Below are 121,896 nucleotides of genomic sequence, written 5' to 3'. Positions count from 1 at the left end.
TATCCACCACCCTCTCAGTAAATACCCTCACTGTATTGAGGATCCATTAATAGGGACCGAAAAAAGCACCAAGCAGGGTATTTTAATGCATCATTTTTTTATATGGTTAAAGCAGTACCATCCGTAAACGCTAATAAAAGTCACCTTGTATCTGAACGTTCAACTCACTTCTTACAATAGAAATAACAATTTTTCCACATTATGATAAAACAAATATAAACATTTTTTTGCAATGTACCTAATAACCCGTTCAGGTGGGAGCAGCGTATAAATGGCGGCTTCTGCCGCAGTAAACCCCCCCTCAGAGCACTTAGATATTTTTAGGTGACGAGTTTCCCAAACGTCAGCAGGCCGGTGACGATGGGATCAGTGATGTCATAAATTATACTTAACGTTCTGTAAAATGACAAAAGAGTCATGGAAGGGATAGGGCTTTATTCATTAAACGATGCAAATGCAGGTGAGTGCGAACACTGAAGCATTATGAAAGTCCGACCCCAGGATCTCACGCACAGCGCCGAGTATGATGCACGCTAGAATTTATTATTCGGATATGGACTGCGTACCGCCGGCTTAGCGCTTCTAAGAGGAGGAAGTCCCGGGTTATCCCCGAGTAATACGCAGCGAGGTCGATGACGCAACCTCCTGCAAACTCGTGGTTTCGTGAATAAGGCGGAGGTTAGTTTTAAAGTGTAAAAGCCATAAACGGACTCGTTTTAAGTCACGTCCGGACCCCCAGAGTCCCTTGGAGTTATTACGGTACTTTTACTGAAAAATGATGAGTGGAGGCAGAACACGGGTCCACAATTGGCCCCACAAAGCAAAATACATAGGGGTACGGGAGCCAAAGGCGTGAGGGCAGAGCTGGGGGCACCAGGGGGTGAAAGCAGGGTTGCGTTTTGGGTCCAAAGGCATGAGAGGCAGGCAAGGGTGTGGGCACCAAGGGGTTAAAGCAAGGCAAGGGTGTGGGCACCAAGGGGTTAAAGCAAGGCAAGGGTGTGGGCACCAAGAGGTTAAAGCAGGGCAAGGGTGTGGGCATAAAAGGGTGAGAGGGAGGTAGGGATGGGGCATGAGAGGCAGGTAGGGATTTGGACACCAAGGGGTTAAAGCAGGGCAGGGGTGGCCATCTGGGATGAGAGGGGGCAGAACCAGCGTGGCACCCGGGTAATTACAATGGCGAGTGCATTACAAACTGCCCCAAACGGCAGGACACTCACTTGCCATACTGGATGCGGCCTCCTGCAACTGACGTCGTTTCCGCTCACCCGACTCGACCTTTGCTTGAGTGACATCACCGTGTCGAGGTTCTGACGTAGACTGGAGGAAACGGGAAGTTGGCGCCAAATTGGAACAAGGATAGAAAACTGTGAGTGAGGAGACTGAGCGATAACGTGTCCGTGGGAGGCCGAGGCGAGCGGGAGAGACCCCCGGGTGATGGGAGTGAGGGCGGTCAGAGGGTGAAGGCAGCAGGGTATTTAGCGCTATTACAGGGGGCGGTGAAAATTCACATGTAAAATAACATTAACGCGCGTTCAGACCTGGTGGAGAAGGGGGAGAGGGCTGAAGGCTCTGCTTCTGCGAGCTTACAGTCAATCGGTTGGAGGGCACCGGACAACTGGGGAAAAGTGACTGAAAGTCAATCTGAACAGAGAGTTGGAGATTTTGTGTGAAAAAAACAGAAAATTAACACTAAAATTTACACTGTAAAAAAAAAAAAAAATCCCGATAAGAAATAAACATGGGACCATCAGGGTTAAGACAACGGCCGGTGTACTGGGAGCGCTGCCATCTTGGTTGTGGCGACTTCACATTGGTGGCTTCATTTAAGTCGTTACCCCTGCCACCATCTTAAGGCTGGTACAAACACAACATACCACTGCAAAAGGGGTATATTTAAAAAAAATATATATATAACAGATTCAGCTTTGACCGTCACGACTGGTTGATGATACTTTGTGGTAATTATTATCAAATTGTAATTAAGCAGCATAAGCCAAAAATGACAATTTCAAAAAAATATTTTTGATGCAACCCTTTATTTTTTAATCTAGCTATAAATTTCCATTATTATTTATTTATAATTCCCGTGGCGCATCTTACGGTCCATACATTCCAAGCGTCTGACAAAGCTAGACGACGGGTTAAGACAATCTGATACATTCAGTGAGGAGGGCTCGGCTTGTGAGCTGACGATCTTAAGATTCAAAACATTTGTATTTCTGGGTGGACTAGGTGTTTTCGAAGCATTTGGGTTAAAATCTAGCATTAGAGTTGGGAGATTCGGGTGTCTCCTCGCACCTCCCGGAGAGTTCCCGGGTCTTATACGGTCCCTTGGTGGATGGTACGGAAACTCCCCAGAGCGTACACGATTATGTTCCCCATCGTCTTATCTCTGAACTCTTGTTAAGCTGATGGCTGTTGTTAAGAAGTTTGGGGATACTCTTCCTATCCACAAAAGCTGCCCGTAAACATGGCAGCCGTCGGCTTACGCATCGAAAGCTTAAGAAAAGACGTTAATGCGTTTTTATTAGATATGGATAAAACGATGTTCTGGCGGACCGGTCGGACTTCATACCTGATCAAAGCTCCGTTGATCGTCTTAAACCAGATTTTTGGGGGTAACTCAGTTAATGCACCTTATAGGGTTAACGCGTGGAGTCGTGTATGAAGCAGAAAGCTTTGGGATCTATTAACACGATTACGCAGCTAAAAGCCGAAACCTATTTGCCGCGCTCTGCCGGGATGTCGCCGGGGCCCCTGGTACTTGCTCCAGCTGACTCTTGCAGCCGCAGAAAGGTTAATGGAATTGCTAACTTAAATGTCATTTTAAATCTGCCATCATCTCTTAGTAACACGCGCGTGGAGTACGTTCACCCCGATTCCATCGCCAAGTCCCGTCGAGTATTTTTAGGTCCCTATTAAACTCCACCGGGGGTTCGGAGCCATTAAATACGTCTTTCTACCTATGATAATGAGCCGCTTTTGATTATAATGTCCATTATAAAATTCATCTTTCTATTCCTTGCTGAATTTCGTTTGGGGAAAAGAATATGGAAAAAAGATAGATTCATCTTTCAAATACGAATCCTCAAGAGGCCAATTTATTTTCCTAAAGCGGAAATATATTCACTCCTGACGTTTGGGCTAAAAAAACCCAAAAAAGCAGCGGGAACGCCACTTTCTGGAAGGGCTGTTTGAAAATGACATTTATGTCTTTGGTTGTTTTCGGTGTAACTGTGGTCACTACTCTCTTTGGGGTTAAAATGACGCGGCTTTTTGTCATTTAACTAAACGGCGTTCATCAAAAGCGGCGCTTAATAGAGCGGCTGTGAGTGTTTGGCTCGCAAAGCCTTTTTTCACAACATAGGATTTAAATTATTTATGTAGAACAAGCCGTGTGCTGTATGTTTTACAGAAGTCGTACCCTTACAAATTCCCTCGACGCGGCAGGTTATAAAACCCGCATAAATTAACTCGCAGGGATAGGAATAGAAAGCATCCCCCATCGCGAACATAGAATGGGGGTCGTTACCGTGCGTTCTCCCTATAAACCGTGCGGCACATTCTGTAGCGATATTAGAGTGATAATTATCAATGGCAGCAGTACAAACGTAACAAGAACATTCCCACACGCTAAGTTTGGGGTCACTCAGCTGTTTTCATGGAAAACAATGACATTTCTGGCTGTAACATAATTACAAAAAGGGTTTCTAACGATCAATTAGCCTTTTAAACTTAAACTTGGATCAGCGAACACAACGTGTCATTGGAACACAGGAGTGATGGGAGTGATAAAGGGCCATTGGAACACAGGAGTGATGGGAGTGATAAAGGGCCATTGGAACACAGGAGTGATGGGAGTGATAAAGGGCCATTGGAACACAGGAGTGATGGGAGTGATAAAGGGCCTCTGTGCGCCTATGAAGAGATTCCAGCTACAATAGTCATTTACAGCATTAACCCTGTCTGCGCTGGATTTCTGATCCATTTCATGTTATTTTAATGGACAAAATGTGCTTTTCTTTCAAAAATCAAGGACATTTCTGTAGGTTTGTGGGAGTTGCAGTATATATATATATATATATATATATATACACCATTGGCGCACTACATACACACTATCAGCTTGTCCATAAATCAAGAAATTCAGATTGTAAGCTCTTTGGAGTAAAAACAGCGCACCTACTGTTGGGTTGTGCCTTTTACTCTTGTTGTTTGTGTTTTGGCTGGCGCAGAGTGGACTCTAAATGCCCCCACTGTTTGTAATTTACCTTCTCGTGCCTGGGAGGGTCAAATCGTGTTCCTCTATATTTGCGAAGTGACTGAGGGGGGTTTAAAGTGTGCTTCAGGCAGATAGGATTATGAATGTAATAGACCTGGCTTTTTGTGTCTGCGCCAAAGTGTACATTTGGGAGCTTTGGGGATTAATTGTCTCAAAAAAATAAGTGTCTTGGTACAGTTTCCTAGTAACGAGGTCTGCTTCCAAAAGCTAAGGTGTGCGATACAAACAAGAAGAAACGAGCGCAGCTCTAAGGAAAGGAATGGACGTGGTGTGAGTGTAGGAATGAGAGAGACTGCACCTCTTACTGGATCCCTGAGCCCCTCTTTATGGTGTTAATAAGGGGTAACAGGGGGTAGATCTCGCTTCTGTGTAGAATATGAAACCAGTTATTGGCCAGGGTGAGTGGAAAATGGGTGCCGGGGGAAATGAGAACGTCAACATGTTTCATGGCGGCTGCCGAACACAAACCCCGTGTGTGAAGGAGATAACTAGTAAATTGCCAAAATTCAGTGGCGTATGTGCCCCTGGGGGGCAATTCTAACTGGAGCTTCATATACTGTTTCACTGTATAGCCTTTGTTTTTGGTTATACATGTTACGTGGTGTCATTTATATCTCTTTTCTCCTTTAGGAGGAGAATGGCAAGAATGGGAAATAAAGGGAAGGACGGCAGTTTGGTGTCCGACGACCATTTATTGCACCTTCCCGAAAGACTGAGAGAACGGCTGCTGCCTTTCCAAAGAGAGGGTGTTAAGTTTGCGCTGCAGAGAGAAGGAAGGTAAAGCCGTAGCTCATCCATTTGCGTGTTAACATAGAATCTTCCAGCCGATCGGCCCCATCCGGCCCCCGTCAAACCTTAATCAGTCGTTGGTCTCGTCTTAGATTCAGGAGCCATATACCTATCCCGTGCATGTTTAAATCCCCTCATTGTATTAGCCTCTACCGCTTCTGCTGGGAGGCTGTTCCACTTGTTTACCACTCTCTGAATTGTGTTGTGTAGAAAACTATAAACACAATTTAATGACTTCAAGAATAAAAAAGAAACCGTCTCGCTCTCCCGTGCTTCACGGTCGTTAAGTGAGTTAAGTAGAAGGTCTCTCTTTCTGCATTTTTTTTATTTTTACCTTTTTCGATCCACTTATTATATCTCTTGTTTTATTTGACATGTTCCTGGAGAAGCGCGGTATTATCATAGTAAATAGGCAGCGTTTTCTAAGCTTGTTATCCGCATGGTAATCAACGCGTTTATTTTCTTTTGTGTTCCTCCCCTGCCCCCCCCCGGTCCATTTGTCTAAAACTAATTTTCATTTTTATGGTTTTTAATATTCTGTCTTTGTGACTAGCTTTGCATTTCCGCTCGCCCCCTTCCTGTCCCCAAGCTTTATTATGCTAATGTTTGTAATATTATTATTTTTTTTCTTCTCATAGAATTTATCTTCACAACTTCTTGATCATTAATTAGAGATGCGGGTTCTCGTTAAATTTCCCATTATAATTAATAATATGCAAGGAGAGAGTGAACAATTATGGAATGATTATTTTACGATAGCTTTAAGGTATTGTGATGATTAACCTTATCTGTAACAATGACACAAAACAAAGAAAAAATCGACACATTTTTATTAAAGGGACTCTCTGGACGTAATAGAAACTTAAATGCATGTGATAGCTTGGTGCTACTGGACATTTAAATGCCTGGAGATTCAGCAGAATTATCTCCATGCGTTTAGTCTTTTTTTTCCCCTGCCCCCCGGCTCCGTTGAATACGTCTCCTGCCCAACAATCCATGCTTACGAAGCTCAATGCCAATCAGCTCCAGCAATGGCTCATATGCAAGAGTTCCAGGAGGTCTAAAGAGACCCCTCGCATGCATGTACAGAAAGTACTTCTCTGCCACTGATTGGCTGAGTACAACAGAGGTCAAAGGGGGGGCCACTTACCAAAGTAATTTGCCCCCCCCCACACCCACTCACCAAAGTGCTGTGCAGGTGATCTTCGGCTGAACACATCTCCGCTGCGGGTGAGGGACCGTTTTGGCCCCCGTGCGTCTCCCTTGTTTAAAGCAAATACATTCATTTTGCCGTTTCCGTTTAAAGCTGCTGTTCTACTTACTCTGCTAAATTCAACACACTCAGCACCTAACGCAGCATCAACACCATTATTCTCATGTAAAAGTTTGCACCTTTCATTGTAACACTTCATTGTCATGTTTCACAAAAGCAGAAACCCTCAGAGGAAAGAATGCAATGACAGACGTGCTCAGAAACCTGTGTTGCCGGCTTCATATTGTCCTGTCGCTCCCCTCAGCTGCTGTCCTGTTCCGATCATCAGTTCTGTGTCCCAAACCTTGATACTGTATCGAATTCCGCTTGATTTCTAGTCCTGTTAGCGATGCACCGACCGTGGCACCGCAGCACGCTGACAATCAAAATGTGACGTGTATTACATACATGTCCAGAATACTTGGGAACTCCTCAAGTTTGACCAGGAGTCTCTGGCTGCTTCTTTGGGTCTCCTGGTCACTCTCTTCTTTCTCCGGCAGTGTTTAGCCATGCCCACTCCTGGACCATTTAATGCTACCTGCCCTTTTCTATAGCTAGCTCCACCCATTGCATGGCTAACCACACCCATTGTATTACTGACTCCAACCCGGTGCATGGCTAGCCTCACTAGGGTGATATCGGCCATGTTTTCCAGGGCACACATCATTTTTACATATTCCTGACCAGCCCAGATAAAGTGCTGCCCCACAGTATGTGGGATGTATAGGGAACCAATTAGTCAGTTATACATACTGCGGGGCTGCGTTTTACCTGGGCTGGCCAGCAAGAAGTATAACCCTCTCCGGATATCACACCAGAAGAACGAGTGCTCCAGGTAGCCTGCCCTGAGAAGTTCCCGGGTACGCCCATTAACGTTAACGTTAATCTAATTTATAGAAGAAGAAGAAAAAAAACTTTCTCAACTTCTTGTTAGTGGTTACTTAAAAAAAGAATGCCACGTTCTGCCACCCAGCATTGATCACTTTTGTCCCCTTGTGGATCACATGACCACAAAACAAATCCTGCCTCAGCATTTTCCTTCCCGAGAGGTAGAAGATAATCGTGATTTAAATCTGTTTGTACAGTGAGAAGTATTTTTCTCTCTCTCGCTGGCTTTAGGCAGCTAACGATTTATATTCCTCCTTTCTGAGAAGTAGAAATGCAGATAAGGCGTTCTAACGGGCTACGAGAACCTTCGCCATTGTTCCAGCTGCCCGTAGATTCCGAACGGAAAGCAATATCGCCGGCGACACAATTACTTCTCAAAAGAAAAAAGGGACAGACCGAAAAAAGCTTGACGCGGCCCGCAAATCAGCCGGAGCACGAGCATAAAAAGATGATTAATGTACAAAACCAAATTGCTTTAATGAAGCCAAGCCGCTCCGGAATCTGTAGCCAAAATGGCTACATCGCGCTCCAATAATTAACAGTCGCCGTGACACGGAGTCCATTAATCATCTCTTGTCACGCGGGGATACCGGCCATTTGGAATTATAAACCTCAACTCTACAAAAAAAAAAAAAAAGTCCTGTAGAATGTTGGAATCGTACAAAACGTTTCACGGCTTATTTTTTTTTTATTGCTTTTATATTTAGCAGGACATATCTTCTTACCACAGGAATTAAAGCTTTTTACGTTTAATTGTCCGCTTTTTTTTTTTCTTTTTCGCGTTGCTTCAGTTTTATATTGCGCTGTCATTCGTTAAACGCGGAATAACTTGACTATTCCGTCCAAAATACAGCCCACTGTCATCTCTCAAAGTATCAGAGAGGTTTGAAGTATTACCTCCTTCATTGTTCTCTGCCTGCGCGTAATTAATTCCTCGAGGAATTGGCCTTTAGCGTATTGTCACGGAGTCATCAAAGCGAGGGGTGTAAGTGACTGCTTGCTTCGGAGGACAGACGTGGTGGGGGGGTTAGAAGAAGCAGGCAAGTTGAAATAAGAATAAATGTTTGAACAAATGGCTTTACAACCACTAACCTGATTCGTGGCCCTAAGATAGGTGGGTTAAAGAAACGGTCATGTATTTATATCAATTCCTTCCAGCGGCTCGTGTCCTGCAGAGTGTTTCTTCATTTATCAATGTGCGTAACGTACGGCAAGGCATCCAACCCCTACACCTTCACTTATATGGTCCATTGGCTCGTGATACGTCAGTGTGACTACACCTTTAAAAATAATATCCCATACAATGGGCCTGAGTGACGCATGTACCCCGCCAGTAACCCCTTAACCCTTGTCGTGTCTACAGCTCATATTCTAACGTTTTCTGTACATTGTCCCCTAATTCTTAATTTTAATTCCAATCTTAGACTGAAACCTACGGTACTTTTCCCCCAAACGTTCTGCTGTTGCTAGTCAATCAGAAAAAAACTTGTAAAAAAACAAAACAAAACATGGGCCCCATTTATTTCACGATCCACTGAACAGAGGTTTTGTTTAATTTTGAGGAAAAAAAATAATAATCTTTAGTAATTTGGTTCATTTGGTTTTTCCTCCTTTGCATTCCCCCCCCCCCTCCACAAAAAAATCAAACGTCGCTTGCTCCATTATTTATTCTTTTATACGTTGCCCAATATTTGCTCCCCAAAAGCTAAACGTTCCCCAGAAAAGGTGCTTTCTTGTTCTTTACTTTTAGCGCTTCAGCTACAAAGTTTATTTAGTTCTTTTATCTACCAAATGCGAGGGGTGAGGGAAAAAAGAGAAAAAAAGCATTGCTGTGATGCCTCTGAATCTGACAGTTTTTTACACGCAAAAAGTTAGCTTGAAATTTTTTAACTTTAACATTTTTGTTAAATCCTTCTTGTTACCGCTTTGTCAAAGGGAACCTGAAATGATTTCACAATCAGTGAACGTATGAAACGTTTTGAATATTAGGATTAAAGACCGATTACTGTCCCTGACAGCGCCACTAAAGAAGAATGCATAATAAAGTACGCTGTGAGCGACCCTAACCCTCTGTGAATACGTTAACCTTCATTACACTATACTGTATACAGGTATATCCGCAATAGGTGTGCAAGATTACCTTTAGGACGTACCTGTACGTCAAGTGTCTTTCACAGCGACAGGGACATCTCCCTATAACTGTATGGGAGATCTGGCTGTCTATTCAAAGCTATGGGTGATCACAGTGTGATCAGCAAAGGGGAGAGACTAAGAAACAGGGATGTTTTCCCTCTTCCCACAAAGGGAAAAAGTAAATAAAGAAAAAAGTATTTTGTAATGAAATATAAATAAAAAAATTAAAAGATACAGCCAGCTGAGTGATGTCATTACAGAGTTCACGTTTCTTTCTTAATCAGTGGAATTGTTATAAGACATATAATTTAAAAAAAAAAAAAGGGCTTTTGTGCTTCTGCAAAGCTGAGTTCACTGATGGAAACCCCCAAAACAATAATGTCCATTGCAAAACACAAATTCTACTGATTTACATGAAAAGATGGCGACCTAGTAGCCGGGGGGTCCTACACATCGATTAATGGTAATTATTTCTCATATGCTGTATAGATGAGCCACGCACCTTTTGTTAATGTATTGATTGGTTTAGGCTTCCATAGCTAATATGTAATATTTCCAAGAGAAAAAAAAAACAATGTTTGTGGAGTTTTAGTTAAGTGTTTTTCTATATTTAATACTAATTGCATTCTTGTGTCTTTTCTCCCCTAGGTGTATGATAGCTGATGAGGCAAGTAATCCAACTTTTTTTTGTTTTCCCTTTTCGTCTGACGCTAAAATGTCAATCTTTTCTTGGCAGTTAACAGAAATCTGCCTTTGACTGAATACCCGTTTCTATAAAAAAATAGAACTGCATTAAGCGTAGCAGATGTGTTGATTTCGTATATGTGTCCGAACGCCATCTTCAGTATCTTATTTTAGAAACCATATGGGAAAACGACATCTCAATATGGGGAGAGTTAAAGCGACTGACGTGACATTTAAAGAGACAGTACAGCATTTCTGTGAACCTTTTCTTTGAGTCAACGTCGGTTTATCTATATCAGGGGTTCTCAAACTGCGGCCCTCCAGCTGCTGCAGGACTACATCTCCCATAATGCTCCTTCAGCTAAGGGGCTGGCTGAGGAGTATGGGAGATGTAGTCCTGCAGCAGCTGGAGGGCCGCAGTTTGAGAACCCCTGATCTATATGTTCTAAATAACAGCTTTTCAATATAATACCAGATAGTTACATACTTTTAATGTATAGTGTCCCTTTTTCATCTGGACCGTTCACGCCGTCTGGTTTTTTACTAAATGGAAAAATATGGAATTTTGGCCAAAAGTATATATTTTTTTTAATTGATACTATTGCCATAAAAATATATTGCCTCTTTTGTAGCTAAATTTATCTGCTAACAGCCCATTTTGCTGCATGCAGCCGTCAAGGAGTTTAATCTTCCCAGTAGCCACACCAGCTAGTAAAGGTTAAGACCCCTTTTGTTTATAGACACCCGGCTGCTTCCTTCTAAAGATATGTTTATTATTATTAGTTACTTTATAATGCCATCGTATTCCGCAGCGCTGTACAATGGCTGGTTAATCAGGGCTAAATTAAGGGTAAAAAAAAAATAATTGAAGGGATCTATCAATGGCTGGATTCTATCACAATCCAACAGAGGCTCGTTAGGTTGGATGAAACCATCAAACATAATTAAATCCCAACATTCCATGTGCTGACTTTTACGGCATTCAGAACCTCTTAATTCATAAAGTAGAATTTTCACGACTTAGCCTTTTTATGGGCTTCTCAAAAAAACCAAAACAAAAAAAAACATTTACTTATCCACTATTATTGAATGCTACCTGGTAAATAAACCTACTAAGACTTTATCTTGCTGCATATTGTGAAGAAATACTGCCCTGACCCTAAATAAATCACCAGGCTGGGGGGTTATCAATGACATATTGACACCATATACGACATGGTGATAGCTAGAACACGGCAATATGCAGTTGCCATGGGCTGTGAGTGATGGGGGTCTGGAAACTTTATATTCATATTTTTTATTCAGTATGAGAAATCAGATTCTGGTTAAAACAAACGTAAGATGTGTAAACCTGTTCATTTACTGTCCTGTAGAGACATTAAATCCAGGTGTTTTCATTTAAATTGAAAAAGTTTCATACAGCGCCCTACTTCATATAAACAGCGGGTCGTACAGAATATAGCGGGTAGTCTGCGAATCCGCCTTAACGCCTGCACGTTAAAGTGTAGCCTCGGCGTTATGTTTTATATACCTGCAGTTTGATTTACGATAAACATTATTTGAGGGATTCCGCAAATACTCGTAACCTGCAGTTTTCGTTACGGCGACGGTGGAGAATTCATAACCAAAATGGGCCAGGCGTGCCGAGCAGACCTTCTTCTTCTTCTGTAAAAAAAATCAAATAAAACCAGAGGACCTCTCGCCGCGATAAAGCATCTTTTCTCCTCGCCTGCACGTGCTGCGCTCTTTTGTACCGCCTATCGGCACATTTCCATCCTTCTCTTGTGTACGATGGTGATGCTTCGGCTCATCCGCAGTGACCCATTTAAACCCCCTTGGGGACTCTCGCAAGATGTAACGTGAGCACAAACTACCACTTTGGAAAGCTCTCTTATACTGTGTCAGCTCCGGTGAAACATAAAGCCCACCAGCCTTTGTTTGCTTCCCAAACTAAAGACGGTGATTAAATACAATGAGAGAAAAAGGCTGTTTATATTTAGTTGCATATTATAACAATTTATGGTAAAAAAAAAATAAAAAAATCACAGTATTTAAGCATGATGCCGACTGAAACGTTACTTCCCGTTACTGAACGGTTCATTCTGTATCGTTATTCTCCATGTTACCTCTGTAATAAACACAGATACCCCTGCGACAAACCGTTCTATCCTCTAGCTAGTTTGAGTTAAAGGGGAAGTCCCTACGAAACAAATATTAATAAATGTACCCCCCAGCGCTGGATACGGTAATGTAGGTTGGCGTTGCCAAAAACCTAATTTTATCTAATTTTGCGCCAAAAATGTGTCTGCTGACCTGGAGGCACCGTTGTTGTGTGATATTTTTGGAGACTTTCCTGGCTCACACACTACACTGAGCTGATGCTTTATGGCAATGCTAATGAAGTCCGTTCCTCCATAGACTGTCATTAATCAGAGTGTCTAACTGGGTAATTAAGACTGAGCCATTCTATCATCTTGGAAAATAACATTTAGTCATTTGTAGAATATCGTTGAAGCTGTAAATGATGGTTATGGAAATCTAATCCTCATCATCTTCACCCAATAAACCCAAAATAAATCCTACAAACGTCTAAAAATCTTTTATGTTTCATGTCTGTAGTAATATTCCCTGATTTTCCAAGCATCTCTTCTATTAGTTAAAAATCCTGAAGAAGTCCCCCTGTATTTTGGAGATTACAGAAGAGGGGCTTCCCTGACACTAAAGGGTTAAGTACCCTCCAAGACCGTATTAAATTAGTCCCGTACGATTGTTGTTTGGTTCTTTAGGGGATCCATCGAGAGTCCGCGTGCGTTTTCTTTAAGAACCTTTGCGAGGCACTGTCTGCAGCGGGTCGTTCCATTGATCGTCCTCCCAAGGGCGCTTCGGCGATTGAAAGCCGCGCCGCTCTTCAAACTAAAGCTTTGTCGTTGCTAAGAAAAACAAATTGATTGATAAATGGAAAATTGCTTTATTTCCTATTAAATTGCAGTAACCTTTTGACTTCAGCCCCGGCACCTCCCTCGGATTAATCGATAAATATTACCTGCCATCGCTTTCTTGTTTCCTACATACGGCTCCTCGCTTGACCCGAGTGCGGCTGGAGACTGCTGTTCATCTTGATGCGGAATTATAAATTTTTTATTTTTTACAAAAAATAGGAAATTTTGTAATTTTTAATTTCTTTTCACCGGCACAAGAAAATTGGGTTCAAAGAAATAATAATAATTAAAAAAAAAACTTGCAATTTTTAATTTTTTTGCTGGTCTTATTGGGCTAGAAGGGGTTAAACAAACTAATTGGCTTTTTCGTGTTGTATTTTTTTTTTTTTGCACAAGATACTCGGCTTGTAAGTTATGTGGTTGCCGGGGTCTGCCGCACAGTTGGTGCCCTTTTCACAGAGTTGATGTAAGGTCGGAAAATAACAGCTGGAAATAAATAGATTTATAGTTGGAATCCGACATAAAGCATAGCACTAATTGCCCCATTATGCGCTGACTTTAGCGACGACAGCCCACATTTATGCTTTGTTAGAAATAGAAAAAAAAAAGGAGAAAAAAAAAAAAACCGCAAATGCCAAATTCAAACGTAAATTGACATTTTATTTGTGCCAGAGCCGCTGCAGAAAAGTTAATGTATCATCTTCTGGTGTCTAATGGAAAGAGTTGAACTTCACGCCCCTTTCTAGATTTTAATATTTCGTTCCGCGAGCAGCGTATTCCCAAGTCCCCCCTTCGTTATAAAGGCCACCATGTGTCGCGGAAATGTAAATCCTCGGCAGGCTTGTCTGTTTCTCGCGCTTTGAAAGCCTGGAATGGCGGCTGCGTAATCCCTGTCGATTCCAGCGTTCCTTTTTTTTTTTTGCTCACTCATTTTGGAGGAAGAGTTTGGCTGGCCCTGTATAATGTATAGTTAAATCAGTGCGATCTCTTTAGCTTCTCCTAAGCCATTTAGTTATGCATTATACAGGACTCGGGCCCTTCTTGATGGAGAAATGTGATCGTTCATAATGAATATTTAAAACATCGAATCGCCTGCCGACTCTCCCTTTAGTGAATAAGCCCCACGGCCGTGGAACTCGTGTTGCAGCGACACAGCTACTGGCTGTAGATGCTGATGTTAACCATTTGAAATGCCCTCGTAGGTTAAAGATCTGCCACATTCCGTCGCTATTTGCCATTGGAATGGATTCATTCATCACCTCTTCTATTCGGAGATGTGCGAGTTCAGAAGGATAGAAAAGAATAACACCAGCGATTGGGACGTTGCCAACATGGCCGGGCTCATATATATCCGATATATCTTTGTAGTGGTGGGTATAAGAGCCGAGGCTAACCTTAACGAGTATGGAAGGCACCCAAACAGGCCCTGGGCATTCTCAGGGGGCTACCTGGTCGTCCACCCCTTCCACCACAGAGCTTTAAAAAGTTAAATAATGAAACGTTTGCAAAATTCCACGCTCCTTCAACAGAGATAATATATAAATTCCCATTTTCCTATTTTTTCCCCCCAGTCCATTATTCTACGTTTCGGAATTTAAGGTTCTCATAGTAATTAGAAAATAAGCCTCGTGCCGACCTCCTCTGTGGTTTGGGAGGCATCATGTTAGTCTGCTAAAGTTACTTCAACTCGGCAGCATTTCTATTTATCGGGAGAATAATTAATTTCATTTTTTTATTTAAGTTTTTGGTTGTTTTTTTGTTGTTTTTTTTTTTAACAAAGTTTAGCAGAGACACAAGCGCTTCTCCCATTGTTTTTTTTTTTTTTTCCTTAAGACTCCGCTCCGCGCTGATTGCTCTGTTAAGAGAAGAGGTGACTATTCAGCCCTGGGAAATGAATACGAAATCACCTGAGCGGCGTCGCCGATTGGTCGCCGGGGCGGAATATTTTGTTCGCCGTTTGCTATATTTGGATTCATCCTGTCACTTCAGATGGGAAGATAATTATTGGCATTCAGTTGTTGCTGACAAAATTTCCTCCAGGTTTAGGTGCTAAATGTAGGTATTTGAGTGACAGAAGGAGGTTTTCAGCACACTTCTGGGAAAGAGAAAAATGTGCATGTAGATTGCAGGAGTATAATTTACCTGAATTATGCCAAATAGCGGAATATATTTAAAGCGTTCTCCCAATTCATACATTCTGATTTTATCTCTGCGGCGGAATGTACAGCGATACTAATGAATTAAGAAATCTATCGACGTTTTGAACGTTCTATCACGTAGCCTCCGGGTTTGCGGTGTGCTCTTTGTGACAAATGTGTGATAATTAGCCTCCATATCAACAATTTTGGGGGGGGGGGGTTCAGGAAATTATGGGTTCTGGGCATAACTATGACCCCTCTTTTTTGTTAAAAAAAAATAAATTTAGATTTAGCCTAAATGATTTACCCGGGTAACGTGCTGTTATACATTATTTACCATCTCTGTGTTCCAATGTCTAACTACATCCATGGATTATAGTTGCTTAGTTGATCTGCCCCTATTCTTCCTCTTCGAATGAACTACTAAACAAGCTTCGGCAGGGAGCCTTTTTAATGGAGGGACATGTCAAGAAAAACTGCGGCCTCATCCATGAAATACTCATTTACCAGCCAAATGATTGTTCTATAAACCATAGAAGATAAAAATATTGTATTTATTAGTTACTTAAAACGGTATAAACTCTTTTCTGTGCTTCCGCTTCTTGCATCGTATGGAGTCGGAGGTCCTGAGCTAATTCACGCCAGGGAATACTCTATAGACGCAACGTCAATGCAGTCCTGACACTTTTATATTAGATGCATGCAACAGGGTTTACCTGCTGAATCTAGCAGCAGGTACCAACACAACAGGTAAGTATTAAAGAGGGCAGAATAAGCGATCCGTTGTAGCGACCGACCATTCACGCTGATATATAATGTATTACATAGTTTACTGTGTAAATTATTAATATGTTTCGTTATCTGTTATTTCTTTCTATGTTCTCTAATAGGAATGATATTGTTCCTGGAGGACCTATACCCATAAATTATTGAACGTGTACTTTATATATCTGTATATTTCTTCATCATGATCTATTCTTCATTATTGCTTGTTAAAGGGAAAGCCCCTCTGCAGCTCCATAGAAAGAATCTTCTGATAAAGGGAAACTCCTGTCATTTTTTTTATTACTAGTATCAGATAAAAAAAAAAAAATATATAATTTGTTCAGGCCGCTGCATATTAGCCGTTTGTATGAGTTCTCGATCTGGTATCGGAGCCCCAATCTACTAAACAAACACCCCAAGTCCTTATCATACTGCCTGTGGGAGACAATGGAATGGCTCAGTCTTAATTACCCAGTTGGACTCTGGCTAATGGAAGTCTATTGAGGAACGGACTTCGTTAGTGTTGCCATAAAGCACCAGCTCAGTGTAGTGTGTGAGCCGGGAAAGTCATCCAAAATATCACATGACTGACAAAATGGCGGCTCCAGGTCTGCAGATACATTTTTGGCGCAAAAGTAGATAAAATTAGGTTTTCGTCAATGTCGACCTACATTACCACATCCAGGGCTGGGGGTACATAACCGTACCCAGGGCTGGGGGTACATATAAATTTATAAATATTAGTTTCATAGGGGCGTCCCCTTTAAATCAAACTAGCCAGAGGATAGAACCAAGCTGGGCTCCAGGTTTGTCGCAGGGGTATCTGTGTTTATTACAGACGTAACATGGAGAATAACGATACAGAATGAACCGTTCAGTAACGGGAAGTAATGTTTTTAATCCTTATCATAAGGCTTGCTGGAAACCATAGAATGGCTCAGTGTTAATCACCCAGCCGGACGCTCTGACTAACGAAAGTCTGTGCGGCGTCCAAGAGCATCGTGGGGTTTTAAGTGGCGTATTCATGGAACTGTCTGTCCCTGCTTTTGCTCGTTAGGTACAAGCGTTAGTATCAATTAAGCTCAGAAATTCTCTAAGGATCCTATAATGAGTGGATAAAGTATTGCCGTTCTATGCATTGTTTAAAAAAACAAAAAGCCAGATGGATAAATTGTTTTCACTTATCTCTTCAAGAATAATTATAGTTTAGTTGTCGGCTGTGTTTTTCCCTCTTTTCATGCACTCTAATTGTTTGTAATTGAAGTTTCCCTTTTATTTTTTTGTTTTAGATGGGGCTGGGGAAGACGATCCAAGCTATTGCGATAGCGTACTATTACCGAGATGAGTGGCCCTTGTTGGTTGTGGTCCCATCCTCTCTGAAATACCCGTGGATCGAGGAGATGGAGAAATGGATTCCAGAGCTGTGCCCCGAGGATATCACCGTCATCGAGAGCAAGACGGATGTGGGGTGAGTGCCAAGTACATTTTGGAGACCACCTGACCAACCAGCGATATTTACACCATCGACATTCCCGGAAATATAGACCATGATCCTTTAAACATCTTTAGCTGGATTGGATAGATCTCTACTCATCAAAATGTGGTCAATATACACAACTCAAAAGTTTGGGGTCACTTAACAATGTCCTTGTTTTTGAATAAAAGAATACATTTTGTCCATTAAAATAACATGAAATGTGGGGGGGCGTGGCTGGCTGGTCTCCAAGATGGACGTGTAGTCACTTTGCTCCTCCGTGATGCCCTGCTTTTAGCTACTTACGAAGCTGATACCTCTACCACATTAGCTCCACCAGACAGCTGGGGGATCAGGCATGCCTGGCAGTACCCGAAAGCCCGCAAAAAGGAAGACGGTACCTGCCATTTTTCAGCGAAAACCCTCCAACTCCGATCTTCCCGCGCTTTCCCTAATGGAGGCCGCTGTGCCGGTGACACCATGCACGAGGCGCGACGTAGACGAGCTCAAAGACCTCGTTCTCTCCGTCAAGCAGGACCTCATGGACCACATCCATAATGAGCTCCGAGAACTGACGAGAGACGTGGCGGAAATTGGATCCAGGACGGACGTCCTCGAACGCACTCAATCGGCCATGCAGCGTGATCAACGCCACATGGAGTCCGACATGGCCGCCCTTCAGCAAGAGGTCCTTGCCCTCCAGGATGCTCAGGAGGACCTCGAGAACAGGTCGAGGAGGGCCAACTTTCGTTTGCGGGGAATACCGGAGACCCTGCACGACATGCAAGACATCCTGGGCCAGGTATTCTCCCAATTGCTACCCCGCGTCCCGCCTGGCGAAGTCCCGGTCGACCGTGTCCACCGGGCCCTTCGGCCTCTGCCCAAACCGGGTGAACGACCGCGTGATATCGTGGTTCGACTTAGGGACTTCTCCCATAAGGAAGACCTGCTGCGCGCTGCCAGAACCACCGCTCTTAGGATCGATAATACGGAAGTGCAGGTGTACGCGGACGTTGCCCCCAGGACCCTGCTGCGTCGAAAGGCCCTTAAGCCTCTCACAGACCATCTTCGCTCTCACGACATTCCTTACCGGTGGCGGTTCCCGTTCGCCCTCCAGGTCGTCAGGGGTGAGGTGACGCGCTCGGTCAAATCGCTTTCGGAAGCCGACCTTCTTCTCCGCGACTTGGGTTTGCCGGCCCTCGAGGCGCCCCGTAGGAGGAATCGACCAGATCCGGGCCCTCAGCGTGTGGGTGAGTGGATTGATGTCCCCCAAGCCCCACCATTGCGCAACATCCAGGCCCTCGCGGGAGCTCCGGCGGCCCCCTGAGCGCCGGAGGCATGTGTTCCGCCCGTCAGCTTCCTGATGTCCGCGGGGTCCCACACGGTGCCATCTCTGGGTACGGCAGCAGCGTTGCTCATACCTCGGCAGGCGGTAGAACTTGCCTCGTGACCCTCGGGGCTGACCGCCACTCGTAGCTTACACCGCCGGATTCGTCGACACTCTTCTATCAAGGCGACGGGGTGCTTCGGCTCTACGGTCGACGACTCGCTCATTGCCAGGTGCGCCGTTAGCTCGTCACCGGTGCCCTCTGGCCGGTTGGTCTCCCCGTTTCACGTTTTGGCCGCTCTGCTGCGTTGGACTTACCGTTCTGCTGCCTCTCATTGGGACTTCTGTGCTCCTCGGGTCAGCTAAGTTCGCCGTTTTGAACTGTTTGCACTTTTGTTTTGCGCGTTTGGTTCGGTTTTTATTTTTTATTCTTATTTTCTTGTACATTGCACTGCTCATTACAAGGTACATTTGGCTGACCATGTTCCGCCATGACACTTCTGATGGTCTACGCATTTTCATGTCTTAAAGGCCTTATGCGCCTACTACATTTCCAATGGCCATCTGGCCATATTTGTTGCCTGCAAACCTCTATTCCCCTGGTTAGCAGCCAGAGGTTTCGTCCATTTCTCCAGGGCTGCAGGACCCACCTTGGTGCTTCGCCATGCCAGAACCCCCTAGAGACCGTAGTCGGTCTCGTGGTGATCTGACACCTGAGCCTTCGTCTCAGACGCCGAGTCCATATTGTGACTCGCCGGTCAGACTGACTCCCCTTAGGCTGCCCTACGGCTACTCAGCTCCTTACATTTATGTTTCTTGGTGGCCTATACCTGCACTGTTGTATCATTTGTTTGCCATGCCATTTTGTTCCTTCTCCTGGTCCTTCTCTTCTTCCCCTCTTCTCTTTCTTCTGTTCTGTTTTCCTCTTTCTTCTCTTCTCCATTTTCCTCTCGGTCTCTTTCCCTTCTTCTCTCTTCGAGTGTTCCAGGGTGCCGGCCGCTCCTCAGCTGCTGTTCCGACCTTCCGCCACATCCCTCCATTCCTGAATGGCAAGTAACGTCACCATCATATCGCACAACGTCAAGGGCCTGAACTCCCCTCGGAAGCGGCGCCTGGCCATGACCTACTACCAAAGACACCGAGGTGATATTATTATGCTCCAGGAAACGCATCTTCGATCCTCATATCTGCCGTCGTATTGGAGTAAGCATTACGGCACTCATTTTCACGCTACACATCCTACCATGAAGAAGAACGGGGTCAGCATCTTTCTTCGCACGTCCCTGGCCTTTCAACTCCAGCAGGTCACAGCTGACAAATGGGGCAGGTATCTCCTCGTAACCGGGCTTCTACACTCCCAACCGACGGTCATCCTCAATGTCTACGCTCCTTCCACAGCGGCGGCCTCCTTTTATGCGCACCTTTCCGACATTTTGTTACCACACCGTAATCATCAAGTTATAGTTGGTGGAGACTTTAACACCTTGTGGGACGCTTTCCTGGACCGCCGGGGTCCGTCGCCCCTGCGACATCCTCCTACGAACGCCAAACATCTTAGGGACTTCGCGAGGACCGTGGCCTTGGTTGATGTCTGGAGACTTCTCCACCCGAAGTCTCTGGACTATACCTTTTATTCCCATCCTCACCAGTCCTACTCTAGGATAGACTATGTGTTTCTTGGCCAACGCTCTGCGCATTCTGTGGTGTCTTCAGGGATCCATCCTATCACGTGGTCGGACCATGGTGCGGTGGAATGTACTGTGAGCTTGGGCGGCGCCCTGAAGCAGCGGGGTCTATGGAGGCTCGACGAGTTTCTACTTACCGACCCTCTGGTTGTGGAGGAGATCTTCAGGGATCTGGGAGACTTCTTTCACCACAATGAATCCCCTGAAATAGACCCGACGCTCCTTTGGCAGACTCACAAGGCGTTCATCAGAGGCTCCTTTCTCCGCATCGCGGCTCGTCGCAAGCGACTCTACCGGGAAACTCTTGACACGCTCTCCTCTAAATTGCAGGAGTTGGAATCACAGCATAAACGCACCTTGGACACTAACGATATCATTCAATTAAAAGGCGAAATTAACCTCCTCTTTAGCAAGCAGGTTCTCCACTCCCTCAATGCTACTAATCAGAAATTTTTTGAAAAAGCCAACAAACCCGACACCATGCTGGCTAGGAGGTTGCGGTCGCAGAGGAAAGCGCAGAACATTCCCAAAATAGTGGACCCCCTCCAGAACACCTGGGTCCACCCTACCGATATCGCCAATCAATTCGCTGCCTACTACCAGAACCTGTACGACGGCAATAAGGCTCCGGAGAATGCCATAGACCGGGGTCCCCTGCTCCGGTTTCTTGACTCTCTCTCCCTGCCGACCCTTCGGCAGCACCAAGCGGACAAACTGTGTGGCCCCTTCACTGAAGAGGAGATCCGCGTTGCCGTGGCTTCTCTTAAGTCCTCCAAAGCCCCTGGTCCGGATGGCCTCCCTGGCTCCTTCTATAAAAAGTTCCAGTCAATCCTCATTCCGCGCCTGCTTAAGCTCTTTAACGGGTTCCTGTCCGGGGTTCCTCCACCTAAGGAGATGCTGCAGGCCAAGATAATCGTCATCCATAAAGACGGCAAGGATCCGTCTAATTGCGGCAGCTACCGTCCCATCTCCCTTATTAACGCGGATATTAAACTGTACGCGAAGCTTCTTGCAACAAGGTTGGGGTCGGTCATTCCGACGCTAATACATCCGGACCAGGTGGGGTTCATTCCGGGCAGGGAGGCCCCGGACAATATCCGTCGAACGGTAGACCTGATAGAAGCGGCCAAGATGACACACCAGGGTTCCATGCTATTGGCCCTTGACGCAGAGAAGGCCTTCGACAGGATCGACTGGGCCTACATGTGGGCTGTTCTGGAGAGATTTGGCCTTGGAGGAGGCTTCATTAGGGGGGTCCGAGCCCTGTACTGTCACCCCTCAGCGTCTGTCGCCCTTATGGGGTGCGAGTCTTCGGTGCTTGACATACGCAATGGCACGAGACAGGGGTGCCCGCTGTCTCCCCTCCTGTTCGCCCTCTGCATTGAGCCTCTGGCTGTGGCCGTAAGGAGTCATCCAGACATCACGGGCATCCGGATCCATGATACTCAGTACAAGCTGAGCTTATTCGCGGACGACATTCTACTCACCATCTCTAATCCGCTCGTCTCGCTTCCAAACCTCTACGCTACTCTACGCACATTCTCCAAGCTTTCGGGATATAAAATCAACGAGGCCAAATGTGAGGCTCTAGATCTCACCCTGGACGGCTCATTGCGAAACTCCGTGGCTGCGAGTTTTAACTTCACTTGGCAACCCTCCCATCTCAAGTACCTGGGTGTTCTCCTTACCAGAGACTTTGCTTCCTTGTACCAAGCTAATTTCCCGCCTCTCTTCACCGCTCTACGGGTGGAGCTCGAGCAGTGGTCCCGTTTTCCAATCTCGTGGCTGGGCCGCATCAACGCGGTAAAAATGAACGTTCTCCCCCGAGTTCTCTATTTATTTCGAGCGCTCCCGACGCCTGTTAACAAATCCGACGTTGCAACACTTCAGTCTCGTATATTTCGCTTTATATGGGGTTCTCGGCGTGCTAGGATCAATAGGACTACGATGTACAAGCAGAAATTGGCTGGGGGTCTGGCTGTGCCCCATCTGTACCTGTACTATGTGGCGGCCCGTATATCTCAACTGGAGGCGTGGTCCTTCCCAGCTCGCTCTCTTCCCTGGGTCGACATCGAGCGTTCCTACCTTTGCGGCCCCCAACTGGGGCAGTTACTTTGGACTGACCCTCCCATGCCCCTGCGGTCCCCGGCCCTGCCGACCATCGTGGCGGCCCTGGCCCTGTGGCGTTCCTGGAGCCTCAAGCTTCGCCTTCGTGGATCACTGTCTCGTCTCACTCCGCTGCTCAACCACCCCCTTTTCCCGGAAGGCCATCACATATCCCGCTTCCAGTGGTGGAGTTCCGCCGGCCTCTGTACATTGGGGTCGGTGGTGAGGGCTGGTGCGATGCTGCGTTTCCAGGAACTAAGAGAATCAAGGCACATTCCTCCGGGTGAACTTTTCCGTTACCTACAGATCCGCCACTTTGTCCATTCCCTCCTCAGGGGTGGCACCTTGTCTCCGCTGACGCCGTTCGAGAATCGTTTCCTTGCATGCAAGAGATGTAGAGGTTCCATTTCACTACACTATTCTCACTTCCTGGACGTCACCTTTCCTCAACCACCTCCTTACCGCGCGAAGTGGCATAGAGAACTCCAACTGTCCTTCTCGGACGACATCTGGGACGAAGCTTCGACTAACGTTCACAAACTGACAGTTAACACGTCCACCAAGGAACGTGCGTTCAAAGTCCTGGCGCATTGGTACATGTCGCCGGTGCGGTTATCACGAATGTTCCAGAATAGTGACGCTAGCTGCTTCCGGGGCTGCGGGGAGAGAGGTACTTACTTGAATGCCTGGTGGTCGTGCAGCCTGGTGCGCCCGATATGGTCCACTTACTTTGCCATGCTATCGACAGCCTTAGGCACTGAGGTTGCCCCTTCGCCTGAAGTGGCACTGCTCGTCATGGATGTTCCGGACTTACCCTTGTTGCCTGCCTCTCAGCGCCTCATTCACCGTATTTGCTCGGCAGTAAAGCATGCCCTAGCGCGGAGGTGGAAGGGCCCCCCTCCTACCCACGGCGAAATCTTGGCACGCATATGGCACCTTCTCACGATGGAGCTCATGACCGCCAAACTCAGGGACGAGCTGCACAAGTTTGAGAGCGTTTGGGATCCTTGGTTGACAGCATTCTCGGATACCAGGGCATCTGCTCCCCTGCTTCGCCTTTAGTCTCGACTGGCTGGATGCTCTGCAGGATGGCTCACCCTTCCTCTCTTCTTTGCTCTTTTCTTTTCCTCTCTTCTCTCCTTCTCTTCTTCTCTTTCCCCGTCCTCTTTTCTGCCTCCTTCCTTCCCCTCTCCCACATAAAATGTACTCTTCTGTTGTTGCATGACTGTACTCAGTAGCTTGTGGAGGGGGTGCACTCGGCTTGGTTCATCTTCTCTGGTAGCTGCTGGCTTATGTTGCACGTCCCTCTACATGTTCTCTTAGTAGAATTTTGTATACGACACGGTGCTTTGCTCGATTTATGCTACTGTACTACTGTTTTGTCACCTGTGTTGTTCCTATGTTGCCTTACAGTGTTATGCATGTCGCAAATAAAACAGGTTTAAACAAAAAAAAAATAACATGAAATGTGAAAGAAGAGCGTCAACTCCTTTTATGTCTTTTCACTCCTACTTACAGCAGAGTTTCAATCGTCAGCTCTTTGTCACATTGTTGCAGTTTAACACAACCAAGTTTAATGAACCTATTTGAGCTTCTCGTTATATTCGGTGTCGGCCGTCATTGGGCGATTTTGTGATGCTGCTGCCGAGAAATCATTGCGTTCGAAGATTTTCTTTCCTCTTTTTCAGGAGGATAGCGACTTGTAAGGTGACGGTCTTGGGGTACGGCTTACTAACGGCCGATGCCAGGTTGCTTATTGATGCCTTGAACAAACAGCACTTCAGAGTGGTTTTAGTGGATGAATCTCACTACATGAAGTCGAGAAATGCTTCTCGTAGCAAACTACTCTCGCCGATCGTTCAGAAAGCGACAAGGGCCCTTCTACTCACCGGGACGCCGGCTCTTGGAAGACCTGAAGAGGTAGCTGGTCCTAGAAAGCCAACTTATTCTTATGACTTTCTTCCCCTTAGAAAACACTGAGATTTGTTCTCTCCTTAAAGGGAGACTAAACATTGTAATAAATTACCCCTAAACCTTAAATACGAGCAGTTAATGTCGCCAGGGGGGCAAGTCTGAAGCAGCCAATCAGTGGCAGGAAAGAGCCCTCATTGAATATAATAGCTGGACTGTCTCTTTAGGGATATACTTGTGCCAGCGCTGCTTGTAACAGGTTTTTTTTTTGTGTTTTCCGCCCCTTAAAGCAAACATAGAGCGCCGTTAGTTAATTATTGCCAAAAAGCATCAAATAAACTAATGCTTACTACCTAAACTGTGTTTTTTCTTTCTTTTCTCATCCAGCTTTACATGCAAATCGATGCTTTGTTTCCCAAGAAATTTGGAACCTGGACAGAATATGCAAAGAAATACTGTAACGCGCATGTCCGGTATGCATTGTCATTAGCTCTCCATTTTTGTTTTTAATGAAGTGAAAGGGTAATTACTTCTCCTGTGCTAATCAATATATATATATAATGTGTATATATATATATATATGTATATAAAATATATATATATATATATATGTTATAGTTATAACGGCCTTATATGATTAACCGTGTAGTTAATACTCATCAGAGAGCACTTACACTTACTGTGTATATTTATGTATATACTGTGTGTCTGTGTATATATATATATTTTTTTTATTTTATTTATATATGTATAATACACACCTTGTATTTGCAGTTGTGAGAGAATGGTAGAAGTGCCTGAGGACATGAGCCTGTAGCTCCTACTAATGTATGTAACTGGGGCTCTGCATTAAGTAGACGCTAATGCCTTGTGTTGAATATCCGAGTCACCGGTTCTCACCAGACCCTGACTTAACTATCAAGCTATAAAACTGTAATTGAATTCCACCGGTATGCAGATGATACCCCGTCTTTCTGAGCTTTGCAACAGGAGATCAAAGGGCCCTTTGTGAACTTATGCGTATGTTCGACATGGATATGGAACGGTGCTTATGAAATGTATCGTGAAAGCGGGCAAACAATAGGAATTCCCCCGGTGTCGGTGGGACTTGGCGTGTTGCTCTTTTGTGCAACGAGAGACCCCACAGAGTGTTTAATGCAGCCTTTGAGAGAGTATTTTCAAGATTTTTTTTTGTATTTCCCCCCAAGGTACTTTGGCAATAGGACTCAATGGGATTACAGAGGAGCATCCAATTTAGATGAATTACACCAGCGTTTAAGCGGCATCATGATCAGGAGATTAAAAGACGAAGTTCTAACTCAGCTCCCACCTAAAATCAGACAGAGGATTTCATTTGATCTTCCAAAAGATGTGGCCAAGGTAGGCTGCCCAATACAGATGATCAAAGCTCCTCTCCTTCACATGACTTTCAGGTGGATGCGTCCTGCGTTTCGGAGATGTTTGCTCTCCTAGATCCCGCTAAAGTAACAATACAGTGAATTGCAACATTTATGTCCCTAACACACCAGGATCAGCCTCGCGTACATCTTACATCATAGGATATGGCCGGTTGTGATGGCGCTACCTGTGTCTTGTTTGACTTTAGTTCCTCCTTATAATGCATTTAAAAGTATTGCAAATGGCTTCATTGGTAAAGGGCAGTAATGCCCAGTTTATTTTCCAGACGCTTTACAAGCGTTTACCAAGTCAACATGGCAGCTCTCTTTAAAAGCTCCTATTTCCAACTAAACATATTCAGATTTATCTTTTTCTCTTTAACGTGAGTCTGATCTTTTTCATTTTTGAAAATTATGCCCGTATGTTGTGCGTTTTGATTAAGGGTCTATCGGTGATACATAATCGTCTTTTCTTTACCGGCCTCTTTGCCCCGCGGTTATAAAACAAGTTACCAAAAGAACATACCCAGTGTCCCTATTCCCGTTAAACTAAAATCCACACAAAATCTGCTGCAGATATTTTAAAATGAGCTTATTTTTCCATGTTCTGTATAATCCCTTTAAATTACACATTTTCTTTTACCAAGACTCTGTTTCTCCCTATTCATTTACTTGGACCCCCCCCCCATTCCCACCTGTGTTCAGACATCGTTACTTGGTTGGATCATGTGTCTGATCCACCTCCTGCGTTTTGAACCCTTTCCACGTTACGTGCAGTTGATAAATATTTGTATTATTATTATTATTTTTGTGCTTTGTATGCGTGTTCGGTTTTCCTCTGTTGCTGGTAGCGGTTGGCAGTTGCGTTGATCGTCATCTCGGTGCCCTAAATGTCGCTTTTTCTTTCCATGCAGGAAATGAACACCAGCTTCGAAGAATGGGAGAAACTGATGAGGTTCCCAGATTCGGCAGCCTCCGACTCGGGCAGCCCATTTATTCAGGTCATGGGCCTGATAACGCGCATGTTTAAGCAAACTGCACTCGCTAAGGTATGCATGTTTCATGGCAGAGTCAAAATTACAGCTGTGGGGGCAATTAGCGGAAACATTTCATTGGCTGCTATGTCTACTGCACCACTTTTAGAACGTTGGCCCAGATTTGCCCTTGTTAAGTAAGCCACGTTAAGGGTTAACAAGTCTCTGTGCAGCATATGGCTGCCCCTAACTTTACAATTTTAAACTGGATATCCCCAAAACAATGTGTGAAGCACAAAATGCACAAATTACATTAAAAGATGAAATTAGTTCTGCTAGTAGGAGTAGTGTCACAAACTCCTCGTGGGCGGGGCTTATGTTAAACGCTGAGGTTTCACGTATTACTTTTACGTTTGATTATAAATGAAAATTTTGACTGATTACATTTTTCATGGCCAGAATAACCTCTCACTGTTATAACCTCGACCACTTCTACTGGGCGGCTGTTCCTTATATCTACCACCCTCTCATTAAAGTAAAACTTTCTTCCATTATATGGCAGAAGAGTAAAACACTTTATTAAAGCTTTATTTTTTATCAGAGGGTGGAATACTTTGTATGTTACATATGTTTTACTCTGTGTCTCTCTTTTTTTTGGTTTTCTTCTGAAAACAAGTTTGGTTTTTTTTTTCCCAGCCAAGCCAGATGCTGTTTCTCGAGGCAAATAGTCCCAAACACCCACCACTGGTTTATGACTCAAGGTTGCCATAGAAACAGGGCTCCTTCTAATAACGGCATGTTTTAGATTAGTAGACAACAATGTATCTATATGAGATGTCAGCGCGCAGGCACCGTGGGGAGTAACTTCTTCCCCTTTACCTGGAGACAAATCACTCATAACCATCACATTTACTATTAATATACTCGGCGCTGCAGAACGCGAACATAAATTGATTATATCGCTCTTTGGATCTGGATGCCATCGCCAAGCTTATTTCTTTTTTTCTCTATAAAACCGTTCAGATAAAAAGACACAGAACTATAGAGATTCCTGTGGAAAAAGGAAAAAAAAACACCTTTCCTTTTTTTCTTTTTCTTTAATTTCTGTTAAGCTATTGTTTCCTGAATTGCCTTCTCCCACCTTTGCTGGAAGACTATTCCGCAAAGCTAGTACTATTTCAGTAAACCCTAAGATTCAGAGAATCCCCACCATAATCATCCACGTTTAACCAGTTAATGATATCTGATGAAATGTGTCATTTGTATATTATACACGACAAAAGTTTGGGGTCACTGAGCCGTTTTTTGGAAAAACAAGGACATTTCTGGCTGTAACAAAAGGTTTTCTAACCATCAATTAGCCTTTTAAACGTAAACTTGGATCAACGAACACAACGTGCCATTGGAACCCAGGAGTGATGGGAGTGATAAAGGGCCATTGGAACCCAGGAGTGATGGGAGTGATAAAGGGCCATTGGAACCCAGGAGTGATGGGAGTGATAAAGGGCCATTGGAACACAGGAGTGATGGGAGTGATAAAGGGCCATTGGAACACAGGAGTGATGGGAGTGATAAAGGGCATATATATGCGTATGAAGAGATTCCATTAAAAATTAGCCATTTACAGCATTAACCCCATCTGCGCTGATCCATTTCATGTTATTTTAATGGACAAAATTTGCTTTTCTTTCAAAAACAATGAACTTTCTAAGTGATTTCAAACTTTTGGACGGTAGGGTATTTATTTAGAACGCAGACACTTCCATGAACCATTTTATTCATCCTACTATTACGGCGCGCAGCTCGCGCTTCATAACCTGTTTTACGGAGCCCATATATTACTGTTGTCTGTAAAACAGAGACCTAAGTGTGGCTCGAATCCTTTGTAGAATAAAGACCTCCCCGGGGTATAATAACCCAGACATATTTAATAATACAGAAACTAATAATCAGAGCCGCTAGTAAACATGAATCCCACAGAGCGACCGTTACGCACCAAACAGGGAGTTTAATTTAGCCGTCATTAAATCGGAGATATGGAGGAGGACTCAGGTGAACGCGATGCCGGCCAACCGGGAGCCGCATCTGGAGATGGGAAAAATGTTAGAACAAAACGCAGGAATCCAAATCAAGCAGGTCAGAGGCTTGGACGGAATGTAAGAAAATGTAACTTTACCGAGAAGGTGGTAGATAATTTGAACAGCTTCCCAGCAGAAGTGGTAGAGGGTAATAGTGAGGGTATTAAACATGCATGGGATAGACATACGGCTCCTGAATCTAAGATGAGGCCAACGACTGATTAAGGTTTGAGTCTTTACAGCAGGAGAAATGGGCGACTAGACGGGGGCCGGATGGGGCCGATCTGCCAGCAGATTCTATGTTTCTTTGTCGCAAAAATTACATTTAAAATGTACGTCCAATATTGATGAATTGATGTGTATTTAGTGATTAAAGAGCGCATGGGATTCATGTCCCTTTACAGAAATGTCACCAACGCCCAGACGGAAATCGCCAACCAATTACCGAGATAATTATTCAGGCGAACGAACGGATTTATATAAACAGATCTTTCAAATCCAAAAACCGGCGCGATCCTCAGACTTCTTCCACCGCCCCCTGCAGTCGGTTATGCGACTGCTTCAGACGCTTGCTTTATATATTTAATCATCTGAATTCTTAATGAAATCCCCAATTTTACCTATTTGTATTATTTATAAGTGACGCGTTGTTGTTGTTGGTAACATTATCGTTACAGTAAGAGACGCTCATAAATAGTAAAGGGACAGCCGTCTGAGCATGCGATATTTCAGGCGCGTTCTTTAATGAGAGCGTAAAGATAAATATTTTATTAATACGTTTGTTCTTTTCGTCTAATATCCTTTCCGCAGGGGGCGGGCTTAACCCTGCGGGTGCCGGGGATATTTTTTCTTATAGTATAGTTCACCGGTGGCGCATGTTGCCGAAGATTAACCTCTGTTTGAAACTTAACCCCGTCTTACGGGCTGAATAGATCAGAAGTAAATGAATAAAATCCATAGCCCTGGTTGGGGTCACGCAGGGAAGAAGGGTGTTCGTGGTGTATCGAGTTATTTATTCCGCGGCTCATTGGATCAAATACGTGATATATTGGAACGTAATGCGATGATTCGGGTCACCACAATCGCCTGCAACTCACCGTTTAGTGACCGAACCCCCCCCCCCATGCCAAATGCTTTTGATATTCTGCCCTCTTTGTGATTGAGGTCGGGGGAATCGCTAACGTCCCGTTTGTTTTAGGCGGGCGCAGTGAAGGATTATATAAAGATGATGCTGGAGAACGAGAAGCTGAAGTTCCTGGTGTTCGCTCATCACCTCTCCATGCTGCAGGCCGGCACCGAGGCCGTCATAGAAAGCAAGGTATTTAAATCCAACGGGGTTAAAGCGCGACAGAAGGTCAAATAATGGTGAGGATTTATCTCTCACTCACTCTGTTACTCACTCTCTCTCTCTGTTACTCACTCTCTCCATTACTCACTCTCTCTCCCCATTACTTACTCTCTTTCTCTCTCTCTCACTCTTTCTCTCTCTCCATTACTCACCCTCTATATATCACTATATTATTTCATATAATTATTACTCTGTCCGTAGGTCCGGTATATCCGCATAGATGGCAGCGTCCCCTCGGCAGAAAGAATCCACCTCGTCCATCAGTTCCAGAATGACCCGGATGTGCGCGTTGCAATTCTCAGTATCCAGGCAGCTGGACAGGTAAGTGAGGGATAAGAGGAGCTCATGTAAAAACATCTGTCACGTTTCCATAATTTTACAGCAAAAGCGATATTTATCTGTTAGAAACGCCCCTAATGCGTATACCATGGCATCTTATCTTCCTGATCTGCATGATTATTCCTCCTCATTAAGTCATCCTCCTTCACCAACGATTTAGTTGCTGATTGGCGTTGATTGGCTCAGGTAGATAATGCAGGACACAGGTCTATAGCCAACCACAAACTAAACATATACGGCACTATCACACAGAGTTCAAACGAAAACACAAACTAACAATAAAATTTAATTGTTAAAAACAGGAACAGCCATAGTTCCTGCTATTGAAATCACCGCGTCCTCGTGAAGATTATCATCATTATTTATGTTCTAGATTTCTAGTCCCATCTTGAAATAGAACCTTCCTAGACCATTTCCAGCCTCATCACGATAGTGACTTCTCGTTCCAACAAAGCATAATAATAATAATGTTTTGTAGCTGGTTGTCACATTGTAACCGTGCCATCGCTAACCACACGCTCTGCTGAACACTTTTGCTAACAATACATCATTTGTGCCCTGAGTAGGGATTAACGTTCACAGCAGCGACTCACGTCGTCTTCGCTGAGCTCTACTGGGATCCGGGCCACATAAAGCAAGCGGAGGATCGAGCCCATCGCATCGGACAGAACAGCTCAGTGCACATCCACTACCTCATCGCCAAAGGAACCCTGGACACGCTCATGTGGGGGATGTTGAATCGAAAGGTGACTTATTGCATCACACCGCATCGTAGCCTATTACTTACATGAAACAATGTATCCTCCCTCTGTATGCCTCATTCTTCCGCAATCTGTCCAAGATGGTACAATTTGCTTTAAGTAATCCTCACCGTTCTGCTTTGTCCCATTAAATAGACCAATCTGTTCAAAGGAAATCAGAACTTGGTTTTAATGAAGACGTACTCACCTTTCTTAGCAGCTGCCCACCCACTCCGCTCCTCGCGTTTCAATTAATTTGCTGATTATGTCATTCGGTATGATAAAGTCGAGATTGCAGGGACGTTCGCAAGGAGGGCAGGATACATCATAGTAACAAAATCCCGACTGTCTTTAAATAAAGTATAACAAATGCCAAGCGTGATCGTGTCTTCTGTGGGGATATAGAATCCTTTCCAAGGAGAAATGGAACGTCCACAGTTTGCTCGGTGAAAGAATCTTTCATCTATACACCAAATCTGTAGCATTTTTTTTAGTTTGTTAGACTATAAAGAATTACAAACTTTTTCTCTTAAACTTTCACAGAGAGAGCCTTTTTTGTGCCATTTATTGGTACCACTTTACAGTTTTAATACCGCTTATTTGAGGAAAATGAAACTTTTTTTTTTTAATTGTTGATTCTATGATTGCCTTTTTATCTCATTTTGCTAAATGAAACTTCCAAAAATAAAGAATTCCTTGGTTTTGAGCCCCAGTGAGCCTCCCAAACTGCTATAAAAATTTCATGGCAGATCAGACCCGTTTGGCCCCGTCTAGTCTGAGTTTTTCCTGAAGACTTAAACCTCAATCAGCCGTTGGTCTCGTTTTATGTAAAGTGAAACTTCTTTATATCCCATCTAAACTTCTGACCCTCTAATTGTAAATCATGGCTTCTTGCTGTAACATTTCTCCTTCTTTGAAAATATCTTCCCTCCAGTTAAATCCCTTTTAAGTATTGAAATGTTTCTATCATATCCCCTCTGTCGCTCTCTCTCTTTCTCTGTCGCTCTCTCTCTTTCTCTGTCGCTCTCTCTCTTTCTCTGTCGCTCTCTCTCTTTCTCTGTCGCTCTCTCTCTTTCTCTGTCGCTCTCTCTCTTTCTCTGTCGCTCTCTCTCTTTTTCTGTCTCGCTCTCTCTCTTTTTCTGTCTCGCTCTCTCTCGCTCTCTTTTTCTGTCTCTCTCGCTCTCTCTCTTTTTCTGTCTCTTCTTTCCTCCAAGTCGCACATATTGACAGATAAGAACATTTCAGCCCACCGAGTCACGAGCAATAGTGCAAGTTCCTTTCTCCTCGCTTTATAGCGGAGGAACAGAAGCGATCAGTAAACCTTAAATACCGCCTTTACTCAACGTTCTTTACATGGTTTTGTGCTTTCAGGCGAAAGTTACCGGAAGCACCTTGAATGGCAAGAAGGAGAAGATCCAGGCCAAGGAAGACGACAAAGAAAAGTGGGACTTCTTGAGCTTTGCTAAATCTTGGACTCCAAATGAAGGGCTGGAGGAATTGAAAGAGGATCTCCTTTTCACTCATGTGAGTTCCCTTTTCTTATTCACTTTACTCTTTTATCGTTTCTTATTGTTTTCCAACGTCAAAGTTCAACAAAGGGTCTGACATTAAAGCCGGGCTGGTCTCCCTATCTATTTACTGGAGATGCACATTTCCGGTCCGCAAGCGCCGGCGAAAGGCTTCCCCGACAGCCTTTTTAAAAATATCCATTTGTCATTCTCAACCACAGAAGCCAATGCTTAAAGGCAGCGTATAATGTATAATGTGTCGATAATATGATACAGATTGCATATGCGTTCATTTTAACCCGATTCCCGGAATGTTGCTATGGCAACTGCATCCGCTATGACCACAGCAACTGGATAAAGTCGCAGGAGAGAGGAATTTGCTGAGGCTAAAAATATACATAACAGAAGTGTAATATCCAGGCTTATATTTTATTTTTAGAGGTTGTGTCCCCCTCCAAACGCTTGTGGGAATTGCTTACGGGGGGGATGTATGGATATCAGGACTAATCGGAGCCTCCACCCGGGGGATTCTGCTGCAGTGCGGCGGTTATTACGGTAATAGCCCTAACAAATGTATCAGACTGGGTCATTTAAACGGTAATGGCAAATTATCACAAAAACACAAGTAAGGAATAATTATTTCCTCAATACGGAAGAATCGACGTGTCGCTCCCCTGAGAACGCTGTGCTGCGGAATATCACTCGCCGACCTTAAAGAATCTTTCACAATTATTGCTCTTTCACCAAATAATTGGATGTTTTAAGACAAATTATGAATTTAATAGTTTTTAAGGCGAATTTGCTAAAAAAAAAAATTACAGTTTTTAAATTCGATGCACCCCCCTCCTTCCTTTTGTGACATCATGTTGCGGCCCGGTATGCAAATGAATAACTTAATTCGCTCGCTGGAGTTTATAGAATGTTAGGTTTCGTAATGTAGCCTCTTGAAACGTATTTATGGATTTAGGAAGGACGGACCCTTCTGCTTCTCTTTCCTCCCCTGAACCCCTTCTTTTTTAAGAGCTCAGAATGTTTGCTGGGTATGAGGGTATCTACAGCCCCAATAATGTGTAAAAAATATAATAAATATAAAAATAAATATAGGGTATCATTATTTATTATTATTATTATTTATGTGGCACCAACAATTTCCGCAGAGCTTCTTACATTCTATACATTCAAAGAGTAGAACTGACGGACTAAGACGAACCGACACATTAGGTAAAGATAGCTTGTGAGCTTACAATCTAGAGTACATCCTTGTTACTGTCTGTGATACTTGTAACTCAAGAGGAAGCCTCGGCAGTTCCTGGTCGCAGACTTTATAGCCACAGGGTCTGGAAGTGATCCTGCCTTCCGTTATCCAGGTCACAGGATCCGTGCCATGAATACAGGTAATCTGAACATATTAGTATAAGGTAACGCTACACAAACCACTGAGAAACAAGCAGAATCGGGATCATTCCGAGAGAAGAGAAAAAAAAAAAGACATTTATTTTAGGGATTCACAGATAATTTAAGTTTTAATGACCCATCCAATGTATAAGATAGATGTCACCCAGGAGTGATAGAAGTAATAACCCAAGTAATTAACTCAATAGAGCGGCTGCCAGCACGGTGCAAGAATGAAGCAAACAGTAACCATGACAACGTGTCCGAGCAGCGTGGTGTAAAGCGTATCTATATATGTCCCATGTCTACAGAGAGCTTGTATAAAAATTGTCTAGTGCACGATCGCTTAATTGTTTTACAATGCAGTATTTCAACCGAGGCTTGTTTATCACGCTATTTATCATTGCTTAACAATGCCGGGTTTAGTAAGGACAAGTCCCTCTTTGATACCCAAATCCTTTTTTTTTTTTTCCTCCCCAGGTGATCCTCTTTTCTAGTGTATCGCAGTAGTGTACAGCAATTATGTGAACAGAAATATAATTTTAGATTAAATGATGTAAGGAAAATTCATTATTCTTCTACGTGCCTTTTAGTTACATAAATAACTCTTAAAGTCCTTAAAAAGTCTTGGGAAAAGTCCCACCCATGCCTCTAACCACGCCCCCTAAACAAAAAACGACCCCCCTCTTTGGCCAAAAATCCTTTTGGGACGTAACAAATAAATGTATTTGTTATGAAAGTTAATGATGATGTTAATAGGTTTATGTCAACTGCTATACAACAAGAGAAACATCAATATAAATCAATAGTATGTAAAAAAAAAAATAGATAAAATGAATAAATTACTTTAAAACAAAAAAAAATTAAATATTATACTGCACTGCGGCAGTAACTTTTTTTTTATTTTGTTACTTCCAGGTGATATGATAATACAATTGTTTACTGTAATACATTGTATTTAATAAAAAATAAAGCAAGCAGTAATAAACGGTAACATTTATATCTGCCTTTTAAACTCACAATCAGCCTAGAAAACATGACCACTCTATGAGCCGAACGCCATCTGCCCACCTTGCACCCTCTGCACGGGGGTCTCGTCATGGGATGTGGCCTCTTGTGACCTCATACACAATAACGCTTGTGTCCAAGGACAAGAGAAGCCAATAATATAAGTGCTTTTTCCGTATTTAGGTTCAATTGAATGTTGGGTGCTCCTCAGCTACACAGGTGGGTGGATGTGGCGCCACCTGCCTTGGGTCACCCCGGTACTGTTACCCCCCCCCCCAAAAAAAAGTTAATATTTTGAAATATTTGGCCATATTAAATAAAACAGAATAACAGGTTTTAACTTCATTATTTCTTCCTCTTGGCTTCTTATCGTTAAGAATGAATCACAATACAAACTTAATATATCAATGACCAGAAAGTGAACTGCGGGCTAAAATATTACCCTGTTTGAAACAAAATGATGGCCGTGATTTAGCAGGAAAAAAATATGTATTAAAAAGTCATGTTTCCGGCAAACAGAGCTAATTTGGGATTTTTTTTTTCTAATACGTGAATTAAAACAAGAAAAGTGCCATGAAAGAGACACCACGGCACTGCTTCACACACGAGAAGCAAATAAAATAACAGCTGAAACACCCCAGAATACGGCTAGCCGTCGTATCGAGCCGTTTAACGGTTTTCTCTTCCCTGGGTATTCTCTATCCAGACGTTTTAAAGACACAAATTCGATTGTCCCCAAACTCCCTCGCTTCCAGGAGGCGCTGCGGCAGGGATCCAAGTTTGGGGGGTTTTTTTAGCCGATGAGCTGAGATATAAAAATAACAAGTTTGTTGTGAAGCTTGGAATCTTTGCTGCTTATTGAATCCTATTATAATGGGTTGGAAAAAACATATTTTTTCCAGCATGTAGTGTGGTTATTTTTATGTGTAGTGACCACAGCCTTGGGACGGTGTGGATTTGCTCTGTGTGTAGTGGGGACTGTTTTAGGGATACATTAAAGTACTGCTGTGAGTAAGCCTTAACCACCTGTGAGTACTTTAATATCCATGCTTCTGAAAAAGAAAACACCTAAAGTAGAAGCTGCAGCGCTTCAGCTGCTCTCCTCCTCTGCGGTTCTTGCCACCGATTGGCTAGCATGATCGCGGGGTCTGAGACCCCCACAGTGCTCACCGAGCCGGTGCTGGAGGTCCATATATATATATATATATATATATAACATATCTGCTGGACGGTGGGGAAAGGGGCAAATGCACAATGGGGGGGATTCTGCAGAATCCTCCATGCATTTCCTAAGAGGACGAACGAGGGGCCGCGCAGCATGCATATGATGACTGGAGCGTCTCTTTTAATTTTCCTGGAGGAACCAGTTGGCTCCACTCTGTTTATAATCATATTTTCCCGGGGAACGGCTTCATTTGGTTAACTTGATACATTTTCTTCTATCCTCGCCGTCTGTAATTTCCCAATTCCTTCGCAATTAACGACATATTATAAAAATCAGAAATAGCTGTTCTCCGGCAGCGGACGGTTCCGGGACCGTAGAAAAAGGCCATACGTCTTCACGCATCCTTCTTTGTTTGAAAGACCGCACGGCGTCAAACGGCAAAGAATGTTTGATGCGAATATTTGAAGGTCGTTTTTTATTCCGTTGATTTATTCAGTCCTCTCTCTCTCTCTCCTGTAATCGCGGGTTTGAAGGTTTTCTGATGCCCGCTTTGGTATGCAACACACCCGTTTGCGGGCCTTATTTGGAATGAATTTATTTTGATCCGACGGCTCGGAGTTACAGGAGTGATAACAGGCCGCTAGCGGAGAGATCAGTTTTGACACAGAAAGATGCGTCTTGGGCGGAATTCTTCACGGTTCTGATATCTCTCTGCTTTGTGTTTTTCTTTGCTTAATCCTAATTTGACATCCCTACAGCTCCAGAATCGGCAATTTGATGCCAAATATTCACATTCAAGATACATCTGACTTTCACAGTTCACTCAGACTCAAAGCTGAAAGATGATTAAAGGGACAGCGAAAGTCCCGCTAACGCCGTCGGAACCCTTTTAATTAAAATTCTCTAATGCCTTAACAGGGATGTATGAATTTTACAAATCCTACAGTTCTTCGCAGATAAAAGTATTATACAGTATAGGTGCCCCTTATGTGAATGCCATGGTAGCGGCCATCTTCCTGCTCTCACGATTTCCACGATCGTTACCGTTTTAGACCATTTATTTTCTTTTTCACCTGTCATTCCTCTGCTGAATACGTCATGTATTTGTGAATCGGCCGGAACACGGCTCCCTATCCTATGACCCGCGTGGTGGGGCTTTATCAGCAGCCAAGAGTGGGAGAGACTAATTGCCCCGCGCCGTGCTGTGTGTAAAACACTGTTCTCCGGAGCTGCCCCAATTAAATCTCCTGCCTGCCTCTGGTACGCGGCCATCAAAAGCAACAGACCTCTGCGTGGGAAGCCCACCGGCCTTAGAAAACCGTCCCACCTAAATAGCGTTCCGTGCGAGTGACTTCTAGAACCGAAGGATCGCTGCTGTTTGTCCCCGGCCTCCCCTGCGATAAAATGATTACGTCTCCCGCAGTAACTCAAATCATTTGCAGACGCCCTGACGGTCCTGCTGGTGATCTGCGATTTGCTGTCCAAGGTCCTGTAGCCAAGATATACGCAGCGGCAGCGTTCATCGTAACAAAAAGCTAAGCCAGCAGCTCCTTTTACCGCTGTCTGCCTGTTGAGCGCTTTAATAGCCGGCTCGCTAGCAATTAGGGAAAAAATCTATGCTACGTATTTTAAGCGGGGTGGTGTTAATTGACTAAAACAACTAGCGCAGCAGCTATGCACGTGCCAAGTCTTATGGTAATAAAGCAGCGAGCGCATCGGCTGTACGCCGGGACTCGCATCCCTATCCGAACGGTGCCTGCGCAGTAAGGTCCCAGCATTGACCGGTGTTTGGGTACCTGGCGCTTGTAAATAAACGTGTATCGCTGTCCAACAAGCCATCTGCCAAACACTTTGAGCCAGATGTGGATAATTCATAAGTAATCTAATTGTTCTGTAATGCTTTTTGGGGGGTTAATTAGTCAGTTGAATTATTTATGATAAATTTGCAGTTGTTTGCTAAGAAATGTGTACATTTTATAGTATAGATTTCCTACCAGGGCCATGTTGCTTTACTAGGAAAAGTGTAGACGTCTTTTACGCATGTGTCGGAATTCCATGTGGTCAGCAGCTTTAAATAATGCTCATAGAATCGAAGAAGAATCAACGGGGTTCTACAGAAAATAAGCGTATTTCCAAGTGTTCTACAACATATACATTTTTGGTAAAACATATGGAATTCTGGCCAGATGGACCAGGTAAGGACTAAAAGCAGAGCAGTAAGTAGGGATCTTGGCGAAGTAAGAAGTCGCACCACGTGCTGATGTTTCATCCGCTTCCAGAAGCAATGAGAAGCACAAGGAGATGCAGGGACTTTGCCCCTCTTGCCCCAGGGTAGTTATGGCCCAGGATGATCAGAAGTCTGTATAGGGTAAGGAGTTGGACCTCACTACCTGTTGGCCAGAATAAGAGTATTAAATATATCCCGAACTAGTAGCACCTCTTAAACCAGGTGCCTTTAATGGCAGCTTTTCATGTACATATTAGCCCAGCTCTGTTCTTCATCTAAGACGTTTGTTTCTTTTTCTTCCCTCAGTTTGAAAAAGAAAAACAGCATGATATCCGTTCCTTCTTTTCACCCAAACCCGACGGAGAGAAGAAACGCAAAAGAGTTGAGAACGATGAAGAGACAACGTGTGTCGAGGAAGAAGAGCAGACGGAAGGAGCAGCCCAAGAAGTGGTCACGTTGGATAAGGATGGCTCTGTGGGGGACAATGAGGTCATAGACGTCGACGCGCTTTTCACAGATGACAACTTTGAGCAACAAACCAAGCGCTTCCGTCCCACAGCGGCGCAGACCCCCAAAAACGCCAACTCGCGTAAGAGGAGGTCTTGGAGCGGAAAAGCGTCTGCCTTGTTCTCCACGCCAAAGGCTCGCGGTCTTTCTGAAGGTACTTCGCTCACTCCTCAAAGACCTCCCCGGGTGGAAAAGCAATGGGACTGCGCATTGTGCACCTACACCAACAGTTCCCTGCTTCCTTACTGCGAGATCTGTGAGAGCCCCAGAGACAACACATGTAAGTAAAGCGGGATTTCTTAAAGGTAAAATGATCTTTAAAATAGTTATTTAATAATGCATGGTGGGGGGGGGGGTCTGCTTTGGTTACATTGTATGTTACATTTCTGCTTTGGTTACATTGTATGTTATGTTTCTGCTTTGCTTACATTGTGTATTATGTTTCTTTAGTGGTTACAATCCTGGAAACATGATTGTATGTGACTCAAGACTTCTATCCCTTACTAGATTGGAAATTGTTCCACCCTTTTAAACCCGGGTCGCAAATAAAGATAAACCGAGATAAAATAGAAGTAGAACACCACACACTGATCCTAAAACTCTACTTCTGTCTCTACGTTGTGTTCCTAACGGACCTGTTCTTTTATACGGCGTGCATTACGGCGCACGTTCCCCAATCGATGTAATATTATCTCTTGAGATTAAACTAATGTGCTGTTCTAAACACCCCCTTCGAGGGATCTGCAGGGTTATTGCTCCCCTTTGTAGGCAATTTTGTAATTGCAGCCGATTCAGACATCATTTGTTGTAAAGAGCTGGAGAGCGACTATCAGGAAAGCAAAGTATTAAGCTAGTTCTGCCACCTTTTGCCACTCAGCTGGGGTTAAAATAGATTATTTTAATTTAAATATCAAAATAATTACTTATTGTGAACAAAATGTATAGGTTTCATTAATTTAAAAGATACGTTGATGCCCCCTTTGTATTCTTTTAAAGATCTCACACAAAAATTAAGGAGTAAAAGCAAGACCTGGGGCAATTCTCAAAGCTTTGAATTTTAATGGCGACCTGATTTACCCTTGGCTCCTACCGGCTTTATGTCCCCTATATGTGAATTGAGTTATAGGGGAAATACATTGTCCGCCCCAACGCAGTTGTGGGTTATAGGAAAACCTTGATAAAATGCGATTGCATTCCATGCGCATCCGCAGATGGTTTTTTTTTTTCTCCAGTACATTATGCAGAACAAAATACCCCTATTCCTATATCTGCACTAATGACACCCTGAGCTTTAGCAAACCATAATTCTAGGGGTTTATTGTTGCTAATTATATAGCTTCAGGGAGCTGATACAATTACATCTGTACAGCGATCAGATTTCTGGTACATTTCATTCAATAAAAATATTTCATAATATCTTTAACAGTGAATGCATTTAAAAAAAAAAAAAAAAAAAAAAAAAATAAAACCGAAATGAAGGAACGCGAATGAGGTTATGCATATTTAAAATGCCTACACGGGGCGACAGAAACACCACCTGATCGTGAGTCTGTGAATGTGTCTCCTGCGAAAGTGAAAGGTGCCAATTTCTGTCAAAAACGTATGTTCCAAGCTCATATGGCATGGCATTATGCTGGCACAAATGGACATTTCCGATTAATGTCAGCAGGATCCGAATTCGTTGGGCAGAAACGCATGTCCTGTTTCCATGGCAGCAAATAAGCCTAACGCTCATAGCCCCGCTGGTTTCTTTCCCGTTCTGGAGATTTCTGATCAAAAGGGCAATGAAATTATAGATTTTTAGTTCTTTCACAGGCTAATGATGCTGCGTGTGCATTACATGCTAGCTACCTGCCAGGTATCACGGATCATGAGCTGAAGTTTTTGCTGAATATCACGAAAGTTTAAATGTCTCCAAAAGTTGAGAGATTTTCTCGGCGGAAGTTAAATTTAAAAAAAACAAAACAAAATTCATAATTTTGTTACTGGTGGGTGAGAAGCTTTAAGTTGGATGAGATGTGGTTTGATGTTTTAGATACGGCTAAATGGGCCATGCAATAAATTGGGTCACTTTCCCTGCTCAAGCCCCACACTGAGTTCACACTTTATGACAGAGCTGATGAAGTCCTTTCCCCCATAGACTTTCATTAGTCACGGAGTCCCTTTTGGTCATTAAGACCGAGGCATTCTGCTGTTCATCTCAAGGCAGTAGAACATGGAGTCCACCTGGTTAATAATGAGTTCGGGTATTTTACTAGCGCATCCATTACCCCACTGCCCATATGGTGACAGAGGATTCTGGGAGTTGTACTTAACCTCTCTAGGACCATGATTGGACGGCACTAATAAGGTGTCTGAATAATTTGTACGGTAAGTAATAATAGAGTGTAAGCTTCCAGGAGCAAGACTCTCTTCTCCTTCTGTGCTATTAGTTATCAATATGTGTCAATTTTTATTTGTATTTTTTTTTTTTTACTTAAACAAACAAGGCATATACAAAAAAAACAAAAAATACTCCGGTAAATTGATATATGAGCAAATATAATGCAATACTTAATATATAGGAGATGCCAAAAACACATAATTTGTTCCCTGGTAATAGCGCCCGCAGACTCCGCAGCGCTCTATTAATAAACGTTGTGTAATAATGCTTCTTCTGGACAGTTTAATGGCTCCGGGTTTTAAGCCCCCCGTATCTCTTTATAGTCGCTGTTCCTTTTTGTATATTCTGGTGGGGGTTAGAATTGTAATATTTACATGCAAATAGGTTTTCTCCCAACAAAACGCTGCTTACTGTGTTTTCTTAACATGGCTTAAAATTTCCCATTTCCCTTTTTGCTGACGGCTTTCTTCACCCCCTGCTTTCTCCGAGGACAGGCTCCGAGAACAGGAACGCTGGAGACAGCCTTCAGGATGAGAAAGAAAATCAAAAGAAGAATGATGTGGATAATGAGCTCATTGAGAGCCCTCAGCGGGGGGCCGCCACATCTCCTGCTTGCGGTTTACGGGGGGACCGTTTAGTAAATGCGGAAAACAAAAGCGTAGAAGCCCACCCAACGCAGAGCTCAGGTGCTGATGGACCAGGTAATGGGCGACGCTCACGTCCTTTCTGACCGCCGTGAATAACCTTTCCATTGGTCAATCGATGACTCTCTATCTCCATTGGCTAGAGATTTGCTTACAATACAATAATTGTAATATTACAATACAATATTCAGCTTAATTAACCTTTTTATTACTTTTCTTCTCACAACATGATTCCTTTTTTGAAATGGCAACTTCTGCTTTGATTATTATTTATTCTTATTCCAGAAATGTGGTTTCTTCAACAACCTGTATTCCTTCCCTTCCATCCCACCGCAAGTATACTCTGTAAAAAAGGGGCTAAGCTGGCCCTGTATAATGGATAGTTAAATTCACATCACCATCTTACCTATGCATTATTTGCCCATTTTGCAGGGAAAGTTAATGGTTAATTAATGGCCCTGCACAGTACACAATTAAAACAGCAAGAGTAGATGTTTACACTTATATGCAAAGTCTCCGTCCCGCCATCGTATCTCCTCTCCGTTTTAATCCCTCTCCCCTATAGCAGAGTTTTATACTCCGTGTCCTCGTTCCTGTGTTTGCAGATCATTGTGAGAACGCCGCTTGTTCCCCGGCGTGCGATGGATTGCTGTTCTGTGCCAGCAGACATACCGATAGAATCTATTTATATGGCAAGGTATGTACAAAATGAATATACTGTCACATATTAAGGACCGGAAGAGAACATGCAGAATACGAACGCTTATTGTATCCCTTATACATACTATTTATGTGCCATAAAAAAGGCTGAAATTTAAAATGTGCCTAAAATTAAGGCTAAAATTGCCACGACAGCTTCTTTTATCCCGGGTGTATCTTAAAAAGAAACCATTTTTTTTTGTAATTGCTGAAATTTGGAGATTTTGTCTCGTTTTCTGCATCCTAGATGGGTTTTTTTTTTTCACAATCCCATTTTCTGCCTGCGTATAGTTCGAGAAATGAACCTAGCGGCCCCCCGTAGTGCCTTTGGCACAGAGAACCGCTACGCAGGTGCGTGTCGGGGCAGAGGAGAGGCAGAGTGCCGACTTGTAGAAACCCTCCATAAGGCACCGTAACGCATTCGGGTTTTATTCCATAAATAAAATCATGGAAGCCGTTTAGGCAGCCGTTGCTTTTAATCTGCTGCAGCGCGTACGAAGCGGCGGATACTGTTACGCTGTATACTGTTAGGCAGCGGTTGTCCCTTAATAGGACTTTGTTATCTGTACTGTTTTGGTCGTAGAATCTCAAAGGGACAGTTTAATGTCTCCGGCAGCCTCACCATAGCAGGATGTGTATTAAGGTACTCTGTGAGTAGTTTAATGCGTATTCTTTAAAATGTTTTTTAAAAGTCATAACAAACGTAATAAAATAACGTATGGAAAAGCTGCTGCGGAACGCCAACATCGATTGGCTGCTTGGAAAAGGGGCAAATGCGTATAGAGGGATTCTGCAGAACACCCCCCCCCCCCCGTTGGGCATGCTGGGAAAAGTTAAAGGGACCACTCAGCTATCACAGTACACGGAGGCTGGAGTGTCTCTTTAAAGAGACGGCGGGTTCTTTCTTCGGGTGGCATTAAGATTATAGCAACAGCCCAGCATATAACACGGGCAAAGCGCAGGACAATTAACCGTCCGGCGGTCATGTTCAATAATCTTAAAAGGACCTTGTATTTTTTCAGTGGTACTTAAGCTCCAATGGATTACCTGGTGCGTAGATCAAGACAATGTATTTATTTATTTTTTTAAACAATAATATTAAATGAAATCGGCACTGAAGAGGTCTTCGTGCTCCTGAACCGATTATAATCCGCGTCGCGTTCTGAACTCGGCTTTTTCCTTCTAGGACGGGGAGCCGTTGAACCGTAATTTCATTCCTTTGGATATCGTATTGGGAAACTGGGATGATTTACCCGAAGCGATGCAGCAGAAACCAAACAGGTTATTGGTAAGAAAACTCATTTCTGGAGGAGCTCGATGAGCAGCGCCGTGCGTTTTATCTGTTTCCGTATAAATTGGAAATGCCTTCTGACACCTGCAGCCGAATTACGGGGGTTTTTAATTGAGTTGCAAACCTATTACTTCCCGCGTGTTAAAATCGTTCTAAACATCGATGTGTTTTAAGGGATTGGGTTGCACCAAATATTTCAGTAAATCCCAGCAGCCCAGGTGTTACGGGGCCCATAGGTCTTTTTTTTTGTCACAAGTCAGATATTCATTCGTTTTCTGCAGCTCCGCTTCTTCTCTCGCCTCATCTTGTTCTTCTTACTTCATCCTCTTCTCGGGGGTATCGGCTCCGTTAACCACGCCTCCCGGAGCACTTCCGCAAAAAGGGCGGAGCCTCCACACGCACCCTGTCCTCTGATAGGCGGAACGGGGAGAGGATGTTCCGGGGGGGGGGGGCGCGCAGTGGCTTCGACCTTTTGATGAATTACTCTGAGAGCCCAGAATTATGCAGACGGATTTGGGGAGAAAAAGAGGGTCTGGACCTGGTCACCCGGACCTAGGTAACAGAGGTCAGGACAGTTTAAGAAGGTTACCTTGGGCTGAATTCTTCCATTCGGATAAATCTTTATTAGAATCTGATCACAGAAGCGACTCTTTATAATACCCCCAAGTTCCACGGGCTGCTGCGCTCCCCCCCTCCATTTTTTTTGTAAATTGTTTCCATTTTGAGAGGTGATTTCTATTACCATCAAAACACTTTTTACCTCCTAAAATGTAAACAACATTTTTTTAAAAAAAAAACAAAAAAAACCGCTTCTATAATGTGTAACACTGGAGGGAGAGGGGTTCTCATAGCGTGTTTATAGGGTGAAGGAATGGTGGAATGTGCAGAAAATGATCCTTTCTTTCTCTGTTGCTTTTAAAATAAATGTCGGCGTTCAGTTAATAGCCGTTCTCGGTGTCCTTTAGCCGGTTTTCTGGGAAATATAAGGTTTTTCTCGCTTAGTACATGAGGCTTCCTCCCGTGTATCATCATATCACATCAGTGGCTATTGCAGTGGCCTGGCTTCATGTAAAGCGAGTGAATGAGATTGACGTGATCCGTCCTTCATAAATCCGCCTCGGCCCCCGGTCCTAATAATAATGTCGCCCGAAACGAATCCCAGGATGTTATTCCTTAATAGCCCGTCCAGTAACTTCCCCGCTGCATATGTCAGCCTTCCGGGGCTATAATTATACTTCGCTATCTGCAATCCCTGCCGTGTCTTACTGCGGAGATACGAGCTTATGAAACGGCCGCCTATCACCAAATGCTACGGAGATACTTCTACTATCTCTATATATAAATATATATATAGCGCATGTTACATTTATTTTCTGATCTGTAAGAGAGTGCTATGATGTCGTGCTTTGTTTCTATGCAGTTAGAGGCAAGTATAGTCAGGGAATTTACAGAGAGGGTGGTAATCAGTGGAACAGCCTCCCAGCAGAAGTGGTAGAGATTAACACAGTGAGGGAATGTAAACATGCGATAGATGGGGCAGAATGGGTCCAATTTGTAAGGGGGACAGTCTGCTTCACGTAGCTTGTGTACTGCGTATAATGTATTTTGGGGGTAATTAATGGGGTCACCCTACCAATACCCCCCCAGATGATTGACCTTAGAATTGCAGCCGTGGGTTGGAGCAGAGACGGAATATATAACCACGCGCACCAATCACCCTATATATAGACGAAGTGTTGGATATATATATATATTTTTACGGGGCGTGCGATTGCAGTAAATTCAGACAAGTGCTGCTAACGTCTGCTTCGCCCAAAATAAACGTGATATTCCGACACCTTCACGTTCCCGTGGAAGCGAACGCCGCCCGGCGCCTTATTACTTCTCTTCCTCATTTACAGATTACCGACTGTGATAACTCATTAATATGCCTTTCAGCTTAACCCTTCGCCAGCCGGCTCGGTGCATATCAGCGGAGGCCGCAGAAAACGAATACGTTGCGAAATCTATTAACCCCTTTCATGCCGGAAAGTCAATGATCCGGGCTTTTTGTCTTCTACCACATCTCTAATTCTTGGCAGATTTTTAAACACACCCACCCATGGCATTTTAAGGGTTAAAGCAGGATTGTGATGGCGTCCTTGCACCTCTCAGTGTTGTGTATGATTTATATCTATATATATTTAGGTTTATATGTTTGTATAATGTTTAATGTAGTTTTTTTCTGTTGAATGTTATAGGTGAACAGGTTATACCTGAGCTGGGAAGTTAAACCTGTTCCAGTAATGGGGGCGTCAGCTCTTCGGACAAATCACCGCCCCGCATGACGGCGATTATGGTCATTTAAACGAATCCTACAAATGGCTCAGATGTGTTTTTATAAAATGAATAAATTAACGCCAACTAGATTCGCCAGCATGGATCCTGGATGTGCCCCTCGTAATGTATAGGGTTATTAACATCAGATATCCGGCCCCTGAAACTCTTCACCCCCATCCCGCGGGTATTGACCGGCTAATACCCCTACCCCTTGTTTGCCAGCGGATATCACTTGGGGTTGTCACAACCTTTTGGGGTTAAAATTTATGTAAATTTACACCTTGTTTCCATGTTGGCCCAATAAAAAAGCACCAACGTCATCCAAAGATTTAGCTTTCCGTGGGGCTAATTTATATAATAATAATATAATTATTATTATAATACTATTATATACATGGATATTATTATATATTTATATATAATAATATTGCTATATAATAATTAATATTATAGACATTTGGTGCGTTGTTCGGATTGTATGTAGCAGGCGTGTGTGATTAGCCGTGTAACATGATAACAGAGCACATGTAAGCGAGTACCGCGTGGAATGGGGTAATAGCAGCGGGGCGCGGGGTATTAAAAAAAGGAATAAAAGCAAAGAGAGAGAAATGTGTTAAAATGCAAAACCGACACATAGGAAACTGATATTCTTAGCCCGTGTTAATTGGCCGCACGTCGGGGCGTCTGAAAGGAACGGGGCTCCGATATATATCCCCGAAATGTGTATTAACGACTTAAACGCAGATTTATCTAATCTGGTATCGTTTCTTGTCCCCGCTGAATGCCAGGAGATTCTATTTTAGATTTCCGTGCTCATGGTAACGAGGCGGTCTTCAGGCTGCGGCTTCCATTCCGATTTCTTCAGCCCTCCCTGCTGTCCTCGGGGTTATTTGAACATTTAAAGACACAGATCACGTGTCTATGATAGATTGCCGATTATATTAATGTTTAATGAAGGAGGCAGAATTTTATGTGGACGTCACCAATCCCTCCGTAGGAACAATAAATATTATCCGCTGAGCTTTATACAGTAACGGGGTCAGCCGGCAGACAGGCGGAGATATTCCGTTTGGCTCTCCCTGCCGAAGCACCACACTGAGCCGATGCTTTATGGCTATGCTAATGAGCTCCTGCATCTATAATGAAGTCCTTTCTTCCTTAGACTTTCATAAGTCACAGGGTCCCTCTGAGTGATTAAGACTGAGCCATTCTATGTTTTTAGTGTGTCTACTAGAATGGGTTTAGGTAACGGCCAGAACACATCAGAAACCAGCGTGCAGCTCTGTAACAATGTATGAAAACCACAATATTCTTTAAAACATATTTGCGATGAGCCACGATTTTTCCTTTTAATTGAAGTTTGTTTTGTTATCCAAAGTCCTGAACTTCTTCCTTTAAAAGCTTAAAAAAGGCATTTGGAAAGCGTGTACAGTAGTTTGTTAAAATGCATTTCTTTTGATATGGATTAGATTTTCCCTAAAGGGGGCATCTAAAACCCATCAATCTGTATGGGGGGAAGTGGGGGGCGCCTGTTTTTTTACGGCGGGGTATTCTAACCCTTTTCTCTCTTTTCCGTTAGATTTTACGGTTTGTGAGAGAGTGGAACAGCCTGACGGCCATGAAGCAGAGGATTATCCGGAAAAGCGGTCTAATATTCAGAAGCCCCGTCCTGGCCCTGGAAAACCTCTCAAAGCAGCAGCCGGCACACAGCAGCACTAAGAGGTCCGATTATAACCCCCCCCCCCCCCCGTCTCACCTGGGAAAGCAGAACATGCGCTGCGAGCCGCTGTAATCAGCACCCCACGCGCTTCCACACGCAGACAAAATGAACCTTATTGTGCGGCCCGGATTAAGCCAACTGCCGAAGAACAAATTGCCTGCCTCGCGGGAACATGTTCTTTATATACAAATATTTTATTATTATTATTATTATTATTATTCTTTTTTAAATACCTGCGAGTTCCAGTTCTGCTGAATGTTTTATTCCTTTTATCCGTACGGATATAGCGTTTGGATCGGTGCCCCCTTTTCTGGCACAGTGTGTGTGTATATGTATATATGTATATGTATATATATATATATATATATATATCCTATATATTCCATAGAAGAGATCAGCCCAGGGCTGGACGACCCTGAGAATTGTGCCAATTCCCCCCAAGACCCGAGGCTCAGGGCAAACCCTTGGGGGGGGGGGGGGGTCCCGGTCAAATTTCTTTCCCAATTTATGTCTATAGAATGGTCCAGGTAAAGGTCCGAACTCAGGTCCAAAGTTCTGGATCTCCCAATAAGTGTCGCTGGGACCTAATTGCCTGCGCTACGCATGGTTTACACGCCAAATGGTCTGCAATGTCTCTATCTGCCCCTCGGCCCCCCTATTATCAAAGGCAGGGTATGTTATAGAACGTGTTTTCTATAACAGTTTGGATTACTTGGCTTAGTCTGAGCTCTGGTTTTGCCCTCGTCGGCCCCCCACACGGCCCTCAACCCTCCCTTCAGGCGATAACCTGAAAAGATTCCCCAATAACAGGTAAATAGAGTTAAATAGAGCGGCTGCTCCGAGCGGGGATGGAGCGGATATCGGAGCGCGGCTCGCTTTAATGACTTGCGTGATATATACATATAATTGTTTGATCGAATTGGCTTCCCAGGTACCTGACCAAAGAAGATGTGGCGGTCGCTTCATTAAGCAAAGTTCAGAGCGGCGGGGGAAGCGTGCGGATAATCAGCAGGGAATCCACGTCGTCCGTCAAGGAAAAGGTGTCGTTAAGTAGAGTGTCGGGAACCCCTGCCATGTAAGTGCCGCGGACCGTCACGATTGCAGTGATTTACCGACACAGCGGCGCTTTTCATCCTTTTCCGTGTAAAAAATGTATTTACGAGAAATAGGAACACTCAAGCCTTTTTTGGAAAATATATATATTTATTTATTTATTTTAAATACACAAACGGCATCGATCGTTACGCTGGATGTTTGTTACACATTTTTTAAAGCTTATATATATATATATATATATAGAATATATTCTAATATCCGGGTCATGAAATGATTACACAGGTTGTGTCGGCTCAACATGTGGCTCCTGTTTAAAGGGACAGTAACACATCATAAAAACCACACACACGCCTTATTAATGTGGAATTAATGCCGCCTCGGGTATAGCAGGGAAAAGGAGGTTCACAGAAACCATTATTCGCAGAAGTTTCAAACTAAATCGCAGCAGCCACCCCCTTTCTGAGCATAAAGCCCCCCGCGTTACAGGGCTGTGAAGGGGACGCCGGACGCCGTTCTGTTTGGTCGAGCGGGAGGGATGACTTCACCTCCTTTAAATGAATAATATTGCTCCCCCCGGGGTTGTTAGCTGCAGCGTTGTTAGTGACCGGCAAATGTCAGCGGGAATTCAGCGTCCCCAAACATCATCTCTCCGCTGCCGCCGCAGCTAGGAGAAGCAGAAGACGAGCGTTTAAAGGGACGGTACGGGCAAATCTGTGTCATTATATCCCCAAATATTATACCCGGCAGCTGGCGGCTCGCACGGCGTTTCTCAGAGGAGCCAACTTTACAAACATTGTCGTGAAAATAGTCGTAATTACATGTTCCCCCGCTGTCACGTATCCGTGTATGTCGTGTATCACGCGTGTGGCTGTGACATTGTATATTGGGGGAAACTGAGCGGGCTTTGGCATCACAGACATCCTTTAACAATATGGCAAAGGTTTGTCCTTCTCGGAGTTTAATCCCTGATTGCCCGAGCCATTTAAAAGCTGGGAGCCGCAGGGAGAGCATCTGACGCCTATTCTTCCCGGCAGCGATTGAGAAGACTGTTAATGGCCGTACGATACGTTTCATTTCAATCCCAGCTTTAGACGTCTCTCTGGGAGGTCCGGCTGCCCCTAGGTTAGGGTTAGAGTGTGTAATAGGAGCTTGCGCTCGTTCCGCAGAGACCCCCGCGGCGCGTAAACCTTTTGCCGCCTGTCACATTTTCCGTTTAGCCCTCGTAGTGGAATCTAAAGCCTCACGCTGGTTTCATGCAAAAGAATATATTCCGAGGTTACGGCTTTTATAGATCGGCCGTCACCCCTGCGAAGAAGCTGCTCTCTTCTATCATTGTTGCCTAGCAACAGTCTCTCGGCTCCACCCATATCCATCTCGCTACCCGGGGATGACTATATTATAAATATAAATACATCGCTAGCCGTCCGGTCACTCCATGAGCGAAGGCTCCTTAAAAAAAAAAAAATGTTTTGGGTTTTTTTGGGGGGCAATTCCTACATCAGTTATTAAAGAGTATTCCTGGGAGGCAAAATCAGTGGCTACTCGGGAAGACGATTCCGTGTTTGTCAACGGCACAAAACATAAAAGGCGCAGGTCTTCTAAACTGGTTACCTCCCTGCCTTCAGTTCAGTATGTAAAATCAAGGGGTTAAAGATGCTTGCGTAATGTCTTATAGATGTCCGTGTAACCCCTTGTCTGCCAGATCCTTCACAAGGTTCCCCAACCCGTTTGCTTGTGTTCCTACGGTTTAGTAGCTGATTGAATAAAGTAACGTTGTGTGCCTCTGTCCTTTCTAAGATGACTTTTTGTCTTTCCGTTTAGTCCTGAAGAAGGAGGCGATCCGCAGCCGGCCGGCCTCTCTGCGCATGGGCTCGACGGCTCCGCGTTCAAAGGTTACCTGCAGGCGGTAGACGGCGCCGGGAACCCTCTCTGCCTTCACTGCCAGCAGTCGTGCAGCCACCGCGCCACCACGGCCCTCACCGCAGACTGGGATACCAGGTTTTGTTCGCAAAAATGCCAGGACGAGTTCTTAATTCGCTCGAGCCAAAGCTACATGAGGGCGAAGGTCTTCGAGACGGAGCACGGGGTCTGCCAGCAATGCTGTCTCAATGCCCACGAGCTTTACTTGAGTGTGAGAGATGCCCCCGCGGCCAGGAGGAAAACTCTTTTGGAGAGCACCTGGTTGGCGCAGCTTCCGGTGGACCAGGTAGGCGACCGCTAACTGCCAACCGTTTGCGTATCGTGCCCTAATTTACATTTACGAGTCAGCTGTTTCATGCCTTCAGTACCAGTGAAGGGCGATACCGGCGGAGTACGAGGGGCAGGGAATAAATGCGAAGCGTTAAACCAAACAAGAGAAAACTGGGTCACTGAGCGATACCTGACGTTCACGAGGCTAATAAATCCCAGAGCGATCCCAGGGGGTAGATCGTTTCGGTGGGGGCTTCGCACAATATACATTAAATACGTAAACTTCAGCAGAAGCTGCAGGAAAAGCCGCATCGCAGCCCCCGAGAGACTGCATTACTGGTAATAATCCAGCGAATACACAATACATTTAAATTGGGCGCAGGAGAAAGACATTTTTGGGGCTGCAGCTGTACAGTAGGAACATATTATTTATTATCTCACAGTTTTTGGTATCCACTGATACTGGGATCAAACTGTTATTTTTGAGATTACGTAGGAATTGTAAAAACGACACTTTTATTATTATATAGATCCCTGGCCTGGTGCGTTATACGGCGCAGTTGTAACCAACCCCTTCGCTATAAGACTTAACAAAGTGAATCATTTAAGGGGTTTTTTTGCATGCATTTGGGTGCCAGCAGTAAAATTCTAGAAGCCGTGAATACGCTAGTCCTGTCTCAGCGTTACGGCTCTCGGTGGCCTTATTTCCATTCTATATGAGGTTTAGAGAAATAAAGCATGAAACCGGCGTGTTATAGAGCTGCCTTATAACTAATAAGCTGGACGCCCCGGCACATTTGTGGCTTCTTTCTCCTAGTTGAACGAGCTGATAAAGAACCCCACGGAGGGCCAGTTCTGGCAGGTGGATCATATCAGACCCGTGTACGGCGGGGGAGGGCAGTGCTCGCTGGACAACCTGCAGACTCTGTGCACCGTCTGTCATAAAGAGGTAGGAATTATGTCATTTGTCATTTTTTGGGGATCACATTATTTAGAGAAAATATAATTAGAATACAACACAACCTCTGAGCACCTTATTTCCACGGCAAACAACTAATTGCATTATCTGATAATAAAAGCCATTACTCCTTTTTACGTTTCTTGTTAATATTTTGAAAGATTTCCATGTCATTGTCACACGCGTTATTTTTTAACGTCTGGAGGGTTTTGTGGCTGAGGGTGACCCGTAAGTTTCCGGCAGCACGTAGGCGCCTCGTAGTCGGGCCCGTGTCAAAGCCGTGCCTCAGCTAAAGTTAAAAGGACCTGAAGCGGGGATCACATCCGTGTCCGCGCTCCAAGTCCCTATCTGTGTTCCATCAGCTCGGTGCGTTTGATACAGGATTCCGCCGCTGGCGTTGGGAAGGCTGATGACGTTTTTAATAGTCCGTTGTGATTGATATCGGACGCCCGATAATACAGCTTCTCGTCTCCGGAGCGGTCAGGGTAGAATCTGACTTTGTACAAGCAGAGCAGCGGCGTCTATTTCTGATCCCATGATTGAATAGACGAGCGCCTTCCTGCTGATTGCTCTACCTTTACCGCCTTGCGCCTCGCTTACACTCTCGGTAACCCCAAAGAGATGAGTTCAGAGCATCGCCAGGTTCCTTGTTGAACCCAGCAGAGAGAGGAGAACTAAACGAGCGAATATGTAAGAAGGCACATTAACCCTACACGCTACAGCTTCACGCGTGTATCAAGAGGAGGCACTCGGATCCAGCCCACTCAGGTATCACTCAGAATAGACGGCACAGTAGTCACCTCCGGGTCCTTGTGCTGTTCTTTTACTCCCTGCACAGCTTGACCCTTAAACCTGCCTTTATTTCTGCTTTCCAGAGAACAGCCAAACAAGCTAAAGAAAGAAATCGAACAAAGAAGCTTTCCATGGCCTCGAAATACGGCTCGGACATCACGAAATTCTTTTCCAAAGCCTAGAAGATCCCGGTTCCGGATCGAGTTCGCTGCCTGGGAACTGTTACCCTTGTAAATTCCAAATCAAATAATATTTTAGGCGATGTCCGCTATCCCCGCTGTTTTGCACTCAGAGCTGATTAGATTTTTGGATGTTTTTTGTATACAGTAACGATGTCACAAATAAAATACATTTCTTGTTCTTGTTGAATGATTGGAAAACGCGCCGCCTTAACCGGACCCCGCTTTATTTAAGCAAAGCTCTAAAGTAATTGGTGTAATGCGTTAACCCCTCACTCACTATATTTTGGGTTTAACTGACCCTCCATTGCCGTACTCCTGGTGAACAGCAGGATTTAAATTAATCGTTCTCGGAGATCCAGGCTGTACCCCGATTGTGGCCGTTTCCAGGCTGCAATGAGAAGAAAACGAGCAAATTGCAATTTCCTTACTTCATTTTATTTCAGTTAAAGCCCCGGCCCGCTTCCCTTGGCATTATATGTACTGCGGACACAGAAGGTACATTTTAAGAATAAATAGCCATAATGGTACCTCGTTTTGTTCTGTGTATAACGCCTATACAGACAGCTCGATACTGCACAGGGGTTTTGTAGGCATTTAGTTAGCTGTATGATTAAACAATTATACCAAACACGTTCTAATGATCATCAATTTAATATGTAGCTTGAAATAAAATCTGGGTAAAATAAAACTGGGTGAGAACAGTCAAGCTCCCTAACAGTGAGGTTACTGAAGACAGTTTAATGTGAAAAGTCATACACTGCGGCAAGACCGAGCACGGCAACAACAAGGTAGTTACACCGAGTCAGTGAATCCTCTCCCAGGCAGAAGTTTCAGGGTGAGATCGCTGGGCTCGACCTTAAGAGGAAAACTTTGTTGCAAGCATCTGGTTTATGCCTCTAAGACCTGGAAGATTGAAAGGGCCCACAAAGAATCGTTTGGAATATAAGGTAGCCTATCTTTTGCTCGGTGTCTTTGGAATAAATTCCTAAATTATTACCAAGACCTGCAAGCGCCCCTTTTTCTTTTTATTATTTCTTCAGTAAAACGCGTAAAATATATTAAAGAACTGGTAGAAAAAAAATGTCTTTGGGGATCTTAGGACAAACACAGCAATTTATACCATTTTTATTGAATAAACGGATTGATGACACACATAAAAGCTTATAGTTTTAACGCTTTGTTAATAAATCCCATCAGTAGCAGAGGAAGCCGTCTTAGGCTTCTGACATCCAACGCGGACTGACCATTCGAACAGCCGGATTCCTACCGAGACGCCCCGACGTTTCCAGCGCGAGGAGTGATTAATTCCACGAAGCGGCCCGGGGTTCTGAGCCGAGATACAGCCGACCTTCCCAATTAAAGCTGACACTCTGTATAAATCGCATGTTCACACCCCTGCTCGGCAATCACCTGTTTCTGGCATCATTTTCCACGTCTCAGTCTCTGATGTACAAGGTGTTGAGTTTTGTGAACTGGAACGTGATGTGACGCTGCTTTATCAACTCGATACATTTAACACTTTTTTTCTTTTTCTGCTATGCGCTGCAGTTATTTTTTTTAACACCCTCCCTGCTGTAATGAGCATATTTACAGACAGGGCTGTTTTTTTTACCGTGGGGCAAAAGATGCAACTACCTAGGAATCGCTTCCTCTCCCCCCATCTCCAGTCCTCAAGACTACAATACCTTTCCCTTTTAAACTGTACATAGGTGCGTTTTTCCTTTACTTTACAGAGAGGGTGGTGGATAAGTGGAACAGCCTCCCAGCAGAAGTGGTAGAGGCTAATACAATGAGGGGATTTAAACATGCATGGGATAGACATACGGCTCCTGAATCTAAGACGAGACCAACGACTGATTAAGGTTTGAGTCTTTACAGCGGGAGAAACAGACAGACTTGACGGGATCTGCTGGCAGATTATTTGTGTCTATGTTAAAATGGGTGGGGCTTGAGCAAAAAGGAGATGGGCTTGCCTGAAAATGGGTAGGGCTATTATTAAGCCCCTCCTACTTCACCTAGAATGGAATCCTTATAAAACCAACATTCTAGCCAACAAAAAAATCAGATTGTTTAGTGCAGATCTGAGTAACGTAGTTTGCCATCTGATTCATTGGGTTTTACTATATCATAAATTATATTTCACGCTGTTAACCCTGCATGACCCAGGGGCAATTCAGCCGTTAAAAAGCGGACCTGAAAGCTTCCCTCTTGACTTGCCTACAACATACTTGTTAATGAATGAACCACATAGTCTCTAAATAGCTATAATTCACATTTCTGCTCTAAAATCTTGCAATTTCTGTAAATCACCACAATCATCTTCTCTTACAAACAATTTAGATCCTAACTTTATCCCAAAGAGCTTACAATCCGCCAACCCTTAATAGCCCCATTAACCCTTTCTAACAAAGTCTTTATAGAATAATTAGAGCTATTTTAAAGCACACTGTATGCGCCGTTCTTCCTGGCAGTAAAGGTGTTAAAGATCGAAATTATGATTTTAAACACCATTCCAGGCTTTAAAGTCTATATTTCCAAGCTGATTCCATGGCAGCAAACACCGTAAGGTTATATCTGTCACCAGCACTGAAATAACATCACTGAAGTTCACCGGGGAGGAGGGTCGAGTTATTAGTCCATCTAATATCGTACATCAATAACCACGTGCATCGTTACTCGTCTGTCCATTGGGGAGACGTACGGATACATCCGCGGCGGATAGGATGATATTTCTGGTTCATGCTGCCATCAGCTGAATCGCGGATACGGGCAGATTGTGTACGACGTAGTCACTTGGGAGATGATATACCCTCGTTTCTTCTCTATCTGGGGGCTGTAAGTAGGTCTCTGGTCCAAAAACCCACAATTAGAGCCCGAATCTGAAGTCAATTGACCTGAGGCTTCCCTCCAAGAAGTGACCTTGATGGTGGAGAGATGGCTCTGGGTGGTTAAGGAAGAGACCCCCAACCAGGCCAACTGCTCAAAGGGGAATAAAAATGACAAATATAAAATACTAAAACCCCGTTAAACTCTAATATATATATATATATATGGAACGTGGACCTGGTGACCTGCTAAACAGCAGTGGATCCCCAAAGGCCCGGGGCAAACCCAGTGAGCTCCAGGTACATATATCTTATTTCTCACAAAATTGGTTAATAAAAAGGTTTTAACCAAAAGGTGTACACATCAAACAACCAAGCATTCTTACTGTGCCACGTATACCGAGAATTAAGGTGTAAGCGTGATGAGCTGTAAGAAGTTGGTACCCAACCCTTTAAAAGGTGGGATTTTAAAGGGAGTACAGCCTATTAAATGCTCTCTCCTCTTTCCTCTCCTTTCTTTCCTCGGTTTTCTCTCTTTCCTCTTTTTTTTCCCCTGCACCATTGGGAAAGCTTCTCCATGCGCATATATCCAGTACCAAAACCTACCTGTCTGCAAGCAGCCGGTGCCACTGGTTGGGGTTATTTGAAGCAGCTTGTAGAAGGACTTTTCTTTTTCTAATTTAAGAGGAATAGTCAATGAATACAATGAAAAATAAGTTGCTTCACTCCAAATAAAAACCTTACTTTATTGAGCATGTTTTTTTTTTTTACACATTTTATTTTAGCGTTGTTCTGTCCCATAAGCATTTTAAGCTCTTATTCTGAAACTTGTGCAATTACTCGATACCTTTTTACTCCACTTTATACTTAATATACGTCAAGAAAAAAGAAGAAAAAAGAGCTTTTATGATACACTTTTAATAAACCACAAAAATACTCCATAAAATGCCAGCTTCCCCATCTAAGTAAAGTGCGTTGTCAATAGTTTGGGTAACATTTAATTCTTGCATATATGTATAAGGAAGGAAAAGAATACATATCCGGCCAGAACATATAGCGGTCTCTAGAAACAAGAATTCAGTGGAACAATATAAGAATATTTAAGAAAAAACAACTAATTGGAAGCAGCCGGTTTAACCTTTAACCATGGCTTGAAAGCGACAGATATTTGCAATTACATTTTAACCCTTTCCAACATATTTTCTGTGTTTTGTTATTCATTGGGATTGGAAAACCCGTCCTAGAAAAAGTAAAAACCGTCCCCACGAGGAATTAATGCACAGAACCTGAGTTTTGGGGGGGTTTTCCTTTAATTGCCGTTTTGACAACCATATGCAATCCATATGCAATCCGCACATGCGGTACAAATGCTTTCAGAAGCGCGAGGATCGCACCGTACATTGCCGCTAACGAGCAGAGATGGATATTGATATTTTTTCTGTTCCCATTGATATTCTCGGATAACTCCACAGGGGGGTCACTGTTAATGCTGGAGCTTTCCAGGGCCTGAGATGATATACGATGCCCACTCCACGCTGGATTTACATGCGTGTGTGTGAATGTGTGCATATGAGTATGTATGTGTGTGTATTACACACACATATATAATATATATATATATATATATATATATATATATATAGCACAAAACGGTATAACCGTCTGCAAGCACTTTAATGTAACGTCATAAAAACATTTGAGATTTTTTGTGGCATTAAAATAATTACACAAAGTATTCTGTGCTGGACTGAAAATTGATTTAAATGTAGCATTATCTGTATTAAGCCGATAAGAAGCTAGATTTGGTCTAAACATGCAAAGTATTGATAAAGGAAAAATAGTCATATTTCTATTATGATTAGAGTCAATATATTTGTTCAGTGAAGTGTTGTTGCTGTAGGGTCCACAGCGATGATGAATTTCACTGTTTCTTGCAGCGCCGCAGCAGTTTTATACCGAAGCATCAGAATTATCCCCCCTGTTACACCTCAATGTCGCAGAATCTTTTCAAGGACTGACTGGTTTTACCCCTTTGTTACTAAAAAGGTTCTGATGGGCTGTAAGTCTGTTCCCTTAACAAGCTTGCATTGTTCGTTTAAGGATTAATATATTGCAACGGGAATCCAATTATTTTTTTTTTATTTCTTCTTTCAGTACCAGATCGTTCGAAGTGGGACAGCCCCTTTAAAATACCTTTAAAAGAAGGTCTGTTTAGTATTTTTTTCTGAACCTTTTGGGCAGTTTCCAGGCCACTTTCCTCGCATATCAAGAAACATTAAATACCTTGACAAATAATAATAATTTAGGGTACATCACGATAAACCCTTAAACCAACCCTGATCCCTGCAGAAGCTCCCAGTAGCCTGCCAGGGGCTAGCGGTTAAATCATAAGCGGGTCACGGGGCATCACGCATACTATCATTTTACAGATACAGGCATGTGAAATAACACGGGGTTTACAGGGATGTAAACAAACACGCATTTACATTTATTCGCTTAAAACTTTCTTGCTTTACAAACTGTTTCCGATATCGGTTATTCAGCTCCCCGGTTTGAGGCTGGGAACTGCCGTTTTAGTGTCGGCTATCGAGCTATAATTTAACGGTTGCCGGGGGCACATGGATGGTGATCCGTTGAAAGCTGAGGGTGATGCTCCTAAGTCGATGACAAAACTAGGACACTTTGGAGTGCGGCGTTAGAAGAAGGACGTGTCGGAGGAAAAAGCGCCGGCGAGCCGGAAATCGTCCTTGGTCAGGACGCTGTACATTCTCTGGGGCAGGACTTTGGAGTACGGCGCCGGCCTGGGGACGCTGGTACACAGGATGACTTCGCGGCCTGCAGGGGCAGGAAAGTCCGACCCAGAAAGTCTACGATCGTCAGAGGAGCCGGGCCTTTTGGGTTCCTCCTCAACAGGCGCCATTGTTGCAGCCTTAAATAAAAAATTATTGGTTAGCACAAAATGAAGAAGCTTGGCGTTATCAAAAATCTACAATTTTATTGCTGCCAGAGTTATACCCGAAAGGACTTCCGATGGTGAAACTATTTGGCGTAACAACACAATCAAACACAGAAGAGTAATACGGTTAACCCCTTAAGGACAATGGGTTGTCCTTAAACCCATTAAAAACAATGCATTGTCACGAAGGGGTTAAAGATATAACAAATCCCGACATTGGGGTGAACCTGAGCACTGCATTAGACGTTTACTCGCTGGGGCATTATGAATAAAAGGGTATCTAATTAATGATGGGGTGTAAATGCTCTTCTGATTCACCGTCAAGGAGAATGAAAATGGTTTCCGAAAGTCCGACGACGTACTCTTACTCAATTCTTAGCCGTTCGCGTCTCGTGAATAAATTAGTGGTTGGTAAATGTTAGCAAAATTAAAAAAAATTGTGTTTTTGGGTTAGTAGAAATGCCCGTGCATGTAAGTATTTGGGCAAACTTCAGCAGATCAGCGTCAAGGTTACTGAATGAGAGGGAATGAGGTGGAAATTCTAGTTGTTACCTCATCAGTAGATTCAGTCAGCTTGAGAAAAGGTGAGAAAAGGAAACGGAGATAAAGACAGAAACAAAATCAAGTCTAGGATGGGTAGGAAAGGGTTAGACAGGTTTTAGTACGTGCAACATGCCGTGGATTCACAAAGAATGACAGAATTACCCCATAAATAAGCTCTCAGTATGGTTAGCTAGGCATAGGCTCCCGCGTGGAGCTGGGGGCCTTCATCGGTGGTCAGTGGAGACCCTCCATGGGGATAAAATCTTCTCGCAGACACAACCCTACTAACCCTAGGAGTACAACCTCCACCGGCACCGAACCACCTATGGATGCGCGGCTTTTGCCGATCCATACGGAAATATATCAGCGGTAGGTTTACCAATGGATGAAAATATGGGTTTCTACTCGCTTTACTGGGATTTGTAGCCTGACCGCATCGGAATTCCAGCCGCACTCTTCTGCCAGATCTTACCCTCTGCGCGTTTACAAACATCTTGTGAATGATGGTTCCGGCGTGTCCTCTCCCTGCCCCGATGATCGGCACTTCCGGCTGCTCCAGCAGACAGCTCACAAACCTGTCAGAGGGGAGAAATCAAGAGATTCCTGACAAGAAGAGACGTTTTGAGCAGCGCAGCCAGATATCGATCCGGAGAGAGAAAAAAATGTATGGAAACGGTTAATCTGGCACCTGGGAAGCTGTTTGGAGCGCGTGAGACGACGAGCCCTACATATTTACAACGCGCTGATGTGGCGACGGAAGCGGATCTTCTTGGGGTTCATCAGACCTCCAAGTTTGCAGGAGGAGGATAATCGTTGCTAATGTGACTTAATGAGAGAACCGGGTGAAACCTCTAGCGCGCATGTTCAGCTACACTAATAGAACTTATCTCTTTATTAAGAGGCAGAATAAGCGTCGCCGCACGCAGCATGTATGTCGCCGCACACAGCTTGTATGTCGCCTACTTTTCAAGATCCTCCTTTTCTTCTGGATTGTCACATCGGTCGGTTCCAAACTTGGCCTTCAGCGATCGGGCTCTCGCGATGTTGGCTTCCGCGTTCAGGATCTGGCTGATGATATCCTAAAGACGACAAACGTTTTACACCAAGCCGCCGGCCGACGATCCCGAACCCCCCCCCCCCCACGACACACGGCAAGCGGCGAGATACTCACTTCCAGCTTCTTGTCGTCCGGCCCGGGAAAGCGCAGGACTTTACTGGCATGTGAGATGATTTGCTTTATCGTCCTTTTAACGGACGGAATCTCCTCGTCGGATTCTGCAGACGGCACGGGAGACGCGTGAGAAGACGCAGCTTTATTACAGTTTTATGTACTATACCGCGGGAGAGCCGCTCACCTTCTTCTTTTAACTTGAGGAGAGCAGCATGAATGACGCTCGGCAGAAGGTGTCTGGTCAGATCTGCCGGCTTCTGGACTGCAAGATAGTGCAGGACCTACAACGAAGAACCTCGTCAAGCATCGCCTCCTCCAGTCATATCACAATCACACAACTTAAAGGTCGTAGGACTTCGTGAACCCCACGGAAGAATTCAGAGCAGGACCCCCTTCTGTCCCAGTACATCGTCACTGTGCTATTATTAACTTTATATATCGACAAACAATCTTATTGTTACTTTGTATTCTTCTTTACCGAGTCATTAATGTAACAAAGTACAAGAACTGGCCAATCAGGAATCTGCGTGATATTATACACGAATTTTGGTTACTCCCATTGTACAGCGCTACGGAACTGGATGGCGCTATATAAAACAATAAATAATAATAACTTATTGATACAGAAATACCTATATATATATCATCTCCGCACCTTTTCTGCCTCTTTGGTGTCGTCAAATAAGCGCCGTTGCCTGCGCGCCGGGGTGGCCCTGGCCGTCTCCCACGCTTCCACCCACATGTTATTTGGGATTTTCATTCGGGCGCTAAGTTCTCCTTTGATCGCCACGTTGCCTTTCTCGTCGACTACTTCCTCCTCGACGTAATCGCGCGGGGAATACCACCGGACAAAGTCCTCCAAACCACAGCCAGGGTTAGCGGCCTGTTTAAAAATACAAAAAATTTATAAAAAAGGGAGAAAAGGGCAAAAAAAATTCAAATGAACGATTCCGGTATTTTATACTTTTTTTTTTTACACTGCTATGTTTAGGACTAAAAAAAAAAAAAATAGAAGATAATTATTGCCCTCGCTTTTCCACTTAAACGCAGATTTCTTACCTTAAAAGACTCCATGTCAGACAGCAGGCAGGCGCTCTGCATGCGCGCCCGGAGGTGAGCACCTTCAGCAGAGGTCCCCAATTTAGCCAGAACTTCCGACTGCTCCTCCAGCAAATCCTCGGTCATGGGTGCCGGCTCCTGGAAAAGAAGTCAAGACGAGGAGCCGTGTGAGCGGGATCCCAAAACGTACCCCCGGAGGACGTCGTTAGCGCTTCGTTAAGCTACAAACTTTAACCCTTTCAAGCTCTATACTGTTTGGAACAACAAGGGCAGCTCCACTCTCCCTATCAGCGACGAGATTTACTTTTTAATGTAAATAAAAAACAAGAATTCCAGGTCTGATAAGCGGAGATTATTTTTTTACTCCTTTTATTTGACTCGTTACGGAGCGCTCGTCGCGCTGGTTCTGTTTTTAGAGCCGTTTTACCCCGACGCAAATCTGCTCATTTTGTGGCGTTGCGTTTGACACGGAGACAGTTTGACACTTGGGGGGGGGGGGGGGTGTCGTTTGTAGCCAAAGCAGGCAGCGGTGACAGGGATTTTACTCTGAATACAGAAGGTCTGGGTTACCGAGCCGCGTGAGCTTTCAATTAGTAGAACGTCGCACACAAGGCTCCAAACCGTATTCCGGGTCGCTGCAGCCAGGGTGAGGACCTCCAGATAGAAACGGTGGCCTTGGAGCTACCTGTGGGTCGGTTGGGGGGACAGCGTGAAAATTTAAAGGGACCTCTCAGCTGACATAATGGCGGGAGCGTCCCTTTAACACGCAGAATCTTCTTTAAAAGCGCAGAAAGGCATAAAAGCAAAATTATCTGAACCTTCTGAGTGACAAAGAGCGAGGAAAGCCTTCTGAAGCCACAAGTCCCCGACCCCAGATACAAAACAAAAAAACTGAATTCTTTTTTAATGTTAAACGAGCCAAAAGAAAAATAAAGTAAAAAAAGCAGCATGAAAAATAATCTAACGGTTGATCCATAATTGTATTTAAAGCCTCCTGGGGTAAAGGTCGAGCCGAGCATGAAACGAAACATACCCCCCTTACGCCATTTCAACCAGCAGGGGGCGAAGCTGCACAAAGGTGCTTTTTTCCTGAAACCGCATGCCCGCTGATGCTAACTGTGGGGGGAGGGGGGATCTATAGGCTCTGCTTACTATGGAAAAGAATAATGCGCCAGTAAAAGTCATTGGCCTTACGTCATCATGATATATATAATAACCACAGAGGACGGAGCGGATATCGGCAGCAAAGACCCCCCGGGGACATTCGCAGGTACAAGAGAGCCTCGGCACGCTAAGCAGCTAGAAGACCCCACGTGGTTCATTTATATATATATATATATATATATATATATTGGGAATTTAATTACATTTATTTTACAGAATAGCTGCAGTATGGCCAATACTTGGGTTTGCTACACTCAGAACTCTGATACCGAGAGCTCTGAATTTAAACCCCCGATACAACTGGAACTATTACTGTTTATTATAAAAATTTAAGGTTTCACTCCGGAAATGGAAATAGGGCGACAGCTTTGGCTACAGGACTAGGAAGAGGATATTAACCCTCAAAACCACAGGGGGCCCCGACAACCGCCTGGCAACCAAAGGGTTTTGGGAAGCGCGAGGTCAGGCCTTTAAATAGGACAATTGATCTAGGTTGTTAGAACAAATGGGGTGGAGGAGCTATTGCTCCAGATTAATAGGATAAAAGACAAACAATACGGGGGCTTTCAGGGGACAGCTCCGGTGGGAGTCATTAGCGCCAGGAAATACATGACATCTCAAGCTTAGAAGCTGCCAGAGGCAGGGCACAGCGGGGCAGTCGGCGCGTATGCCACTCTGGGGTACAGTGAGACGTGCGGGTCTTGTCTGCCGACGGAGTTTTATTAGATTGCATCAAGCCGGGGAACGGAAGGCCTGGAGACAGCGGCTGAGTTACTTTTATATACAGAGATCATGGACTATTTCACAGACGTGTTATCAGCACACGTTTAATTCGGGAACAGTCTCTGCCGTAGTTAGGGCCGCCGTTGGTCACTCCGACGCCACACTTTGTATCCCCCCCATATACGCATAACATGCATTAGCATACCTGGGAACTGTATGGGTTTGACTCGGAGTCTCTGGGTGACTAATTCCTTTCCTGGGTCTCCTGGTCACTTTCTATGGGCAGGTGAGCGGGACTTAGCCACACCCACTCCCCACCCATTTCCTTTTGTATGCCTGGTGCTAGCTCCACCCCTATGACCACCCAGCAGTACCTCCACAGACAGTTATCCCCGCCCCCCTCACGAAGATCCCAGGAGAAGCAGAACAACATAAAATATTTTATCCTCCTTTTTTTATATGTCTATAAATACCAGTAGGCCACAACATCATATAAAAACTTGGTGAAGCCCCGCCCCCCAGCGACGAACCTATCACGTCCCCGGAAACAGCAGCGTCCCTCCACGGCCTGTAAAGAACACAGTCCCGTAAAAGAAACAATACAGGGACTCTCCATCGCCACCTCCTGGCCAGACACGGTTCTGCATTCAGCCACAATCATCTCGGGCAGAACGTCACCGACGATATACGAGGACAATGAACGGAGGACAAAAGTTGGTGACTTTTCTTGTCCTTTACGATTGGATGGAGTCCCAGTTTAGCTGATTTTTAACCCCTATGGGCTTCAGCTCAAGCGCAGGTACATTTATAAACGGTAAGCGCGTCAAATGAAAGGTTTACTCGCAAATTGGTTTCCCTATAGCTTCTGAGGTTTGTGTCGGCTAATTATCCGCATTGTTTCTCTCTCCGGAGGAAGGTAATTTATAACTGTCACAACACCCCCTGACAATGTCACTTACAGAGGGGGCTGCCTTATGAATTACATATAATTGGGTTGTCGACGGCTTTGTGAATTAAATAAAGCAGAAAATTTCACATAACGGCGTAATCCTCCTGCAGCTTCACCTGAAAATGTGATGCAAACTCGAAAAACACAAGCAAACCCCCCAAAAACCGCTACACATCTTTAATTATAATTTTGCTAATTAGGGGTTATGGAAGTGCCGGTGATTATCGAGAGACCATTTCACCCAAATTAATAGCCATGCTTTCCGGGGGATATCAGCCATAGACCAAAACTGGGATCCCCTCTGTTGTCCTTATAATTGCCACAAGCGGCACAAATGCTGATGGGTATTTCGTGGGTCGGGGGGGGGATTTAATTGCTGTCTCTTTCATAGGGTGGAATCTCTTGTTACTCCCAACAGTAAAGGCGAGTCTCGAGGTGGACCTCCTCGTTAACTATACCAAAAGGGATACCGAGTGCACCTCACTGCGGCCCAGGAGGGCCAAATCATTTGCCTCTTTTTCGTGGTTGGGAGCAGTCTGATATAATGGAGATTCTTCCTCTGTAATGCCAAGTCAGCTGAAATGTGCTGGGATTTGCAGCAGGCTGGGTGATTTAAGCGCCGTCCGCTCTCAGCTGAACCAGGTTCACCCTTTTGTGATTGTGATAAATATATATTGCCCCAAATATTTCAAAGTGACTTCTAAAGATGGGACTGCTGAGATCTTAAAAGCGTGGGCATCTACACCTTATTCTAATAATGCTGGCACATTTAAAATGATCACAAACTTCTTTATGATGGATACAAAAATAACACTTTTTTCAGTAAGCTGTGGGGCATATTGGTCAAAATAAATGAGAAAGGAAACAAATTAACTACTAGGATAAAAAGGACAAAAGTACCAGGCCACTGCATTTGTTTTGCATTTACAACAAGTAAAGGAGGCACTACCTGTGTTACCGGGACATAGAGCGGTTCCCCTGTGCTTAACAACTTCAGGTTCCCAGACTGATACAAACGCCCTTCTGGTTTCAGCATCGCAGTCTCCTTTGAGTTGTCTTTGGCTGATGTCTTCCTCACAACCTCCTGTCCGCTCTCTCTTAATTCCTCTGTGTCGCTGTGACACTCAAAGAACTCATCCTCACTGTCACTCCAGGAATCCCAGGACTTTCCCACTTCGTACTTGGTTTCCCCTGGATCCCTTGCGCTGGGTGAAGGGTCGCTGGAGCTGTCTGCACCTATCCCCTTTTTACCATAATCACGTGCCTTCTTTCTTTCAATGCAGCAGTTCAACATCTGGGGAACAAAAAGAGAATCAGATTTTGGTGGAGAGGCTGCTGGATAGTGTTATGTGCAGGGTCGTGAGGCTCTGCTGGATAGTGTTATGTGCGGGGTAGAGAGGCTGCTGGTTAGTGTTATGTGCAGGATGGGGAGGCTGCTGGATAGTGTTATGTGCAGGGTGGAGAGGCTGCTGGATAGTGTTATGTGCAGGATGGGGAGGCTCTGCTGGATAGTGTTATGTGCAGGGTGGAAAGGCTGCTGGATAGTGTTATGTGCAGGGTGGAGAGGCTGCTGGATAGTGTTATGTGCGGGGTGGAGAGGCTGCTGGATAGTGTTATGTGCAGGGTGGAGAGGCTGCTGGATAGTGTTATGGGCGGGGTGGAGAGGCTGCTGGATAGTGTTATGTGCGGGGTAGAGAGGCTGCTGGATAGTGTTATGTGCAGGGTGGAGAGGCTGCTGGATAGTGTTATGTCCGGGGTAGAGAGGCTGCTGGATAGTGTTATGTGCAGGATTGGGAGGCTCTGCTGGATAGTGTTATGTGCGGGGTACAGAGGCTGCTGGATAGTGTTATGTGCGGGGTAGAGAGGCTGCTGGATAGTGTTATGTGCAGGGTGGGGAGGCTGCTGGATAGTGTTATGTGCAGGGTGGAGAGGCTGCTGGATAGTGTTATGGGCGGGGTGGAGAGGCTGCTGGATAGTGTTATGTGCGGGGTAGAGAGGCTGCTGGATAGTGTTATGTGCCGGTTGGAGAGGCTGCTGGATAGTGTTATGTGCAGGATTGGGAGGCTCTGCTGGATAGTGTTATGTGCGGGGTACAGAGGCTGCTGGATAGTGTTATGTGCGGGGTAGAGAGGCTGCTGGATAGTGTTATGTGCGGGGTAGAGAGGCTGTTGGATAGTGTTGTGTGCAGGCTGGTGAGGCTCTGCTGGATAATAATATGATACAAGCATGCACAGCAAATGAATAACTTACCTGGAGCTTCTGATGCAGCAAACAACACTTGAGATCTGGGGGTCCACCTGCTAGCCTAGACGATACATTAAATTTAATAAATTCAGTAAATGCTATGACTAAAATGCTGAAGATTTTTGCTTTAAGACAAGCACTTATTGAGCTCAAACTGGTAGACAAGCAATCAATTGTTGTTTAGACAAAGACAGAATCAATAAGCTCAGGTCTATCACCCCAGGTGGACACACAATCAGCTCAGGGAAATTCACCCAACTGACAAAAATGGCAGCCTTGAGGCTGCAGATCTAAGAAATTTATTCGGACGTTAACCTGCACAGCTTTATACAGCACTGGATTTAAGGCTCCAAGAAAAATATTGCTCGATGGGACTTCCCCTTCGAATAAATGGAGATGAACGCGTGATTCTGATTCTAGAATTAAAGGACGTGTTTGAAAGATGCTCACCCTGGGACCAGAACGTTGTTCTCCCACCTATACCGCATCTCCAGCACAAACTCCTGCCACAGATGGGCAACCCCTCTCATCCCTCCGTGGTAGAAGTTGACCATACAGAGACACAGGGCCAGCTTGTACGTCAGGCTGTCCGGAGGGGCCGACTTCAGCTGGCTGTAAAGGTTCTGTGAGCACAAAGCAACAATCAGAATGCGCATCTATAATCTCGACATATTAATGGGCTAAAAATATGTCAGGATGAACTGAAGCATTGGAATTAGTAAATCAAATAGCCGAAAACAGATGGCGTATATTAAACAAGATCTGAACGGAACGTCTGGGGAATAAAACAATTGTCATTTCAATGAGATGATTGTATTACATTATTCGTTTATAGTATATATGTATAATATATTTATAATATATTGAACTAAATTCTATTTTTTTTTTGGTCTAAGTCACAGACATCTAAACGCTGATCTTTGGCGGCTTATTAAGCGCCGTTCAACCAGGTCCAAAAACCATGGCATTTGAACTTAACCCTTTAAGGAATTAACCATATAAAAGGACAACAGAAGGACAGCTAACTAGAAATAACCGCAGAGCTGTTAGATTAAACCTCATGGAGGAAAAAGCTGGCAGGAGTCTCGCATCAGCTACCCGGAGTTTTATCCGCCGATAAAGCAATAACTATAGACCCAGAGTGCATGAAATAACAATGGCATCTCTTTAATGTCTTTCCCCCCCTTTACGGTGGATCAGATTTTTTCCCATATTACTGTGGCTATCAAAGAGAAGCTGCCGGGTCCTCCTCTATTTTCCCGGTACACGCACCCCCTGCTCTGAAATTTTAATTTATCGGTAAAAACGTACATAGTCTTCACTCTCGGGCTGAGATGAGATGTTTCCAGCGAAGGTGCTCTGCTTCACTTCTGATCCATCAAGCAATTTAGCATCGGGGAAGAGGAACTGGTTGTGAAAGAAAAAAGTACATTGTGAGGTCCACCGACAACATAAACCACTATTAAATCTAAGGAAATGGTCTCAAAATGCATTCAATTATAACACAAAAGGCATTTGAAATAAAAATGGCAAAGAATTGTGCGGATTTTTGCAAATACCGTATTGGCTCGGATATAGGTCGCCCCCTAAAAGTTTGGTGCTTTTTTAAAGAAAGTTTTTTTCTTTAAAAAAGCACCAAAAAAACATGCTGCCACTCTGCCCCCCCCTTCGAGATATGCTGCCACTGTCCCCCCCCCCGAGATATGCTGCCACTGTCCCCCCCCCGAGATATGCTGCCACTGCCCCCCCGAGATATGCTGCTCCCCCCCAAGATATGCTCCCACTATTCTCCCCCCCCCGAGATATGCTGCCACTCTGTCCCCCCCAGACTTACCAGAGCAGACTCCCGGGTGTCTTGCGGGGCCGGCGGGGGACATCTACGCAATACGCGTATACAACTTCCGGTGCTGGCACATCCGCTGAGTCCCGGCACCGGAAGTTGTATACGCGTATTGCGTAGATGTCCCCCGCCGGCCCCGCAAGACACCCGGGAGTCTGCTCTGGTAAGTCGGGGGGGGGGGGGCAGAGGTAAAACGCATCGTGCGGACGGTCACCTGCTGCGGCGATGCGGGTAAACAACCTCAGCTGCCGGTGACCGTCCGCACGATGCGCTTAGACAACCTTCCGTGCCGGCACCCCCCCCCCCGTGGAAAGTGCTGGCAGGGGAGGCTGTCTGAGCGTATCAGAGAGTAGGTCCCCTGCACGGCTGCGGGGGATCTTTATCCTAACCCTGCTGCCTGTTGGGCGTCGGGCGCTAGACCCCGAATATAGGCCGCACCCCCACTTTAAAGACTTAAAGTGGGGGAAAAAAGTGCGGCCTATATTCGAGCCAATACGGTAATTCCTTTAATGTTTTTTTAATGTAACCACAAGGAAAATTAACAAGGAAATGGATTTTTTTTAGCATTGTGTGAAAACCAATTAGTCCTATCTACAAAATACTCGTTAAAAAGGGTGTTTATGCTACGATAACATTACTGGTTCTGACGTTTCTACCTTTTTTTATGCCAGGATCATTTGTCGGACATACAGATAAAGCCACATCCCAAAGTATGGCGACACGCTATCTCTGCCATTGTCTCCATGTCTCACGGACTATTGTTATGGAGGGCACGGACCCAAGATGAGGTTATGAGGACTGGACTGGATCCTAAATTCCCATCTAACCGAGATATTTTGCTATTTTGAGGGTTGCTGCAAAATATTACGATTTCCCCCGAACAGAAACTTCAAATTATCTGTCAGAGATGAAGATAAGAAAGATGACATAGGGGTCTATTCACTAAAGAGAAGCTTCACGGAGCAGAAGACTTCAATGCCCCAGTATCACTATGCATTATCAAAGGGCAATCCCCAGCATGATTCTCCTGCAAGAAGGAATAAGCAGGCCCTGTATAATGCATAGTTAAATTGTTTTAAGAATTATATGTATGATTATTTAAGTATCACACAAGGCGCCAGCTCGTCTCCTGTTGCAGGAAAAGCTCTCTGGTATTTACCCTTCATAACGCAGAGTGATATCTGGGAGTTTTTAGTGAACAGGCCCAGAAAAGGCTGTCAGATTTCACTCATCCATTAGATAGGCTGTTAACAAGGTAAACAACAGATATGATTAATTCGCACTCAGGCGACGCTACGACACCTGCTAATTAACACATGAATTACTTGCTAAGCTGCATTTCTTAAAATAAGGGTCACAATAAAAATACACAGAAAATGGAAAGGAGAGAAAAAAAAAAGTTCTGTTTGGGAACCTACAAATAAGATGGCGTTCAGGACGTCATTACTGAGAGGCGACTCGTCTGCTCCGCGGTGCTTACGGATTTTTTTCTTAGCGCTGTGGACCATGCTGGTAACCGACAGCTTGTGAATGGGGACCGGAGCTGGCTCGGTCAATTTGGATAGCGCTTGGCTTATATCGGCCGTCTCTGTGTGAAGAAAACGTTAATATTTATTTTACGGGAACAGATTTTAATTCAGTTTACAGAACAATGCCTATAATATACATTTCACCATTTTGCTGGGCGTAGCTGTGCCCATCAGGCATTCTAGGCGCACCTTTAACTCTTATGAGCTGCTATCAACGTACTTTGACACAAACTCTGTTACCTTTTCCATTGTCGTCAAAGGCAGATCTTCCCAGGAGCTCATCAGTGGACTCTTTCCGCCGACAAAGTTTAAAGAACTCAGAAACAAAATCACCTGTCAGATCAAAATGTACTTATTTAGTTAATAAGTCAGTTTCTGGCTCTTTAAACTCCAAGCTCATTAATCTAAAACACGGTGGGGACCACAAGGAGGCGTTTCATACAACACCATCTGATGTGTGTCCACAGAAATGTTTCAGACGGGTGCAAAGATTAAAAACATCCTGGAATCGCATTGTTGGCGTCCGTAGGAACATGTAATACAGGGGCGTCCAACCTGTGGCCCTCCAGCTGTAGCAGGACTACATCTCCCATCCTCCCCAGCTACTGAGCATTATGGGAGATGTAGTCATGCAGCAGCTGGAGGGCCGCAGGTTGGACGCCCCTGATGTAATATATATATTTTCAGAGGTCTATTAAGTTCAAAAACATGGTCACTTACCCAGCAAACACTGAGGATTATCGGCTTTCCTAACGCGGACAGACCATTGGGGAGCCTGGAGTGGATCAAGGTCTCTATGAAAATGATTAATGGTTAATAACAAGCAAACAAAAGTTGGAAATACATGTTTTTGACAGCATGGAAAGGACAACCCTTGGTCAAGAGGAGACATTTCCATTTTTAGCTGCGCCAGCGATCGGACGGGGCAAACCTGACTGTCTGTACCTCATCATATTGAAGGTGTTATCAGAGTTCTACGAATGCTCTACAACTTACGAGTACACATCGTTGTCCACAATGATCCCTTCCGTAAGACAAGGCCAGGTTGTTGCTAAATGAAGTTCACTAAGAAAAAAAAAAAACCCCAAACATATGGCGTTATCAGTAAAAAGCCGCAGAACCATGATATCATTTTAAGTTTCAGAACAGGATTTACTTCCATAGGTGACTTTATATACGTTTTATGAGGTCCTCACCTTATTGGGTCTTCGCAGGCACCAAAGGGAAGCTTCCCAAACTCCAGCCCTCCGACCTCTCCTCCAACTAACGCATCTATATCTGAAAATAATAAATAATACATTTAATAAAATGCCAGACGCAGAACATCGCTCCATTCCTTATAAAAGCCTCCTAGGAAAGTAATGACTTAACGGTAATCTATGCATGGTTTATCGACTGATAAAATACGCACACGAAACTAAGACAGACGTTACGGAGCATCAAGTGATGTAGTCCAAAATACCCCACCTGGAGGCTGCTGGGGCCAGAAATACTGCTGCCAGTCTTGTAAGATGTAAGTGAATCGGATGGAGATATTCACAGGGGGGAGCGAGGTCAGAGGACATCCCTGCGGATCGGAAAACGACATGAATGAAATAGAAAGCCTGCAGTAACGCATCATGATACACATAATGATATTATCCACCCGTTGTACAGCGCTACGGAATTTGATGGCGCTATATATAAAACAATAAATAATAATATACATGTCAGACATTTAAAGTGACACTTTTTATAAGGTTTGCAACAAAATGTCCTTTCTTTAGACCAGGTAATAGAGTAGAGAAACTTGTTACATTATTCCAGGTCCAAAAGTGACCCCCCCATCCAGGTAAGTAAAGCGAGTCTTGCTTCGCCTAGAAATAAAGCATGTGCACGTACTTTCTTCCTGAACAGCTGCACGTGTCAGATCCTGGAAGGAGGTTATCGAGTGATTCTGCAAAGTGTTTCTATATGACCTCAAAAAGCAAGAACCTCCCTTAAAAATACCACGACTATTTAATGAGTACAGGCACAGGGAGAAAGACTGTGGGGGCAGAACTGCTAAACACCACTTACAAGCCTTATAACCCGGGTCACACAAGCGCCTCAATAGCCGAAGGCAGCAAAAAAGGCTTATTTCTGCTTGGCTTTGCCTTTGTCTGCTCTCTGTACACATTTTTCATCTTCTACTACTCGAGGATTTTTTGAGGAAAAACAAGCTCGTTATAGTTACGTACAATTTTGGCTTTGAAGATGTCGAGGAGTCCTGATAAATGCGTGTACTGATTGGGCACTTTCCGCAGATGAACCATCTCAAAGTCCGTGCGAACCCCGGGTCCTTGGCATTCTCCCACATACAGCTTTCTCCATTTCTGATGAATTTGCACAAAAAGTGGAACCTGGCTGAAAAACAACAAGCAAACAAATAAATTCTTACAATGACGTAAACACACTTAATTCAACGCCCGGACTTTTAAACCGAGCGAATTAATGATTTGTTGTTTTTTTTTAAGTATTTTTATTTCTTGGAATACATGGGCAGTGTCACAAATCACAGCGTTCTACCTCAAAGCAGAAAAAGAAAATGGTAAAAAATGTCATTTTGAAAACACATTACGCATAAATCACAACCAGTCTAACGATATCAGTTACTCTTCCTTAATTAAAAAGAAAATGAATCTACTAGTTCAGCAGTTTTAAAAATCAGAATCTAAAGGTCAAATAGAATAAGGCAATCGCAAGGCACGTGTTCGCCCTCGTGGAAATATAGGGGGACTTTTAATTAAACCCTTTCAGTGCCAGAAGCAAATGTGTATACCTACTAATCCTGCAGACCCCCGTCATACTGAGCAAATAGATATCACAGAAATGGTTTTTTCCCTTTTAAATTATTAACTCATAATAATAATTTGATTAATAAGCAAAGCAATGACACCCCCATGGGACACAGAGGGTTAAGCGCCCTCTGTGAAGAACTCACGTTTTTAGCATATTTTAGGTTACTATCCCAGCACTTTTTATAAATTAAATTATGTGCATATTTAACTAGGATAGGAGAGCAGCCCTGAAGCAAAAGCCATCCACGTTATTCCCTTGGGTTCTGATGTGGCAGCTGTAATAAAATATAATGCATCCTTGTTATTTATAGATCCTGTGACAAAAATATGATTCATTAAGCAAGAGAAATAATAGCCAGGGGTCTCGGGAAGAGAGGTAAGAGATACTCGGCAATCAAGACTAAAAACTCCAGAGGATAACCCGGCGTATTTACCCCTGAGCCAGCTGATGAAAAGCCCTGCGGGGGTTTCAAACATCTCATGGGCTAAAAGTCTGCAGAAAAAAATTGCAATTCACGCCTATGGATTCTCCCTATTTTCTAATTCTAAAACTAACTTTTAATTGCAAAACTTTATGGCCGGGATATAATATTGGTCATTATTGTGGCACGTTTTTTTTTCTCTCCTACAGACCATCAATTGGCTCTTCAACTGTTTTGGAACTCCTACTCCCATGATGCCCAGTAAACATTCTTAATTAAAAGGAGGGAGTCTATGGCTAGCTAAGCGTCATAGGGCTGCGGATCCTTTCAGGCTGCCCCCCGATTTAATCCAACAGCTGAAACAAACGTATTTTTTTTCAGGTGCCAGATAGCAGCATTTCGATTCAGCCCATCTTATCCATAAGGCTTAACGTAAATGTTCTGATTTCCAGTAGCATTTGGTATTCTAGAGAAGGTTTTGCAAGGGAAGGAAGAACCTGTTTGGACGCCATCAGAAGGAAGCAAACAATGAGCCAGCCGGGCAGTAACATCGTCTTCCCAATAGAAAGTTATGCCTGATGATTTGAGATCCTTGCAATTCCATCAGTATGGCAGTACACCCTGTCCTACAGTAGAGGGCGCCATTGCGCAGTTAAAGAATTCCTGCCCTTCGATATAGATGGTAGAACTTGTAACCATGAAGTCAAGTAAAGGCATCTGTAAACCTCTTGGAAGAACCCGGCCTTGAGAGGTAGCATTGCGAGTCAGTGTAAGCTGTGGGGGAGAAAGCCGAGGATGATAGACATGGATGCGTTACTGTACAGAACTCACCATCCTGTGTTTCCTAAAGCAATGGAAATCGAACTCAGCAGAAGGTTGCACTTGGATTCACTGATGATGGCATCGTTAGCAGCCGGAGTAATCACCACAAACTCACGCAGCCCGTACCTGTCGGCCAAAAATGAACGTGTCCTCACATCAGAAACATAGAATCTGCCGGCGGATCGGCCCTATTCAGATTCAGGAGCCATATGCCTATCCCATGCATGTTTAAATCCCGTCAGTGTATTAGCTTCTACCACTTCTGCTGGGAGGCTGAAGGACCCTTGCCACTCTGCCCCCCAAATATGCCACTCTGCATCCCCAGCTTGCCCCCCATGCTCCATACTCCCTGGTGTCTAGCAGGGGCAGCCGGTGAAGGTCTGCGTGATGCGCGTAGACAACCTCTGCTGCTGCCCGGCTCTTCCGCCGGGGCTTCTATGATGGTGTGCTGGAAGGTCATGTCACGCCGGGGCTCGGTCATAGAAACCCTGGCACTTAACGGAGGTTGCAAAAGAGGAGGATTCAGGTCCCCTGCAGCGCTGCGGGGGATCTAGATCTTAGTCTTATAGTCAGACCTCTATTTGAGGTCGGATTATAAAACAACCTCGAATAGAAGACGCGGGTTATTTTTCAGAGTATTTGCTCTTATATTTGAGGAAATACGGTATATTTTTATGCTTGGTCTTCATGGCTCCTTTCAAAGGGGATTCTAATAAAGGACTCTTCACGCTCTGTAGCGAGCATTTCATTGCAAGAAGGACTGGTCCATCCGGGATAGAATGTATATACGTACCATCGGACCAGGCAGTGAGCGACTGGCGGAAAGTCGTTGTTTGTGGAGAGCAGATCTTGCATACAGACGGGGAGGGATTCTGGAAAACATAATGTATCTGTGTCTTTATAGAGGTCTAGAAAGTTAGCCGATTCTCACCAAATACCCCAGAACAACAGAACATCATTAAAAAAAGTGAAGAGAAGCAAGCATGTCCGTTACTGAAATAGGAAGGAGTTAGTGAAACGGCTTCTAGAAGCTGCATGGATTTTCCCCACTGGGTATATTTCTAGATATGAACCGGGATAACCAAGATTTTTCAATATTCAGAGAGAAGGTGGGATAAAGGACAAGGCACAGCCGCGCCATAACACAGCTGATAACCAATGCTTATAAAAGTACGGCGCAGCCTCGGTACCCCAGAAATCCTTCTCATCTAAAAGTTTCCTTTTATTTGGCTCTTTTTTTGAGATATTTTTTTTTGTAATACTCACCTTCCCCCGAGTCTTCCAGCTCTTCCTTCTCGCACGTTTCCTGAACCAGATAATGATGTCGGACGCTGAACTTAAAGTCTGCAAACGAAACTTCATCTCCTTTCTCTTCCCAAACGCCGGTGGTAAATTCACCCTGAAATGATTACCTTGTAGTTACCGCGATGCAGAACATGGAGATTAAAACACGATTCCGTACGGGGCCGCCGTTGAAACGGTACAATAGCCCATTGATATACAGATATATATATATATATATATATATAGTAAATGGGGTCATGTGAGTTGAGAGGCGACAGTTAAATCTCTAATTGTCTAATAAATCAGGAGAACGAGTAGCGAGACGCACCTTCTCTGGTGGTTTCCTTGACGATTGCCCAATTAATTTCCAGTCATTCAGAGCCTCTTCGACTTTGGAAACAAACCTGCAAACAGAAAATCGAGATAACGTTTCCAGGAGCCCCGGAGAGACTTCTCTGAGAGGGGCCACGCTGGCCCTCGGCTAACGCGGCAATTAAACGCTGACCAGTAACTTGGTCTATTCCTTCCGCAATACAAATCCCACAATGCCGAGGCAGATACGGCGCGTCACGTCTCAGGATCCGAAGAACAGGAAGAGACGGGAAATATTCTAAGAAACGTTATTATCCACCAGATATTTCTCACTGACTGCTTATGTGTATTTTTTCTGAATTCTCCATTCCCTCAATTTCTCAACGGCCAGGCTGGTAATGGGGGGTATTAATGATTAGGCTGGTGATGGGGGGTATTAATGATTAGGCTGGTGATGGGGGGTATTAATGATTAGGCTGGTGATGGGGGGTATTAATGATTAGGCTGGTGACGGGGGTATTAATGATTAGGCTGGTGATGGGGGGTATTAATGATTAGGCTGGTGATGGGGGGGTATTAATGATTAGGCTGGTGATGGGGGGTATTAATGATTAGGCTGGTGATGGGGGGTATTAATGATTAGGCTGGTGATGGGGGGTATTAATGATTAGGCTGGTGACGGGGGTATTAATGATTAGGCTGGTGATGGGGGGTATTAATGATTAGGCTGGTGATGGGGGGTATTAATGATTAGGCTGGTGATGGGGGGTATTAATGATTAGGCTGGTGATGGGGGGTATTAATGATTAGGCTGGTGATGGGGGGTATTAATGATTAGGCTGGTGATGGGGGGTATTAATGATTAGGCTGGTGATGGGGGGTATTAATGATTAGGCTGGTGATGGGGGGTATTAATGATTAGGCTGGTGATGGGGGGTATTAATGATTAGGCTGGTGATGGGGGGTATTAATGATTAGGCTGGTGACGGGGGTATTAATGATTAGGCTGGTGACGGGGGTATTAATGATTAGGCTGGTGATGGGGGGTATTAATGATTAGGCTGGTGATGGGGGGTATTAATGATTAGGCTGGTGATGGGGAGTATTAATGATTAGGCTGGTGATGGGGGGTATTAATGATTAGGCTGGTGATGGGGGGCATTAATGATTAGGCTGGTGATGGGGGGTATTAATGATTAGGCTGGTGATGGGGGGGTATTAATGATTAGGCTGGTGACGGGGGTATTAATGATTAGGCTGGTGATGGGGGTATTAATGATTAGGCTGGTGATGGGGGGTATTAATGATTAGGCTGGTGATGGGGGGTATTAATGATTAGGCTGGTGATGGGGGTATTAATGATTAGGCTGGTGATGGGGGGTATTAATGATTAGGCTGGTGACGGGGGTATTAATGATTAGGCTGGTGATGGGGGGTATTAATGATTAGGCTGGTGATGGGGGGTATTAATGATTAGGCTGGTGATGGGGGGTATTAATGATTAGGCTGGTGATGGGGGGTATTAATGATTAGGCTGGTGATGGGGGGGTATTAATGATTAGGCTGGTGATGGGGGGTATTAATGATTAGGCTGGTGACGGGGGTATTAATGATTAGGCTGGTGATGGGGGGTATTAATGATTAGGCTGGTGATGGGGGGTATTAATGATTAGGCTGGTGATGGGGGGGTATTAATGATTAGGCTGGTGATGGGGGGTATTAATGATTAGGCTGGTAATGGGGGGTATTAATGATTAGGCTGGTGATGGGGGGGTATTAATGATTAGGCTGGTGACGGGGGTATTAATGATTAGGCTGGTAATGGGGGGTATTAATGATTAGGCTGGTGATGGGGGTATTAATGATTAGGCTGGTGATGGGGGGTATTAATGATTAGGCTGGTGATGGGGGGTATTAATGATTAGGCTGGTGATGGGGGGTATTAATGATTAGGCTGGTGATGGGGGGTATTAATGATTAGGCTGGTGATGGGGGGTATTAATGATTAGGCTGGTGATGGGGGGTATTAATGATTAGGCTGGTGATGGGGGTATTAATGATTAGGCTGGTGATGGGGGTATTAATGATTAGGCTGGTGATGGGGGGGTATTAATGATTAGGCTGGTGATGGGGGGTATTAATGATTAGGCTGGTGATGGGGGGTATTAATGATTAGGCTGGTGATGGGGGGTATTAATGATTAGGCTGGTGATGGGGGGTATTAATGATTAGGCTGGTGATGGGGGGTATTAATGATTAGGCTGGTGATGGGGGTATTAATGATAAGGTTGGTGATGGGGGTATTAATGATAAGGTTGGTGTTGGTGGGTATAGATACCCCCAGCTGGTGATGCCCCCGGGTGTGCTGCCAGGGCAGGGTCTCACCTACCTCTCCCATTCGGAGGCTGTGGTAAAGTCTGTGATCTCAAACACCTCGGACTCGGGCTGTCGGGGCAGAACACACACAAACAGGGGTTAATGTCAATAACGGCGGGCACAGGGGCGGGCAAGAGGGCTGATGACGTGCCAGTCACAGCTGGAAACTCACATCACTGTCAGCCGCCATCTTGGGAGAACGGTGACGTCAGCGCGGGGCATGTCGGGAAACCGGAACTAGAAGAAAACATTGCGGAATGAGCTGGGAATACGCAGCACGGAGATACCGGACAGGGGCGACAACAGCACTGGGGCGGTGGACAGGGGCAACAACAGCACTGGGGCTGTGGACAGGAGCAACAACAGCACTGGGGCTGTGGACAGGGGCAATAACAAGCATGATGAGATTGTATAGTGGCAATAACACGACGATGGGCAGAGTCAGTAATATGAAGTGGAACAGTAGGAATAATTACATGGTGTAAGGGGAGAACCTATCAAGTACCCCAATTTAGGAGGCACCGTCTCTTTTTTCTCCCCTGATGCCCCTCTTTTCTAGGAGGTCAGAATGTTTGCTGGGTATGAGGGGATCGCAGGGTTCTACAGCCCTAAAAGCCCCGATAATGTGTATAGAAACAGCAGAGAACGGCTTTATAAATTAAACGGGTAAATCAAACCTGTTGTTCTAAATTTTCATGTTTCCTGTTTATTTTATATTAAAAACAATCTACATAATTCGATCCCTTATTAAGAGGCGCTATTAACCCTCCCGCTCCCGTCTGTAACTAAATAAATGCAGAAAATGTAATTTATTTATATTAAAGAATATTTCCTCTAAAGTGTTTCACCTGAGACCTCGGTTTGTGTTTAAGAAAGTTTGGAGCAAAATGTATTCCTGCCCCAGGATTCCTTATCATGCGGTCGGTGCAGGGAAAGTTCCCTCCTCGGCGCGGTGGATGAGAGAGATGGGAGTGATGTCATAGCGATTAATGGGTTAATAAGATCTTTGGCGCTGTAGAAGATCTTACGGCATTTGCTTCGTGGCACAAAATAACCAAATCTTCCGTATGGCCGGAGAATGTCCAATCCAGTGCCTCTACCCTACGCCAAGGCCGGAGAGCCAGGGATTATGGGTAATGGGTGACCAATTGAAAGAAGTTCACACAAGCAGGAACCCTGGCGCTGTATACAGTAATAACCCCCCCAGCACTGTATACAGTAATAACCCCCAGCGCTGTATACAGTAATAACACCCCAGCGCTGTATACAGTAATATAACCCCCAGCACTGTATACAGTAATATAACCCAGCGCTGTATACGGTAATATAACCCCCAGCGCTGTATACGGTAATATAACCCCCAGCGCTGTATACAGTAATAACCCCCAGCGCTGTATACAGTAATATCACCCAGCGCTGTATACAGTAATATAACCCCCAGCGCCGTATACAGTAATATCACCCCCAGTGCCGTATACAGTAATATCACCCCCAGCGCTGTATACAGTAATATAACCCCCCAGCGCTTTATACAGTAATAGCCCCCAGCACTGTATACAGTAATATAACCCCCCAGCACTGTATACAGTAATATAACCCCCCAGCGCTGTATACAGTAATATCACCCAGCGCTGTATACAGTAATATAACCCCCAGCGCTGTATACAGTAATAACCCCCTGCGCTGTATACAGTAATAACCCCCCCAGCGCTGTATACAGTAATATCACCCAGCGCTGTATACAGTAATAACCCCCCCAGCGCTGTATACAGTAATATAACCCCCAGCGCTGTATACAGGAATGTCCAGTATCCATTGACTCCTCAGTATAGTATAACTAGCCGTTCCTCTCCGCTTCTGTGTGTTTCTTTCCTTTGTTTGTGCGGCAGAAGCTCGATCTACCTGTTTGGGCTGTTTTTACACCAAAAAAGTCCAGCAGAAGCAGAGCGAGGACATGCGGATGCCTCAGATTGCTCCAGCCATTATATCTATATCTATACACGTGTATATATTTATTATGTGCTCCGTGTTTCGTTGAAACGCTGTATTTAGTGAACGTTGTTTTCAGATGTTTGTTTCTGATCCAAGGCGTGAAATCCCAAACGTGAGCGTCTGAGATCAGATCATCACTATGTTTCCAGAGATTAGGAGAGAAAGGTTAGTGTGAGTGCGCGTGTGAGTGCGTGTGTGTGAGTGCGCATGTGAGTGCGTGTGTGTGAGTGCGTGCGTGTCCATACGTTACTGCCACAGCCTGGAAATCCCAAGCAGGATCTGAGGACATATATATATATTTATTGTGTGCGAACGAGGAAGGGGTTATCCCCTCTTACGCTGTTTATCTTCCTGGAACGTGCGCGTCTTGGAAACCGCTTTGTCACTTTTGCTATTGAGACAAAAGGTGATAAAATACAAGAACCTGTCAACATTGGTAACGAGCAAACACCAAAATCTATACAAATATAGAATTATAAAATAACCATTTCACTGCTTACACTATATGAACATACCCCCCAACAGTCCTGCTTTCCAGGTACAGTCCCGCTGTCCCATGTAGCTAAGCATGACCTCCCTTTTGAGGTCATAGGGGATCATGGGTCAGTCGGGGGATCCTCTGATCTTAAGGGGCTGTAAAATGAATAGGAGACTTGTCGCAGCTCCCGTGTGGCCCCCTCGCCGCTCTGTGGAGCCGAGACCCAAGTATAAGGTGCGTGGTATAAATGGTAAGTGCTCCATATAACCAGTGAGTCTGACCCTAAAATCTCGTGCGTTTGGGCAGCTTGGGGATAGCACTTATTGGCCGGGGAGCGATCGCATGATTATTTATTGATTTATTGGTTATTTATTGATTTATATATATAGCGCCATCACATTCCGCAGCGCTGTACAATTGGGATCACATTCTAGAACGGTTTCATTACTCCGCTCTAACCATGAAAATAAAGTAAACCTCCTCTATCCCGATTCTCTACCGGGATCCTCAGAACGTTACTCCAGAATTCTGCCGGCTGAACGATCCTCCGAAACGGGGGTTCAGGGGCCGCTCTTGTGTCCTGAAGGCGCCCGTTAAACATTTGGAGTGGCTTCTCTAACAAGTAAAGGTTTAAATACTATATACAACTAAAGGGTTAACGGGATTTTCTCCCCTTCCTTTCCTACCCTTGATACATGTAGCGCCATCACGTCTGTAGCGCTGTACAAAAAAGTTTCTTTTGCAAACAATGTCACAAATGTAGCCAAATGAACTCGAACAGCTGTGGCCCTTAAAGGCATCCTGAATTTTTTGGGACGGGGACGTTAAAAGCGGCGAGTTCCAAGAATACGTCTTTGCACCCGTTTCTGCGTTTAGATAATCAGCTCTTTTTGCTCCGAGGCTTTAGCTCGCCAAGCAGATCCAGTCTTTCGATATGAAGAAGGGTGAGCGTTGCCATCTTCCCTTTATGCCAATGAAGGGGTTATTGGTTGCACGTTTATAACGTGACATGGATTTGGGGATCCCCCACCCCCGCCCACGAGTCCAGCTTTGTAAATAAGAGTCAGCGGCGTACTTCCAGTCTCTGCGATCTGTGTATACGAGTTACTAATACTAAGTGTTTGGGCGAGTCCTGCCCTCCCCGGAGTGCTTTCAGACACTCGGCTGACTGCCTGTTGCCTTAACAACCCTCCGTAAACTAAAAGAATCCTGCGTTTGCCCTGGAGGCCGGTGGAGACGCTCGGCGTGGTGCAGTCTACGGCTCTCCGGACTCAAACCGATCGAGACGCTTCACTTGGGCTGACATGGTCACCGACAGCTCATCAGCTTTAGGACCTCCTGACCTCTTCTGACCTCCCGACGGCTGACCAGCTTGTAGGGTCCAGGTGAGGTCTGTTCTATCTGGGGGTTTTCTTTTCCTCCTTGAATTTTTATCGGAAAGCGATGGTTTTTGGTTTTAGATTTAACTGCAATAAGACTAGAGTCTGGTTACATGGATCATTCATCAAGGTCCAACGGGGACTCGGCTCGGTGTCGTCTGTTCAAGCGGATCTTTATTTCGGCGACAAAATAACGGATCTGAAGAAGAATCTTTGATTCCCCACTTTGTAAATAAACGTTGGTTGTATGTCATGGAAGACGCTTACGCTGCCGGTCGGAGGAAGCTCCTCTCGGGTCACCGGACGATGGCTGGGAGAAGCATCCAGGGGTTTGCGATTATATTAGCGATGACCAAACTCATTTGATGGGTTTGTGGAATCTGTTAAATGGGATCTTAAACTTTTTTTTTATTACTGGTATCGGGTTAATAATATATTTTCCAGATAATGCGCTGTTTTCTTTTTTTAAACCAGTTGTAGTTTTTGCCCCGTAATATAAAGTTTTCAGGCAGCTGCATATCAGCCATTTGTAGGATTCTCGCTCTGTTATCTGATCCCCGATCTACTAAACACCGCAACTCCTTATCATACTGCCTGTGGGGAATGATAGAATGGCTCAGTCTTAATCACCCAGCCAGACACTCTGACTAATGAAAGTCTATGGAGGAACGGACTTCATTAGCATCGCCATAAAGCATCAGCTCAGTGCGGTGTTTGAGCCGGGAAAGTCACCCAAAATATCACATGACTGACAGCAACGGCGGCTCCAGGTTTGCAGATAAAGAGGGTTTATTGGGACAAAATTAGATAAAACCAGACATTACTGTATACAGCGCTGGGGGGTTATTACTGTATACAGCGCTGGGGGGTTATTACTGTATACAGCACTGGGGGTTATTACTGTATACAGCGCTGGGGGTTATTACTGTATACAGCGCTGGGGGTTATATTACTGTATACAGCGCTGGGGGTTATATTACTGTATACAGCGCTGGGGGTTATTACTGTATACAGCGCTGGGGGGGTTATATTACTGTATACAGCACTGGGGTTATTACTGTATACAGCGCTGGGGGTTATATTACTGTATACAGCACTGGGGGGTTATATTACTGTATACAGCGCTGGGGGGTTATATTACTGTATACAGCGCTGGGGGGGTTATATTACTGTATACAGCGCTGGGGGGATATTAGTGTATACAGCGCTGGGGGTTATTACTGTATACAGCGCTGGGGGGATATTAGTGTATGCAGCGCTGGGGGGATATTAGTGTATGCAGCGCTGGGGGGATATTAGTGTATGCAGCGCTAGGGTTTATGCTCAAAGTGCTGTATATTTGTTTTATTATGTAGAGCTTTATTTTTTAAACCATGAATCTGACATCTCTTATAAATGACCCATAATCTATATTTACTTTCCTTGCTCCCTGGCTGGCAGTGGTGGGAATGGATGAGGAAGCTCCCGCCATGTTTTTGGTGGCCGCTGCGGACGGCGGCCTGGACCAGATCATGAGCATCATCTCTGCATCCGAGGCAAACCCGGGACTCGTAAACGTTCATCATCCGCAGACTGGGAACACGGCCCTAATACTGGCCGCGGAAGGACCCTTTCCACAGGTACTCCCCGAACGTTATATACCCCAGGAACCCACGGGGCAAATTACTGGCCCTATATAAATAGGTAATAATAATAACTCCCATCACCCAGGCAACCCAAATCCCTATAAGGTCTCCTTTAGGTGTCTATCATTCATGTTGATGGAGAACGCATTGGCTGGCCAGGCATGGCAGGAGCTGCAGCTTCTACTGGACCTGGTCTTCTTTTCTTGGTTCCTCGTAATTTATTTTTGGTGTAAAAACAGCCCAAACAGGTAGATCGAGCTGCTGCCCCGCAAACAAAAGAAAGAAACGGACGGAAAGCGGAGAGGAACGGCTGGTTTTACGCGGACGCTGGGCACTGTCCCTGAAGGTGACGGACCCCCGTGCCGGGTGCGGATCAGAACCTCTCAGCGATTCTTTCTTTCTCGTTTCCACGCAGGTCGTCGACTTCTTGCTGGAGCGCGGAGCAGACGTCACGTGGCGCAACTTCAGCCACCGGACAGCCGTGCACGTGGCCACCGAGCCCGTCCGCGGGCAACTTCTCTCTGCCCTCAGAAGAGCCTCCTTTCCCCGGCTGGGTCTGGCACAGGCTGCGTGGCAAGGAGACCTGGAAGCCGTCCGGCACTTGTTGGTCAGTGGAATGATCCGTCTCCTCTGCGGCTGCTCTGCTTGCTAGAGGTCTCAATCTGGCCGTAATTTAAGGGAACTGTCAATAAATCAATTATTTCTTGATTTATGAAGTGCCAACTTTTCCCACCGCTCTTGACAGGCGCATCGTCGAGATAGGGCTTGGGAAGGACACCAAAATATTCTCCCCCCACCGTACCCAATAACGGAGACCACACAGATATGTTGGAAAATAATTGTCCACAGCTTTATTATAAACCCTAACAAAATAAATATATTAACATATATATGTATGATATAAACATATATACAACATTCCACAACAATAAGTCATCGTCCACAACAAATAACACACAGTATAACCGTCACACATCCCCAACATGTCAACACCTAGACAATGACCCCCAAATTATAACACATAAACCTCACCATACGAGTGAGGTGCACACTAACACCAAACCAACAGTAGGGACATACCGAGATACCCCTACCACCCCAGGTTCTGAGCCACAGACCAGCTCGAAACCTACCAAACGAACCAACCATACCAACCAGACAACCGTAACCAACCAAAACATCCCCATTCTACCCCCCACCTAACCAATCCAGCCCCGCCGCTGTGACCAAGCGAGGCAAAAAAGAGAAACCAAAAACAGGGAGGGAGGGTGGGACAAAAACAGGTAAGTGGCTCAAATTAATTGTGGCAGGATCTAAAATGTCCGCCTATATATACCTAACCAGGAAAACCCCACCTACAAAGACTACCACCAATCCCAACCCATTCCAACCCTTAAAGCCCTCCTCCTAGCTCTGTCAAGGCCTGCTCCGCTAAGCTGCGCTGCTCCTCTGGCTACAGGAATAGAGGAATGTTGCGCCTAACAGCCCACCTAACAGCCCACCTAAGCCACTAGTCCCTTGGTTCCCAGTTGGGCCAGTGTACCATGATGGCGGAAGGATGCCGGCATAAATCAATCCTTGACCCTACCGCTAGGGTAGAATGAAGCGCTGACGTACACGTACTGTTTACTGCCCCTTTAAATGATTGTTTTTCCTATGATTATATATATATTATTATATATTATTCTATTCTAATTTCTATAATAAGATAGACTTGGGTAACTCAGGGAGTAACGTTTTATGTCATCGCATTGTTTCCAAATGGAAGAGCTCAGGAACGGCTTTTTAAGGCTAAACTAACCCCTAACGCCTAATTACCCCCAAAGTAAAATACTCCATTAAATATAATTGATCGATAACCAGCGACGCGCCCCCTAGAGGCATTTTTTTCTGGCATTTTGCCCTTACCTGCCCATTTTACTGGCAGTATAACGCGATTAACCCTTTTAGGCAAAGAAAGGCGTTTGGATGGAAGTGCATACCGTGCATTGTTGCAAACGTCAGGTAATCGACATGATACAGAACCCGTGGTCCGGTAGTATTGATATCGTGTTGATTTAACCCCTTGCTGACTTTCCTTTCATTTTGAAACAAAATAAAAAATGTTATTATGTTTTTTGCAATAAAGCAAAAGTCAGGGTCAGGCTTTAAATCAGGTTGGAATATATTTGCCCCGACCCGTTATTTAGTCCGAGAGACAATCGTATGTCTGCGGCTGAAGAGGCAGTCGAGGTGAACATTCTTCAAACTCTCACTCAGGGTCGCTCGGTACCCTCGAGTAAAACACTTTCTAGCCCAAAATTATTGTTATTTACAAAGAGATTTTTTATCACCGTGTCCTCTGGCTTTACTATCTAATAACTTTATCAGAAGGGCCGAGAAGAAGCGAGTTCAGTTCAACATGGTAGAAAGAATAATTACGCAGCAAGAATGTGTTAAAGTGATGATGTCATCAACCATCACGTAACTTTGTTCGTTCTCAGTCCGCAGAGCCGCCGCCGGACGTAAACCTCCCAAACGAGCAGGGCTTCACCCCTCTGATGTTAGCCATGCGCGACACAGAGCTGTTTGATAAATTGCTCGTTGACTACAGACCCCTGGATGTTGTGCAGGAACTTCTAAAACATAATGCGTGAGTAACGGAACTATTAATAACCCCTGTAGGAAAATGTGATGCCGAATAAAGCAAAGTCCCACCGGGGCCGGGAGATCCTAACACGTTACCGATCTGCGAACCGGCATTTTACAAATTAACCATTTAATAAAATTGAAAATAATAACAAAATTAAATAAAAAAATATATATATACAGAAATCTAAAATAAATAATAATAATAATAATAATAATAATAATAATAAAGAAAATATGTGATTTGACCAAAGAGGCCTCAACATTTGTGCACAACTGTAAAATTGTCAAAATAATTGCCATATTTATATGTACACTACAGTTTAAAAGTTTTGGAAAGAAAAGACAATTTTGTCCATTAAAATGTTTCCTTTTTTATTGATTTTTGAATGGAATCTCTTCATAGGTGTACAGAGGCCCTTTATCACTCCCATCACTCCTGTGTTCCAATGGCCCTTTATCACTCCCATCACTCCTGTGTTCTAATGGCCCTTTATCACTCCCATCACTCCTGTGTTCCAATGGCCCTTTATCACTCCCATCACTCCTGTGTTCCAATGGCCCTTTATCAGTCCCATCACTCCTGTGTTCCAATGGACCTTTATCAGTCCCATCACTCCTGTGTTCCAATGGCCCTTTATCATTCCCATCACTACTGGGTTCCAATGACCCTTTATCACTCCCATCACTCCTGTGTTCCAATGGTCCTTTATCACTCCCATCACTCCTGTGTTCCAATGGCCCTTTATCAGTCCCATCACTCCTGTGTTCCAATGGCCCTTTATCACTCCCATCACTCCTGGGTTCCAATGGCCCTTTATCACTCCCATCACTACTGGGTTCCAATGACCCTTTATCACTCCCATCACTCCTGTGTTCCAATGGTCCTTTATCACTCCCATCACTCTTGGGTTCCAATGGCCCTTTATCACTCCCATCACTCCCATTACTCCTGGGTTCCAATGGCGCGTTGTGTTTTAGTAACTTGGAGAAATTGTGTTGAAAGCACCTGTTTTGGGTTTTCTTGTTTTAATGTGGTTTATATTCCAGGAATCCCTGGCTTTGTGATTCGAGTGGGAAGTCAGTAAGTTTCTATGCGTCAGAGGTTACCAGCTCCATGAGACAACAGCTGATAGATGTCCTGAACGAGTCCTTATCTAGTCCAGGTACATAAACCTTATTGTAGACCCTAGGGAAGCGGGGAAGCAGATGGGGGATATTACGTGTCCTGCGGATGACACCTGGGGCAGTTTTCTTACCCCATAATAATGCGCTGAATGCTGTCTGCTTATGAAGTATTCATACAGTTACGCGGTTTCGCTTTGCAGGGATCGACGCTCAGAATGAAGCCGGTGCCTTTTGTCCGGACACAAAGCCTCCTTTATTAAACTCGCCTACAAGTACAGACGAGACCAGCTCAGCAGCCCAGATCTGCATCCCGGGACCCCAGGTAAGACCCTCCGCTACAACATAACATTAACCGGCATCCCTGCGCATGACCGATCCATCTGACTGCGAGTATGACAGGTGATCTCATATAAAAATATCCACTAATATTCAAAGGTTTGGGGTCAATCAGCTGTTTTCATGGAAAACAAGGACATTTCTGGCTGTAACATAATTGCACAGGAGTGATGAGAGTGATAAAGGGTCATTGGAACCCAGGAGTGATGAGAGTGATATTGGAACACAGGAGTGATGGGAGTGATATTGGAACACAGGAGTGATGGGAGTGATAAAGGGCCATTGGAACACAGGAGTGATGGGAGTGATAAAAGGCCATTGGAACGCAGGAGTGATGGGAGTGGTAAAGGGCCATTGGAACACAGGAGTGATGGGAGTGATAAAGGGCCATTGGAACACAGGAATGATGGGAGTGATAAAAGGCCATTGGAACGCAGGAGTGATGGGAGTGATAAAGTGCCATTGGAACGCAAGAGTGATGGGAGTGATAAAGGGCCATTGGAACACAGGAGTGATGGGAGTGGTAAAGGGCCTCTGTGCGCCTATGGAGAGATTCCATTAAAAATCAGCCGTTTCCAGCTACAATGTCATAGCATTTTCATCCGTCTAGTCGCCCGTTTCTCCTGCTGTAAAGACTCAAACCTTAATCAGTCGTTGGTCTCGTCTTAGATTCAGGAGTCGAATGCCTGTCCCATGCATGTTTAAATCCCCTCACTGTATTACCCTCAACCACCTCTGCTGGAAGGCTGTTCCACTTGTCTACCACCCTCTCTGCGAAGTAGACACTGTTTTTGAAGTAATTTTGCGGCAGCTGAACACATACGTTCCTGAAATAATGCAGATTTTAATGAATGATCTCTATATATAGTGGGGCTGTCAGTGAATGTTGATATCCGTCATTCTTGACCCTTGTGACGCTGTATTTAGACATATTCCTTATAATTCGGAGTATTTAGATTATCGGTGATTCAGGGTCGGCGTCTCCTCTTGGAACCCAATGTTATTGTTAGCAGCTGCCACCGAAACTTGGCTAATAATTACTCATGCATATCTTATAACGGCAGATGGTTGGCACGACGTCGCTTTACAATAGAAAGTCAGTGACTAACGGCCGAATGAGACGTATTAAATGGAACTGTCAACACGGAAGAGACAGTAATCCCGCAGCGCGTTCTGGCTGCACAATAAAACGTAAATATATCCTGAGCAGGGGCAGAACAATCACGGTCAGCTGACACTCTAGGGGTCCCGGGCCACCCCTGCGACCGCCCCTTTAAAAGCCCCTCAGTGCGGGTAACACCTGCAGTTAGTGGCACGGAGAGTGTAGAGATCGGATGATGTCACACTCCCTGCACGCTGCCTGATGTGACATCACGTCCATTTCCTTCATGCTGGATCAGCATAGGGGGGTACTTTCTGGGCTCCACCTTGTGGGATGCGGGTAGGAGGTCCAGCTGGCGTCCTGGTGATGTTGGGGGGAGGGCGGGCCGAGTTTCACCGCAGTGACCCGGAGACCCGGAGAAGCGGTGCTTCACCCAGAGTTTCCAATTGAAACCCGGAGAGTTCCCAGGTATGTGGATCGGTCCACATGGAGGGAGAGAGACACTGTAAAGCGGTTTGGGGGCTAAGATGGCACAGAAAAGCTGTTTGGGGGCTAGGATGGCACAGATAAGCTGTTTGGAGGCTAAGACGGCACAGGCAAGCTGTGAGACATGTTGCTTGGTGAAGTTGAGGGGGTTGGGGCAATGTTTGCACCGGGGGCCCTGTGCTTTCTAGTTACGTCCCTGATCCTCAGTCACCTGTTCCACCAGGGAATTGCCCTGTGCAGAAATGCAACAGATAAGGGGGCTTCAAGGTCATTAATTAAGCGAAGACCGAGGATCGAGCAGCAAAACCTTCCTGCAGACAAGACGATTAAAGGGACAGTGACGGGAACGGATGCGCCTCGGATTTATCTATTGTTTATTTAATAACCTGCCAAACGGCTGCATATACAATATATACAGAACGCTATACAATGTATGTAGAGTGTAAGCGTGCGTTCAGGACCCTCTTTAACCAATATATCTGAATGTCTTAGTCTGTTTGATCAGTCCCTTTCAATGCATGGACTGTAAGCAGCGCTGCAGCAATTGTTGGCGCTACATAAAAATAATAATTCTGGGGTAAAACTGATGCCGTGCATCGCTTGTTCCGTAATATATCGCGAACGCCGGTTTCACACTTTAAAGTCTATGATATGTCGAATTCTTGCGCATGCTGGAATGATCCTGGGTCTTCTGTCTCTTTATAGGTTTGCAGCGAGAGAATTTCCAGTGAAAGCATCAAACGGAAAGAAAATTGTGATCGGGAAACCGAGACAGAGAACCCCGAAGCAGGTAAATATACCATGACTTCCCCCGACTCGTCTGAATGTATATATATATATATATATATATATATATATATATACTGTATATTATCTATGCATATAGAATGTAATCATATATATTCTTACTTGCAAATTTCAGACTGATATTATCCAGAACTGACATCTTTAAGAATATTAAAGCAAATATTAAAGCGTTCACACATCTCGTATACATATAAGTATCTGACATTAATAAAGAGAGAGGGTTTCCCTAACACTGCATATTTATCAACGATCTATACGTAATGCTAAATTAAATATATTATTCCAACCCTCGTGCGCCGTATTCCAGTCCCCAGGATCATGAGCGGACTTCAAAGGAGAACTTTCCTTCTACAAGATATAGACGGGATCAAAAGAAATGGGATGTGAGTATTATTATTATTATTATTATTATTATTATTATTGTCACACCCACAGGAAAATACACACACTACCGTTCAAAGGTTTGGGGTCACTCAGCTGTTTTCACAGGAGTGATGGGAGTAATAAAGGACCGTTGGAACGCAGGAGTGATGGGAGTGATAAAGGGCCATTGGAACACAGGAGTGATGGGAGTGATAAAGGGCCATTGCAACACAGGAGTGATGGGAGTGATAAAGGGCCATTGGAACACAGGAGGGATGGGAGTGATAAAGGGCCATTGGAACACAGGAGTGATGGGAGTGATAAAGGGCCATTGGAACACAGGAGGGATGGGAGTGATAAAGGACCGTTGGAACACAGGAGTGATGGGAGTGATAAAGGGCCATTGGAACACAGGAGTGATGGGAGTGATAAAGGACCGTTGGAACACAGGAGTGATGGGAGTGATAAATGGCTATTGGAACACAGGAGTGATGGGAGTGATAAAGGGCCATTGGAACACAGGAGTGATGGGAGTGATAAAGGGCCTCTGTACGCTTATGAAGAAATTCCAAAAAATCAGCCGTTTCTAGATATAAGTGAATTGGGGGGTGGCAAGACTATGGACACAACATTTGCAGAATAATGTGTATAGAATTGCATTTTAAATGAGAATTTCTGTATTTTAGGCAGAAGACATCATTACCCAGACTATGGCACACCGAACCTTTACCGCGTGAGCTCACAAGCTCAAAGCTCACCAATAATCACTTCCCGCCGATGCGCCCTTCATACCTCAAGAAAGATGAGGGTCCTGAACAGAGGAAGAGTTTGGGGCTCGCTTACCTGCTGTATGGATCGAGATCCGAACCCAACATAACAGAGACCCTCAAAGCAAACCCGCTCACCGATATAGCAGACATTAAGCAACACATTTCACAAAGTAATTATTTTCTTTGATTTTATAGAGAAGGTGGTAGATGAGTGGACCTACCTTCCAGCAGAAGCGGTAAAGGCTAATACAGTAAGGGAATTTATAGGACAGATAGATAGATTGATCTTATTTGTAGTTTATAGTTTTTAACGGAAAAAAAGGAAGACGGACAAACTACTTTCATTAAAATGTAAATTTATTTTTTGGTGTTCTAGAATTTTTAATCATACAAATCTGATGGCTTAATCACGTAAAAACAAACACAGAAGGTTTTTGTATCTACAACAGCCTTTGTCTGATTTTTGTGTCACATGACAATTAAGCATTCCCTGAAATATTAAGAATAAGGCAACATTGTACAAAATTAAATGATTATTTCTGGGAGGGGTTGGAGCGTTTAGTAGTAATAATGAGAATAATGTAGCATTTAGTTGTTAAAGTGTTAAATTTAGCAGGTAGCACAACGCCATGCCACATTTTTGGACTATGTGTCCCACATGGGGGCGGGGCTCACCCCAAGAGTTCCTCGTGGGAGGGAATGTAGGTAGGGACCAGTGGAAGGTGGGCGGGGACTACACAGAACATGGGCAGGGAAGCATACGGATACATTTGTTTTTTGTTCTACAGTGTATGAGGGGTGCATAATTTAATCTGTAACTACGGGAGTTCTTAATTATCAAAGTTATATTAAAGCTCTTGTTTTTCCTTCAAGGACTCGGTACGACGGGATCCACCAGGAGCAACGAGGTAAGCCGACGTTATACTTTATACTGATACGTACCTGTATAGGAGATACTCGGCCACAATAGAAGAGGGCATTTATGCTTTAGCTGGCATAGAACGCCATCAAACGTTACAAATAATTATATGATGCGCTTCACTTTCCGCTGTAGATAGACGCAGGCGCTGTCAGCATGCGCAGAGAGGACGCAGCGGGTGATTTTCTCTCATTGCTACTGCCGCTTGTTTTCAGATGAAACTGGTAAAGGGGGTCTAGTTAAAGGACACCCATGCAAAGTCCTTCTGCTCCACTGCGTTAGATAACAAATGCCCACCCCCTTTAACCCACCTGTAGGATTTTAGGCTAGCCTAGACTCTGGGAGCCCATAATGAAGAAAAAAGTACATTGAGCTGGATGTCCACCAACTGCTTACATTAACCGGCGTCTTTGTGTTTTAGCCCGTCCCTGCGTCGTGCCATTCTCCAAGGTCAGTCCGACTACCGCCACTGATAAGAAACCGGTCCAGGACAAAAGATGAAATCGACCTCTCTGCCGTCGTTCTGTCTCTGGTTAAACCCGCAGACGAAATGCCCCAATCACCGACCCCGGCTCAGCGCAGCCCCGAGGACTTTCCACGAGAAAGAAGTTCTTTCCAACTGCGCAGCTGGGATTTCAGTACAGGCCGTGTTATCGTATCCCCCGAAAATCTGGAATCATCTCACCTAGAGGGAGCCAAGCTTTTTCAAGATGTGGACCAGGAAGAAGTAAATGAAACTGATAGATGTATCCAAAATGTATCTGAAAGCGTCAGTCAGACGGGGAGGGAGCTTGAGATCCAAGACGTTGTTTTGGTAAATGAATCAATGTCTGGTGATTGTATGAAAGAAGAAACATTTGGTTACAAACAACCAAAAACCGATAAACACCTTATGGACGGCAGTGAATTAAAAGAAGCCGAAGGTCTTCATCCTTTCAGAACCTCAACGCCAGAACCCGTGTCTTTTGTACTTATTACTTTCTCTGAGCAAAAACCTCAATGTTCTTCTAACGTCAGACCCACAAGACGAAAGGGCAACATCTGTGGTGTTCCTCATAATGTCAACCACAGCTTTAATATTAACGCTCAAAAGGAGAACGAGAAGCCCAAGAAGACTAAAAAACCTAGAAATAAATCAGCTCCGGAGTCTTCTTTAAAGAACCATCCAAGACCTCTTTCTAACAGCAAGAAAATAAACATAAAAAGCGTTCCAGTCCCTACTTTGGGATTACTGGTTCCTCGGACTATTCCAAAAACGTCCAAGAAAGTCCAACGCTTAGAAGAAAGCAGTTTCGATAAATCAAGCCAAAAATCTCACGCGCGGTTATCGCATTTCAAGAAAAAAAGTAACCCGCTAACGAAATCACCAACCCCTTTAAGTGGTAGATCAAGGACAGCGATAGGAATGTTGACCTACGATGACATGTACAAGGAGATGACGCCACAAAAGGGAGGTCCGGGTATGTTTGAAATGTTCCCCACGGATTTATACGGCGTTGGGACTTGTAAAGAGGATAACGAGCCTGGCAGAACATCCATTTCGTCAAATAAGCGTTTTGCTTCAGCAAGTGCCAAGTCGCTAAGTGCCAACGATACCAAAGGAAGGACGCACAAAAGACCCAATTCTAAAACTAGAAAGAGCTTGTCTGCGTTAAGTCAAAAGCACAGAAGCTCATTGAAAACAGAGAAAGCTACCAAAGACGATCAAACTAATATACGAGATAACGTGGTCATCATTTCCGGAATGGACTGGCAGATCAAAGCAATAAGACAAGAGGACTTTAACAAAAATAAGAAAACGCGAGTGTCAGAAGCCATAGGTGCGGGTCAACAAAATGGTCATTATTCCGAATTATCCATAATTAAAGAGGCTACGTTAGAAAAGTCACTTAGTATGAGTGGGCGCTTCAGAGGGACCTTCCACCAGATGATCTTGGAAATGGGACAAAGTCCAGATAAAGAGATTGATCAACGTGGAATATCAGAACAGACTAAAGACGAGTTGTCTGAAGATGATGATGATGATGATGATGATGATGATGGTCAACGAGGAATCAACCATGAAGAGGACGTTCAGAATGTTCCAACACCAGAAACGAGAGATTTATTGGAAAGCAGTGCTCATGAGAAACAATTGGCAGAGGGTTCCTTTGGAAATTCTAAAACCACCAGTGGTAATTTCTATTTTGAAAACCACGGGAAGAGAAGCTTGATCAGCTGTAGTGAAGATGAAGGAGATGCAGAAAGCGCCTGTACGATTGCTAAACTTTTCGAGGATATTTGTACCGACCCAGACAGCGAATTGACCGATGAGCTGATTCGGCATCTGATGCAACAAATTTCATCCATCGACGAAAAGGAAACCAGTCTTTCCAAGACGTTGCCGAGTACGAAGACGGAGCATGAAACGCAAAAATCCCGGGAGCAACACGAGAACCTAGAAAAAGGAGGAAAAACGCCTGATAGCAAAGAGGTAACAAACATTATAGAAATGATAAGACGCTGTGTTATTATATCTACCATAAACATAGATACTCTAAAGATTATCGGAATATATATATATATATATATATTTATTTATTTTTTTAAACAGGGTCTACACTCAGAATGTCTGAGAGGTAGGACCATCTTTTCTAAAGGGGCAGCTTTCTCATGGCCCCATTCAGAGCTGACCCTTTCCCCACTGACCCCTGCTTGTCAGGGGCAGAAAAACAGCAATACATGCTAAGTAAAACTTAGAGGAATAGGGTCCCTCAAATGGTTTGTTCCATGGGCACTTCCTGTCTAGAAAGTAGGCAGGGAGTGCTTCCTGTGGCAGGGAGTGCTTCCTGCTCAGTCTCATGCCCCCCCCGTGTGTTCAGATGCAGGTAAGTGGGTGATGATTCATACATTAATAGGTTGTGATCGCAGAGAAGATAACGGCTGTTGCGTGGACACAAATGTACAGGTATTCATTTAGACTAAAAACTCAATTTTCTCTCGGGCCGATATGGCTTTATCCGTGATAAAAATTTCTTGTTTGAGGAGGCATAAAAACACAAATTTCATTTAACCTCCAAGAATCTATCCGTATAGGTTATTCGCTGGAGAATGGGTCAGAAAATGTTCATTTTGGCATAAAACCCACAGTTTATGGTTTCTTTCTTTTCATAGCAAGCGTAAGCCACTTCCCATATCACTTTGAATCGGATGGGTTTGCCATCTTAACTACAATTCCCATGAGCCCCCAAGGCACAGAGTAAGAACGCTATCCGAGGTGGCATTCTCCATCATGGGGTCTGTATATAATTATTCATAGATCTTCCAATAAAAGGTCTAATTGGTGAAGAAGAGAAAAAAAAAAAAAAAAAAAGCAAAATAAAAAGACAAAAACATTCATCCCCCTTTATTATTAGGAAGATTCATTTGCAAAGTGCAGAGTATGTGGAAAGCACAGGATTCATCAGAACATTATTATACATAATGCTATGATTTTAAATACATGAAATCTTATCATTGGGGGGGAAAAATAAATCTATTAATCAGTTACCAGCTGATAAAATCAGGGATTGCAAACATCTCCATACAGAAGTTGGTCCATCGCTACGATAAAAGAAAGTCCCCAGGGAGGGCGGCAGCATTAGCGTTAGAAACGGGAAATACTTAGATTTCCTAGGAAAACAAGACCTTTGGTACCTCTTTTTCTTTTCTTTTTTTTATTGCCATTAAAAGGAAATTAGACCTCAAAATTAAATCGGGGTTTCTGTACCGTTATAGAACGTGCAGTTTGGGGCTGCCATGTGTGCAATGACAGCATTAAAGACCGAAAAAACAAAATAGGGTTTTGGGGGGCAATTATCTTGCCCCCCTATTCCTCATAACAGGTTAATGAATGCTTCCACCAACAGTGCAAGAGGTTGGATAGGGAAGCAAAATGAACGTAGCCTAGTTTCGCATTCAACAATCCGAAAAGCCGGAGGAAACGCAACCGGTTTTAAAGGGACCTTCTTCAGCCGGCTCTATTTTTCCATTTAAAGGCAGTCTAACACATACGACAAAAAATCCTCTCTTTTTTTTCTTACATAAAGCACTTGTGCAGAATTCAAAAATCCAAAGAAATACATAAAAATAAATAGCTAAATATAATTTTTTTTTTTTTTTAGACTATTTGGTCAGTTTATAAAATGCAAATTAAAAATCCAAAGTGATGGTCGAATTAATCAAAAAGAGACATCGACTTCACAGCCAATTCTTCCGTCCTGAAATCCTCTTTTCTTTGTAAGAAATAAATTCTCAGTTTTTCCATCGTACAGATCATGACCCAGCGATCCCTTCTCCTTCGGACTCGCCGGAACTGGAGGGAAAAAAATAAAAATAAAAAAAATAAGAAATTTAAACAAATTCCGGGTTGTTTGTAATTATGCTGTAAAAATAACATTGTATCTCTTTCTTTAAACAGCGTAACAAAAGTGAGAGTCTTAACACCGATAATAATTCGAACAATCTGAACCTCGATGAAGGCATCTGTGAATTCAACCACAAAACCGACGGTGCCATCTCATGGATCAAGGGCGAAATGTTAGGAAGAGGAGCCTATGGAACGGTAATTAAAACTCATCAAATTAATTCTTTATTATAAATTATATTTAATTCTTTCAAAGCAGGGAGTTTTAGTTCCAACTCTGCTTCACGGTTTGCCCCATAATGGGACAAAATGTATAAAAGCAACATGGAGCTCTATATTAACACAGGTGGTACAAACTTGAATATTTGGCAGGTGGGTTCCTTGGTTTTAGCCAAATTCTTAGCCACCCAACATATCTTTTTCTGCATGGGAGGAAGGGGTTGAGTGTCCCGTCTCTATTATGACGCAGGACATCCAACGTTCGTTCCACAACAGCTTCTATCCCTGCTTTAGTGCCTCAGAGGGCATCTTGGCCAGCGTAACTGAGATGAGGACTCTGACAGTCAAGCGACTGATATTATGGTCCTTCACACATGGCCACCAGGTGCAACTTTGAAGCGAACCTCAAAGTTGGCCTTCCATTCCAACCAGTAATATTAAACAGTGATCTTCAAGTAAATGGCAAATGTTCTCAATAGGACAGTAAGTCTTAAAAATGTACATTAAAAGTAAAAATGTACTACTTGTCCTTTTTAATATAACGGGCTAAATAATGCATATTACTAGGAGTCCGCAGTGACCAGTTTCTCTATTAAATCCTTTACAGGTGTACTGTGGTCTTACTAGTCAGGGTGAGCTGATAGCTGCTAAACAGGTTGCTTTGGACGCCTCCGACCCAGCGATGGCCAAGAAGGAATATAATAAACTCCAAGAAGAAGTGGATCTTCTGAAAACACTGAAGCACGAAAATATAGTTGGATATCTGGGAACAAGTCTACAAGACAACGTGGTGACCATCTTCATGGAATTTGTCCCGGGAGGATCGATCTCCAGTATCTTAAAACAGTTTGGTCCTCTACATGAGATTGTTATCAGTAGGTACACAAAGCATATCTTGCGAGGCATTGCGTATCTTCACAACAACAGAGTCATCCATAGGGACGTCAAGGGAAATAACGTTATGCTCATGCCAAATGGGATCCTAAAACTGATAGACTTTGGATGTGCCAAACGACTGACGAGGTTAAGTATGAGCGGGACGCACAACGAGGTGCTGAAGTCGATGCACGGGACTCCTTATTGGATGGCACCAGAAGTCATTACGGAGTCTGGACACGGAGCCAAATCGGATATTTGGAGTATCGGATGCACTGTGTTTGAAATGGCAACGGGAAAACCGCCTCTGGCCTACATGAACAAGATGGCTGCCATGTATTACATAGCCACAGGAAAGGGACTCATGCCAACACTTCCTGACCATTTCTCCATTAAAGCAAGAAACTTTGTGAATTTGTGTTTGACTAGGTAGGTGTGTGTTTTGTTTAATCAAATATGCAGAGTATACACTGAAAATATTGCAGAACCTGTCAAGCTATAATGTATCAGACCCACCGTCTAGTCAAAGGCTAAATAAGTAATGTGTAAGTGGGAGCACTACCTACGGGCTACACCTTGGAGGGCACTGCTTGCAAAAACAAAACTGAAGTTATAATTTTCCCCAAGCCAAGACAGAAAACACCATTTGGTACAGAGCTCCATGTGGCCCCTATGCAACCACCCAAGTTTTGGAACAGGCAAAGGAGATTACAATAGAGGTTCTGGTGCTGGGTAAAAGGCATGCCCTCCATTAATTATTTACAGATACATCATTTTACAGGCACAAACGTAAAATATAGACACTGATGACAAACAGAGCCATTTTTTGACCAAGGGAGGCTGGCAACATTCAGCTCATGGGAAAAGCCAAGTTGATCAGTAACAAGTGGCACACAAATGATACAGTCAGGGTACAAATGCTGACAGTTTACATTAGACACCCGAGTTTGTTACACTACATAAAAAACTTCAGGCAATGGCCCAGATCAGAGTAGTTTTGGGGGGGGGGCAATAGCTTGCTGCCTCCTCTGCTTTGATTGGGTTCCGTAGCACGCAAACGACAGACCGACGGCATGCTGTCTAGCCAAATTAAAAGCGTATTACAAGAGTAGGAACCTCTGTCATAATGCTAGGACACTTTATTTAAAAGGATTCATACTTACAGGTAGTTACGGAGATGGAATTATAACTTGTGGCTGATTTTCAGACAATTCCAGGCACTCTAAAAAAAGAAGAGATAGGAGCATTTTTTTTTTTTATTGAAGCAAAACAGCGTTCCATGTACAGGAATAAGCAACACGAGGTAATACTTATGAACAGTCCGTCTCACTTTTTAAAAGGAGAAAGGCAAAGGGGTGCAGGAAAAGGGATACCAGGTGGACCAGTGACATCAAATTATAAAAAAAAAACCCCAAAAAACACTATTTAGCTTCCAAGTGCCACTTAAAAGGTACGTAAATGAAGAAATCCTATTTCAATTTTAAGATTCAAAGCCGCCAGTTGAGTTCGGTAGCCACGACATGGCATTTGCGCAAAGCTCTCCTGATCCACTATCCGAGCGTACATTTGATTCAGCAAGTTCTCAGATGAATTCGGAACCCCCCGTAGAACAGAAACATTTTTGTCCAAGTAGTTTGAGAACATTCTAAAAAGTAGCATACTAAATACAACCAAATGAGAAGCTCCGTGGAGCCGCATAATCTTAAACAGCCCCCATTGTTTTATTTGAAGACAACAGGGACCCCCAGCATCAAACGCTGCGATAGCAAACGCCAACAAAGTTCGTCTGAACCGAGCAGGTCTTACTCCAAATCTGGTCTAGAGAACGAAAGCTCTATCCCGGACCTATTTGAACGTTAAATGCAGTTTGAACGGACTACAGTGCATTCATTAGTTAGTAAATAAGACTTCTGTGTCATTTAACTCCTCCCTCGGCTGCTTCTACTGAAAACAGGAAGCATTCGTCAGTACACTTCCTGCACATGCTCAGTAGCACTCAAAGAAGGCATGGCGTGGTTTGTGTATAGTAAAATGAAAATTGACTCCTTTCTGGACATATGGGGGGGGGGGGGACGCCCTCTGAATTTGTATTTTAGCATTAAATATTATAAAGTAGCTTGTAACTTTGTAGCAACAATAAGCATTTCAAACGTCTGCAAATTAATCATTGACACTAAACTTCTTTTAACACACAGGGATCAAAATGACCGCCCGTCAGCAGAACAACAGTTACAACATCCATTCATCAAAAGAAAATTATGAAAACAGGAAAATTAAAAGGAAAAAAAGACACAATGTGCCAATAGGGACTGATTTACATACCCACCCTGGGACTAAAGTTTGTATTTGTAAATGTTCCAATAAAAGCGAGACGCTTCTTTTGTCATGTGGATTTCACAGTTAAGTCTTTCTAAACAAAAATGTGACAAAACCGCCAAGGCTGGCTGAGCAGTATGTGAGTTGCAGTGCAAGGTCATTATTCAGACTAAAGAGTAAAGTAAAAGGGTAATTTGGGAGCAAAGTGTATTTTTGTTGTATAAAATAATCATGATACAGATTTTTGTGCAAAACAACCTATAAAAACACTAGAAAATTCACAACGGTCGACATTTTAGTACCTGGTTTACTCGCACACTGCTGCGAATGGTTTATTGCATGATGTCATGGGAGATGCCAACGTGTGGGAACGCTCTTGATTTGCCCCGGATACCCGGGTGATTACCTGGTCTCCTCCCATGATCTCCAGTAAAGGTGACGAGAGGTAGAAGTACGGTTATAAAACCCAAAGCGTTAAAGCCTCTAGATCATGATTTCCATAAATCAGTGATTGAATATGAATTAATCATTGGCAGCCATGAATGAGCTACTTGTGCTCAAGCCAGAACATCCCCAAAAAGACCCTGGCCTGTCTGTAGCCTTTACTTAGTATGCAATACTTAATTTCAAATTTCGTCAACCTCTACGGAACCAATAAAATACCTCTACCAACTAATAAAACGTCCCAGCCGATTTCAGTTTGCCAGAATTGCATTTACGCACATAACTCCCCATTTGTGCTTGAATCAGCTCCTGACTCGACGACCTCTGTGTAAATGCCTGCGCAAGCAAAGTCAGAAAGTCATAAGGTCCAAGCTGCAGTTTTTAGACCCCGAGATGTGGGTTTATACACAGATACAAAACGTTATACATACACACAATAGATATGCAAAATATATACACAAACAAGTGTTATTGCAACACAAACGCTATATGATGGTATAAAACATAAAAGACACACTCCTGGTAAGCTAATTATACCCAATTCTGCCATAGAATATAAAAATAAACTGAATTGGATTGTTGGCCTCAACTTTAGTGACTGGGTGAGTTTGAATGTAATATGCCCAGGAGAAACACCCAGAATTCACTGTTTGCTGAGAATAGCCATATAGACAGGGGAATTGGCATTGACTTGAACCCAACAGCTGATTAGCCCAGCTTGCCTAGAAGTGTTTCAGCTGGACCTAATCCAAGACCCAACTTTTTTAGTTTTTCGGTCCACATAGGTGGTCAGAGGACTTCTCATGAAGCGGGTAAGTCCTGCACCGACTGCATTTTAATTTCTTTTGGACCAGAGCCCAGTAGCCGATCCAGCTCTATTGTCTCGTTTCGTGCCACTCCACCGGCCAGCTGGGCCACCCGTTACGGTGTCTTCTGCAGCAGAGCACAACGGTGGGTCACCTTCGATGTGGAATCGAGCAATTTTCCAAGTGCCAAGGAAACTCAAGTAGTAAAGTAAGTCCTTTGCTCCTGAATGGAATATTAAGGAGCCTGAACTTCTGCAATAGTTTTTTCCTTATACACGTAGTTTGGTTATTAAGTAGGTGTTATGTCTGCATGCAGACAGCGATCCGGTCAGCGAGGGTCACTTGCCGCTACTGCAAACAAACACTTATTTGGAATGAAGACAAGTGCTATCCTTCTCAATTCTGTTTAAGACGCAAATGCTTATGTTTACAGTATATCTTTCCAATCGGGAGGGAATAAAGGAAGTAAAAAGGCTTAATGGATATTGAGGAAAAAAAACAGCCTCAGCAGCTCTTGAAGAATCCCATCCTTGTGACCAGATCCCAGAAGATACTATAACCAAAGACGATAAGAATAAGGTGGGGATTAGGCACCTTGTTTTTTTTCTTTTTCAAAGAATATAATCAAGGTAGATATGGCGTGTGATTAATGTTTAGTTCTACTGGATCATTTTTGAGCTTTGAAGCGAGGCCACCATAGCGACGTGAAAAAGCAATGGTAAGGGAGTGTAAATGACAACCCATCGATTAAAGAGTAAACAGAACGTTTATTTTATATACTTAGAAATAGATGACAGATAACCATTCCAACAAAACGTTCCATTAAATCACAAGATCTGTAAAGAACTCTCCACACTATGCATGTTACAGGGTCAGCCCTTCTTGCAGGAGATCTCAGCGGGGTTGGACCTTCACGACGCCGCGTTAAGTCGGCAGCTTTCAACGTTCAACTCACCTGCGGTTTACAAACCAACTTTGGGTTAAATATCCTTACGTTTCCATCACTAGCTTAAAGAAAGTCAGTTACGCTCACAGTGAAAGTAAATATCCTCAAAGTGACCTCAATCCCAATACTCCAACTAATTTCAAGCCATGTTAATATTTAAAAATGAAATTATATACATTTTTAAGATCCAAACAATGCAAAAAAAATAACCCACAATAGGTTAACATCAAATAGAAGTTATGTACGGCTTCAGAAAAATAAATATACCAAAATTTAAAAAAGCATTTTTGGCAAAATATATTCGTGGCCGACCTTCAAAACAACCAGCGTCTCCGTTCATTCCGCTCTATACGGGGGCCGAGGTCACCTTTACCAATTGCGTTTATAAACATAATTTGACATAATTTAGAAAAATATACTTTTATTGAAAACAAAAAACTATTCTTAAGACAGGTTTTTGAAGCACATCTCCCAAATACATAGAAAACTTGGTTCATACGACACAAGACCAAAGCAGGAACACAAGCCAAGCTATGACGCACGCACAAACACACAATCGCGTTTCTAAAACGTTAACTTGCATTATAGTGATTTGGTTACATAAAACCTTAGTGTTTAAAATGTAATTATGGCTGCGAAGGGAATTTTCAAAGGAGGACATAAAAAAAAAATAATTAAGCCGGTAGTTACCGTCTTCCAATATCAGAAAATAGTATCCGATGGTAAATTTAGATGGATGCCTAGAAATGGAACGTTTGAGCAAAAATATGAAAAAAAGGGAACAAATTACAAGAAAATGGATAAAGCAGCCATTTAACCATGATAAAAACAAAAAAAAATTATAGAGAGAAAGAGAAAGAGCTCACTTTGAAGTTAACAGACATGCAACAGATACAGAACATGTATTTCGTGACTGGTGAGGAGTTCCCAAATTGTTATGGGTTACATTGCTGATAAAATAATTTTTCTACCCAAGATACAAGGCTGCGATCATAAGACACGGGTTTACAGAAGGGAATGCTAGACAGAGAATGTAAAAAGATCTCTCTCAAATGCCCCCATAAAGCAGGTTTCCAGGATCTCCTAAGATCCGGTAGATCCATTTCTGTTTTTTTTTTTAAAGCCATGTTTAATATAGAGCTGCTGAGAAAACTCTAATGTAGATCATATTAAACAAAAAAACAAACAGTATTTGCGTTAAACAGTACTATAAAAAATAGAACTTTTTAATTGGAGCTACTAAAAAACGCCAGAATTTTAGGACACCCCAGAAAAAAAATAAAACAGGTGACAAAGTCACGGCGACATGCATAAAGATAAGAAAAAAAACCCCAAAAACTAATTGTTCAAGCAAGCACTCAAAGGGTTAAAACACCGGTTGCTTTGTAGCCCTTGTGGAAGGAAAAAAAAAAGCAATGCAAATTTAGTACTTAAAAACTCCCATGCCCCCCGGCCTTGACATAGCACTACTACGCACGCTTACCTCTCTGTGTGCTCCAAGCAGAAGAACAAAAAGAACACATTTTAAAGTATCGCAAATTACATTCATTTCACACGATGTACAGCAATATTTACGACAGGTTGGCTCAGTGAAAAAACATCAGCCGTTATTATTGTATAACTGAGCGATGCCGCAGGTGACGGGACGCGCGTTTCACTCGATACTTCAGATCATAGTTACTGGTGAGAAGTCTGGTGTCAGACTTGCACGGCCAAAAACAAAACCAACACAGTGCAGACCCCAAAGGGGAGATTATCTGCTACGTGAACATTGAGACTTAAGGCATCACTAAATTGATCATGGATATAAAAAAAAAAAAAAGTAAGAGGTTTTGCCCCATCTTAATTTTCATGAGCCCTTTTTTGTCAACTGCAAGCAATTTACCAATTTCAATAAATCTGTATTCAGCTTTCAGGGGAGCCGGACGTTGTAACTCAGCTCAAGAACCAAACGTGGCGAGCTTCCCCGGTTAGAAAGAACAAGCTGGCTCTGCCCAACGCGGTTAAATCAGACACAAAAGTTAAGAAGCCTCTCTAATCTAACAATGCATTATGCAGAGTCAGCTTAACCCTCCTTGATGGACCTTCACGATGCAGCAAACTCTCCAAATTTAGGAGTCTTCCTCCCGCAAGTTCCTGATTTAGAGACTACACCCCCACTAGATTACCAGTCAGGTGAAAGGCTTCTGGTAAGCAGGGCAGTTATTGGTCTGCACAGCGGCAGATATATTACAAATAATGGTTTGGTCTATTGAAGCATCCAGTGGCATTTTGGTAACCGTCCCACGTAGACACTAAACATGCGCCCCCAGAACTACCTGGGTTCCAGAAAGAGAATTTAACCAATTAGGGCAACTACATACTTCTTGTGAAATGCTTTATGCTGCGTTTTGAAATGTAAGACCTATAACGGTAGTGAAGAGGTTTAGAAACTGGGTTAAGTAAACCAAGCCCTACAGCTGCTGCGCTGAAGCTCTCGTCTCGATATCGACTTTATTCACCAGATCAGGGTTTGTATGACTTCAACAATTTAACTTGCCATCCATTATTAATGGCCAGCCAGCTTCTTGTGAAATAAAGTCCTAGCTGACCCTACACATAGCCTAGAGGCGAGATGCTAGAGATCAGATTTGCTACGCACTGTGTAGGGTCAGCCGAGCACTTTCATACGGTAAGGGTTTCTACTTACAGCAAACTCCTGGCTGAGTGAATAAACCCCCAATATCATAAAAAACACCCTTCTCCTTTTCGCACAAGCGTTTAACAAGCAAAGAGTATCAAACCGGCCAACACTGTCATTAATAAAGCAGAAGCCAACCCTTACGGTCCAGTTTTCGATACAAGGCTTTAAAACGCAGCGTACAGCACTTGCACGTACAACGTAAATGAATAAAAATAAACCTTTTTATTTTACTGTCTAATGTCAGCAAAGATTACATTTACAGTAAGTACGATAAGACATTACCGGTTACCGTGACAACGGGTGAGAAGTTCCAGGATGCAATAGAAGATTTTAATAGAAAATGCTAGAGTCGTGTAAAACAGAAGACTGCACGTACTATGTACAAGTGACATTATGACACCAGCAGACAACGTTAAAAACCCACGGGAGTGGCTAAAACCGGACTTTTTCACAGATATTTGAGGAAATGTAATCTTGAATTTAAAAACCTATAATCAGATGTATGATTATGTCTTATTGTTTGGAATAAAGCTGGAAAGCTTTGTTTTTAACTCGATGCTAAGGCTGCATTTACATTGCGCGCGGGGGGGGTGTCTGGTGGTGGAAGCTATATGGCCAAATAAGACGAGAACTCAATTCCAGAGACGTGCTGAAGCACAAATAGAAACAGTGATCCCCATAAGCTATTAAAAATAACTTCTGGTGTATATAGTTATATAGATTTATATAAAAAAAAAAAGGAAAAAAGACCAACTTACTAAAAGTTCACTATGTCATTTTTTTTCTACAATTTTTTTCTCTTTTTCTTTAAATTACATTACTCTACATAACCATTATTAAGTAGCAACTGTGTCTCTGTATTTACTGTATCAAGCCAATAAACATTTAAATGCACTTCACAGCAAAAAAGATTATGTAAACTTTATTTTTTATTCCTTTTTTTGTTTTCCTTCACATCCCTAAGGATTGACCAGGAGCCAGTTTCGAGTCATCGTGGCACTGACTCCACTTACGTCTTCTGGGTGATGGAAAATTGGCGTCGCGATATTAAGTGTCCTCTGTAGTGGTTTTCTGTTCCGCGGCTCCCATTAAGGCCTACTTTTTTTTTTTTTTTTTTTAACCATTCCGCTAGAAAGGCCCGTGAAAAATCTTTTGCTCGCCCTTGTAGCTCTGAAAGTTTGGGACAAGACAAAGCCATCCCCCTTATTGTTTATCTTGATGGACTTTGATGAGATACAATGACAGTTAATCTGTATTTATCCTTTTATCCTTACAAGCAGCTCCAAACCTGAGTATTGTATGGTTATATCTAAACATACAAAAATGTATGTACATTTTTTTTCTCCACTTTTTTTTTTGTAAACAGTTTGCATACTGTTTTCATCCCTTTATCTATAAAACATGCATGTCATACATACAACTTTAAATATATATTTAAAATAATAAAAAAAAAAATTTACACTCGCCCCGGAAAGCTAAGCAACAAAGATGCGATGGCTGAATTACTTCAAATTATAAATAAGCAATTACTGAAGCGTTCTACTGGGTTAGAAACAGCCACCCGTTCTTATGCTCTTAAATCTGAATACTGAGTTTTTTGCACCATCCATGCTGTTAGAGAATGTATAATACTATCATACGTGGAGACTATAACTTCTTCTTTTCAAAGTAGGGGGGGGAAGCAGCACTTAGAATAAAAAGTATTGAAACTGCGGCAATTTGATGTTGCCAGTGTTAAATAAGTTCTCCTGTTTTGTTTTTTTTAGTTTTTAAATTAAAAACAAAAAGTAGAATTTATATACAAAAAGAAAATTAATAAAAAGGACTAAGGAGGGGGGTTTCAATTACATGTTCATTCCTTGGGCACTTAAAAGTGAATCCAGCATGTCGAATGTATCTTTGTAGTCCATGTGCTGGCTGTTTGCACCATACTCGTGACTGGAATCAGGGCCGTTGCTCTCCACGGGCTTCTTGTCCAGTTTCACGAGGGTGCTGAGATGCCCGTAGCCCACCTGGTATGTGACAGGGGGAGGAGGGGGTAAGGGATGGTTAAGAACAGTGTTGTGAGACGATATATACTGCTTAAGAGAGGAAGAACTGGTAGAACTACCTGAACTTTTGGAACTTTTGCTCATTTTCGAGTGGTGGTTGTAAGAGGCATCGCTGGGATGCGGCCTCTTTCTCGAAGAGCTGGAGCTCGAGGTACCACCATCGTTAGTCAGGCCAATGGGACTCCTCAAGACAGTTGTTGGCATGCCATCGGTGGAAAGTTTATTGCTATTATTGTTGCTCCCGCTGCTGTAAGAATGGGAATGCTTGTGGCTGCTACTGTGGTGCCTGTTGGAAGAATGCTCTTTGTGCTTGTCCTTGTGTTCTTTGCTCATATGTGGGCTAGACGTCTTGCTTTTGCCACTGCCCTCATCGGACGAGCTGTGTCTGTCTGTGGAAGATACTTTTATTTTCAATTTAAAGTCCTCTTTGCTGGCGGGTCGCTCTGTGGGTGGGATAGGGATCCGCAGCTTAAGCGACCCGCCCTTATCTTTTTTGTCGGACGAGTGTTTTTCGGTCTTTTCCGTGTTCGCGATTGGAATTTTCATTTTGATGGGAGATGTCACAGAGCTGCCACCAGGGACATGGCTGTGCTTTTTGTGATGTTGCTGCTCTGCGTGTGCTGGTAAGTACGGATCCCTTACGTCGACGTCGACAGTTTCAAGTTTACGTTTCTCCCTGTACTTGTCCAATGACATTTTATGGGAAACGGCCGCAGCGGGTGCATACATTTGACCGTGATGTTTACTGCTCCCGGACTTATGACCGTGTTCTGACTTCACGGCATGCTCAGAACCTTTGTCGCTCCGATGGTGTAAGCCCACATGGAGCGGTGCAGCAATGCTTGGTTGATAGTTCAGATTGTATTGTGCAACAGGCATGGAATTTTCTTGTTTCTGGTTATAAGCTTGTTCAGTCCTTGGTTGATCTTGATGCTGAGGCCACTCGTGGTGGGATGCCATGTATGAGGTACTAGGCATAGCCGTTGTCATTAATGCCAATTCGTCTGGAGCTGTCTGGATGCTACCTGAGTTCAAAGGTACCGGTGCAGGAAAAGCGGAAGATGTCGTCTTGGGAAAACTTGCATTTGAGGCAATACCAGCAACGGGATCAACCAAAATGGAACTTTGGACCAGAGATGAACCAAGGAGGGAATTGTCGAGCTGGCCTTCGGATTTGGGCTTCTTTGCAGCCTGGATAGCCTGTTGGATACAGGAGATAAGGGAGACAAGTTAACAAAATGAGGATTACATGAGTACTATTTAGAAATCCATTATTACACAAAGACAGAGATTCAGCGTGACAACATAGATCATGTTAACATGCAATTTTTTGTTTCCTATAGGAGAGGGTCTGCTTTGGGATTTTTCACAATTTCCCACAAATGTATAGGCAGGATATTTTATGCACATGTCCCTTTCATTTCCCACCATCTCCCAGCGAGGAGTCCTGGAATCTGACCGTTTACAGCTCTGCTTTTCCTCTATAAAAGCTATTACCACATAGATCTTCCAGCGACAAAGATTTAAAATGCAAGGTGTGGTACACATACATTTAAACAAAACTGAGATCACTTTAATAAATATATTCTATAGTTGCGCAAATAAGGATTTTGGCCAACTCTGGTACATTACAGTTGCTCTTTAATAAAAGTGCAGCAAATGCAAGAACGTTAACTGAAAAGTAGCTTATCAGTAACAGATTCGCGAGTCAAGTCTCATTACCCTCCAGTTTCGAATTCTCTTTAATCTACTTGGGGTTTTCTCGAGTATTTGCAGAAATTCATGTGTTAGTTCTGGAAGAAAATAATAAAAAAATCAGATTAAGTTATTATCCAAGTCTTCCAAATTTTTTATTTTTTTATTTTGTAACAAAGTTTAGAGAAATAACAGGCCCTCTACCGAGCCAGACAGCGGCGCATAAAACCTCTCACAGCCATGGTTTATCATATCTACATCATGTAAGCTTGTTTGAGCAGGGCCCTCCTTACCTGTTTCTGTAAGTCAAACCGTTTATGATATACCACTTGTCCTGTCTACCCATTGTACCGTGCTACAGAATTTGATGGTGCTATATAAACAATAATAACGTTAAAGTTTGGAATTTAATCTGCATAAATGCATTTAGTGGCTCTCAAAACCTGACAGTGTATATGATATTTCAGAGGCTTTTACTTCGATGTAATCATTGCTAATTCCTACCATCAAGTAGCTCCAGAGTAACCGTCTGGTCCACATATTCCCACCAGTGTTTGCCATCTGTTGATACAGGGATCTCCCAGTTGGACCATTTGCAGGCCAGATGAATGCATACGCATGCTATTACCGTGGGTTGGTACTGAAGGCAGAACGTAGTAAGGTGCAGGCTGCAAAACAGGCAAACGAAACACAATTTAGAACTTAACGTCAAGTAAATCAAGAAAACATTGTAGAGAAAATTAGATCAGATAATCCTATCTGCAAAACTAAAAATAATGAAAAACACCCTAAATGCATAAATACCAAAAACCAATAAAAGGTTGGAATAAGAAATCCACCGTGACAACAGCCTACAGTACACCGTGATGCGTGCCTGGTGGCTCTGGAATTGAAAAATGATTACAATGGAATCTAATGACAAAAACCCATCGTGCACAACAAAAAATAATCAGTACTGGATCAAATATCCCATCGCTGTGTCAAATGGAAGCAATTATGTTATCAGTATGCCGAGGCGCTCCGCACATCACCAGAATATTGGTCTACACAATAGGTAAGTAATGTTTGCCGTTAAACAAATCAAAAGCATTACACATTTACACAATTTCAAACCAACTAAACCAAATGCGGGTCAACATATTTCCAACGTGCCAAACGCACATTATAAAACGATACAAAGACAGATCGTCACTAGAATAAAGCGAGGGACAAACTCTACAACGAGGTGACAATACATCAGGCATTAGTATTCCTGGTCACAAAAACAGATGTCATACACCAAGGAGACGACGCATACGAAATCTACTCGGAATCTGGATTCTGAAGCCCCTTGGCTTAACGTTTTTGGAAGTGAAATATGTACAAGATGAACTCTCATCTCTCGTGTATAGTTGGTTTGAAAGTAATTCAATGCATCTTGTGAAAGATTTTTTGCAAGAGTATGTGGAGAAGGAACTAGAAGATAATACTTAGTATCATTATACTTACCAAGATGCTCTGGGTAAGTTTAGTTCTTTAGATGCTATTCGGGGCTACCAGTTTAGTTCTATGCACTCAGAATCAAGTAACTGATCAGAAAGCAACACTACATTTCTTAGTATGCAATCCACCCCTTTGTGTCAAAGGCCCCTCTACAATATACAAGATTACACACAGGAACGAGGCCAGGCCACGCTACCGGAGAGAGCCAAGACCCCCCAACTATGCAACAAGGGTAGTAAGACACAGGCAGGGGGCCGTGCAGCAAAGAAAAACAGTGTGCTGTGACAGTGCAACAAAGGATCAGGATAACCACCTGTTGGTAGCCATGAAATAGGAGGTCTGAGCCAAGTCCTTGCTTGCTGCAAAAGAAAAGAGGAAAAAAAACTGTTAGGGGCCAGTAATATACAAGACCTTAAAATGCAGCCCTCTGGCACTCATAATGGTTAATAAGAAACACTGCAGAAAGAGCAGCTACCCTATGTAACTCTGTGTATATACTCACATGAGGAACTAATACAGGAGCAAGAAGTCCTGGATAACCCTACTCCCTTTAAGCCGCAGCAAAAAGACTGCTACTTATATACTTTTGCCCAAAAGGACTACCGCGGAAGACATTGGTCCGCCTGAAGCACGTAATCAGACTGATATATATGGGGATATAAATCGAGACTGACCTCTCACTAACTGGGTACATTTCACGACATCGGTGTGCGGGTGTTCAATAGTGATCTCAAAGCCTAGGGAAAAACACAGATATGAAATGCCTTAAAATTGTAAAATAACCAGCAACTCGATTATATGAACGGGGTAAATCCCCGGCCCAACCGGGAACGGCGGATTTTTTAAACGGGCTGGAAAGGAACCGGGAACAGGCTCTGCGAGACTCACCTAATGTCTGTAGCAGTACAGTTTCAAGTATAACCAGCTCTTGCGCTTGTTGCAAGTATGCCTAAAATGAAAGGAATTCCACATTTCAATCCAACATTGATCTGTATTTAATCGATATTATCAATCCGCAACATTAAGTGAATCCAAAACGCTAGCGATTTTAGGAGTATAAAGTATATTAGAAAAGCTAAAGATCAGGGTTCAGTTTTCTATGTCGGCATAACGTTTACGTAATGGAAGAATTCACTCACGTCGCTTTTCACGTCCAACAATGGATCTAGTGGATTAAGACACGCATGAGACACTTTGATGACATGTTCAAGTTTTCTAGGCTGTTCCTCTACTTTGGCGGCCAGGAACAAAGCAGTAGGAGACATTACCTGGACAGAACAGAGCTCGAGATCAGAGAAAGGCGGCTACACAACACCCACAAATATACTAGGAGCCATCACCCCTTACACAAACTGGGATTATATATACACACACACACACACATATATACTCTTCTTCGAATGTTTGGGGTCACAGCTTTATTTATAATAAAAAAAAAAACAAGGAAATTTCTGGTTGTAACATAATTGCAGAAGGGTTTTCTAACGATCAATTAGCCTTTTAACCTTGAATCAGCGAACACAAAGTGCCATTGGAACACAGGAGTGATGGGAGTGATAAAGGGCCATTGGAACACAGGAGTGATGGGAGTGATAAAGGGCCATTGGAACACAGGAGTGATGGGAGTGATAAAGGGCCATTGGAACACAGGAGTGATGGGAGTGATGGCCTCTGTACGCCAATGAAGAGATTCCATTAAAAATCATCCATTTCCAGCTACAATAGTCAGTTACAGCATTAACTCCATCCGCCCTGGATTTCTGGTCCATTTCATGTTATTTTAATGGACAAAAATTGTCTTAACAAGGACATGTCTAAGTGACCCCAAACTTTCGAACGGTCACGTACAGATTACAAAAGTCCTGGCTAGGGGACTGAAATGATTACATGCCGGTTTAACGTTCTTCCAGAGCTTTCTATCGATACTTTCGTACCTCACAGGAAATAAAGCATGAATTGGGCAATGCAGCGGGCGCACGAGGGCCTGGGTCTTGTTTAATGACATGTTGGATGTATACATGTGCCTGGGTTGCAGACGATCATTTGCAACCTCTGTCATAAGCAAACTGTTTTGTGTGTAACTATATATTTACCCCTCCCCCCCCGTATACACATAAGTGCTGCGAAAAACTAGGTATGAAGCATCACCTACAGTAAGAACACAAAAAGAAGAGCCATCAAACTATACATGGCTTTGTATGAAATACCCCAATTCCCCGTCTCATCATTAAACGTGGTCAGTAATTTATTCCCTTCAACCGCTGGTAAAACGTGAATTTACAAACATATTAATTCTGCAGCATCACACTCAGCCGTGGATTTCAGCCCATTAACTTAATTAACACAAAATTAAAGGGTTAATGGAAAGACAAGAAAAATAGAACGCCATCAAAATATACGGTCAGCGGCATTTTATTCAGCAGCGTCGGGGGAAAGATTGTGAAGGGAGAATACTTACGTTTCTGTGATATTTGGTAAAAGAATGATGCATATAAAATCTGTGCATGTAAACAATGGCAGTGTTTATGGTCAGCTGGGATCTGGATTTTGCGGTTAAGGAAAACATGACGATTTTGGACAGTGGGAAAAAAAAAGCACCACAATCACAAGACAACAAACAGAGACACAGCGTATTTTTAAATAGTTAGAAGTATATTTAGGATTTTAAAATTGGTTCAAATCTGGAAAACTGAAAAGGGAACCAAACACAGCAACAACCCGACAAAGAGCACCTCGCAGATCTTTGTGTCCGGTGAACCTTAATCAGTCGTTGGTCTCGTCTTAGATTCAGGAGCCGTATGTCTATCCCATGCATGTTTAGTCCCCTCACTGTTTTAGCCTCTACCACTTCTGCTGGGGAGCTGTTCCACTTATCTACCACCCTCTCAGTAAAGGAAAACTTAATTACACTTAAGCCTAAAACTTGGTATCTTATTCTTTCAAATCATCTTCTAGCCAGAGATACATTAGTAATAGACATAATGTAATAAAATTGGCAGCAGAGATTCAGGTCACAGCCAAACCAATAAAGCCTCTATTGCCCTCATAGCACCTGCTGCCCAAAAGCAAGATGGTGCTGAAATCCCTGATCAGGACCGGCGAAGAACCTGGCCTACGTAGGTACCTGAGCAATGCTAACGACCGGCACGAGCAGCGACCTGGCCCAACGACCGGCACGGTGTAACAGCGGGGATGTAGCTGGTCACTTTCACCCTCTACGTGCTCCTAGGCCTCGGCTGGAAAAAAACAAAAAACCCGTCGGAGTCCCTTCACCCCAGAGCTGGCCAGGATACCAGGCCCTGAGGAAAGAGGAGGACGAGGAGACAGTTTACCTCACAGGCCGCATGTCTGCCGGGTCCAAGGAGTCTCCACCCGCTGGGACAAAGAGGCCCTTTTGAAGGCCGCAGACGCAGTATACCTCGCCTGGTTCTGGTCACCGGCATTCCCGGCACCCTACAACCCCATTCTCCCAAGCACTAGCAACCTCCTGCAAGCGTAACATCAAGGCCGTAAGAACTCCAGGGCGCTAGGCCGCGCAGCACAGTCGGGAAAGGATACACATTGAGCCGCTGTCCCATGTCCTGGATGAGGTTGGCTGCTTGCTGGCGGTACGAGAGCTCCTTGTCCGCCTCCACGCCGCAGCGCCGGGACGGGCTGCTCTCCAGCTGTTCCCGGGTAAAGAACCAGCGAGAAGGGGTCGCTCGGCCGTCCGCCATGACCCAAGACTGAGCCGAGCGTCAGCCGCCGAACCCAGTGCGTCACAATCACCGGAAATGGCGTCACAGAGCGAGACGGAACTCTGAACCCCTCACGTGACTCGTCCGGCAGCACTTCACCGTGGAGCTGTCTGAGCTGCGCCGCTCGCCGCGCCCCACTACATAGCAACGCATAGCAACAGAGATGGCCACGCCTGTTGGGCGGAGCAATGGGTGCTCGTTCACAAGCGGAAGTTGCAAAGGGAGCAGAACCTCGCTAGCTTTATTTAGATCAGTTTTAGTGCCCTGTTTTTTAAATGTATTATTTTTATAAATATAAAAACATGTTATTGCCAAATAGTTGATTTTTTTCTTCATAATTTATTTTTTTTCTCTACTTTTGTTATTTTATTTTTACTTTTTATTATTTATTGCTCTATTGTTTCTTTTGTTGCCTTGTTTTTGTTATTTTTTTTTTAAATATTTTAGTTGGTTATTGTTCTGTTTTGGAAAGATATATTGCATTTTTATCGTTGTTTCACTAATTTATTAAGCCACTAAAATGGAGACGAAAAACAGTTTTAATGTTAAAGGCGCTGGGTATAATAATTGAGAGCGAAAAAAATAAATACGGTACGAAATAACGTGCGTTTTCCTCCAAGGGATCACCAGCTTAACCGCTTCAATGTTTAGTTGCCATTAGTTACCCTAATGGCAACCACCAATCTGTGTGCGCTTTTGTGTCACGGGACAATTATTGAATCCCAGCAAATTTAAGAATGAGGCAAAATTTTACTTGATTGAAGAATAACTTCTGGGAAGGGTCTGGGTTTAGCAAACTAAGTGGGACAGCACCTTTAACTGCGGTTACCTATTACAGTCCCGCGCTTCTGGAATGACATTTGCTTTTATTTAAAAAAAAAAGTTACATTTTAGAATTATATATTTTTAAACTAGATCGAGAAAGCAGCAGCCTGTACTTGGAACGTTACGAGCTGCTTTCTCTGTTCGATTGCAGCCGGCTAGTCGCTACTCTTTATTTTTGCTTGCGGCTTGCTTGGTTAAACGGTTGGCTACGGGGCATTTCCGACGTTTATTTGTGCGATATAACGGTGTTTCCACGTATCGGCTGGCTTTCATCTTTAGCCTAACCACTAAACGGTGCTACAGGAACGTATTCCTCGTACGCTTCTACTAGCGTTTAAAGTTGGAGGCATAAAAAAACCATTTTTTTTTAATGTTCCAATTAGACGTTTAAAAGGGAAATAATAAATTGTGAAATCAAAATCTGATATTTAAATTTATTTGTCAACATTAAAACCGGTTTATATTTTCTAATTTTGACACATATATATATATATTTATTACAAATGATTGTGTTATACAGTTTTATACATGTGCTGCTAAGGAAGTGGTAGCTAAGTAGAGCAGCCTCCCAGCAGTGGTGGTAGAGGCTAATACAGTGAGGGAATTTGAACATGCGCGGCTGAGGCCAAGGACCGATTAAGGTTTGAGTCTTTACATCAGGAAAAACGGGCGACTAGACGGGGGCCGGATGGGGCTGATCAGAAGTTCTGGGTTTCTTAAACATCTGTATGCAGCCAACGCCTGAGGCTTTAATTATGTGCATTTTAATTGGTTAACACCTTTTGAGATCACACAGGATGATGTCATTTGATCCATTGTTCAGGTTGTGGAATGTAGAGGGGGTCTCATGCCTTCTGCAGACATCCTTTAGGAATGTAAAGGGGGCATCTAAATGATTAATTTAAAAGGCACCCAAAACAGAAAGTGTCAATCGTAAAAAACAATACAAAACAACAAAAATCAGCGATCTGTGAATAGCGGCGTGAGTTTCTTTACCTACAAATCATTCATGTGCATTTGAATGGGGGTACGCGGGGGTCCCGGCGCTGTTGGCTGCCCCCATATGTTGCATTTAGAAAAGTAAACTTGTGAGTGTGTGGCCCCCGTGGAGTAGCCGGCATGAGCCCCGCTGGTGCCATGTGCCAAAACAAAAATGTCCGCTTTCCTTATTACTTCATTCAAATGCCGGAAGAATATATATTGTCATACCCCCCCCCCCGAAATAGTAGGCCCTATGTGGCTTAGCTGGTACCCCCCAAAAGGGGTAACCGGTGGCCCGACTCCCACCCCCTCTTCTGCCGGTATAATTACCATAAAACAGCCCCGGGTTCACAAAGCAACTCTCCAGATGTTATGGAAGCCCAGCTTCCAGGGGGACGGCCGCCTATGGACAGCATATTTAGTAGTTGTATCCCTAGAGCTGCTGTAGAGTTCCCCGTTCGCTATTCCAACAGGTATAAGACCATGAATCCCGCAGTCTACAGTGATAACGAGTACGGTCATAACCGACACTTATCTACGAGAGGCACACTTGCATGCTCACTGGATTGGCCTCTACCACTTCTGCTGGGAGGCTGTTCCGCTTATCTACCGCCCACTTACAGATAACTACAACAGTGCAAACCCAGACAGCTTTTTTTTGTGATAGTCTGACAACTAGTTAATGCTAGTGTAGTAATATCTGGAATAAATAATAATAAAAGTCAAAGGATTAGCCTTTGTAAAGTAAAATGAGAAATTCAGAAGCGTCCCGAAGCGCATCGATTAACCTAAAACGTGTCTTGGATTTAAGACGTGTTAAAGAACAATCTGTTTCTGTTTCACTTCTTTTAATAGTTAAATCGACGGAAGTTTCCCCAATTTTTGGCCCAATCTGTTGATCTCTTTTGTTTTAACATAAACAACAAGTCTTGGACAAGCAGAAAGGACTAGGAGGACTTTATTGCCCCCCCCCCCCCGACTTTCACTTTCACCTTTGAACCCGGGGGCGACCCCACAACACAGAGAAATTATACAAAAGCAACTTAATGACTTTATTCACAAAAAATATACATTTAACTCTTCCGACCCCGGTAATGATAAAAATGCAAACGCTCTCCCCGAAACATTCTTCTGCTTTTGTTATTCAAACTGTTCCCTTTTCAGTCCTAGAAACTTTAAGGCATTTTCAGCCAAAAGCCTGTCCTGTAAGTAAAGAAAAAGAAGAGATAACAGGAGCTTTAATGATGACATTTAATGATGTCATAAGTGACACGCCGGGCCGGGCTGGCAATGATGGGAAACAAATGTATAATTAATTATTTTATTACTTATTAATTTTATAAGTAGGACCCGTGTGATCTTCTGTTGTGTTGGACGCACAGCCGGTCATTGTGTTTATATCTTCCGGACTAAGAGTTGTCACCGCTTCTGTCAATAGACAGAAGGACCCACACATATGTACGGTAACAATACAATTAACATGAATCATACTTTTAATTTATCATCAAAGTCGTCCATGGTTTCGATCAGTCGCCCTGGGTTATGTTCTCCTAGCGGGAAAGGATAGTCAGTTCCCAAAATCACTTTATCCTAAAATAAAGGAAACAAAAACGGAATCGGAAAGACGGCCAATAAGCTGAAAAATGCACACAAAAGGGCGCAAATCTGATTGTAGTGGTATTTTAATAATTTAGTTGTGATACCTGGCACACAAGTTGCGATACCTAGCGCTTGAGTTGTGATACCTAGCATACCAGTTGTGATACCTAGCATATAAATTGTGTTGCCTAGCATGCCAGTTGTGTTACCTAGCATGCCAGTTGTGTTACCTAGCATGCCAGTTGTGTTACCTAGCACACTAGTTTTGATTTGTTAATTATCAGTTTTTGTCCAGTAAATGGATGCTCCCAGGTAGGGCCATGACGTGGTAGGGGCCTGGGCAATATATTGATACCAGGCCAGAAAAAAATAAATTACTCCTGCCCTGGGGTAATAATCAGGAGCTATAGAGGGGGTTCACCCCACCAGCCCCTGGTCTCTCCAGGTCACAAAAAATGACAGCAATCGAGCAATCGGTTACAACTCCCATCATGCTTAGCTTGCCAACAGCCAAAATACAAAGAACCAAGGTTGCCTAACAATACTTCACAGGCACTGAATTCCACATCATCTTCCCGAAGTGCCTGGAAATTAGACTTGTGCATTCGTCTTCGGGCGAACATGGAAACGAACACGAAGAGTGCGTTTTCGTGTTCGTTCCGAAGACACGCCGAAGAGAAGACGGCGGCGGTAAAACGTAGGCGAAGACGAAGACACACACCACGAAGATCTTCGTGATTGTCTTCGTCTTCGTCTACCATTCCCCCCCTTCATCTTACCTTGTCTTGTCTTCGCGGCATCGCGGCAGTTCCCGGAAGTGGAAATCCGCAGGTTCGCCGTCACGGGTTACAGGGCAGTGCGAATGAGCCTATTGGTCGCCTACAGGGACCTCCTCTGGCATCAACCAATTGGTTGATGCCAGAGAAAGACCCTGCAGGTGACCAATAGGCTCACTCGCACGGTCTTTGTAGCCCCTGACAGCGAACCTATGGATTTCCGCTCCCGTTAACCCCTTCGATGCTGCGTTAACACAGCATCGAAGGGGTTAACGGGAGCAGAAATCCATAGGTTAAAGGGCCGTGCAAGTGACCAATAGGCTCACTTGCACGGCCCCTTAACCCTTTAAAAAAAAGTTAACCCCTAACTAATTGAACAGGGATGGAGACCAGTGGCATCGGCAGTGCCGATGCCACTGGTCTCCCTCCCTGTTCAATTAGTTAAATGTCCGTACGAGCGACTTTATTGGTCGCTCGTACGGACATTTAACCCGGCACAGACTAACTAATTGAACAGGGAGGGAGACCAGTGGCATCGGTCTCCCTCCCTGTTCAATTAGTTAAAGACCAGTGGCATCGGCAGGGCAAGTTGCAGCATTGGGGTTTTAAAACCCCAATGCTGCAACTTACCCTGCCGATGCCACTGGTCTCCCTCCCTGTACAGAGTTAAATGTCCGTACGAGCGACTTTATTGTTCGCTCGTACGGACATTTAATTAATTGAACAGGGAGGGAGACCAGTGGGATGTGCCGGGTAAGTTGTAGCATTGGGGTTTTAAAAGTCTGCACGAGCGACCAACAGAGTCGCTCGTGCAGACTTTTAAAACCCCAATGCTGTAACTTACCCGGCACATCCCACTGGTCTCCCTGTTCTATCAGTTAATAAATTATAGAACAGGGAGACCAGCGGGATCTGCCGGACAATTACGGCACCAGGAGTATAACAGTCTGTACGAGCGACCCTATTGGTCGCCAGCAGGGGGCTCGTCTGCCATCAACCAATGGCAGACGAGCCCCCTGCTGACGACCAATAGAGTTGCTCATACGGACATTTAAACTCCTGGCGCCAGAGCGGCTTTAACCCCGTTTTAACCCCTTAACCGGGGAAAACGAAGAAAACCCGAGCACGAAGAATGTCCGCGAATATTCGCCCGAAGAGAAGACAGGACCAGGCGAATATTCGCGGAATACGAAGTTCTTTTTTTTGCCGAAGACGAGCACGAAGACGAACACGAAGAGCCCCCTGGTGCCCAAGTCTACTGGAAATCAATGCCACTAAAAGTGAAATAAACCAGGAGTCCACTAGAGGTCGCTCTACGCCAGGTATTTTAAAGAGGCAATTAGCATGCGGGATGCCCCCAAGCAGCATTATATTAAGGGAATATTAGAAACGTACATTTCCTATGACATCGACAAGGAGTTTTAAAGCCTTATGGTCGTGGACGAGAGAATCCGTGTAAAACGAGCCAAGGTATTTCTCCGGCGGGTCGTCGTTATCCACGGCGCACAGATCCGGCCGAACGTTAAAGCCGTGGTTAATGCGGCCGATCGTATACGGAAGGGCTCCCCCTGGAAAACACAAGTCATCGCCCATTTACTAACATTACTTAGTGACCCACGGAACGACCTTAATGTCCCTAATAGGTTAAATCAGTCAAGCATGTACTGTATATAATCGATAGGCAATTTGGGGACATATGCTATGTGTTTAGCGTGTTAATGTTATCGGCAATCTTGTATATTGTTAATAATAATGTTACTGTTCGTTTTCACTTTGTCTATTGTAATAGCGCTACAGAGTCCGCTGGCGCTCTATTAATAACATGTAATAGAAGAATTAAACATCTGCACTAGAATCATTTTTATATGCATAATCCAGGCTGGTTAATCTAAAATAATATAATTTATAAAAAAAAAAGATCTCGTGAAGTGACCTAGGGGTCGGCACCAACAGTGCTCATGGTGGACGTTTACTGGGGTCTACGGTGGACAACTTAATGAAGTCCGCAACCTCACTTTGGTTTTCCGCCATGATCAGCATTCACTTCTCTGCATGCTCCAGATCACGGGAGTGGCGGCCAGCAGGACCGCCCACTGATGACAGTGGGACCGCCCACCAATATCCGCGGGACCTCCCACGCGCATCCCACAAGCTCCTTGGTATGCGTCTGTGGCACATTGACAGGGTGAATCCCTCACACCCCGCCAACCAAGGACCTCGTTGCTAATCAGACCCATTTGTCTATTGTGTTTGCCCTGACCACTTCCACCGAAAGTCTGTTCCAGGCGTCTATTACCCTTTCTGTAAAGTAGAATTTCCTCGCATTACCGTGCTTTTCTTTTTATTAAAACGTGCGCTAATTCCCTTTCTGCCGCACGCAGAACGATAGCTTTAATATCAGCTCTGGTCTTTAAAAACTGCCACTTCCCCGAAGCGATAATTGGTTGGTAACTAATAGAATTATAGCAGGTTTACAGCTCGATAATTCCGTTATCCGCCTTTATCTGTATCGGCTTAAGCGCTAAACTGAAATGACTGAACGGAGAGACGGGAGGGGAAGCTTCAGCCGCCTCCGAACGCCAGGGACCCGCCTCAAATCCAGTATAGAAAAGGCCCAACAGGACACTGTACCCTCTTAATAATTCCCGGATAAAATGGAAACTCTCTTTCCAATACAATGGTTGTGCTATAATGAGCCTTAAAACATAGAAACCTGGAATTTGACATTAAGACCCTTTTGACCCATCTAGTCAGTCCTTGGTCTCATTTTAGGAGCCGTATGCCTATCCCATGCATGTTTAAATCCTCTACCACTTCTGCTGGGAGGCTGTTCCACTTATCCACCACCCCCTCAGTTAAGTAAAAGCCAATCCAAGTAGGATCGGATCATTTTTGTTTAACTATCCCAATTCTTCATAGACCTGAAACCCATGTATTGAATTGCTAATTTACAGATGCCGCTTGCTAATTGGACATGGATTGTGTCTGGTCGGGTTTAATGATCCCTGTTACATCTTTAATAGGCACCGGGGGTGAAAAGCCCATCGTTTATGTGTTCAGTGGCTGCCCAAGGCAGTGATCAGTGTCATGTGATCACCTAGCCCAAACGTTATTTATTCCTCAATAAATAATAGTCCGCTGTCCACCCTAATGATCTTTAACCCTTTAATTCCATGGGGTGAGTGGTATGGCCAAAACACACACACATATAAGGAGTGCTGGCCCTGATAATGGCTTGTCATAAGGATCTTGGTCGAAACAAGCTATCGGGAGTGTCCTGAACAAATCAGGGCAGTTGGTAAGTATGCACTTTGGCTGCAATGAATTTCAGCTTGCGTTATGCTCGGCTAGCTGTGATGGGACATAATAAATAATCTCTTTATTTTTATTCCACACGGAATATTTATATTTTCCCATTAATAATCTATTTTTATTATTTTGATTATTATTATTAGTAAAACATAAATATTATATTTGATGTAGAATAGAATTCTATTGTATAGAATCTTGAGCGTTATCGTTTGCCGAGCATCGTACCTCCATGTGCGAAGCAAACCTTAAGTTTTGGGAACCTTTCGAATATTCCTCCTAGAATCATGCAGCATATGGCGGTGGTGGTTTCAGCCGGCATGCCTGGTGGGTAAACGTGACAGCATTAAGAGGAATAATTTGGACGCAAACATCAGCCTAAATCATACATATTTTACAAGCTCATCGTGAGTATGACTTCGCTGC

General features: G+C 43.9%; 4 protein-coding genes across 5 annotated transcripts in view; 1 reads left to right on the top strand and 3 right to left on the bottom strand.

Moving 5' to 3' along the window:
* The first annotated feature begins 2,470 nt into the window (after positions 1–2,470).
* On the top strand, positions 2,471–53,290 carry LOC149285163 (DNA annealing helicase and endonuclease ZRANB3-like). Its single transcript, XM_089495711.1, has 22 exons — positions 2,471–2,618; positions 4,623–4,680; positions 4,913–5,059; positions 9,993–10,011; positions 17,160–17,338; positions 24,151–24,382; positions 24,761–24,846; positions 25,582–25,753; positions 26,685–26,819; positions 30,021–30,140; positions 30,372–30,491; positions 31,076–31,255; positions 32,621–32,773; positions 38,856–39,340; positions 41,929–42,140; positions 42,689–42,780; positions 43,969–44,070; positions 47,972–48,114; positions 49,044–49,187; positions 50,990–51,374; positions 52,176–52,307; positions 53,192–53,290. Exons 1-22 carry the CDS (start codon positions 2,471–2,473, stop codon positions 53,288–53,290), a joined length of 3,543 nt encoding a protein of 1,180 aa, XP_089351837.1.
* Positions 53,291–58,810: 5,520 nt separating this feature from the next.
* On the bottom strand, positions 58,811–78,518 carry LOC149285162 (rab3 GTPase-activating protein catalytic subunit). 2 transcript variants are annotated; one of them, XM_089495757.1, is made up of 25 exons: positions 78,501–78,518; positions 78,342–78,397; positions 75,969–76,044; positions 75,623–75,755; positions 75,150–75,228; positions 74,366–74,482; positions 72,513–72,678; positions 71,761–71,860; positions 71,490–71,571; positions 71,290–71,358; positions 71,014–71,087; positions 70,534–70,626; positions 70,183–70,352; positions 68,236–68,331; positions 67,375–67,547; positions 66,931–66,985; positions 65,630–65,974; positions 61,845–61,982; positions 61,441–61,668; positions 60,970–61,066; positions 60,786–60,889; positions 60,578–60,693; positions 60,087–60,189; positions 59,624–59,644; positions 58,811–59,044 (listed from the first exon to the last, which is right to left on the bottom strand). In XM_089495757.1, exons 1-25 carry the CDS (start codon positions 78,516–78,518, stop codon positions 58,811–58,813), a joined length of 2,943 nt encoding a protein of 980 aa, XP_089351883.1. The 2 variants fall into 2 exon arrangements, with proteins under 2 accessions (XP_089351883.1, XP_089351884.1); XM_089495758.1 differs by lacking the exon at positions 59,624–59,644.
* A 28,341-nt stretch (positions 78,519–106,859) lies between these two features.
* Positions 106,860–113,959, bottom strand: LOC149285161 (cyclin-T2-like). Its single transcript, XM_089495731.1, has 9 exons — positions 113,802–113,959; positions 112,702–112,783; positions 111,383–111,511; positions 111,132–111,192; positions 110,918–110,980; positions 110,557–110,602; positions 109,266–109,429; positions 108,789–108,859; positions 106,860–108,266 (listed from the first exon to the last, which is right to left on the bottom strand). Exons 1-9 carry the CDS (start codon positions 113,957–113,959, stop codon positions 106,860–106,862), a joined length of 2,181 nt encoding a protein of 726 aa, XP_089351857.1.
* Positions 113,960–116,926: 2,967 nt separating this feature from the next.
* LOC149285160 (2-amino-3-carboxymuconate-6-semialdehyde decarboxylase-like) overlaps positions 116,927–121,896 on the bottom strand; it is a 12,324-nt gene continuing 7,354 nt past the window's right edge. The window contains exons 7-10 of the mRNA XM_089495756.1: positions 121,699–121,794; positions 119,557–119,729; positions 117,278–117,376; positions 116,927–116,989 (exon numbers count right to left, since the gene is read on the bottom strand). Of these exons, the coding sequence (XP_089351882.1) occupies positions 116,927–116,989; positions 117,278–117,376; positions 119,557–119,729; positions 121,699–121,794 (431 nt within the window). The remainder of the gene's footprint in view (positions 116,990–117,277; positions 117,377–119,556; positions 119,730–121,698; positions 121,795–121,896) is intronic.

Source organism: Sceloporus occidentalis, unplaced genomic scaffold (genome assembly GCF_023333645.1).
Source record: "Sceloporus occidentalis isolate IW3139 unplaced genomic scaffold, rSceOcc1.0.p SCAF_83, whole genome shotgun sequence".
Classification (NCBI taxonomy): Eukaryota; Metazoa; Chordata; class Lepidosauria; order Squamata; family Phrynosomatidae; genus Sceloporus; species Sceloporus occidentalis.
Note: the sequence above shows the minus strand (reverse complement) of the source record. Positions and strands in the feature narration are given on the sequence as shown.

Coding starts and splice junctions, on each gene's coding strand:
- LOC149285163 (XM_089495711.1), top strand. CDS start 2,471: ATGGCAGCCGTCGGCTTACGCATCGAAAGCTTAAGAAAAGACGTTAAT. Junction 30,492..31,075: donor GTATCCAGGCAGCTGGACAG/GTAAGTGAGGGA, acceptor TGCCCTGAGTAG/GGATTAACGTTCACAGCAGC. Junction 39,341..41,928: donor CCCAGAGACAACACATGTAA/GTAAAGCGGGAT, acceptor GCTTTCTCCGAG/GACAGGCTCCGAGAACAGGA.
- LOC149285161 (XM_089495731.1), bottom strand. CDS start 113,959: ATGGCGGACGGCCGAGCGACCCCTTCTCGCTGGTTCTTTACCCGGGAA. Junction 110,981..111,131: donor TGTACTGCTACAGACATTAG/GTGAGTCTCGCA, acceptor GTTTTTCCCTAG/GCTTTGAGATCACTATTGAA. Junction 110,603..110,917: donor ATGTACCCAGTTAGTGAGAG/GTCAGTCTCGAT, acceptor TTTCTTTTGCAG/CAAGCAAGGACTTGGCTCAG.
- LOC149285162 (XM_089495757.1), bottom strand. Junction 71,088..71,289: donor GTGGACAACGATGTGTACTC/GTAAGTTGTAGA, acceptor TCATTTTCATAG/AGACCTTGATCCACTCCAGG. Junction 66,986..67,374: donor AACAACGTTCTGGTCCCAGG/GTGAGCATCTTT, acceptor TGTATCGTCTAG/GCTAGCAGGTGGACCCCCAG.